The sequence below is a fragment of the Cervus elaphus genome, chromosome 21 (assembly GCF_910594005.1).
Source record: "Cervus elaphus chromosome 21, mCerEla1.1, whole genome shotgun sequence".
Classification (NCBI taxonomy): Eukaryota; Metazoa; Chordata; class Mammalia; order Artiodactyla; family Cervidae; genus Cervus; species Cervus elaphus.
This window is the reverse complement of record NC_057835.1, coordinates 20,652,269-20,784,187: the sequence shown is the minus strand read 5'-3', so window position 1 is coordinate 20,784,187 and position 131,919 is coordinate 20,652,269. Positions and strand designations below refer to the sequence as shown.

The window sequence follows — 131,919 nt, the reverse complement described above, 5'->3', positions numbered from 1 at the left end:
AGCATAATGGACTCAAAAATGTTGTTTTTTTAATATAAGCATTTCCATGAGATATTAGAAAGGTGTGTTCTACAGTTTAGCTTTTTTCTTTTGGCCATGCCTTGTGGATATTTCTTCCCTGACCAGGGATCAACCCCCCATCCCCTGCAGTTGAAGCTTGGAGTCTTAACCACTGGGCCACTAGGGAAGTCCCTACATTTTAGAGTTTTTAGGTCTTAGTGCCAATTTCTTCTGCCTCTAACATTATGTGTAGCCTCAGCAGGGCCCAGACTAAAGCATATATGTGAAAGAAACTAAATCAATTTTACCCTTTCCTCCAGCATTCCATCTTGGTTCATTCACTTACTCTACAAACACATATGTGCTACATTTAAAATAGATAACCAACGAGGACCTACTATATAGCACAAGGAACTCTACTCAATATTCTGTAATAACCTAAATGCGAAAAGAATTGAAAAAGAATAGAGATATGTATCACTGAATCACTTTGCCATACACCTGGAACTAACACAACATTGTTAATCAGCTATACCCTAATATAAAATAAAAAATTTTAAAAATACAACACATACTAAGGGCTGAGCTCTGGAGCCCCCAAACTGAATTCACATCTTCACTAGTGAGGAAGGCAGGAGGCTAGGTGACTAACTTCATCCCAATGCAATGGGCTAATACAGCAGTGAGCAAAGTGGTCCAGGAAAGGGCATGGGAAGAAGGGATGGGAAGATGAATGGGAACCGTGGTGAAGGAAGAATAGGAACCCCCACTCCCAGTCCCTGCCCAGTAGGGATGGGGAAATGGGCCTTGCCCGAGTGTTTGGGATCAGTGAGGAGTCAAAGGGCCTAAAGTTTGTAGGTTATAGTTTTGCCTGGTTGGATGTGGCAAGAGAATAAAACAGATCAAGATTATTTTTTTTATAAAAACTGCATCCCACCATGTGCACACTCTTATAACTCCTTTCCTTTCACAACTTGCTCTGGACATTGTTTCCATGTCAACACATGCAGATCCATTTCAGTGGATTTTCAAATGAGTCATTTTCAGTGTCAGACCATGATTTATTTAACCAGCGTCTTGCTGATGGGCAGACAGGTCGTTTCCAAGTTTTTTACTACTGCAATCTTTGTTCATCCTTGGTCTCCTGTGTCTCTGATTATTTCCTTAGGATAAACTGGGGAGAGGCTTTTGGCTTCCAAGATCAAAGCCAAACCTGAAGGATTCAAGGCCAGAGCCAGAGAGGGTGGCGTTAGACTGCCCACTGTTTTCCTGTCCCTGCTTCATCCCCGCAGCAGGAGAACGCTCCTCCCTAGGATCATGCCCCCTACTTGCCTGGGCTGACTGTGGACGAGCATGAGAGCAGGGTTTCGACTAACAGCTCTCACCAATTATTGCCAACACAGATGGGTTAAGACTCCAGGTGGGCACATTGACATTTTCTAGACGTAAAAGTTAGCCTAGATAGACTAACGTCCTGTCCCAAGATACCAGAAAGGAAAACTATGGTGAATGGAAAGGTGGAGAAGCCTCTCTGCCTGGAAACAGGGGAAGAGATGAGGATAGGCACGACCAGCAGTTGGGACAGGAGGAACACTGATGTTGGAGCCAGGCCATACAAATCCTATCTTTGGAGGCAAGTCACTGAACTTCTCTGAGCCTTGGTTTTCTTGGGTGTAAAATGGGAAGATAATGGCTGCATCGGGGAGGTTTGTGAGGACCGATTAGATAACAAATGTGAAGCCTGGATGCAGTGCTGGAGGGTCAGAAGCCCAAGAGGAAACATTACCCACCACAGGTGGTTCAGTTGAAGACAGCGCGTTGAAGGGACTGTTTAGATGAGTGTGGGCGGGGCTAAAGGAACAAGCAAGGTACCCGGGTCTGGCCAGGCCTGTGGGGCTGAAGGAACCTCGGGGGGAGAGTGTCACCAGAAGCCAGTGATGGTTACTGCCATGTAGGAAGGACCGCTAGCTGGAGTCCTGGTTGTAGCTACTGCTGGTGACACAACGCCAAAGAGAGAGGGAAAGAAAAATGGAAGAATAGATTCCCTCTCCCCCAACCCCCAGCCCTCCAATCTCCTGCCATTGCCTCCCAGGGCCAAGCCCAACCAGAAGCCAGTGACAAGGGGCTCTGGGTGATACAGCCCCGGAGGAGGTCCAGCCTGTGGAAGGCAAACACTCAAATGGACTCCAGGGGATTCTGGCCAAGGAATCCCGGTAAACAAGCCATTGATTCAGAGACACCAAGAGGCAAGGTGGCAGAATTCATTTAACCCAGGCCTCCTTGTTTCAGAGATGGGGAAAACAGTCCAACATGAGTCATCCGCCTAAGGTCATCTTCTAGTTAGTTACACACCCTAGACCAGAACTGAAATACTATACTCCAGAACCAACTTTTTTTTTCAACCCACTCCAGCATTCTTGCCTAGAGAATCCCCATGGAGAGAGGAGCCTGGCAGGCTACAGTCCCTGTGGTCGCAAAGAGTTGAACACAACTGAAATAACTTGGCATGGCAGGCATAAACATCTTATTGCAGCCATGTAGCAAAGTTGTCTTTGGTAGAGCCATCAGTTCACTTACTCCTAAAGCCTCTGAGCCATAAAAGGTCCACTGTCCCTTGCAAAGAATGAGAAAGCAGAGTAACCTCCTCTTTCGTGGGCTCAAGCAAGTAAGAATTACAAACAGTCTTTAGTTCTCAAGTAATTATCAAGGACAAATCTTCCTTCTAATTCAAGTCAGTCCAGATTCAAACCGAAGCTTGGTGGGGGAGAAATGAAGTGAGTGTCCTCTGAGGCTTCTCTGGTGGCTCAGACTACAAAGACTCTGCCTGCGGAGCCTGATGGGGGAGGCACAACGGTCAGCAACAATTACAACTGGACACCAACACAGAGACCTGGAGAAACAGAAGAGAAGCATCAATTCAGAGCAGGAGCATGGTACCCCGATGTCCATCGCAGCACTGTTCATAACAGCCAGGACATGGAAGCAAGCTAAATGTCCATCAACAGATGAATGGATAAAGAAGATGTGGTGTGCATGTGTATATGTGTGTGTGTATATATATGTGTGCTATTATGTATGTATAATGGAATACTACTCAACCATAAAAAAGAATGAAATAATGCCATTTGCAGCAATGTGAATACAACCAGCTAAGTGAAGTAAGTCAGAAAGACAAGTACCATATATCACCTATATGTGGAAACCCAAATATGACACAAATGAACTAATCCATGGAACCGAAACAAAATCAGGGACACAGAGAATAGACTGGTGGTTGTCAAGGGGGAGGGGGGTGGGAGAGGGTAGGAGTTAGAGGTTGGGAGTAGCAGACATAAGCTTTTAGATATAGAATGAATAAACAAAGAGTCCTACTGTATAGCACAGGGAACTATAGTTAATATTCTGTGATAAACCATAATGGAAAGGAATATAAAAAAGAATGTACACATATGTATAACTGAGTCACTGTGCTATACGGTGGTAATTAACACGGGGCTTCCCAAGTGGCACTAGAGGTAAAGAACCCACATTTCAATGCAGGAGACACGAGTTCAGTCCCTGGGTCGGGAAGATCTCCTGAAGGACGGTATGTCAACCCACTCCAGTATTCTTGCCTGGAGGATCCCATGGACAGAGGAGCCTGGCGGGCTACAGTCCATGGGGTCGCAGAGAGTCAGACACGACTAAATCAACTTAGCACAGCACAGTAATTAATACAACCTTGTAAGTCAACTACACTTCAATAAAAAGTAGATTTTAAGAAAGGGGGAGGCATGGTTGGCTTCCTGGAGGAGGTGCCACCCACCCTGAGTTCAGAGACAAAGAAGAAGAAACCATAAGCAGCAGCAGGTGGGAGGAGAGAGGGTGTAACAGAAACACTGGTAACAAGTTTTTTTCTCTTCTCACTTTCTCTCCTACTTAATTTCCATCTGCCTCCCCTTGCACAGCTGAAGGGGTTTTTAACTCTGATGGGAAAACAACCTTGGTTGTTCCATAGAAACAAAGAATCCGCCTGCCAATGGGGTTCAATGTCTGATCTAAGATGATCCCAGACACCGCGGAGCAACTGAGCCTGGGAACCACAACTACTGAAGCCCACGGGCCCTAGAGCCGGAGCTCCGCAATGAGAGAAGCCGCTACAAAGAGAAGCAGCCCACGCCCTGCAACCAGAGAAAAGCCCTTGCAGCCAAAAATAAACAAATAAAATTATTTTTTTAAAAAGAAACACCAGGGTAAGCCCTTCTGGTCTCTGCATGCGAATCACCTGTCTGGAGGGCACGTGGGAAACCACAGTGCTCATTCCTGCCTGACTTGACCAGTGAGGAGAGAGAGAGGACCTCAGATTTTGATAAAGCGCAGGGACAAGAGGTGAATAGAGGGTGGAGCGGGTTCTGGGAGGAACCATTTCCATTCCTGGAACTTTTCTCCTGCCGAGAACCAAGGCCAGAGTCCACGGGGCCCGAGGCAGCTGGGGTTAACACTGGGCAAGGGACAGAGAGCATTCGCCCTGGCCCCTACGTGCCTCGGATTTCAGAACAGGTGACGCGCCCACTCTTGGCACTTGAAGCTGATAAATCAGCCTGGTGCTGCGCCCAGGCCAGTTGGGTCTCTCCTGGAGCAGTAAATACAAACCCCTGACTTAGCAGGCTGTGATTGGCCTCCCTGCTCCAGCCCGTCACCTCCCAGTCCTCACCCTTTGCCTGCACGGGCCTCCCCCTCTCCACAATCCTCCACGTCTCTTGCCTTCAGACCCTAGCAACACTGCCCTGTCTACCTGAGACCTTCTCCCTAGCCCTGCTTCCTTTATCTGGTTAACCCTGCTCGTCTCTCAGGTCTCAGCTGAGCCACCCCTCCTTCCAGAAGTTTCCTGTGATTCCACCCCCAAGTCCAGGGCAGCTGCCTCTGCTTTAAGCTCCCATGTGTCCTCCACTCACTCCTTCAATGCATCTCTCATGGTGACTTGTTATCTCGCCGGATTGCGAGCATCTCCAGTTAGGGCTATTTCAGGGCAGAGACCGAGACTTGTCCACCTTAGCGTCCCCAGCACAGCACCAGGCCTACGCACGTGCCAGGCCACATGGACACGTGAGCATTCACCCTGTCTCCATGAGCCACCGCCTCCCATCAGGAGGATCAGAAAGTCCAGATCACTCCTCGGCTGAAGGGTCCTTCTCCAGGGCCTGAGAGTGCTCCCCCCATATGAAAAGACACTCCCTTCTTTCTATTTGCAAAGGGCTTTACATGCACTTTTCTACCCTGCTTCCCCACGATCCCGAGGGGCAGGTATCTGTCTATTGATTTTACCGATAGTGAGCCTGAGACCCAGAGCAACTAAGGGAGCTGAGAGGCATGTGGGAGACGGCGACGAGAGGACCGGCCCCAGGTCTGTCTGATTCCGGCTCAGCACTGTTCCCCAGCTCCTCTGATTTCCCATCAATGCATCCTGGGTTCTGGCATCACCAGATGGAGCCCACCAGCCTGAGATCCGGGTGAGCAGTCACCATTCAGGCCCCTCTAGTGACATGGTATCCACTCCATGACTCCACAGGGGACCCCTGGGACAGCGGGAAAGCCTTGATTCTCCCCGCAGTTTCATGGCTCTTCAAGTGTCCATGGGTACAGGCCCATGTCCACCAGGAACACAGGGCTGGGGTGACTCCACAGAATCTACAACCAGTGTTGGGAGGGCTGAAGACACTCCCCAAAGAGAGCCGTCTCACCTGCTGCCAGAAGATGAACAGCTTCTACGTGCTGAGTTCACACAGGTGACTTCCATTGCAATAATCAACTGACGCCCAATTGGCAAGGGAGTGAATAACACAGTTCCTCAGCCGTGGTGGTACAGGGAGAAGTATCAAAGGGCATGTATCAAGTTGAATGTGTGTGTGCTCGGTCACTCTGTCGTGTCTGACTCTCTGCAGCCCTATGGGCTATAATAGCCCACCAGGCTCCTCTATCCATGGGATTCTCCAGGCAAGAAGACTACAGGGGGTTGCCATTTCCTTCTCCAGAGAATCTTCTCAACCCAAGGAATGAGCTCAAACCTCCTGCATCTCCTGCATTGCGAGGCAGATTCTTTACCCCTGAGCCATCTGGGAAATCCAGCAAGTTGAACACCAATAGACAAAACCTGTACCTTTCTAGGGTCGTTAGAGAATAAGGTGATGTCCCCAAAAGGCCCTGATTTGGGCCATGAGCACGGTGCATATTTACTTGCCTTGTGGCCATCCTGTGCCTGTCAGCAGTCTTCTTCCATTTGTGGAATTCCTGCTTTCCATCTCAGCAAGAATTTTCAATCACCTTTTGCCAGCCTCTCTCGCTGCTGGGAACAAGCACCCACTCCACAAAGCAAGTAGAGCCAGAGGAGTGATGGGTCACCACCTTCGGACCCTCAGTTTCCTCATCTGTAACAGCATCAACCTCACTGGGCTGTTGTGAGGGTCAAACTGACGACTGATCTGAGGGCTGGGAAATGAATGTTTTCCATGGACAGTGTCTGCACCCAGTGCTCCCCAAACATTCGCTCACCAAGATCTCACACCAGCCTGATGAGGTGGGCCTCATCTTTCAAGGTTCAAGGAGATATATTAACTGGCTTGAGGTTCAAGGGCTGGAAAAGGGCAGTGTCAGCAGTGCCCAGGTTGGCTGGACCCCCTAGTCCATGCTGAATATACAGGAGGCAGGGGGTTTAGGTTCTGCCTCTAACTGAGAAGGGGGTGGATCTTTGGCTTCTTCTGAGCCCCAGCATCCTCATTTGCAGTATGAAGATGGTACTACCCTCAGTTCAGTCGCTCAGTTGTGCCTTACTCTGTGACCCCATGGCCTGCAGCAGGCAAGGCCTCCCAGTCCATCACCAACTCCCAGAGCTTGCTCAAACTCATGTCCATCCAGTCGGTGATGCCATCCAACCATCTCATCCTCTGTTGGCCCCTTTTCCTCCTGCCTTCAATCTTGCCCAGCATCAGGATCTTTTCCAATTAGTCAGTTCTTTGCATCAGGTGGCCAAGGTATTGGAGTTTCAACTTCAGCATCAGTCCTTCCAATGAGTATTCAGGACTGATTTCCTTTAGGATTAACCGGTTTGATCTCCTTGAAGTCCAAGGACTCTCAAGAGTCTTCTCTAAAACCATAGTTCAAAAGCACCAATTCTTTTGCACTCAGTTTTCTTTATAGTCCAACTCTCACATCCATACTACCCTCAGAGTGTAATGATTGTGGGGATGATGTGAGTTCATGGTTGGGAAGGAAAGAAATAACATTTCTGAGCATAGTTAAATTATTTACATATACTATCTGACTTAACAGGGTTTCCCAGGTGGCTCAAGTGGTAAAGAATCTGCTCGCTAATGCAGGAGTCACAGGAGACACAGGTTTGATCCCTGGGTCAGGAAGATCCCCTGCAGGAGGAAACGGCAACCCACTCCAGTATTCTTGCCTGGAAAATTCCATGGACAGAGGAGCCTGGGGGGCCCATGGGGTCGCACAGAGTCAGACACAACTACACACACACACACACACCCCTGACTTAACAGACTTCCGAGGTGGGAGCGGGATTATTTCCTTCTAGTTTGGGCTTCTGGGTGTGTCAGGACCATGTGACTCAGAAGTCCTGAGGGAAACCAGTCCCCAGCTGCCCTCACCACCATTCCTGGAAGCTCCAGCTCTTACCCAGAGAAAGGTACCTCAGAATTGAACCTGCAGGGCGGGCCGTCTTCTCTCCCGCTGCCAAGGCCAGGCCCACAGCTCCTCCGATGGCCTTTGTTCCTCAGTCCCTGAAGCCAGGCCTGCACTCTCGATACACACACACACACACACACACACACATACACACACACTCAGAGCCCTGCACTTGGAACTCCCCTCCGAAACCCCACCGCTATCAAGAAAGCCATTGTCAAATGCACACACTTAAAATGCTTAAAGGCTGCGTTTTTCTTCTTCAAGGGCCCATTCCTAATCACAAGAGGCCACTTAGTCTGAGTGGGGCCCGGTGATGCTGATTAATGATTGCATGTTTCTCTAGAGTGGGGGCCGTTCAGCTGCCTCCCGCCTCAGCGCCTGCCTGACACCTTTCCCAGCCAGGGTCGCTCTTAGGTTCCAGAGGCCTTTGCTCAACACCCGCTTCAGCAGGTCCTACGCCCCCTTGCCCCTTGCCTCACCCTGCCGCCCCCCTTCCCTAATGGGCTGGGGTGGCGGAAGATCTGGGGAGTTCATTTCCTCACTTCAGCCCCCCTCCGTGGCCCTCCCCCCCACCACACCCCATGTGCATGTGAATATTCATACAACCCCACGCTCCTCCAGACAGTTCATCTTAATGATTTTTAAGGGTTTTCTTTCATTCTCTTTCTCTGTGTGACAGATACAAAAATTATTAATGAGTGAGTGTTGCCAGCTCCCCACGCATACCCCCTCCATCTCTAAAGGAAATTTTATCTCTGCATATTCTCCTTCCTCCCCCTCACCACAGCCCATCCCTCCCACCACCTCCTCCACTTCCTTCCAGCCAGGCTTATTCCCACATTTGGGGAACAGAGAATCGGAGAAAGAGCTGGGAGGCACCAAAGAGAAGCAAGAAAGTGAAAACAGGGGTGAGTGGAGAAAAGTTGAGATTCAAGGGTTCTGGTTTGGGAAGCAGTTTTCTTGGAGGTGGGGAGTTAGGGGTACAGCCTCAGGCATGAGGGTCAAAATGGAACAAAAACGGATGAGGATTTCAAGACACTGGGGAAAGAAAGATAACCAAACGCTGGTGCCTTTGTACCCCATTCCCAAGGTGGAGGGGAGAGGGGGTACTATCTCTTTGAGAAACTGTTCGTTTTCTTCTAGAGTGGAACTCGCATCTGCTCTGTGATCCTGGGATTCTCAGTTCTAGGAAGGAGGTACAGGAGGCCCTGCCCAGCAAATAATGTGTCCCTATGTTCACCAAAAGATATGTGCTGAAATGTTCACAGCAGCACGGCTCACTTTATCCTAAAATGACCCACACGCCCATCAACAGTAGCATGAGTAAATAAACCAGGGTGTGTTTACACCGATACAGCAACAAGAAGGAAAGTGGGACAATTATGCACAACAATGTGAATGACTCCCACAGTCATTTAATGGTAAATGAAAGAGGCCAGACACAAAAGAATTCATGATTCCATTTATAGAATATTCAACACCAAGCAAGCCCAAAAAGTTATCTACGTAGTTACAAGTCAGGATAGCGGCTCACTTAGGTGTTGATGACCATTAGGGAGTTCTAGAGGGCTTCTAGAGGGCTGACCTAGTGCTGGTTAGACAGGGGTGTTCAGTTTGTAAAAACTCATCAAGCCCTATACTTAAGATGTGTGAGATTTTCTAAATGGACCCAATTCAATAAAATCTTTTGGAAAAGTGGCAGCCCTGCAGTGGGGCTGTCCTTTGGACTCCTCAAAGATTGGGATCACTGTGAAGCTGCTTTGGTGGCCGGATCGTGTTTCTGTAAATGTGATACTGTGCTGAGGCTTCATGTTCTCTCAATTCCTTTGATGGTCCTTCTACACCACCAAGGAGATTGATCATCCTGACTCCCCCTCGGGATTAGCTGGGATCACGTGACTGAGATGGTTGGATGGCATTACCGGCTCAATGGACATGAGTTTGAGTAAACTCCAGGAGTTGGCAATGGACAGGGAGGCCTGGTGTGCTGCAGTCCATGGGGCCGCAAGGAGTCAGACACGACTGAGCGACTGAACTGAACTGAAATGAACTGCGTACTAGCCAACAGAATGTAGGCAGAAATGACAAATCCTACTTTCAGCCTGGCCGCTGAAATCTCCTGCACATTCCTCCACTTGCTCTGTGCCTCAATCTGCTCACCACTGGCCAAGAATTCAGCGGAGGACTCTGAGGTCCCAGGAGGTCACAGAGCTGCTATTTCCCACCATGGCACACGAGTAAGTTTAAAATCCTTGCACTAGAGAGAAGGAAGCTGAGTCCCTGAATAACTGCATGGAGCAGAGTCCCCTCCTTATTCCCGTCATCCCACCTACCTACCCACAGTGGGCTATGATGTGAATGAGAAATATTCCTCTGTCATGACAGAGATGTGATGGAGACTTGGGGATTGTTTGTTACAGCTATTAGCCTGACCTGACTCTCTAAGACACAATATGTCTTCCCAAAAAATGCCATTTGGGTTCTGAGTTTCCAAATGGAATCGTCTCTTGTCAATGGAACGAAAGTGAACATTCTCAAGGAGAAATACTTATTCCTCCCTCTGGCATTTTCCTAGTGAAAGTCGCTCAGTCATGTCCAACTCTTTGTGACCCCATGGACTGTACAGTACTTGGAATTCTCCAGGCCAGAATACTGGAGTGGGTAGCCTTTCCCTTCTTCAGGGGATCTTCCCAACCCAGGAATCGAACCCAGGTCTCCCACATTGCAGGCCAGATTCTGAACCAGCTGAGCCACCAAGGAAGCCCAAGAATACTGAAGTGGGTAGCCTATCCCTTCTCCATCTTCCTGACCCAGGAACTGAACCAGGGTCTCCTGCATTCCAGGCAGATTTTTTACCAGCTGAGCTACCAGAGGAGAAGGGATGTCCCAGGAAGAAAAAGAAACTGGGACTTCCCTAGTTGTCCAGTGGTTGAGAGTCTGCCTTCCACTGCAGGGGACGTGGGTTCAATCCCTGGTCAGGGAACTAGGATTTCACATGCCATGGAGTAACTAAGAGTGTGAGCCATAACTACGGAGACTGTGTGCCACAATTAGAGAGTCTGTATGCCAAATCAAAAAAGATGCTGCATAATGCAGTGAAGGTCCCGTGTGCTGCAACCAAGTAAATTAACTTTTTTTTTTTTTTAAAGTAAGCAAGAAACTAAATTTTCTCCCCACTGGAAGACCTGTGTGATTGGTGAGCAGATGAAGGAACTGACCTCAGCCCTTGTGAAGCCAGTGAAGCCTCGGAGGGCCATCCTCTCTGCTCTTCCCTGTGATCAGTGGTAGGCTGTCCTGTCCCTGCCTGGCTGTGCCAGGAAGAAGGGACTCCCAAATTCTGGGGATCCGATTTAGGACATCCACTTGATGACGCCGCCACTTCCATATCTGCCAAGCCAGCTTTTCTCAGTAATGAAGCTAACGTTTTTACCTATGTCTGATAACTGTGCTTCTCTCTCTGTGTCATTCCATACTGAGAAGGAAATGGGGAGAGTGATGTACTGGTCCCTAAAAAAACAGCAAAGACTAGGAAAGGAGTTGTTCTCTGTAGCCATGGTCCATAAATGAGACCAACTTAGAAACATCATTTTTAAGAACAGAAGTCAGGGAAATTTCAAGGGATTTATTTTTTTTTTTAATAGGCAAAAAGGGACTGAAATAGGAGGTGGACTTGAGCCAGCACTAGCTGTGACCCTTCTCTTCCTTCCCAATTTAGATTAGCTTTACCTTTGTCTTTTACATATTAAGATTGGGGATTTCATTAAAGCAGAGTTCCATGTTTAAAAATCATTGGAAAAATCTCTGATTTAGATAATCTTTTCAGGACCTCCTAGCCTAAAAGGTCCTTGAGACTATATAAGAAATCCAGGGACTTTCCAGGTAGCCAGTGACTAAGACTCCGAGTTCCCAGTGCAGCGGGCCCACACTCAATCCCTGGCCAGGACACTAGACCTCACGTGCTGCAACTAGGACCCAACACAGTCAAATAAACACATTTTAAAAAAGAAATCCAAATTGCGTTTTTGTTTTGACATGATTTTTGCCTGTGACAAAAGTAGACAGACACTGGGATGCAGGGAAAAACCTCACGGCTGCTTCTACATTAGGTGAAGCTCTCTCAGGAAGCAAAGAGATGCATCCAGGTGACCTTAGCTGGCCGGACATTGGTGGTCAACCTTGTGTCTTGGACAGAGTTTGGTTGGCTTGCCTGAAGGGATGAAACATGATTTCCAATACCCCTTCTTAGGTCAGAGATTCTGACAGTGTTCAGGTGTGAAAGGCAGAAAGAGGCACACTGCATTTAAGGAATTAAGAGAAGGTAGCTGGCAGTTTGGGCTTCCCCGGTGGCTCAGTGGTAAAGAATACACCCGCCAATGCAGAGATATAGGTGACTCAGGTTTGATCGCTGGCTCGGGAAGATCCCCTGGAGAAGGCAATGGCACCCCACTCCAGTACTCTTGCCTGGGAACTCTCAGGGACGGAGGAGCCTGGTAGGCTGCAGTCCATGCGGTCGCCAAGATAGCAGCAATAGTTGACACTTCACTACAGCACTTCATATAGGGAGGTATTCATTTCCTAGGGCTGCTGTGATAAGTCACCATAAACCTGACAGCGTAAAACAATAGAAATTCATTTTCTCACAGTCCAGGAGGCCAGAAGTCCAAAATCAAGGTGTCACACTTACTCCAAAAGCTCTAAAGATTCTGTTCCTCGTCTCTCCCAGCTTCTGAAACCTTGGTTTGTGGCCACATCACTCCCAGCTCTGCCTCCGTCTTCACACCACCTCCTCCTCTGTGTGTCTTGAGTCTTTTCTTCTTGCATCTCTTAAATATCCCCTGTGTGTCTCTTTCAGGACACTTGTCATGGGATTCAGGATTGATCCAGGATGATCATCTCAAGATCCTTAATTACATCTGCAAAGACCCTTTGCCCAAACAAGGTCACATTCCTAGGGTCTGGGAATTAGTCCATGGATGTATCTTTTTCAGGGTCCCCATTCTGTGCACTACCAGGGTGCATATCGGAATTTGAGGAGCTTGTACGTAATGAAATGATGTAAAATTTTTAGCAGCAGAATTCCCCTGCTTCACTGACCAAGAGTCTCACTTTGTGTCTGTTGAATAACTTTGATAAACCTTTCTGAGGCGAGTAGGTCTGATTAACTGTGAGGCTTTTATTTTGCTGAGTCAAGAGTTCCGGAGCCAGAGCTAAACTGACCAAGACTTTAGAGGGGACTGGAAAAGCCTCACGAGAACAGGATGAAGAGAGAGGTGGGGAGCCGACTGATAGCTAAAGAGAACCTAGGCTATCAAATGGATTCCTCGCTTCAACAAATATTTATCTCAAGAAGTCTACGCATGCCAAGCTTGGTACAAGGTACTAGGGAAGCGGTGATGAACAGATACAGTCCCTGCTCTCCAGAATGTGGGGACTCACTTTCCTTTGATGTTCAATACTTCTCTCCTCCAAGTGAAAGCCGCTTAGTCGTGTCCCACTCTTTGCGACCCCATGGACTATATAGTCCATGGAATTCTCCAGGCCAGAATACTGGAGCTTTTCCCTTCTCCAGGGTATCTTCCCAACCCAGGGATCGAACCCAGGTCTCCCGCAATGCAGGCGGATTCTTTACCGGCTGAGCCACAAGGGAAGCCCAAGAATACAGGAGTGGGTAGCCTATCCCTTCTCCAGCAGATCTTCCCGACCCAGGAATCAAACAGGGGTCTTCTGCATTACAGACAGATTCTTTACCAATTGAGCTATCAGGGAAGCCCCTCTCCCCAAAAATCTTCTGCAAAACCTACACTGCTTATGATCTGTAGACGGAGGGAAGAGATGGGAAGAGGTATCGTCTTGTTCCTGGTTGGAATGAGGCAAATCCAGAGGCTCCTCCAGGAGGTCATGCGATTTACATGCATCAGTAGGCCAGCCAGGGCTTTTCAGGCATCCATGTCCCCCTTCTCAGGAAGCAAGAGAACTTTGATTTGCTTTTAGAAAATTACCTCTCCCCTGTTAACAGGGAATGTTTTTGTTTTTGTTTTTGCCATGCCTCCAAGGCATGTGGGATCTTAATTCCCTGACTAGGGATCAAACCCATGCCCCCTGCAGTGAAAGGGCAGTCTTAACCACTGGACTGCCAAGGAAGGCCCTAACAGGGAGTCTTAATTGGATTGTCAATCAAATATCTTTCCCTAATTTCCTAGCAATGGGAGAGGCACAAGGTCCAAGAGAGATCAATAAGACCCAGGAATTCAATCATAAAGGCAGAGATGCAAGTACAGAATAAAAGGTGGAGTTGATTTAGCTCAATAGATGTGCCGAGATCTGTTCCTGTTCCTTGGACCCCTGACACCCTCTCCATGTCATGTTCCTCAGCAGACCCTTAGGATCTCTGAAATAATCTACACCCTTCCAATAAGTTCCCTTTGGCTTGAATTAACCAGTCCTTGGACTTCCCTGGTGATCCAGTGGTTAAGAATCTGCCTGCCAGTGCAGGGGACATGGGTTCGATCCCTGGTCCAGGAAGATTCCACATGCTGCGTAGCAATTAAGCCTATGAGCCACAACTGAGCCTGTGAGCCCTAGAGCCTGTGCTCCACAACAAGAGAAGCCACTAAATGAGAAGTCTGAGCACTGCAAATAGAGACAGAGCCCGCTCGCTGCAACTGGAGAAAGCCCTCACTCAGCAGTGAAGACCAAGCACAGTCAAAATAAATAATTTTTAAAATAAATAAATTAACCAATCCTTTTGGGGTACCTGAAATCAAAGGACTCTGATGAGAAGGATCATGAGAAGCCCCCATCCCTCCTCTCCAGCAAGAGGGTACCCACAGGGAATGAGGGCCTGGCTACGGGGAGATGCATCTTCCATCCTAAGCACCAAGTTCACAACTTCTGTATCAGGACAGTTTCGATCAAAATCCAAAATCTCTCTTAAGCTAACCGTGACTGCCCTTCATTAACAAGGACACTCACCATATCAGTGCCAGCCCTCAGGAAGAGGCCAACACACTGACAGGGGAGAGAGACGGATCAAGTTCTTCTGGGTCAGGCTGAGGCTTCAGATGACACATGGCACTGAGTAAACATTTCCTGAGTGTTCCGGAAGCCTTGCACCTCAATTCAACTCTGCCCTCCCTGGGGGGTCTCTCTGGCCCGGATGCCAGAGCAGGGGTTTCTCCTTCTTATTAAATGCATACACACAGGCCACAGGGGAAGCCCTCAGGGGAGAGAAAGTGAAATTTACACCTTCCATTAATCTTCCCAAATGTTCTTGCCTGCCTTCGGTCTATACTGAGTCTCCTTTTGCCCAAATCAGCCCAAGTATACCCACCCATTAACATAACAGTCAATTACATGACTGAAAACATAAGCTATTAGCTGCCTCTGTAAAAAAGTATCTCAGTTTTGAATCCATTCTTCCCAGTATCTCCAACCTCTTCTAACACCCGCTTTCAGAGGACTAATTCCTCTCTATGAACAATCGCCCCTCCTCAAAAAAAACCATTAAGGCTCTAGGAGATCAAGCCGTTTGCTTTCTCACTATGTAGGCCAAATTCCTGCCCAACCTCTTCCCTGGTTCAAATTTCAGTTCAGGTGGACCAGACACAGAAGCCACTGTGCTATGGATGGGAACACAGCCTTGAATGAGGTGCAGTCAGTATCCCCATGATGCTAAGAGACCACAGGAGAGAGACAGTAAGCCAGTGATTATAAGACGGGTCTGATTAGAGATCAGGTACCGGTGGCCACATGGGGGAACATTCTACCTGACCTACAAGCCTAGAGAGGCCTCTCCTTGATGAAGTAATGTGGAAGCTAGGGGACCTGAAGGCTGGTGCCAGGGTGGGCAGCAGCAGTCAAGAGAACTGCTTCTCCTTCACTGGGACTTTCTGGAAAGCCAGTCCCTGTTCAGAAAGTGTTCTAAAAGTTTGTTTTCAAGTTCATGGGTTCAGAGCTCATTTCTTTTTCTGCAGAAATACACTTACAAATAGTAACTAGGTTTCCAAGCTGGTCCACTATCACCCAATTATCTGCAATGTGCTGCACCATATATAGCATTTTAACCAGGCAACCTGTTTCTATGGAAAACTTACGTTGAATCCCGATGGAAACAGTGCTCACAAGGCCTCCTCTTCCTCGCTGAATTCAAGCAGTTCCCTCAAGGAGGTCTCCCCAGTCCAGCACCTAATCCCATGGCTTTGGTTCAGGCCAGCCCCGTACCTACCCATGAAGACCTTGGATCTGGACCACAGCAACCAACTCAAAACTCAGTCATCTGACCTTCAGTTGCTCCTCTCTCCAGCCCTTTCTCCCACTCCCGGTACTTCAGACAGTTATTTTAAAGGAACAAATGTGAAAATCTTTCAGTGGTTCTCACTGCCCATTTGTTTTTCTCAGCCTGGAATTTTCCATCCACTTTTCAAGACCTAACCCCTCCATCCAATACAATTTCTTTTACTTATTTCTATTCTAGTATCTTGGCAAGTTGTATTATAATTTGTATTCACCTATTCAACAAATACGTAAGTATGTACAACAGGCCAGGCTGTCTGCCTTAGGGCAAAGAAAATGCTATGAAGACAGAGATCAGGTCCTGTTTGCATCTGCCCAATCACTACTCAATAGACACTATTTTTCTTATTCAGCTGCTCAGTTGTGTTCGACTCCATGCGACCCCATGGACTGTAGCACTCCCGGCTTCCCAGTCCTTCACCATCTCCCAGAGTTCGCTCAAACTCATGTCCATTGAGTCGGTGATGCCATCCAACCATCTCATCCTCTGTTGTCCCCTTCTCCTCCTGCCTTCAATCTTTCCCAGCATCAGGGTCTTTTCCAATGAGCCAGTTCTTCACATCAGGTAGTCAAAATACTGGAACTTCAGCATCAGTCGTTCCAATGAATATTCAGGGTTGATTTCCCTTAGGATTGATTGGTATACTTATTACACTATATTAATTTTTTAATATAATTTTTTCTTTCCAGGCTACAAGGCAATTCCCCCCAAGGATGAAAGGATGATAAGAATTTATACCTTCAATTAATATTTCCTACTGTGTTGGCCTGCCTTCAACCTGGCAAGAAAAGAATCTTTTTTTGCCACTTAATACCAGATTCTAGACTTTGGCTTCGCAAAGCAGCCTCTGAGGTCTTAACTCAGAGTTGAGTTCATATCTAATCTTTGGTACCTTCTAGCTGCTTGCTCTTAAATGACTTAATCTCTCTTAAGTGACTTAACCTCTCTTAAGTTTCCTTACTTGGGAAATGGGGATAGTACTACCTACTTCACAAGTGGGTTTAAACATTAATTCCCAAACCCAGCTGAATACCAGAATCACTGGGAAATTTACATAATTTTATTTTTGGCTGTGCAGGTTCTCCATTGCAGTGTGTGGGCTTCTCATTGCAATGGTTTCTCTTGTTGCAGAGCACAGGCTTCGAGGAGCAACGGGCTTCAGCAGCTGCAGCATGGGGACTCAGTAGTTGTCGCTCTCGGTCTCCAGAGCACGGGCTGAACAGCTGTGGAACACGGGCTTAGTTGCTCCATGGCATGTGGGATCTTCCCGGAGCAGGGATCAAACCCATGTCTCCTGCATTAGCAGGTGATTCTTTACCACTGAGCCACCAGGGAGCCCCATTAGGAAATTGAAAAAAGATGCAGAATGAGAATGAAGCAGGAAATCTGGCCTTTTCAAAAGCCCCAAGTGATTTTCACGTATAGCCGGATTCGAAACCAAAGATTGGAGGATGAAATTATTTGTGAAGTACCTGTCACATGAATGGTCAATACCCAGGTGTGCTGCAGAAAATAGGATTCTACCCTAAGGAACTGCTGCTGCTGCTGCTGCTAAGTCACTTCAGTCGTGTCCAACTCTGTACGACACCCCACCAGGCTCCCCCGTCCTTGGGATTCTCCAGGCAAGAACACTGGAGTGGGTTGCCATTTCCTTCTCCAATGCATGAAAGTGAAAAGTGAAAGTGAAGTCGCTCAGTTGTGTCCGACCCTTCATGACCCCATGGACTGCAGCCTACCAGGCTCCTCCGTCCATGGGATTTTCCAGGCAAGAGTACTGGAGTAGGGTGCCATTGCCTTCTCCGACCCTAAGGAACAGAGGTGGGAAAATAAGAGGAATGTATGAAAGTATTCTGGGTGTAAACCATACATGGAAGGAATTATATGATGTGACATTCCCTCCAGTTCCATTTAGAACCACCAGAGCCATTATGGAAAGCAGACAAACGGCCAGGAAGACTATGTTCTCAGCCCAGACTTTCAAGATACTAACAGCACAGAGAGGAGTAAATTTTTCCAAAGGTTAGGCTTTGTTGTGAGGTTAATGTTGAAAATTTCAAAGGGGCCAGGATCTCAGAAACAGCAGACTGCAGGTCCCACTGTTAGCAGCTGCAGCCTCACCTATTACATTGGTGTTACCCCAAAGGTATCAGCGCACCAGGCTCCCCTGGTAGCTCAGACGGTAAAGAATCTGCGTGTAATGTGGGAGATCCAGGTTCGATCCCTGGGTCAGGAAGATCCCCTGGAGAAGGAAATGGCAACCCACTCAAGTCTGGAGAATTCCAAGGACTGATGAGCCTGGTGGGCTACAGTCCATGGGGAAGCAGAAACTTGGGACTTGACTGAGGGACTAACTAGCTTAGCACATGGGGATACTGGCAACGTGCTGTCCTCCAAGACAAGTAGAGCAGTTCCTATTTTTTCAGCCTTTCTCCAGTACCAGAAGACGGGGATGCACAGCCCTGCTCCTTCCCATCACCCAACTTGTTACAGTGGCTTCTCTTATTGTGTACAGGCTCTAGGACACACAGCTTTCCGTAGTTGCAGCAGATGGGTTCAACAGTCGTGGTTCCTGGGCTCTATACAGCACTATGGAGCACAGGCTCAGTAATTGTGGTGGATGGGTTTAGCTGCTCTGTGGCATGTGGGATTGTCCCTGCTCAGGGATTGAACCTGTCTTCTACATTGGCAGACAGACCATGAGCCACCAAGGAAGCCCCATCCTGCTTCATTATAATGAAAACCTATAAACCCTGCTTCCAAGAATGAATTCTACAGGTATTTCCCAGCACGTAAACGAAAGTAGCTAGAAAAATGTTTGCTGTGTCACTATCAGAGCCACACACACTGGACACCACGAGATGACTGGCTACACAAACCTCATCCCATCTAAAGAGGCAGCAGAGCAGCGATACGGAAACTTAAGACAGACGACCATCAAGTTGTACGTTTTAATTTATAGTTTTTATCAATAAAAAGATTAGTTACAAAAAAGGAATCTCTATACAAAATTAGGATTTCTTTTTCCTTTCACAAAGAGAATCCACTGTTATGTCTTGCCTTGCCAAATCAAATCTCAAATAGCTTGTGTAGCAAAAATTATTCCAAGAGAGGTAATCCAGACAAAAATTAATAAGATTATCAGCTTCTTAAATTTGCTTGAAAGGAAGAACGTAATGAACACTTGGCCTTGAAGAATTCTAAACAATACTTGGAACCTTCACAAAGACTCTTGCTCTTGGGCATTTGAGCTGCTGAGAAGGCGTGCAGGAAACTAGCTCACTTACCATGAGATTCTTCTTACATACACACACACACACACTCACACACACTCTGAGTCTCCACTCCTGCTTGGTGGGTGCTAGGGCGACATAATAGGAAGAAGGGCTTTTAAAATTTCACAAGTAAATTTTATTGTGGCCACAGGTCAATAGCAGAACACATAACAGCTGGGGTTCATATTCTCCCCGTCTCCTATTTTATCATATAAATTAAATATGGAGAGGTACACGCAAACAAACCTCATGAAAACCGAGGAGCTGTTTTCAAATCGCCATTTCCTAGAATAACACACATCACTGCTTCAGAGTGGGGCAAAAAGTCATCCTACTAGTGCACAGTGCTTCCTATACAGAACCACTGGGCAAATGTTCAGGGCCTTTTTAATTGACTCGGAGTATGGCAGCCACTCAGCACTGCTCCTAGCAGTTCACTTTCAGAATAAAAATATAAAATGAAAAAAAAAATATAAAACGAGAAAACTGTGCGAAACATCATAGCCTTCAAAAAAAAAACTATTTGGTGACAAGCCTAGCTCTGATGGAAAAAGCCCACCTTGGGGAGGGGGGGTAAAAAAAGACTTGTGGGTATTGAAGTTGGTCTGATGTACCTTCATGACTCAAAACAAAAAAGCCCTTCAAACGCAGATGAGTCTAAAGCCATTACAACCCAGAATTATGTGATTCACTTAGATGTGCTTATAACATCTCCTGAAATAAGATCTACATACAAGGAGCTGCACACTCCTCACAACTAACTGAAGCATATGGCCATGGGGGTGAAAACGGGGGGATGGTTTACCCCCCCAAAAAAAAGACAACTTAAACAGGGTTTAAAGTTCTCCCCTCCACTCTACTCAATAAACATATACCCAGAATGAGAACAAAGTAGAATCAATGACCAGGCGCCTTTCCAAGAGAGCTTCTCCCTGTGGCCAATGTGGGCTAGAATTTTCTAGCACAATGCAAATCCACCACACTGGGTACACACAGCGCCCTACACAAGATGCCTACACCGAGTTAAACCCAGCCCCTGTGAAAGGTGCAACTCCACTAGAGTTTTGATCACTTAACTTAGGATAAAAAAACGCCTAGCAATGACTCTCATGCCTCATTAATACCGATCTGGAGTCCTCACTGACGCCGGGGTTTTTTTTTTTTTTTAAATCAAAATAGCTGATGAGGTGGCAAACGGTGACAACTGACAGCAGGTCACGGCAATTCCAAAGGCCGAGGAAGCTTCATCCACTGCTCTGCCTTCTGCCCGAGGGTTACGGTTCTGCCACTGTGAAACATCATGAACAGGTCTCTGTGGCCAAGCTGTGGCAAAGGTCAATAAATAGAGAGAGCTGGTCAGAGGCAGAACCATTTTACGGGCAGACTCCTCTAGCTGGGAATGTGAGGGAGGGGAAAAGGAGGAAGGAGACGTGTGTGCGAGGAAGAGGTAAGAGCCCCGTGGACAGGTCTGGTGACCCAATGCCAGACACCCAGCTTGTTGTTGGCAGAGCCGGACCTGCCAAAACCCATTACTCAGATGGAAAACGAAGAAAAGACATCAAAAAAAAAATAGTAATAATAATGGTAATATGGCCAGTCCTGAAACTTGCACAGTTGATAATTTGTTCTTCTTAGCAGTAAGGACTTGAATGAGAATCATGAAACTCGAGGAACACTCATTTTTTTTTTCTCCAGGATTTAAAAAACTGTTGTCTTGTTCTGAAAGACTACATTCAGTGTGGGTCAGATCCAACAGCATCAGCTAGAACTCGGTGGTGAAGGTCACCCCGCGCTGGGAGGAAACGTCATCTGAGTAGAGAGGCTGGTGGGCAGGCCGGAGGCCGCTCCTTCACTGGTCCCCGAGCCGAAAGCCCTGGCCCCAGTTGTGCCGACCGCCTCCGCCATTCTGATCGGCTGCTCGCCTCATGCTAGCCGGGGGCACGCCAAACCCTGACACCCCTCCTCTCCTGCTGGGTAGCCAACGGTACCTGGAACAGAGTGGGCGAGACACAAAATGAGAAAACCAGTCATTTCCACGTAGTTGTCCATCCTTATCTCCCTTCCTGGGGTTCCCATGACATCTGTCACATCGAATTACGTTCATCTGTGGCCATGGAGAGGCTGAGGACAGGGCTCAGCAGGCAAAGAATTCACCTGCAACGCAGGAGCCACAGATTCGATCCCTGGGTCGGGAAGATCCCCCGGAGGAGGAAATGGCAACCCCCTCCAGTATTTTTGCCTGGAAAATCCAGTGGACAGAGGAGCCTGGTGGGCTACAGTTCATGGGATCACAAAGAGTCGGATACGACTGGACGAGCACGCATGTGTGGCATCCTTTCAGAACCTAGCTCAATGCCCTGACCACAGAAGGCACTCACTTTTTATGATTTTTTTTTTGAACTAAGATTTCACACTAACTTCACACTCTAAATTTTTTTTTTCCTGATTACAAAAGCAATTTATGTGGGAACAGTAAGTATGGAAACAAAAACATTAACACCCACAATCCTAGGAACCAGAAAAAACCACCTATATAGCATTTTGGTTTATATAAATATGGAGCTAGCTTGCTCAAAGGACCCTAAGTAAATTCAGTTCCAAGGACAAATCCACAACCAGTGTGTGAGCACCTCACAGCACACAGCATCTCCATGATGCAACTGGGTTCTTCATGTCCATCAAGGGACAGGGGAAAAGGTGGCTTTCTGTCTTGGAGTTTGGGCATGTTTTCAAGTTCATTCATTGTGTTTCCTCCAACTGCATTCTTTCCATCTCACTGATGGTGGGAAAGCTGAGGCCCAAAACGGTTAGCTGATTTCCGTTACAAATTAATAACTTTACAAATTAATAAATTTAGAGTCACAGAACAGCTAAGAAAATGTAAACCCGGGACTCTATGTTCTCAGTAGTTTTTCAAACTATTTTCCTTCCTTGATTATTAGTCAACCGAGCATCTATTTTCACCTGTTCCACTTATCAGATCCTGATGGTTTGATTTTTGGCTTGAAGCACAGAGACTGTGATCTGATACCCCGTTTTAAACCCCTCATGGCACCAAGGGCTTCCCTGGTGGCTCAGATGGTAAAGCGTCTGCCTGCAATGAGGGAGACCCAGGTTCAATCCCTGGGTCGGGAAGATCCCCTGGAGAAGGAAATGGCAACCCACTCCAGTACTCCTGCCTGGAAAATTCCATGGATTGAGGAGACTGGTAGGATACAGGCCATGGGGTCACAAACAGTCGGATACAACTGGGCGACTTCACTTTCACTTGGCACCAAGAACAAACCACGAGGGGTGACTTGCCCACAGCAGGAAGCCTGAGGAGCTCAACTTTATCATAAGGCGTTTCCCTCACACTGGGTACTGCTTGTTTAAAAATGCATCTCATCTTCACAACTGCCCTCAACAGATACCATTATTAGCCCATTTTATAGATGGGAAAATTGAGGGAGAACTGAGTCAAGCTCTTCTGAAATGACAGGCAGGATTCAAACCCACGCAGCCTGACTCTGGGGCTCAAACCCCATCCCACAGCCTGCATCTCACACCATCCATAGGACACACAGTGTTTGATTCAGACGACAGCAGTTAGTGACCAAAGTCCTCATGTCTTTATACACCAACCCTGTGAGCTGCACACTCCCTCTCCAAAAAGACAATTAAACTCCTTGTAAAAACAAAAATAACAGACGAGGATCTGTCTACCTTTTTTTTTTTTTTGGCCATACTTCTCAGCATGCAGGATCTTAGTTCCCCAGCCAGGGATTGAAGCCCTGCCGCCTGCAGTGGAAGTGTGTTTTCTTAACCACTGGACTGCTAGGGAAGTCCCTGTCTACTTTTCTAAGCAGAATGCAAAACAGTGATACGTCTTAGAATTCTATAATTCACATCTTCCCTTTTAAACAAATTCAGCTTGATCATTAAATCAACATGTATTTCCAAGCACTGGTTTCCCAACATTCATAACTTTCTGGCACAAATAACATTCCTCCAAAGTATATAATAAATTGGAAGACTTAAAAAAGGCAACGCCAGGGCTGTCTTGCTTTGCTTCTGACTCTGAGACAATATGGAAGCCATCGCCACTGCTTAAACAGATAGTGAAATTAAATGCAAGTAATTAGTATAAAAAGATACCCAATTATACATAATCAACAAAGATTTATGATAATTTCAAAGCAGTTACTGCTTCTGCAAGGAGCTACATTTTGTCATCTGATCTTTATGCAAAATTTCACAGAAGGGCTTCCACCAACAGGGAAAGCTCATGAGGAAGGCAGGCTCCAGTGGGCTGTTGGTTTTGCCACTAGAATCTCATACATGTTGTTGCCCACAACTGAGAAATGTCTCCAAGCTATTAAATCAGAATATGGCGGTTTAAAGTAAAATAACTCTTGGCTGCCCCCCAAAGCAACAAGTTTTTTTTTTTAATGATGCATCTGCCATCAGACTTGATAAACCTAGATTAAAAATCCAAGCCTGCTGTTATTGTGTCCTTTGATAATTAGAAAGCAGATTGGTCATCTGTTTTTTTTTTAGCCTGAAGGCAACTCAAAACTCAGAAGACAAACAAGTTTCTTTTCATGCTCTTAATGAAAGGGGGGGGGGGGAAAGCAAAGAAAAAGACACACATACACAACAACAGTGTACTTCTCTGTATATTTCACAATGAAGGACTTTCAAATACCTTCCTCCAACCTATGAAAGTGACGGGTAGGGGGAGGTACTCAAGTTTTACTGCCCTCATTAACCCCTTAGAAGGGTGGCAAACTGCAAAACATTAAAATGAGCAAGATGTGAAAAGCGGTTTTTTGACTTTTTTTTTTTTTTAAAGCTTCTAAGTGCAAGCTATCACCACATATGCCCAACCAGAGATTAGGAGTGACTGTCAGGCTGGCTGCGACACCAGATGGCGAATTTACTGGTCCCTTCTCCAACAGCCATTTGCTTCCCTGACAGGACAGTCACACTGCTTACACACTTACGTGTGTCAGCATCTCTGAGGGGGTGGGAGGGTGCATCAGAATCCCGCCCCCTCTCCCCGCCCCAACTTCAGGAGCAAGGCTGAGAGCGCTTATATTTACTGAGCACCCACTACTGTGCTGGCGAGGGTGAAGCCCACTTCTGGCCGTCCTGTGAGACGGGGCCACCCCTCAACTCACAGACTCGAAAAGAAAGCTGGGGGGAATTTACTGAGTCACTTTCCCAATATCCGAACTGGGTGATGAGGGGAACGGGACTCTGACCCAAGTCTGCCTCCAAACCAAAGCTGAGCCCTCAGCCTCCTCACTAAGTGCACCCCGCAAACAGAAAGAACGGGCTGCAGGACACAAGCCTCCAGTCTCTCACTTTAACCTCGAAAAGACCTTTAAACGTTCTAGTCTATGATACTAAATATAAAAATGTTTTAAACTGCTAACCGATGAACCTGCTTACCCTCTTACACCTTCCTCAGCTGAAATCTTGAGTAAAACTGGTACCTCCGTCACCCTGGGCCCCTGAGGCTCACCCTGGAAACACACACAAGCGCCCCGCCCGCCACAGAGCCCACGGCTCCCTGTTCTTCTCCTGGAGCCTGGATTCAGGCCTCATAGGGAGCCGTGGGTCACCTCTGTGTCCTTGACTGTAAGACACCATAGAAGTCACTCTGGAAAGCTGACCTTCACCTTGTAATCCTAAAATAAACACAGCCCTTCTTGAGTTTACCCATGGCTGACATACAGGCCACTTCGGGGTTTTACAGGGAGAAGAAGGCTCCAGGAGAAGAGCGGGCCTCAGCTTGGAGTGACCAGGGCAAGTCCCTGGCTGGCTCACTCTTTCTCCATCAGACAAAGAGGGAACTCCTACCCCTCACAGAGTCTTTTATCGGGAGGCAGACGGACATGGAAACTGTCAAACGAGAGGGGGTAGACGCACTTACAAAAACTGAGGCGTGGACAGAAAATTCCTCCCTCCCAAGTCCATCGGGTATCTGAACATGAGGAAGAAATAAAGATGTCCGACAAGATTTCCAATTAGCTCGTTGATGACCCTGCAAACAGAGAGCCAGATGAGTTTGAAGACATTCAAGCAGTAAAGTGAGCCGCAGCAAGTTTTAACTAACAGCAGAGGGAAGCGATCCCTCGTGGCAGCTCATTTCCGGTCCCTGGGAGTCTGACAGCCCAACAGTGAGCCCTCGTGCAGTCTGAGGGGCGCGCACATCCCAAATGAGAAGCGAAATCAGTCCTCCTGAACCAATGGTGTCTGGGCTCTTCAAGGCCAGCTGCCTCTCTGACATCTCTTTCAAGCCCCAGCCCATTCTCAAAACATTGTTTTTGCCACTTTCCTGCCTCAGGAAGGGGTGGGGGGTAGTGGGAAGTTGCAAGCTTCTGAACGCTTTCAGTCATAAACACTGTGTTTGCAAAACGAGGGCATGTTTGAAGGCTGGCGAGAGACAGGCACAGGAGCAAGGAAGGATAAAAAATGTCCGCTCCCCTGTTCCTGCAGCCACGGATCACATCTCCCTCACCTCTTGTATCCTTGACTGTAAGACACCACAGAGATCACTCTGGAAAGCTGACCTTCACCTTGTAATCCTAAAATAAACATGGCCCTTCTTCAGTTTTCCCATGGCTGACATATAGGCCACTTCAAGGTTTTACAGATCCACTCTTACTGTTACATATCCTTCTCTGTCTCCTCCTGCAGTATCATTCCTGTTAGGGCCTGATCAACGTCTACAACTGCTCCCAGACCAACGCCCAGGACTTCCTCTGCTCTAAACTGAGTCTGTTTACCCAATTCATTCCCTTCTGCCTAGGGATACACAGCAGAAGTTAGAACCCCATAGAGCAAAGACACCATCAGGTTAAGAACTAATACTATCAAAATCTGTTTTAAAACATTAAAAATATTTTGAAGAGCAGGAGTTGTTAGAAGAACTGCATCTTGAAATCCTCCTACCAAAATTATGAATGGATCCGTTCAAGGTTTTCCTAAGCCTCAGGTCTAATTCCAGACTAGAAATTTGACCCTGTTTGGCCCAAACTTTCATACTATCAAACCACTAACAAAACTTGCCATCTGAGAATCTGTGGATTCCTGTGACTGGTGAGCAGTTTCCAAGGCATTTTGGAAATGCCTTAAAAATAAAAACATGAATTTTATGCACAGAGGAGTCGGCTTGGATAAAATTAAGTCTATACTTGCTCAATCTGGACAGTGAATCCAGAAATAAATATTTATTCAAAAATGCATATAGGGAAGCTATCCTATGACAACAAACTAATAGCAACAAAAAAACCATTCAGTGCTAAATGTGCTTAAAGCCCTGGGATTTTAATCAATTACATCTAAATGAAATTATTTCAAAAGCATCATCAATGCTGAGAATCTTCAAAGTGTTATAAAGATTAGGGAAGGAAGATAAAGAAGAATGGAAGTCTTCCAAGGGTTAGTTTGAAATTAAATGTACTATCACTTACGAGCCTCCAATGATGTAGTTGAATCCAAGGATAACCCAAGGTAAGTAACAAGCCTAGGAGAGAATATACAGAAACATGAGTAACCACACCTGCAGAGGACACGGTTGCCTGGGGGCTGAACTGGGTAAGGTTGTCCTGACAAGCGTTTTTAAACATCCTTTGGAAAGTCCTGCAAAAATTCCTTAGCTCCGTCTAGCATCACTCCTAGTATACTTGAAACTTCCCATCTAAAATTATTCACATGTTGGCAACTGGAGAGACAGTACTTTGCTCATAGTTTTCAGATGTAATACAGGACCTGCTGAATTATAACAAATAGCTTTAGAAAGCAGATGAATGTCCTGTGGATGCTAATAAAAAATGGTCCAGAATAGAGTCACAGGAAGGCTCCGGCCAGTAAATTGTGACCAATCAACTAAAAAACAGCTCATTGTTTTAGGTTCTCCTTTTACATATTTCACAGTTACTTTGAACCCTTATTGAATTATACATCAGTATCCTGAACTAATACTCTCCCAAATAAGACAGCTCTCGAGATGCATCCAACACTTGAGCCCCTTTATAAACAGAAACCTCAATTAAGTAGGGTTGGAAGACCAGAAGGGGGAGCTCTCAGTCCTGTTTCAACAGCTGAGCCCAACAGGAAGCAGCCACACTTCTTTCCTTATAAGGACTCAGCCAATGAAAAGCTTTGTCTATCACGGCCCGCCTGACTTCCGTTTCCTCTCTCTATAAACGCACTCTCCTACCACAGGCTGCAAGGACTAGGATGTGGCTTGCCACGGCTATAGATCCCGAAATGCAGCTCTAGGGAGCTCCCCAGTAAACTCGCCTTGGCTGGAGATATATCTGGCGGCCTGTTTACTTGAGGTTAACACCCCTTAACAGAGTCAAAGACATTATACTTAAGAGCTAAGGGAGTTACAAAAATATCACAAACTGGGAAAGAAAGGGTTACATATCAATAACTTGAAGGCAGAATGTGGTAAGGACGGTAAGAAGAACACAAAATATTTCAGAAGCCCACAGGCAAGACCAATTCCAGGCAGGAGAGGAAGAAATATGTTCAGTACCAACTCAGATTAAGAATGGGCAGGATTTACAAGAGAAAGAAAATCAAAACAATGTTACAGGTGGAAAATTGTGAGAGGAGACACAAAGGGAAGTGTTGGGGGGCAAAAAAACCAATCTGTTTCAGCTTAAATGTAAAATACCTAATGGAAATGATAAGAAGAGATTTTAAAAGGGAGGGCTCCATCTGAGTATCCTTCCTTCCCTCCCCCGAACACACTCACATCCATGAGCTCACTCAGGACACACGCCTGAGGGGCCTGAGGTCCAGAGCGAGTGAGGTCAGCAAAGGAGGCGGGGCTGACTACAGAAACCCAGGGGAGCTATGGAGGGGAGCAGGGGCCAGCCGCCGGTTCACTGCTCTGCAGTGACCTCTGCTGGGCATGTCAGAAAGTACACCTCTGGCGGAAGAGCAAGATCTCTGCAGAGACGGATGAAAAGGCAGTTTTTCCAACTAGGTTAGAGTACCTTAAATCGTGTTCCAAACCAAAATGACACAATCATGTCTCGATTCAGCTGGGCCCAGACATAAAGTACTGACATGATCAGAGGAATCATCAGCAACTGCAACAAAAGAAGCGAACATGTAAAGATAAGGCTAAAAACAGAGGCTTAGCGTGAATCTATCTTTTTTTGTTTTTAACCTCTCCCCTCCAAATAAATTATCACATGGCTATTCAAAATGCATTGAAAATGCATAAAAGAAATTAAACTCACCACAATTATAAATTGGCCCTTTTACTTAAACATGCAATGCATGCTTTAAAATCCTCTAATAAAATACAATTACATTATTTGGAATAGATTCAGAAATACCAGGGTCAAGTTCTGTTACTTGAAAAAAGTATGCAAAAAGCTTTACTTATGGTGTATTCTCATTTTTTTAAAAATACACATCCATGTACATGCTCAGAAAATACTGGATAACCATCATTCTCAACGTTCACACATAATAAAGAAGCCAGAAATGAGCAAGGAAAGTAATGATTTAGGTAACTCACGTTGGAATCTTCAAAATACCATATAATTAATGCAATTTAATGCAATTTAAACTTCTTTTGAAGTTTAAACTTCTGTTGAAGGCCATTAAAAGTAAATTTGAAACATACGAAAGGGCAAACAGTTTCTTTTTTTTTTGGCAAACAGTTTCAAGGGACACTTACCTGCATATCCATTGCTAAGCCAGTAATCTTGGTTTGTCAAGTTAAAGATCAGACACAAATAGAGCATTCCACACCTAATAAAAGTTCATTTCATTCCAGTTTCCGGAAGGAAAAACACTTCTCTATAGTTCAGGTTGCTTAAAACACCCCAGAACACAAAAGGTATCTAGTCACCGTCACTGAGCACGCTATTAGACTCTCCAATCATGAAGAAATAGTAGAAATTAACTACTTTGGCCCATGACTCAGTTTGGTCACCTGTGTCCTCTGGGCCTTGCCACTGCAGTTAGGAGACAGACTGGCCTGCGCCCCCTGAAATAGCTAATGCTTCTCCTCTCATTCAAGGCTCCCCAGCACAGGTGAAGTCCAAAACAAGTTTTTGATCTTCCCTTAAAGGAGGGGAAAGGGCATGCAAAGTGCCACACTTTTTGGGCTCTTGGCCAGGTTTCAACGGACGTTGAGCCCCAGAGCCACTCTGAGCTCACCAACTCTGCACAGGGCTGGAGCTGACAAGCCCCTTCTGCCGCACTCACCACCTGGCAAGGTCCGCAAGCCGAAAGGCTGCTGACAACCGCAGCTGACACACAGCAAGCAGCGAGGCCCGCCGGGGCCTCTCCCAGAGCCGGGTCCTCACAGAGGGACTGAATTACCGGACGGCACTCAAGTGAGGCAAGGATGCTGGTTGTAAATTAGTTTTCTGATAAGGACCACAGCTTTCAAAAGCTGTCTCATGGCATGGAATCTCTTTGTGCTGCAGTCAACAAGCTGTCACACCCGAGAACACAGAGAACTGGGAACAAGAAGAGGGAACGGTAATAAACATCAACCAAATGTGGAAAAACCCCACAAAGACAACAGCAAGGGAAGGCATCACTCTGGGGCTCAGTGATTTACAACCGCTATTGAGAAGAACTTTAATGATTCTTAATTATTAACTACAGTAAATAAAGATGCAAATAACTACCACTGGAAATGTCCTACAGGTTACTGCCTATTTCCCCAAACCTGAAAAAAAAAAAAACCCAAAACTGGTTATTTCTGGCCCCAAATAACAGACGAAAGGATACCACGATGCAAATCCAGTTGAAGAGGAGCATGAATAAATAGTCTGCTGGCCTCCCATCAAAAGCTCCTGGAAACAAAAATAAGTCAAATGTCATGGTTCGGAATTTCAGAACAAAGAAACTTCAATGTTCAGAAATACTTCAAAAAACTATAGAGGAAGCAAAAACATGAGAATATTTTTAAATCACTCCTCGGAAGCAAAAGAACATTTTTTTACTATCTAAAACCATGTCTGCAGTAAAGCCCTGAAGTAAAGTCACCCAGGTATCAAGGCTAATCTTGCCCTCCTGACTGAATTCCAGTCCGCTACATGCTCTGCTCGGCTAGCAGGAGCCAGGAGAGATCCAGAGGGAGGAGAGTCAGGTCACAGCTACTAAGACCCCACGCCCCGAAGCCCCTCACAGCCTGCTCGCTGGCCTTTCCGTCTCAGCTGTCATCACGAGATGGAGACACATTTGTGATTGCCTGGTTCATCCCTTCTTCACCCATTTGACCGTAAGCTCTGTCGGGAGGAATCACGTCCATACTGCCTACCGTTGTGACTCCTCCCCACAGCGAGGCTGAACTTACTGTTGTTGTTATTACTGAACACACACACACACGCTCTCTCTCGGTCCGGCACTGGGCTTACTGAGACAATTCAGTCTCCATCTTCCAGGAGCTCACACTCTAGCAAAGGACGACGACGGTGGGGAGAGTAGTGGAAAGCCACACCTTTCTGCAGCCTTGATTCTTCCTCCTCCTCCCCCAAGTGAGGGAGAACGAGAAGACCTATACCCCCTTTTTACAGACGAGGAAATAAAGCTACCTGACCAAAGCCACCTGGGTTTTAGAAGCAGAGTAAGTCTAACTACTAGTTACGTGTTCTTTCTGCTACACCACGTACTGGGCTCTGCCTTATTACTGGGCCAAAGGACGGACAGCAGCCCCGCTTTCCCGTCTCAGGACGGTCCTCACACCTCCCACTGGCAGACCAGGAGAGAGGCAGAGAAAAGAATGGAACGAGGGCAGGGTCCCTCTATCTCAGCCACTTCCCCTCCCCTCCACACCCCATCACAATGACATGATACAGAGCCCACTTTTTAAAAATAATCCTAACAAGCTAAAAAAATACAAGAAACTAGTGAATATAACAAAGGAGAAGCAGACTCACCGATGTAGAGGACAAACGTGGTTACTAGTTGTGGGGGGACAATATGGAGTTGAGGAGCAGAAGGCACAAACTACTAGGTGTAAAACAGGCTTGAGGGTGTGTTGTAGAACATGGGAAACGTAGCCAATATTTTGTAATAACTATACATGGAAACCAGCCTTTAAAAACCTAAAATTTGTTAATTAAAAAATAAATTTGGGCTTCCCTGGTGATCCAAGAGGAAGGAATCTGCCTGCCACCGCAGGGGACACTGGTTAGATCCCTGGCTGGGAAGATCCCACGTGCCATGGGCCAACTAAGCCTGTGCCACAGCTACTGAGCCCACATGCCCTAGAGCCTGTGGGCTGCAACAAGAGAAGCCACCGTGATGAGAAGCCCACGCACCACAACAAACTTGCCCCTGCTCGCCGCAACTAGAGAAAGCCCAAGCGCAGCTACGAAGACTCACCGCAGTCAACAGACAAAAATAAAGTAACAGTAACAATCCTAACCAGTATCAGAAAGGCAGAAAGAAAATCGACCTAAAAGAAACTGGATTTCAGGCAAAAGTCTCTTCTCTTTTCCTTATCTGCCCCCACCCCACCTCAAAGGCATACTCTAGCCACAGTTTTAAGGATGCTTAATGGGAGGGAATCAGGATGATGTACCAGAGCTGAAACTCTTCACAAAATCTCTAAATTCTAGTAACAGCTGTGCTTCTCTTGCTGTGGTTTTGGCTTTGTGATTTCTAAGGATTCTTTAGATTGAATATTTAAAATACCGTAATTACACAAACTACAGTACTGTATTATTTGGCAAGCTTGCAACTGGAAATTTACAAATTAACTGGTCCTCAAATTGCAGTCTTCTAGTTTCACCATCAGAATCCTTATAAACCAGCCAACACTGCTAGATACTTAAAATAGCCAAGCAGGGAAAAATGCAGGTGGCAAACATTTTGTCGCAATGTTATCTTAAAACTGTATGGTGGAAGGTAGACGGGGGTCAGTAAACTGGGCTCCAGCCCTAGCTGTGTTTCTCAAACGGCTTTGTGACCTGTGGGGCATATCACCACCTCTCCAGACCACTGTTTTCTTGTCTGTGAATTAAGAGGGTTAACTGAAAGATCTCAAAAGTTCCTTTCTACATGAATGCTTGTATAGCATTATTCATAATAGCAAAGAAGAGAAAACAAGTCAAATGTCCATCAACTGATGAATGCAACAACGAAATGTGGTAAATCCATACAACAGCATCTTAACTTGGCAATAAGAAGAAATGAAGAGGGACTTCCCTCGTGGTCCAGGGAAGACTGGACTCCCAATGCAGGGAGCTCCGGCTCCATCCCTGGTTGGAGAACTAGATCCCACATGGCACAACTAAAGATCCCAAATGCTGCAACTAAGACCCAGTATAGCCAGATAAATTTTTTTTAAATAATTTTTAAAAACTAAAAAAAAAAAATGAAGTGCTAATCATAAATACTACATGGAAGAACCTTGAAAACACCATGTTATGTGACAGAAGCCAGTCATACAAAAAACTGCAGATTATATGATTCCATTTATAAGAAATTCCGTAAGAGGCAAACCTAAAGATGCAGAACATGGGTTAGTGGTTGCCTGAGGGCTGCAGCAGGGTCAGGGGAAATGAGACTGAATAGAAATGAGGAACGGCTACAGTGATGAAATGTTCTAAAATGATTATAGCAATGACTGCACGGCTCTGTGAACATCATTGAGTTATATACCTTAAGTGGATGGAAGTGTATGATATATAAATTATAGATCAATCAAGTCGTTTTTAAGAACCCCTCTCAGGGAACTGCCCTGGTGGTCTAGTGGTTGAGAATCTGCCTTCCAATTCAGGGGACGCGGGTTTGATTCCTGGTCAGGGAACTAAGATCTTACCTACTGTGGGGCAACTAAGCCCACATGCCACAGCTACAGAGCCCACATTCCACAGCTCAGACCCAACACAGCCAAAATACATAAATACGTCTTAAAAAATGCCTCTCAGGACTTCCCAGGCGGTCCAGTGGAAGACTGAACACTTCCAGTGCAGGGGACCCCAGTTCAATCCCTGCTTGGGGGATTAAGATCCCACATGCCACACAGTACGGCAAAAAAATAAATCCTAGCTATATATTTTTTTAAAAAGTTGAGTGTTTCACTTACAAAGACTAGGACTAGGCTTTTACTTGCAATAAAGTAGTCTTTTTCAACACCAATTTAGGAGATGTACACACTTCAGCCCAACTGTGCCTTAAATACAGGGATTGCCGTGTGACACAAATGAGGGAGATGTCGCGACAAGTGACAGGTATCCTGCCCAGCCACACAGGATATGAACAAAATGCGGAAACTTCTGCCCTTGTGTGACACCCCACGGTGCTCCTGTGGGAATTAAAAATCAAACAGTCTAAGTGCCTTGTAGAGTCCTGGCACAGTTACTACTTACTGAACATTTACACTACTGTGCCATTTCCTCTTTTTTTTTTTTTTTGGCCATACTGCATGGCTTGTGGGATCTTAGTTCCCTGACCAGGGATTGAACCTGGGCCCCCGGCAATGAAAGTGCTCACTCCTAACCACTGAACCACCAGGGAAGTCCCTGAGTCATTTTGTTACATATGCTAACTGCCCTCAAAATTCCTCCAGTACGTAAATACATGGCTTAGCAAAATAGACAAAAACAACACTTAGAAAAACCAGGGATGACATACCTGTTTCGAGTCGAGTAGAGTACTGATATAAGAAGTATAAATTGACCAAATAAAGAAATCCAGTGCCTGGACCCACAGGGAAGTAAAAGGTGGCAGTTATTGGCCTCCAAATCTGTCCAGATCAAAACAAAACACAGCTGTTAGTTTCTCTAAGCTGAGATTTGTTTTTTTTTCTTTTAACTAAACAAAATTAACCCTTGCAAAACATTCTCCTCAGTGATAAGAGCTATCACCAATATAATTTAAGAAAACAAGTGAAGAAAAGTTTTATCAGCTACAGTCCCATCAACCTGTAAGTCCATGGAGTTAAGATGGCATCATTTAACAAACAATAAATACTTCTAGACAAGTTGAAAACAACCAATACAACAGAAGTATATGGGCAATACTTATTAGAATCAGGCTTACAGCTATGCCTATCACAAATGAATTACAGGCCACTTCCCTGGTGGTCCAGTGACTAAGAATCTGCGCTTCCACTGAAGGGGATGTGGATCCAATCCCTGGTTGGGGAAACCAAGATCCCAAACGTGCACTGCGTGCTAAGGGCTTCAGTCGTGTCCAACACTTGCAACCCCTGGACTGCAGCCCTCCAGGCTCTTCTGTCCATGGGATTCTCCAGGCAAGAAGACTGGAGTGGGATGCCATGCCGTTCTCCAGGGGATCTTCCCAACCCTGCATCTCTTACATCTCCTGCATTAATTAGCAGGCGGGTTCTTTACCACTAGCGCCACCAGAAGCCCAAGATTCTGAATACTGTGGCCAAAAATAAATAAACAAAAATTTTAAAACTGAATTACAGTATCAGGACTTCCCTGGTGGTCCAGTGGTTAAGACCCTAAGCTCCCAATGCAGTCCAAGTACTCAACTCTGAGTGAAAGTGAAAGTCGCTCAGTCATGTCTGACTCTTTGTGACCCCATGGACTATATAGTCCATGGAATTCTCCAGGCCAGAATACTAGAGCAGATAGTCTTTCCCTTCTCCAGGGGATCTATTCAACCCAGGGACTGAACCCAGTTCTCCTGCACTGCAGGCAGATTCTTTACCAGCTGAGCCACAAGGGAAGCCCAGGAATACTGGAGTGGGTAGCCTATCCCTTCTTTAGCAGATCTTTCTGACCCAGGAATCAAACTGGGGTCTCTTGCATTGCAGGCAGATTCTTTACCAACTGAGCTATCAGGGAAGCCTGTAAATAACATTTTGTATCTTATTCTTGTCTAATTTATTGGCTAACACCTCGAGAACATCAAATAGTAGTGGTTGAAGATGGCAGCCTTCCCAGACTTTTGGAAAAGCCAACATAACGCTGGCTTTTGGCTTGACGGCCGCGTGTCTTACTGCACGAGTGTGAATGATGGGGTCCCTACATCAAGGAGGTCTCAATAGTGGGGAGTCTGTTCGCAGAAGCAAGAGTGGGCGCAACGAAGGGAACTTTGGTCTCAGAAAAGTGAGTATAAACTCTCAAAGAACTGTGAGAGCACAATAAATGAATGGGTGCGGCTAATAACCTGGGTGTGGCTGGAGCAGAGGGCATTCGTTGTGGGGCCTGGCCAGGCATGGCTGGCAGGTCACATGCTCCAAGGACAGACTGTGACCCTCTGAGCTTCACTCCCAGTGGGTGAAAATGCACTTTTCATACCGTGAAAAGTCACTTTCCAGCAACCCCGTGCTTAAACCAGTAAAACAACACAAGTTAAAATTCATTTGGGTTTATTCACAATTTTATCACAGAAACAGAACAGACAGACAGAAAGAGCCCTGGAAATGGTTTGAAAAGACAAGAGATTTCAGCCAGGGCTTACATGTTCTCACTCTTCAGCCACAGTTTCCACTGTAAAAGAGGAATGATATCCTCTTTGGTTTTATCCATTTTAGTCAATGGTTTAAAAAAAAAAAATAATAATGTGCTCTTATGTTCATGTGCATGCCCTAATTCAAGAGGTAGATTTTATAGATGAGGCAACAGGATGAAAAAAGGTTAGGCAATAGCTAATAATTGGTAGAGCTAAGAAAAGTTTGTCCCAGACAGCCAGACTCTGGAGTTTATGACACTAAGCCTCTATTTTAACAACGCCTCTCACAAGTGACATCATTATTATGAGGTATAATTAAAATCAGTAAAAATTCTCAGTACTACTATACTGCTTGTAGAATCCTCAAATGAACTGACAGCAAGCCCACAAATTCACTCTCTGCTTCAGAAAATCACTGGGGGAAAAGACCAGAAGCAAGTGAGCTGTAGCCTTGGCTCTTAGGAACCCGTGGGGCCTTGGAAACATCTAGACCTTTGAGTTTGCATCTTCATCTACCCTGTGACATTTGTCTTTTACTCTCTCCTTCCTTGACTCACAGATTTTTGTCAAAGCTTGCAATTAAGAAAGTAGATGAAAAAGGTGCTTTACCAAAAAAAAAAAAATGTGTGGGGTGTACTATCATTACAATATCTTTTAGAAGACACGTGCTGACCTGGTTTTTACAAACTCCCATTTTAATCTACCCCCACATTCTTCTAAGTTACTCCAGGCCTGATTTTGGAAAAGAAACCTCCAGGTTTTCCTGACTACATTTTTCATTAACACTGACGACACGACACTATTTTTAGCCACTGTGTGCACCTGTGCTTTGGAAATCAGCGACTGTCAAAATACTGCGCTTCTTTTCCCAGTTCATTAGGCTTACCCTTGAGTTATACTTGCTCTCACTGATCTAAGGGACTTGGAATTATCTTTGTATTACTTTAAAATTATAATATGAAAATACCAGGAGATAGTTCATCATTTCAGAAGGACACAATGTAATAATTTCTGAAATCCCCATTGAACAAGGTACCCAACTAAATGCCCTCCTCTCCTCTAATGGGTATGGAGACAGTCAAGAAATGGAAATGGCTTTATTTTCAGGGCTGTGAGTGGTAAAGGTACTTTTTCGACCCTAGAAAGCCTGTACTGATCCCCTGATCCCTAAGAGGCAGCCAGGGGCAGTACAAAGGGCATGGGATTTACAGGCAAGCATCTTATTTTAACTCCACAGAAACCCCAAGGCAGGAAGCATCACCACTCACCTTTTCATGAGGAAAGCTAGGCCCCTCAGTAGAGTTAAGGTATCATGCCCAGAGTTCCTCACCTAACGAGGGCAAGAAGGCCATGTGCTCCCTAGCATAGAGGCCTTCAAAGAAACACCAGACACTGCTCATCAGCGTCAGCTACTGGTCCAACAACTTCTGATGAGTGTTTAGTCCAACCATCCCTGAATGAAAATCTCCCAAACAATGCGACAACGTGCTATTGAAATCATTACAAATGCCATCCAGAGTCTAGGGCAGTTTTGTTTTTTTTTTTTAAACTATCAAAAACAAAAAATTTTCTGAAACAGTAAGGACTGGTTGATTTGGAGTTTAAAAAAAAAAAAAATTCTACATGGGTCATCAAGTAAGTAAGAAAGAAGAGCACCCATGTGCCAAATGCTGGTATTAGCAAACTCCAGCTTTTCACTTTTTTGGGAGGGAGGGGGCAGGGGCAGGGGGAGGGAACACTAGACAGGCAAGAAAAACAAGTGAAAGGCACTCAATTTCCATTGTGAACTTTAAACTAGCTATTAGGAGTCATCAATTCTACTCCTAGGTATATATGTACGCTTATGTTCACCAAGGAGTGTTCACTATTCATCCGAGTCAAAGCCAGAACTCCTCCAAAAAACCTGTTACCAGAAGAAAGGGTAAATAAATGGTGGTGTGTTCAACACAAGGGAACAATGTAAGAATGAGCAATCTATAACCACGCACAACAATGTGGGTGACTCAAACTGCTGAAAAGAGGCTAGACATACAAAAATAAATATTTGTGTAATTGCATTTATGGAAAAGTTAAGAAAATTGGGAAAAGCCATCTACAGTATTAAAAGTCAAGACGGTAGTTACCCCTGGAGATGAGAGTGACCAGAAGGGAACAGTAGGAAGGTTTTGGGGGATGCTGGCAATGTTCTGTGTCTTGATCTGGTTGCTAACTATATGGCAATTATTTTACATATATATATATATATATGAAAGTGAAAGTCACTCAGTTGTGTCTGACTCTTTGCAACCCCATGGACTATAGTCCATGGAATTCTCCAGGCCAGAACACTGGAGTGGGTAGCCTTTCCCTTCTCCAGGAAATCTTCCCAACCCAGGGATCGAACCCAGGTCTTCCTCATTGCAGGCAGATTCTTTACCAGCTGAGTCACCAGGGAAGCCCATATATACATACATCCTGCTTGTATACTATAACTCAACAAAAAGTTTAAAAATGAAGCTATGAGCTAAAGGGTAACCTTAGCTACAGACCACAGCAGAACCGTACAATGTGGACAGCACTGCAAAGGCAAGATTTAAAAACTGTACATGTCAGAACACTTGCCACTAAAGCTCTAAATCCAAACCCTGAAGCTACTTCTATGCTCAGCCCCCAGCCCAAGTTCATGCCCCTTCCAGGTATGTGTCTATATAATTCTTCCCCAACACACTCAGGTGTCAGTCTGCTAGGCTTGCTGTCATCAGGCTAAACACGATAACGTGAGCGAAAGCTTGGCAAATGTGGCACCAGGACCGAACACCGATTTGGCTGGTGTCAGTTCTTATTATTCCTGGAAACAAATTAAGAAAAATTGAGAGTTCGTATCTTCTCATTTCCAGTCAGGAGGCTTTTAACAGGACCAAAAGAACAGGAAAATAATTCAGCAGTTACATAGTTACATTTCAATTACAAATTAAAATTAGAATATTACTGCTCAAGGAGAGAAGGCAACAATGGCAGGAATTGGCTAATAAATAAAACAGATACTATTTTTTTTTAAATAGATACTATTTTTTAATTGATTACCCACGAGACTATTTACTGGGCACTTCACAAACATTTTTCCATGTTTTTATATAAGAGAGGGATGAAGTAGAGAACATTTTTCCTCGATTTGAAGATAATCATTTTTGTTTCCAAAATTAGGATGTGCCTTATAATCAATACATTCACATAGTGTAATTTGTACTTTCCTACTCTTCCAAAAAATATTAAAGGAGCATGTCATAATCAATGGAGTGACAACAGAGGTAACTTATGGCATTAAATTATCCCCACTTTCAGTGAAGAGAGGGCTTCCCTGGTGGCTCAGACAGAAAAGAATCTGCCTGCAATGTGGGAGACCCAGGTTCGATTCCTGGGTCGGGAAGATCCTCTGGAGAAGGACATGGCAATCCACTCCAGTATTCTTGCCTGAGGAATCCTGGCAAGGATATCCTGGCAATTCCCTTGCCAGCAGGATGCCAGGATCCTGGTGGGCTATATAATCCATGGGGGTCACAAAGAGTCAGACATGACTGGGAGACTAACACTTTCAGTGAAGAAACTGATACTCAAGAAGGACGCACAGCTTTCCTGGGGGCATGCCACTAGCAAGGGGGCTGAGGCAGGCCTGGGGACCGTGACTCAACTATTTGAAATCCTCGGTCTTTTCTACTCTCACAGAAAAGGAACAATAACTCGCTGTGCCTGGTTAGAAAGAAAGCACCCTCCAAAATGTTTTGTTAAATACGTCACTGTGTATTTTGCTAGATATTATGCAAAGGAGTTAAGAGAACTATCTGGAACCCACCAAAATAGAAACTGAAATGGCAGCTATCAACTGGGGTAATGCTGACCTCAATGAGCGGGGGCTCAATGAGGTTAACTATGAAGAAGCCAACAAAGAAGTAAGGCGGTGATGTTATTTTGCCCAAAGAAATGAAACATCCCCATGCAGGGAGCCCTGAAAGACATTTCAGAAACCACAAGGGCAGCAGCAAATTGCCATCTCTCTTCCAGTTAATCAGGGAGCAATATGGAGCCATTTCATCCCTGCGGACTAACTGATTGACGGGTGTGAGAGGGGAGGGATGAAGAACTGCGGACAACAGTACAAGGAGCCTTAACACACGCCTATCTATGCCTTTCCATCTACCCAAACGAAGGAACTAACATTACAAACGGGAGGCTTCCAAACCAACAAGCTTCTCACAGGAAACCCACGGATAAGGAGGAAAAGTAACTTTCTCACTTCCAACATGAACTCACAATTTTAAATCGACCATTCCCAAGTTGTTCAAAAATGCAGCTTTTAAAGAAAAAAGGAGCCTCTGGCAGAAAGCACATCACACACTGTTTGCCCCCATCCATCAGTCTCTCAAATGCGGTTTTTCCTTCAACTGCTTCAGCTGAAAAGAGCTCCTCCAGGTGGGTCTGAAAGCTAAACTTGTTCAGAAAGAGCAGGAGTCAGAGCAGCAGAAAGAAAGGACAGATACTGGTCTCTCCACACCTGTGCAGTCAGCGCATGGTCCTGCCTCCTGCCAACAGCTTCCCCCACTTCTCAGGATAATAAGCCTACAAGAAGTAACCCAAAGAAGATGGGAACACTATGCAAAGTGTGACATGAATGATGACCTTTCTGATCAGTTCACCATTTTTAACATTATACACCTGTAATCTATTAGAGGGCTTCCCAGATGGCGCTAGTGGTAAACAGCCCACCTGCCAATGCAGCAGAGGAGCCTGGTGGGCTACAGTCCACGGGGTCACAAAGGGTTGGACACGACTGAAGCGACTTGGCACAGTCTATTAGAAAGACTTGCTTTTACCAAGCTGACTACAGAAGTAACCAAGGTTTTGCAAGGAGAGCCGAAGAGCCAGTTTTGACCAGGCCCTTCTCATTTAGGACCATTTACGATTTGCGATCATTTATGAGCACTGCGCATTACCTAACATGCCACTGGGCAAAAAGTGCACAGCACTCAGCCAGGCAACAAACATTTCAACAAAACAAACAGAAACGAATATGCAATTCTGGCTGCACACTCAGATTGTACTCTAATACCCAACTGCCTTACTCAACTTCACCCGGATGCCTACAGATCTTTAGACTTACTGTGGCCAAAATATAACTCTTTATCATACCCTCCTCCACCCCCAAAACTCGGCCTCCCTAAACATTCCCAATCTCAGAAAAGAGCTCCACCAGCCACTCAGCCGCTCCTGTGAAAACAGTGACCTCTTCGAGACCTGCTTCTTCACCCATTCACCCTTCGCATCCATTGGGCTGCGATCTTGCCCACTCCAACTCCCAAACCTATTCATTTCTCTCTCCCAGACACCCTGATCCAAATCACCATCTTTCTTGCCCTCTAACTTATCTCTCTGGTCCCATTACCTAGCCCTCCCTTGCCCCCATTCACAACACCAAATCCATCCTACAGACTTGTTGTTTAGTCGTTAAGTTGTGTCCAACTCTCTTTGTGACCCCAGGGACTGTAGCCTGCCAGGCTCCTTTGTCCATGGGATTTTTCTTGTAAGAATACTAGAGCGAGATGCCACTTCCTTCTCCAGGCAATCTTCCTGATGCAGGGATCGAACCTGCATCTCCTGCAATGCAGGCAGATTCTTTACTGTTGAGCCACTAGGGCTCCCCTCACCCCCCAAAGAGTAGCCAAGAGAATATTTCAGTCCTTTGCTCAAAAGGCTCTGCCTTTCTAGTGCCTTCAAATTAAAGTTCAACCACAAAGCCGTATGGGATTGAGCCCCAGCCCACTTTTTCATCTTTGCTTTATTGTACTTACTCCTGGCTATCTCTCTGTACTCCCTACTAATCCTCATCCCTCCCACTGACTCTGTACCAACCATTCAGTCTTCTTCCTAATTCTAACTCCTGCCTCTAAGCCTTCCACTTATTATTTCTTCTTCTTGCAAGACTGCCCCCAGAGCCAGACCTTCCCAAAGCTGGCTCATCTTTCAGATTTCAGTTCAAATATACTCTGAGGCCTTTCTAGAATACTCTATCAAAGTCGCATGCCTCTCTCTTATTTTCTTCCTGTTCACTGTTGTAACCCTAGTGCCCAGCACTGGTTCCATGCATTCAACCAACAAGTAAGCACTTGCTATGTGCCAAACATGGATCCAGGTAACAAAGACAGTGGTACACAAGACAAGTGGTGCTCGTGGAGTTTTATTCTCTCAAGAGAAGCAGGCTGATGGACATCATGGGGTGATATGCAGCAATTAAAATTATGGGTGAGGGAGACAAGAGTGAGGAGAGGCACTATTTTAGGCAGGGCAATCATAAATGCCAATAAGGTGGTATTTGGGCAGACTTGAAGGAGGTAAGGAGGTAAACTATGTTTATCATCCTCAAGCAAGAAACATCACGTGCAAAGGTCCTGAGGAAGGATGGAGTTAGGTGCTGAAGAAACAGGAAAGATCCCATTGTAGAGCCTAATATACAAGGTGAAGAGTAGTAGGAGATGAGCTCAGAGAGGCAGCAGGGGGCCTTGCAGGCCAAAGGACTTGAACTTTACTCAGTCAGTTGAGAAGACATTAAAAGGATCTGGGCAGAAGACTGACAGGACATGGATTTATGTTCTAAAAGGATCACTCTTAACTGTCTAGAGTAAAGACTGAAAGGAACAAGGCTGGTATGATAATGGCTTGCAACAGAGAATAAAAAGGGACTGCATTCTGGATGTTTGTCTAAAGTAAACAGAATTTGCTGACAGACTGTGGGATGTGAGAGAAGTCAAAGATGACTCCATGACTATCAGCTTGAGCTCCTATAATAATGGAGTTGCTATTTATTTACAGTGGAAAGGGTATAGTGTCGAACACATTAAGTATGTGATGTTTGTTAGTCATTTAAGTGGTCATTTCAAGTATATGGTTGGACATACAAGTCTGGAAGTGAGACAGATCTGGACTGAAAGTATGTATATTTGTATTTGAGAAACTTCATTTTGTAGAAATGATTTAAAGCCATGAACTAAACAAGATCACCTGCAGCTAGGGAGAATACAGGAAAGAGGGCCAGGAGTACACCACAGTATTTAAAGATCAGGAAGATGAGGAACCAGCAAAGAAAACTAAGAAATAGCCAATGAAGACAGAGAAGACAACAGTGTTACCCACGGTCCAAAGAATGTGTTGAAATTAATGTCAGATCTTAGGCTCCAACCTGCACTGATTAAAGATTTAAATCACAGAATCCGGTGAATAAAGATAAACCTCCATAAAACTAATATTCGCTTACCAGGAATATTACCCTGAACTGTTCCCTTGAGGCTTTAAAAAAAAAAAAAGGATTCCATTTCTGGAGCAATTTATTCTTTACTCGGTCCTTCATAAATTCAACTACGACCTCCCAGATACTAAGGACCTGGGAGACACACAAATAAACAGACTCACTCTTTGCACCTCGGACTTTCAAGTCACTCCTGTTGGAAAGAAACTCCATTAACATAAAAAGAACTCGGCTAGTGGTTGAGCAAGGCGACGTCCACATGCCACCCACGTGAGTGGCAGAGGGAGGTCGGAGGGCAGGTGCTCCAGGTGGCCCCAGCCTGCCACTCACCGGCGTCCCACAGATAGACAACTTATCCGGCTTACCTTCCCACTGCCGCCTTCTCGGAGCACAGAGGGCGGGGAGCACAATCTTAACAGAAGGACGAAATCAGTCCCTTCCCACCGGGCCAAACAGTGGAGCCTCCACGTCTCCAACAATCCAGGCCCACGCTCAGACCCCTGGCCAGCAGTCCACCCGTCCGTCCACCCGACCCCCGGACCAAAGGACCCCGCCCTAAACCGCGGGAGCCTCTGCACTACAAGTCCCACCAGGCACCGCGCGTCCGCAACCGGCCAGTCTACGCTCCGCCGCGGCGGGGCCACCTGGGGTCTGTACGCGCCACTTGCCCCGTCGTCGGTCAGTACCTGGAAGCGATAGAGGAAGGCTTCGGGCCAGAGGAAGAAATAGGCCGGGCTGATGAGACCGAGTTTGCCGACTAAGGGCACCGCGACGGTGGCGGCGAACCAATAGCGCGTGATGGTCGGGATGCTCCTAAACCAGTCCCCGATGTCCGACATCTTCGCCTCTGTGGTGGCCGGGATGCGCACAGCCGCCCGACTCCCCGTCCCGGCCCCCTCGCGACGCGGCCTGCTCTGCGAGTGGAAAATGTCCAGGCGGAAGCCGCCCCAGCCCCCGGTGCAGAAGGCGGGGACCGGCGGACGTGGCGCCACCGAATTCGGACCAGCAAGGGAGAGTTCGGCGGCGAAACTTCCCCTTCCGGCGGCCGCCGACGAATTTGACCAGAAGCCCCGCCGCTTAAAGGGCAAGCGTAGTTTTTCACTACTGGGTAGGTGCTCGGCGTCTCGGAGGCGGGACGGAGAGGGGCGGGGCCGGGCCGGGCCGACAACACGACTGGTGGGGAACAGTGGTTGCCTGCAGCAACGACAAATATTCCAGCCAATGGCGAGGCTGAACGCCCTCTACCTAGTCGTGCGGATTTATAATCCAGGTGGGTCTACTTGGAGGGTATTTAAAGGAGAAGGAGGAAATTAAAGTACCACGTAGCTGCTCATTTGTTCATTGTTTCGGACCAAAGTTTGTTGAGGGCTTGGTAAGTGCCAGATAGGGTTCTAGACCCTGGAGGTGATGCAGTCATCAGAGCTGTTGTACCGTCTCCCCTGGAGCTTACTTACTAACCAAGATAGGGAGGTAATGAGCAAATAATCGAATAAGATAATTACAAACTCGTGATAAGAAAAATAAGGAAGATAAATTAGGATAGTGGGGGTAGAGTGGCAGGGTGGGAGTGCAGAAGTGTGGGAAGAGATGGCCACTTTTAAAATATTTTTTTCAGGTTTTATTTTTAGCCGCACCCTGCAGCATATGGGATCTTAGTTTACCAACCAAGGATTGAACCTGCACCCCCTGCAAGGAAAGACTGAGTCTTTACCACTGGACAGCTGAAGAAGTACCTGAGAGATGGCCACCCTAGATGAAAATGGTCAAAGAGAACTTGCAGGAGGTGACCCTTGAGCTGAGCCCCCCCAAGCAAAACGGTGAGGAGTTTTCCAGGCAGAGAAAATAGCCACTTTGCACGCACACAAAAATATTCCCTGCCATGTCAGTAAACAAAGAATGTTGACTTCCATTCCAGTAAATAGTGACTATGGCCTGCGATCAAGCCACCAGCCACTGCAGCACCCAGATGGTGGGTGCCCAGGAGAAAAACAGGATACTGGCTCTAAATAGTTGAGCCAGATTCTTGCCTCTTCCCGTAAATCGAAAAGCACTAAACCATTAACATGAGATGTCTGTTTTTTGTGATTAGTAGTAATCTTTTTATATTTGACTGTGTGCGTTGTTTCAGCCAAACCTCCTGTACATTCTGACTTCTCCCTTAGCTCTTCAGAGCAGTTCTTCAGAGCTGTGTTGTTGTTTAGTCACTAAGTTGTGTCCAGCTCTTTTGTGACCCCATGGACTGTAGCCCCGCCAGGCTCCTCTGTGCATTGGGTTTCTCAGGCCAGAATACTGGAGTGGGTTGCCATTTCCTTTGGCAGGAGATCTTCTTGATCCAGGGATTGAACCTGTGTCTCTTGTGTCTTCCGCAGTGGCAAGCAGGTTCTTTACCACTCACATTACCTGGGAAGTAAATTCCTCGAATAAAACCTAACTTGTGACTTTTAGGTTATGCAGTTTTTCTTCAGTCAACAGCTCCGACTGGCTTGGATTGTTGAAGGAACTGAAAGCAGAAATGATCAAGACTCAATCTAGTTTGCTGGGTAGGACTTAAATTACAAGTAGATGAAAATCCATCATGCTTTTAAAGGAATATATCAAAGGATGCAGAGTAGATATTTTCTGGTTGTTTTCAGATGTAGGATTGCTGGGCTGCACCCTGCAGACCCTACAAGTCCCTTACATGCCCAGCTTCAAGACCAAAGAAATGATGATCTTTTACTTTTATCAGTTCATTTCACTTTTTCTATTTCATATTTAGTGCTTCCATTTCACTTAGTTTGTTTTCCAATTTTCCATCTCTTTTTGTTGTTACTCTTTCTCAAGACTTTATCAAGCACAGTAGAAAAGCTTTTGTATACATTTATATAAATAGTATGTATAATATATCTTTTAGAAAACTTGTGAATTTTTGTCTAACTAAAAAAAAGTATGATATTTTGATTCCACTTGTTTAACTTAGTATGAATAGAATGCTAGGCTTCTAATTAAAAAAAAAAAGATATGCAACAAGCAACAAAGGTTTACTGTATAGCACAGGGAACTATAGTCAATATCTTGTAATCACCTATAATGGAAAACAATCTGAAAAATAATATATGTCTATATGTATAACTGAATCACCTTGCTGTGCACCTTAAACACTCTAAGTCAACTATTCAATAATATATATATTAAGAAAAAAATTTTTAAAAAAAGACCAAAGGAAGAGCCCAGACTCAATCATGGAGACATCAGTTGTTTAATGGATAGAGGTAGTTTACACATCTGAAGCAAGGTCCTGGAGCAACACCTCACCATATGTGGCAGGCGGTGGTCAAGACATGGTAGCAATTTTCGCTACTTGGGAAAGGGAGAAGTTACCAGTTATGGGGAAATTGGCATCAGGTTGGGTCATCGGTTACCAGGGAAACTAGCGGAGGAGTATGTCCCTCACTGCCCCTTTGAAAAGCTATCCTGGGGAAGATACTCGGATCTAAAGATTAGAAGCTGGGCCAGGGGTAGGACGGCCAGCCATGGGAGTCAGGTGTAGGTGAAGCAGGCACTGTCCATCAGGGGATGTACAGCGAGCAAGAGAACAGCCATGTTGGTTGGCTGGATCATATCAGGACGTGCAGTTTAAGACGGATGCAGTCAGCCAATAGAGAAACCAGTAGGAACACACTTGTAGTCCAGAGGGTTAGATTTCTTCATTTGCTGGTGGGGCAGAATGCACTCCCGAGGAAGCTGGGCATCTTGCCAAACAAAAGAGACTAAGGTCATTATTGGATTCTAAGGAAGGGCAGAGTTCTGGTATAATTTCAATGAAGCAGCGTTTTGATAGAACAGAGAGGGGCTGTGTGTAAAAGTGTTAACATCAGTCGTAAGCCTAAGCTGAGAAGCTGATCCCAGGTCCTCTTTCCTTGGAAATCTCAAAATTAAGATAAACGTAGGATGTTGGGCCTGAAAACTCCTTATCTAAAGCTTTGCACTTGGACTTAACAGCCTGTGTCAGAATGACCCATATTCTTCAGGTCCTTCAGCAAGAATGGGGTGTTCCATCCACCAGGATATAACTTCAGACTGCAAAGTTTTAATCAATCTATTATCTTTGAGAACATTCCTCAGCACCACGTCCTCGATGTTAATTAACAAAAGCAGTTTTTACAGAACAAAAAGGTACAAAATATTCCATAGTCTAAGAAGCATATACAATATTTGGGGGCCTAATGGATATCAAATGCAGTAAATATTGGGTTGGCCAAAAAGTCATTTGGGTCTTTCTAGAACATCTTACAGAAAAACCTGAACGAACTTTTTGACCAACCTAACATGTGACGCACTGCTTACCTGTACAAAGCTGGTGGGAATGTACATAGGTACAAACTTTACAAGATACTTTTGATATAAAATAAAAGTAAGAATGTTGTATACATAACAACATTTGAAAAATTTGCCTGTGGTTCCTTCCCAAATCTCTCCCCGTTTTCTTTTAGCCACTACCCATCATAACCCAGGTGGCGCTAGTGATAAAGAATCTGCCTGCCAATGCAGGAGACATTAGAGACTAGAGTTCAATCCCTGGGTCTGAAAGATCCCTGGAGAAGGGCATGACAATCCACTCCAGTATTCCCGCTTGGAGAATCCCATGGACAAAGGAGCCTGGTGGGCTACAGTCCATATGGTCTCAAAAGAGTTGGACATGGCTGGAGCGACTTAGAACACGTGCACCCATCATATTGAAGGTACAGTAAGAGAAAGTGGGTTATCTAGCTTAAGTGCAGGGCTAAGTAAGGTTTCTCTGATGAAACTGTAAGTGAGGTGCATGAGGGGGAAAATAAAAACAAGAACAAAACAACATACACCCAGTGTTTGTCAGGATTTATTGCTGGGTCATGTTCTAGGATTCAGAGTGTTCAGTCTGAAATTCAACTTCAGACTTTAGAAACACAAATTTATGAAGTTCCCTGGTGGCCTAGTGGTTAGGATAACCGGAACTATGTCTCTCCTGCTATATCCAAAGAAAGAAAAAAAAAACTTTGTTTTTCTTTAAACAAAGAGAAAAGAACTTTAAAAATTGGAGGGAGAGACTTCCCTGGTGGTCCAGTGGCTAAGGCTCTTCACTCCCAATGCAGGGGGCCTGGGTTCGATCCCTGATCAGGAAACTAGATCCCACATGCTGCCACTATGAGTTCTCATGCCGCAGCCGGAAGGTCTCGTGTGCTACCCGGCACTGCCAAACAAATAAGTACTTTTCTTTAATTGGAGGAGGGAGACCAACAATGGAGAACACAACCCTGCCTAGTGCTGAAACTCAGCACTGCGCTGTTGAGTGACGCTGACAGACAGGGAACTGATGACTTAAATACCTTTCTGTCACAACAGTTATATAGGAACACCATCCCAGTGGAACGCCTGCCATATAATTGCCTTCTAGATTCAAGAAATCCAAAGTACACTGCGAAGATGTAATTAATCGTTATGTTAACTAGTAGGAAGGGGGTTTTGTTAGCCCTGTCTTGTAGATGAAGAAGCTATGGCAAGAATAATAATTCACCTCTGATATACCTGGCAGAACTGGTCCTGTATTGGGAAATTTTTTAAAATTTGGCACACTGGACTGGGAGACAAGGGGATTACTAAATAGCGTATAAAGCATGTCCTATTTGTTATTCTGATTTGTGTGTGTGTGTATACTAAATAAACAGCCTTCTACACAGTGTAGAAGAATCAACCTGGATTCCAGTCCTGTCTCTGTCCTCTGCTGATTGTGTGACCACAGGCAAGTCACTAACTTCTTAGCTGACTCTTTCAAATGGGGAAACAGTATTACCTGCCACCTACATCAAGGTTGTTGTTTGTTTGTTGAGAGCCTGCTGTTTACCAAGCTCTGTGGTTGTGTTTTGTGGGCATCGGCTCCATTACTGTTCACACTATTGTTGCCAAAACTCAGGCTCTGTTCACTGGTGCTGAGTAGAAGCTCAGAGACAGAGTTTCGGGTGAAATTTTAAAAAAAATATAGCTTTATTGCTTTGCCAGGCAAAGGGGGCCACAGTGGGCGATTGCCCTCAGAACTGTGTGTCCCACCCCGGAGGGGGTAGTGAGGAGTTTTATAGTGTTCAAGGAGCAGGGCATAGTCAGCTCGTGGACTGGTTGGTGGTGAAGTAATCAGGAGTTACCATCCTCAGGCTTCTGGTTCCAACAGGTCTGGGGTCTATGTGCTTGTGGGCACCGTACACTTAACTTCTTCCATCTGGTGGGGGTTTCAGTGTTTGCAAAACAACTCAAAAGACATGGCTCCAAATATTATAGCACTTCTCTGGTGATACAGTAGTTACGAATCCACCTGCCAATGCAGAGCATGTGGGTTTGATCCTGGTCCAGGAAGATTCCACACACCTCAGGGCACCTAAGCCCATGTGCCACAGCTGCTGAGCGGGAGCCCTAGAGCCCGTCCGTGTTCCAGAACTCAGAGCAGCCCCTCCTGCCTCCGCTGGGGAAAGCCCGGACACAGCAGGGGAACCAAAGCCCGGCGCGGCCAAAGCAAAAGCAGGTAAAGCGGAAAGAAAATAGTTTCAGGGTATACCACAGATAAAAGACTAATTCCCCACAGAAATAAAGAACTTGTAAAACCTGAGGGGAAAAAAGACCAAAAACTCAACAGAAACGTGGACAAAGTACACAGATACTTCACCAAGAATTATATTACCCTAGAATATATTGAAAGATATTCAACTTTTCTCATAATAAGAAAAATGCAACTTAAAGCCATACTCAGATACTATTTCTGACCTATTAGATTGGCAAAAATTAGTACTCCTAGGGAGGGAATTTATTACAATAGAAACAACATATACATTTACTCGTTAATCTAACAATGTCAATTTTGGTAATTCAACCTGAAGATAAACCTGCAACAGTACCAAAAATATATTTTTTTAAAAAGTTACATGCAAGGTTATTTATTGTGTTATTTGTGACTGGAACATATTGGAAAGGACTTAAATTTCTATACATAGAAAACAGATTGAGTGAACTATAGTACATTCACACGTTAGAATAACATGCGGCTGTAAACAAAGAATGAGGAAGATCTCTACAAATACACATGGAGTGACATCCAGGATACTTTGATGAGTGAAAAAGAGAAAGTGCAGAATAGTATATATATGTATACACATATACTAGAGAAGGGAATGGCTACCCACTCCAGTATTCTTGCCTAGAGAATTCCATGGACAGAGGAGCCTGGCCAGCTACAGTCCATGGGGTAGCAAGGAGTCAGACACGACTAAGCAACTAACACACACACACACACACACACACACATACATATATATATATATATAATGCAATTTTTCATGTAATGTAGGAGAGGAAGTAAGAATACACCCACACATACATTAGAAAGAACAAGTATGTACACCTTAAATTTACAATTTTATATGTGAAATATATTTCAATTTAAAAAAAAGGAGAAAGAAATAAGTACAATCTTGCCTGAATGAGAATGGTAGTTGCACTCTAGGAAAACTTAGTATGTAAAATCTCTGTAAATATCCTTTATGTTTATACGTAAAACAGAGTTCAGTTCTAGTTTAACTATCCCAAACCCAGTTTTCATTTATAGGAAGAGCTCGGTAATGTTCCAAAGGGTGTGGGACCAGTTTATACACTGCAGGATGTCAGCCAAGCATCCTTGCCCCCGACCTAAACGCTGGTGGTGCTCCCAGTCATTGTGATAATCTCCAAACAATCATCATATGGGTTGAATTATACTCCCCCAAAAGATATAGTAATGCCCTAACCCCCCAGTACCCTGTGAATGTGACCTTATTTGAAAATAGAGTCTTTGCAGATGTAATCAAGTTAAAATGAAACTAGGCTGGATTAGGGTGAGATAAACCACTGGATTAGCAATGATTTGGTGTCCTTCTAAAAAGAGAAAACAGACACCAACACACACAGGGGAGAAGGTCATGTGACGACAAGGGCAGAGATTCGAGTGATGCATCAGCAAGACAAGGGACATCAGGGCTTGCTGGCCGCCACCTGGAGCTATGAGAGGGGCAGGGAACAGACTCTCCTTAGAGCCTCCGGAAGAACCAACCCTGCCAGTACCTCAATTTTAGACCTCTGCCTCCTGGTGATTTGAGAAGATACATTTTGGGTTGTTTTAAGATGGCTCAGTGGGCAACGAATCCGGAGACACAGGAGACACAGTTTCAATCCCTGGGTCGGGAAGATTCCCCTGGAGAAGGAAATGGCAACCCACTCCAGTATTCGTGCCTGGAAAATTCCATGGACAGAGAAGCCTCGCGGGCTACAGTCCATGGGGTCGCAAAGAGTCAGACACAATTGAGCAACTAAGCATGCAAGCACCCAAAGTCACCGAGTCTGTGATTGTTGGTGACAGCCCTGGAAACCAAATACTCCCACATGGGACTTCCCTGGTGGCACAGTGGATAAGAATCTGCCTTCCAATGCAGGGGACATAGGTTCAATCCCTGGTCCAGGAAGATTCCGCAAACTGCGGAGCAGCAACTCTAAAGCCTGAGCACCTAGGGCCTGTGCTCTGCAACAGTGAAGCCGCCACAAAGAGAAACCCTTGCACCACAACTAGAGAAAGTCCTTGCGCAACAATGAAGGCCCAGCACAGCCATAAATAAATAAGTAAAAGCTCTCACACGGTGCTGAACACGTTACAGGACCCTGACTTTGTGTCTCCCTCCTGCTTAGGGTCCAGTCCCCTGCTCTGACAGCACCCCTCAGGCGGTGTCTTCCCTAAACCCCTTAATCAAAGTATCACCCCACCCCATTGCTTTCACCCCTTTGCCCTGCTTACAATTTTCTTTACTTTTCACTGCCTAACGTGATATCATTTCTTTCTTTAGTTGTCTGTCTCCCCAGCTAGCATGCCAGCGCCATGCAAAGGTGACTGACTTTCTCTTGTTCCCTGTTGCATGCCACCACCCAGGACAGCCCTGGCCAGCAGTAGGCGCTTCATTGACATTTACTGAACCAATGAGTGAGTACCCCTTTGCAGAGAGAGGGTAAATGTAACTTTAACACAGCGAGGAAAAGAACAGACTAGCTTCCCTGGAGAAGAGAGCAAAGAGAGATATCAAGAGGTTCTGAGAGCCGGAAAACCTGGAGGAAAAGTCATGTGAGATATTTTGCTGGGAGTTGGAGGTGTGTCCTCTTTTAGTCATGGAATTTTAGTTGCAGATGTGATGTGCAAAACGTGCATATGCTTGCCTGGCAAGGCACTGGAGCCAGAAAGGCTACATCTGTCACATTCGTTTGAAGCCAATCCAAGCAGGCTAACGTGCATTTGGAGAGCTCTGAGAGAATGTTATATCTTGTACGTGCTGTCAGCAGCAGGAGGGGAAATGTGTTGGGAAGACAGAGCACATACTAAACAAGCCACATTGGTGCTGTGAGATCACACACAGGGGTTCTCAGCCTTGACGCTATTGACGCTCTGGTGCTGTTTACAGTTGTTGGTTGGTGAGAGCCTTCCCTGTGCAAAGGATGACTGGCAGCAAATGACAAGCTCACCAGTTGTGATAACCAAGAATGTCTGTAGACATGGCCAAACATCCTCTGGGGTTCTGGGAGCAAACTCACCCCAGCTGAGAACCATTGAGTTACGTGTGGTGCTGGTCCACTCTCCCTCCTTCATTTGCAACTCGACACACCCTCAGCGCACGCACACACACACACACACACACACACGCACGCACGCACACACATAGTAGGACAACCCCCTCAACACCCCTTAAAGATGATTTATTCCTGTGTGGACTCCCTCCAAATGTGCCCTGATATTTTCTGAGGTCATCTGTGGTCAACCATTTTATTAGTAGCTTCCCACAAAACACATCTCTCTGAATTCCTGCCCGAGCGTAGTTCCCATCTACACTGAGTCCAGACATGACCACGTGGCCTACTTAAGCCAATGGGACATTGGCAGGCATGGTGATCCAAACAGAAGCTTGTTAAACACTGACACGTTTGAGCGTGTCCTATTGGAACATTCCTCTGTTGGGAGCCAGAACAAAGCTCAGGCTAGATTCCTGAAGGACCAGAGGCCACATGGAGAGAAGCACGGATAGAGAAGTCATCCTGGATGTTCCAGGTCAAGATCAACTTCAACTGAATGCAAACGTGAGTGACCTTGGCTACGTCATATGAAGCAGAAGAACTGTTCAGCTGAGCCCAGTCAACTCACAGGATTGTGAAAAACAGGAAATCAGTTTTGTTTTAAGCCAGTAAGTTTTGAGGTAGGGTATTACACAGCAGTAGTCAACTGAAAACGATGCTGGGAAAGATTGAGGGCAAGAGGAAAAGGGGGCGACAGAGGATGAGATGGCTGGATCGTATCACTGACTCAATGGACATGAGTTTGAGCAAACTCAGAGATGGTGAAGGACAGGGAAGCCTGGTGTGCTGCAGTTCATGGAGACTTGGACACGACTTAGCGACTAAACAACAACAACAATAACAAGTTGAAAATAAGAAACACTGCGGGTTGGAGCAGGCTCATGTTAGCTTACAAGAGCAAACTGTGGAATGTTCTGAATCAATTATTAAATGTTAAATTATACTAAAGTTGAAATAGATTACATTTTAAAAAAGATAATACATAATCAAAACATATCATTTCTTTTTTAAAATTAATTTTTATTGTAATATAGTTGATTGACACAGTTGTGTTAGTTACTGTTATCCAGCAATGTGAATCAGTTATACATATATATACATATATCCACTCTTTTAGATTCTTTTCCCATATGGGTCATTACAGAGTATTGATTAAGGTTCCCTGTGCTATACAGTAGGTCCTTATTAGTTATTTATTTTATCATTTCTTAATTATTATACTCCTTTTTACTATTATCTATGGTCTTGAGGTTATTTTTTTAAGATTTTTTTGATGTGGACCATTTTTAAAGTAAGTTATTGAATTTGTTACAAACTTGCTTCTACTTCTTATGTTTTGGTTTTTTGGCCATGAGGCATATGGGATGTTAGCTCCCTGACCAGGGATCAAGTCCATACCCTCTGCATTGGAAGGCGAAGACTTAACCAGTGGACTGCCAGGGAAGTCCTCCTCTTGAGATTATTTGCATCTAAGCCCGTGCAACACAACTACTAAAGCCAGGGGGCTAGAGCTTCTCTTCTGCAACAAGAGAATCACTGCAGTGAGAAACCCACATACAGCAACTAGAGAGTAGCCCCTGCTTGCCGCAACTAGAAAAAACCCAAGTGCAGCAACAAAGACTCACCACAACCAAAACATTAAATAAATAAATCTTAAAAAAAAAAAAAAGGTAGGAAATTTGCAACCACTGCCCATTCTGCCGTGGAAACGAGAGCTTCACCCTCTGGTCCCCTCCTGCCTTTAGTCAAGAGAAGGCCTTTTAGAAACCCTAGTCTATGTGAGTAGTTTCTCACTGGATGTGGGAATGATCTTGCTGCCTGTCAAGATCAACATCACACTTTCTCCTCTGCTTTGATACTGTACCATTTCAGCTGTAGGTGCCAAATCCTTTTGATTCCACATGAAATACTACCCTGGATTGCTTTCATGTATGTTTTATGAGTACCCCAGGCATGAATATTTATTTAAGCAACTCGGAGCATATCCCTTTGAGTTTTTTTTCTGTCCTGACTCATGTTTAAATGGTGGGGGGAGGTGCACAATGTCACAGTTCACCTGTAATGGCTTTGGCCTCCTAACCCCTTTGCTTACAGGGCCAAATAGTCATCTCGGAAATGGAAAACATTGCCTGGCTTTGTGTCAGTGAGCAGCATGACACACATTTCTGTTTCACTGATGAAACAGCTCTTTTCCTGTGCAATGTCAGCTTTCCTACACAATGTGTCAACGCACCGGTGTCATCCCAACTGTTGCCTGTTTGGATCCCTTCCACAGTGACTGACCTGGTCAACCCTTCATCCACATTAATATTTTCTATTCATTCAGAGACACTGTCAAGAGAATGAAAACACAAGACACAGGAGAAAATATTTGCGAAACTTAACTATGATAAAAGGCCTATATCCAGAACATATACAGAATCCTCAAAACTCAAGAAAATAAACAGCCCAATTATAAATCAGGCAAAAGATCTGAGCAGATATATGCAGAAGCAAATAATCACAGGAAGATACTGAACGTCATTTGTCATTCTAGAAACAGAAATTAAAATCACCACGAGGTACCATAATACCCTAAAATGGCTATAATTACACAGACTTCTCATAGATGCAGAGCACCTGAAAATATCCTACACTACTCAGTATCGGTGGGGATGTAAAATGACAGCTACTTTGAAAATGCTTGATGTTGTCCTAAAAAGTTAAACCTACACTTACTATGTGGCCAAGCCACTCCACATCTAGGAATTTACTCGCCAGAGATGGAAACATATTTATACAAAGACTTGCACAAGAATGTTCATAACAGCTTTCTTGGTAACAGCTTTCTTCCTCAATAGGTGAATATACCCACTAATTGTGGTATATAAATACCATCGAATTCTACTCAGTGATAACAAAATATGAACCACTGATATACCCAACAACATAGTTGACTCTCAAAATAATTCTGCTGAATGAAAGAAGCCAGACCACCCCCCTCAAAAAAAAATTACCTAGTTAACACTCCTTTGTGTAAATTTCTAGATTAACTAATCTAAGAGACAGAAAGCAAATCAGTGGTTGTCTGTGGATAGGGTGGGGTAGGAATAAAAAGAGATTGCAAAGAGTCAGGAAGAAGATTTTGGAGGTGATGGATGTATTCATTATCTTGATTATGGTGATGGTTTCACAGGAATATATTTATGTCAAAATTTATAAAATTACACACTTTAAATATGTGCAGTTTATTCAATGTCAATTACACATCAGTAAAGCTGAAAAAATATATATGTATATATGTATAGGATGCATCAGTTATTGACTAAGTAATGATTCAAGATGAAACTAGAAGGACTTCTCTGGTGCTTCAGTGGCTTAGACTGGGGGCTCAGGTCAGGGAACTAGATCCCACATGCCACAATGAAGAACCCCTGTGCTGCAACTAAGACCCAGCGGAGACAAATAAATAAATATTTTTTTAAATAAAAATTTTTAAATATTTATTTTAAAATAAATATTAAAATTTTAGACATTTATTAATAAATATTTTTATTATTTATTTTAATAACCCAAGGGATAGGCTACCCACTCCAGTATTCCTGGGCTTTCCTTGTGGCTCAGCTGGTAAAGAATCTGCCTGCAATGTGGGAGACCTGGGTTTGATCCCTGGATTGGGAAGATCCCCTGGAAAAGTGAATGGCTACCCACTCCAGCACTCTGGCCTGTAGCATCCCATGCACCATATAGTCCATGGGGTTGCAAAGAGTTGGACACACCTGAGCGTCTTTCACTTTCAAGTTGGTCTGCCAACTTGGGTTATTAAAATTGGGAGACTATAATGACTGGAAAGGTGCACATCTCTTCAATTACCAGGCTGACCTTCAGGCCAGGCCCAACTAAATCCAAAGGTGAGTGCAAAGTGGGTGTCCAGAACATCTGTAATATAGAAACCTCTGTATTCGTATCTGAAATTGACTTGAATGGTCACATGGGCCGTGACAACCCATACAAGCTGAGCTGCCGGCAGGTTACAGCAGAGTCATTAGGCAAACTATTCAGCAGATTTGTCTCTGATACTGATGAAATGTATGGTTTGCTGTGTGAGACACATGTAATTTTGAAAAAGTGATTTTTCTCCCTGCAGTGGGTTGAACAGTAGGCTCCCAAAATACATACCCACAGTCTAATCCCCAGAATGTGTGGATGATACCTGATTTGGAAATAAGGTCTTTGCAGGTGTAAGTAAATTAAGGGTCTTGAGATTATCCTGTATTATCCAGTTGGGCCCTAAGTCCAACGACAGGTGTTCTTATAAGAGAAAAGTAAAGGGAGATTTGAGATGGAGAGTAGAGGAAAAGAGAGGGTGTGGTGAAAATGAAGGCAGAGAATGAAAAGATGTGATCTCAAACCAAGGAAGCCAGCAGCCACCAGAAGCTGAAAGAGAAAAAAAGGTGGGGGGGGGGGGGGCGGCGCAGAGTCTTCCCTAGAACCCCTGGAGGGAGCAGCCAGCCAACACTTGATTCAGACTCTGGCTTACAGAATGGTGAGAGAATAAATTTCTATTGTCTTAGCCACAGCCTCAGGAAACCAACACTACCTCACAGAGCACTAAAGATAGGGACAAAGGTACTATCAGTATTGTAGGTTTGCTATGAGGATTAAATGAATTAAATGAGTTAATATTCCTCAAGCACTAGAAGAGTGATACCTGTTGAGCTTAGTTGCCCAGTCAAGTCCGACTCTTTGTGACCCCATGGACAGTAGCCCGCCAGGTTCGTCTGTCCATGAGGATTCTCCAGGCAAGAATACTGGAGTGGGTTGCCATGCCCTCCTCCAGGGGATCTTCCTAAGCCAGGGGCTGAACCCAGGGCTCCCGTCTTGCAGGCCTATTCTTTACCATCTGAGCCACCAGGGAAGCATGTTTGATACCTAGTTCCCAGGTGGCACTAGTGGTAAATAACTCCCCTGCCAATGCAGGAGACACAAGAAACTCTGGTTCAATTCCTGGGTCAGGAAGATCCCCTGGAGAAGGGAATGGCAACCCACTCCAATATTCTTGCCTGCAGAATTCGATGGACAGAGGAGCCTGCCGGGCTACCAGCACATAGGGTCACAAACAGCCTGACACAACTTAGTGACAAAACACCAACAACAAAGCGCTATGAAAGTTCTAAGTAAACAGTCTTCAGAAAGAATTTCTCTGGTGTCAACACAATCTACTGTTGATCACACTGCTTTATTGGTGCATGTCTGGTGAATTGGACCCCATAATAGTGAGCCTCCCTCTGGTCAAGGCTATGGTTTTTCCAGTAGTCACGTATGGATGTGAGAGTTGGGCTAGAAAGAGGGCTGAGTGCCGAAGAATTGATGCTTTTGAACTGTGGTGTTGGAGAAGACTCTTGAGAGTCCCTTGGACTGCAAGGAGATCCAACCAGTCCATCCTAAAGGAGATCAGTCTTGGATGTTTGTTGGAAGGACTGATGCTGAAGCTGAAACTCCAATACTTTGGCCACCTGGTGCAAAGAGCTGACTCATTTGAAAAGACCCTGATGCTGGAGGGATTGGGGGCAAGAGGAGAAGGGGACGACAGAGGATGAGATGGTTGGATGGCATCATCCACTCAATGGAGATGAGTTTGAGAGGCTCCGGGAGTTGGTGATGGACAGGGAGGCTTGGCGTGCTGCAGTCCATGGGGTGGCAAAGAGTCGGACACGACTGAGCCACTGAACTGAACTAGACTATGGAATTGAAACAACACTCATGACGACGGTGGAAAGGTCAACAAGAGCAGACTATCAAGATTCTTTTTGAACCCGAATACTCTATAAAAGGAACCCTTCAACTCTCCATGCATTTGGGCCCTTTCTTCTCTATTAGTTGTCTGTACAACTTCTTAATCCCTAAACGCAATGTGAAACACAATCCGGGGCCACCGGGGAAAATTATTTTCTTTGCTTCCCTTGGGAGTCTAAAACCCACCGAGGAGCCCAGAGATAGGAATTCCCAAGGCGATACCACGCGCCCATGTTACACCTGCAGAAAACTACGACTCCCAGAAGGCTTTGGGAGGCGGACCGCGTAAGGGGGCGGAGCCTAAGGGAGAAGGTCGTTGGCCGATTCCATCGTCCGGAGCGGGAAGGGTCGGCTGGGCGGAGTTTGGGAGGGAAGGCCCGATTAGTTGTAAATAGAAATATCGGCGTCCTGCGCGCGGTTGGTACGATCCACGCGAGGATCCCTGCTGCTTCGGCCGGCGCTTCAAGTTTCCCGGGCCGGGAGCGCGGCGCCTGCTGGGAAGGCGCCGGGACCGTTGTCCGGCCCGGCGGCGGCCGCGCGGGAGCTGCGACATGCAGAGCACAGACCTGGGCAGCAAGGAGAGCGGCAAGATATGGCACCGCAAGCCATCCCCGGCCACTCGGGACGGGTACAGGCCGCGGCGGGAGGAGGCGCGCGCTGGAGGGGGATGGAGGCTGGCGAGGGGCGGGTCCGCGGCTTCGGAGAGGCGTTTGCGGGTCTGTTGGGGAGGGTTTCGGGAGGGGGTGCGGGGAACCGCACGGGGGTTCTGGTTCTTACCCTGCTCGTGATTCCGGGGTTGGATGACCTCTGATAAACGCAGGTAGCTTGAGTTTGATGATCTTCGAGACCTCCTTTCCCAGTCCTGGGGACAGGGGTCTCAATTAGGATCAGCGTGGAGGGCCTGATTTATGCTGGGAAATTTGCGCTTCTAATGGGACCCAGGACTGCCTGCCTTAATTAGCCCAGAATCCCCGTGGTATTCCTGGCACGCGGTAGATGCTCAGTAACTTATTTGTTAATTATAACATCTGGGAAAGAACTCAGGAGGAGGAACGGATGCCGGAGAAGAATGCACTTCCTTTTCCAAATGCCATCCTTGAATCTTTTATCCATCCTTGAATCATTGTTAGAAGTCAGGCATGCAAGCATTCTAATCATCAACTATTTGATGAGCACCTACTCCTTGCCAAACTTCTAAGCTTTAGCTGGGGGACAGTTGTGGAACGGAACAAACTTCTGGTTCTCTCGGAGTTTATGCATTAATGTGTATCCAACATAGGTCAGCCTCTTAGTAAGGTCAGCGTTGCTGCTGCTTTTTTTAAAAATAGACTTTGTTTCTTTAGGACAGGTTTAGGTTCGCAGCAAAACTGAGAGAAAGGTAGAGAGATTTCCCATGCATCTCCTGCCTCTACACACGCCTAGTCACACCTTTATTAACGTCCCCCACCAGAGCAGTACACTTGTTGCAGTTGCTCAGCCTGTGTTGACACATGGTTACCAACCGAATCCCACTGTTTACATTAAGATTCAGTCTTTGTGTTCTACATTCTGTAGGTTTGGACAAATGTATAATGGCCCATCCACCATTATGGTCTCATACAAAATATTTTCACTGCTCTAAGAATCCTCCTTGCTCTGCCCATTCATCCCTTCCTTCCCAGCTCTTCCTTTCTTTCTTTCCCCTGGTCTCTGTCCTGTGTGATGCTCCTGTGTGACTTTGATGGGAGCCTTTGTCCCAAAGTGGTGCCATATTGGTGCCTTGTTAATCTTACTGCTTTTAATCCCTTAGGATGCCATTGACTTTACTGCCTCACTTGTGTTCATATTTCATGTGTTTCACGTTCTAGTAATTTTTCTGTTGATTCTTTGGTTGCTCCTCAAAAAATCAGTAGACTTTAAGTGCCAACTGCAAAAGCTCAGTGCTACACATGATACCATTAGCTTACTTGGTATCTGGTTGTTCTCAGTCCCCCAGCAATGTTGCCATCCCATCATCTCCATTGAATCAACATTTTGTCTGGAACAGGAATTCTTCCATGTAGATTTTCACTCCCAAATTTGGAGTTTATGTAAATACCACCTCTACATCTTTAAAAAAAAATTTTTGTTTGTTTGTTTCGGCTGTGCTGGGTACTAGTTATGGCACGTGGAATCAGTTCACCCTCCAGGGGTTGAACCCACGTCTCCTGCATTAGAAAGTGGATTCTCAGCCACTGGACCGCCAGGGAAGTCCCAACACCGCCTCTGCTTCTGAGATTCTCTAAATGTTCTAAAAATTATGCCTGCCCACAATAATTTTTTTTTTTTACTGTTAATATCTAGAAACACATACAAGATTCAGAAAATGATTCACGTTTGTGTGAAAATGTCCTTATCTGTTCCTTCCACTAAAACATAGTTTCTTTTTGTTCATTAACACCCATTGTTATGATGTTGAGAAGGGCAGGGGGGTGGGGAGCGCTGAATGTGGAGTCACATGGACTGCAGTTGAAGTAAATGTCCACCAACCAGCTCTGTGACCTTGGGCAAGTTAATCTTGGGCAGTAAGTGAAGATAATCGTGCTTAACAGCAAGATTGTCTTAGGGAATTAGTGTCTGATGTATCTTGGTATTCAGTAAATATTTGATGTGTTTGTTATGTTTAAGGACTGAGGAACACCATCAGGCAAATTATGAGTTGTTGAAAAACAGTTCTAAAATAAATACTTGCATGTGTGATTTATATGAAAGGTCAGAAGGACAGAATTTTGCTATTAAATGTGATTATGTCATGATGGTACGGTTATAATAAAATTATTAGTGTCTTTCTGTATTTTCCATATTTTGAACAATGACCATGTAATTTTGTAATCCACACACACATAGTAAACATCATAGAAAAAAGACTGGAAGGAAAAGTCCTTGCTTGGTCTAAGTTTAATTGCCAGGGAACATCTTGATGTTGTTACTTATTGTCTCAATACATTTATCCTCCCAACTCCACTTGGGGAATGTCAGAGAAAAACCAGAGCTGGACAGTAGTTAAAGTGGTGAAAAGAGACTTTATTCAAGACTATTATTGCAAGAGAGGAAGCAAGGTCTCAGTGTAGAACTGGAGTTGATGTGTTCTGGGCTCGGTTCGAAATACAGCCTGGGCAAGAGGGAAGTTATAGACAGAGAGCAAGGTAGGGGTCAGAGGATGGAAAATTACCAAGAGAAAACATCTGGGGTAAATCTACCTCACAGGATTCTTGCTGAAGATGGGCCAGAGTGATCAGACAGCAGTTGGGAGATGATGGAGCATGAGGAACCCCATCAGGTGTCAAGAATGATGGTATTGAAGGTAGGGGGCTCTGATTAAACTGACTGAGCAGACTTGCTAAAATCAGATTTTTCAAGGGAATGCACCGATGGGCCTAGGAGAAGGTTCGGAAGACTGACGAAAGTTTGGTCAAGCCAAGAATCTTTGTTAGGAACTAGATAGAAATAATTTTACTGTTTCATCCAGTGAGTCTCAAAAGCCTTATTTTTAAATAAAGAAAATGTTTGATGTACTTAATTTAGTGGTTTTTAAATGAAGTAATGAGGCAATTGTTTCTAATATTAAAATTCAAATTCATAAAAAGTCAATTAAGAAATTTCATAATTTGAAAATTTGGTGCAGGAGAGAGTGGGCTTCCCAAGTGGTACTACTGGTAAAGAACCTACCTGCCAATGCAGGAAACATAAGAGACACGAGTTCAATCCCTGGGTTGGGAAGATCCCCTGGAGGAGGGCACAGCAGCACACTTCAGTATTCTCGTGTGGAGAACCCCATGGTCAGAGGAGCCTGGCAGGCTATAGTCCATGGGGTCTTGCAAAGTTGGACATGACTGGAGCGACTTAACATGCATGCATGCAGGAGAGAGTGGGGTTACTCTGGTCTTCATGACCCAGATATACACACATGTATTATTTTAAGGAGTTAATTGGTTCTGCAAGTTTTATAAGTTTTCTTTTCAGCAGATATAGGTACTTGATCTTCTCAAAAAATAATACCTTTAGACAGATATAATCATATTTTTAGATTGAAGCTAAAGCTCCAATACTTTGGCCACCTGATGCAAAGAGCCGACTCCTTGGAAAAGACCCTGATACTGGGAAAGATTGAGGGCAGGAGGAGAAGGGGGCGACAGAGAATGAGATGGTTGGATGGCATCACTGACTCAACGGACATGAGTTTGAGCAAATTCCCAGAGGTAATGAAGGACAGGGAAGCCTGGTGTGCTACAGTTCATAGGGTTGCAAAGAGTCGGACATGACTGAGTGACTGAACAACAACAACTACAGATATACTTGAAAATAAAATTCATGTACATTTTGGAACACCCTGAGTCACAAAAACAAAATCTCATCAGGGTATCTTAAAATTAGGATATTGAATTGAAATTTTTCTTACATATGGTAGTTTGTGATTTATATAAAACTACTTTTCGTTAAGTACTTCATTGTTTATGTCTGTTGCTTGATGTAACAATCCAACTACTCGGTCAGAAATACATTTTCTTATCATATCGTGTTGTCTATCACTTAATCACAGCTTATAAATCTGCTCGTGTGTGTTTATTCTTTTAATAATTTCTTAAAAGTAATTTATTGGCTGCGCTGGGTCTTGGTTGCCACACGGGCTTTCCTCTAGTTGTGGCGAGCAGGGGCTGCTCTCCAGATGTGGTGGGCAGGTTTCTGTTGCAGAGCACGGGCTCTAGGACACAGCCTTCAGTGGTTGCAGTGGAAAGACTCAGCAGTTGCAGTTCCTGGGCTCTAGGGCACAGGCTCAATAGCTCTGGTGCACAAGCTTCGTCGTTCTGCAGCATGTTCTGTGGAATCGTTCGGGACCAGGGGTGGAACCAGTGTTCCCTGTATTGGCAGACAGATTCTTTACCACTGAGCCACCAGGGAAACTATTTTTTTAGTGTCTGTCTCTACTCCTATACTGAAAGCTTGATAAGGGCAGGGCCTCTGTCTATCAACTACCCTTATCTCCTGGCTTATGCTGTGTCTGATGCTTTGTGAGTTTTTAGGTGTTTGATGAATAAACCAACAGTAGCAACTCTGATAATAACATCCTGTACGGTTTTCAGAAGTCACTGTATGGTTGCTTCTAGGAAAGGAGGAGGAGCAGTGGAAGAGGGAAGAAGGGGTAGGCAAAAAACTTCAAAATTAGTGAGGTGTACTACACAATGCATAGTCTTCATAATAACAAGTAAAGCTTGACAAAGAGTTTAATGGTTCTTTGTTTTCTTTGTTTTTTGGCAGAATTATAGTAAACATCATTCACAACACTTCGGATTACCTTCCCAAAGTTTTAAGATTTTTGAACGTGGCTTTTGATAGCTCAGGTGATTGTTTAATTGCTGGGGACCATCACGGAAATATCTATGTTTTTGACTTGTGTGGAAACAGGTGAGCAAATACTTTGGATATTTACCAAGTAATTACTTTCTGGACTATTTTAGTACCTACTATTGATTATTCATTTAGAAAGATTTATTAAATATTTACTGCATTTCAGACACTTTGTAAAATTCTGCCATTAGTGCTGGTGCAATAAAGTAAGAAAGAATAGAAAGAAAAAAATGGTTGGTTTTCTTTTTAAGAAAATTAAAGTTCTCGTTTTAACAGTTTCTCTAGTAGCTTGTTTTTCCTTAAATTTCAAGCTTCATTATTGCTAGTTTATCAGTTAATGTCTAGTACCTGTTTAGAAAAAGCACAGTGGCCTTTATATAGTACATTGTTGTCAGAGTGAACTAGATCTTGGAATCTTTACAGACTTGATCATCACTCTTCCTCCTCTTCTTTTCCTTTACCAAACAATTGAGTGAGAATGCAATTAGGTGGGAATTGATCGAGGTAGTCATCGCTGGAGTGGGGGTAGGTGGAAAGGGAAAACTGTGCTGGCCCAGCCAGAGAGTCAGAAAGTGTCTGTGTGGGGTTGGGGGCAGTCATGGGAAAGACGGAGGCTTTGGTCAAGTGAGTGTACCGAGGCTAATGGGGGCCAGGTTCCTGACTATCGGAAAGCGGAGTTATGGATATGGAAAAGGAGAAAACTAGACTAAACCCTGTGGACCTGGATTGGATTTGGTTCTATCTGTATGAATCCTTGGTTTTGAATATATATAGACAGACATAAATATAAATAGAGGTGTGTGTATGAGAAAGTGAATGAATTATATGGACATAAATTTCCTAGCTTTGTTCACTCATAGGGCCTGGAAACAGTAACACCCCAGTAGTAATGAATATACCCAGTGCCCAGTTCTTTTCTAAATATCAGTCTGCTTCAAGGAATTGGGGCTCCTTGGAGAAACAGCCAGTTTTAGGATGGAGGCAGGGGAGGTACAAGATGAGCCTGCAACACTGTAGCCAGAAAGAAGGACTCGGTCAAAGAAGGATGGGGATGTGTCCGAAGTACAGAAATGTCACCTTGAAGGAGCTCTCTCTAGGCAGATTGGAGACCGTGAGTTTCAAAATAAATGATAGTGGTGGCTTGTAACCCACTGGATAGAATGGAAATCCGTGAATTCATGCTGTAGTCAACAATTTAATGAGATGGGATGTTTGCAGTCACAGAGTACCTCCCCGGAAAATACTTATTAAAGAGGAAAAAAAGCAGTAATTTTACAGTGAAGAAGCCTGGCAAATACCACCTTATCACAGGATTAAAGTTAAAATAACCAATAGTGGGGCAAATCAAAGTTTGTGTGCCACCTGATAGGGTGCAGTGGTAAGAACATAATGTCACTTCTGTCATATTCCTGCCAAAGACAGATGACCTGAGTCTAATCAGCAGAACCAGTTGGCAGAGCTAAATTAAGGGCATTGGATAGCAAGACTGGCTTGTGACCTTCACAAGGGTCAAGGACATGAAAGATGCAGAAAGCCTGAAGACTGTTGCAGACAGAGGGAGCCTAGACACATGACAAGTCAAGGCTTGGATCTGGACTGATCCCTTTGCTGTAAAGGACATTTTTAGGACAATGGACAAAACTGAGGTCTGGAGATTGGATAGTAGTAATATATGATGTAATTTTTGGATTTCGATGATTTTATTGTGATTATATAGGAAAATTTCCTTGCTCATAGGAAACGTGATTTTGGTAACCTATTCTCAAATAGTTCAGGGAAAGAAGAGCTCATAAATGATTTACCTGTCTGTGATATTCTGGGTAGCAATGTGTTAATCATTGTTTCCACTCCTTACCTAGTGGTCACAATTCTCCCACCCATTACTCTTGCCTAACTACGCAGCCAGTTCCCAATTTTAAATCAATATACCTGTGTCTTTGCTCCCACTAAACAAAATAAAATAAAAATCCCAAACTAAACAAAATAAAAATAATTGTTGATTGACTCCATTATAGAGCAATGAACTTCAGCATCAATGATGCTAGTACTTCATTTGCTTATACCTGTTGTCATTTAGTCATTCCATTCTTCTCTGAGTTTTCCCAACCTTAACCAATTTCTGTGGTTCCTTTTGTTCAGACTCTACTTTTATTCTGACTGCCTAGTCTCCTGATTCATGGGAAAATAGACACCCTCAAGCTTCCTTTCCTTCTTCCCACAACAACTCAAATATATCTGTAAGTCCAACCATTTGCAAAACTAGTTTGTAAAACTAGATGATCCTTATTTCTAACACTGCTAATCTCTAGCTTCTCTGGCTGCCCATGGGACTTTGCACCCTGAATGTTCCTCTTTTATTCTGTCCACTGTTCCTGTTCTCTCTGTAAATATTCACATCCGAGTATAGGTACATGTGGCATAGCTGTGACATGAGATCAGGCCTGTCTAATCCTAAAGGCCACTACAGTGGGCTCACTCACAGTCTTCCTGATCGCTTAATCCGGTGGTCTCTTTTCAGTTCTCATCTTACTAAATACTCTTGTCTTCCATCCTTTATGAAATTTTTCTTTTGTTTCAAGGTACAACTCTTTCCTGACTTTTCCACCTCTGAGATTGGTTTTCCCCTTGCTTTGCTGACTTTTTCCACTGTCTTTGCCCTTATTGTCCTGCTACTGGGGCATTTGTCCCCAGCATGCTTCTTTCCATATTCTCGATTTTCTTTTTAATCAGCTCTCGTTACCACCAAGCCTCAGGCTTCAGCTGCCATGGAACATTGTTAACTCAGACCTGCTTCTCCCGCCCACGGGGGAGCTTCTAGATAGCACTGTCTAATTTGGTAGCCACTAACCGCCCTCAGCCCTTGAGAGGTGGCTTGGCCAAGTTGAGATGCATTGATGATATAAAATACACTGGGTTTTGAACACTCACTGTGAGAAAAAAGAATGTACAATATCTCTGATAATTTTCTATTAAATGTTGAAATGATAATATTTTAGATACACAGTAAATTAAGTTTAATATGTTAAGATTAATTTTATATATTTTTAACTTTTAATGTGGCTTCTAGAAAGTTTTTAGTAACACACATGGCCTGTATTCCATTTCTTTTGGACAGCACAGCTGTAAATGCTTTTCAAAGGCCTTAATCAGTTCAGTTCAGTCCAGTCGCTCAGTCGTTCCAGCTCTTTGCAACCCGAGGGACTGCAGCATGCTAGGTCTCCCTGTCCTTAATGCTACCTGTTTAAAAACTAGAATTACTATTTCCTACCGCCACACTTCTTCCTCTTATGCCTAAGCCTGAAAACTTCATTTTTTTGGTTAATGAAACTCTAGCTAGGTGCCAAGTACTCTGCTAAGCACTTAAACATACATTATTTCACTTAATCGTCATGTATTCATTTAACCTTCACGACAGCCTTATGAGACATCTTTTTATCTCCACTTTACATGTGAGGGATTCCTGATTCCTCCCTCTTCACCCCGTTTGATGCATCACCGGACCTTTCTCCCCTTGACTTCTGACACCTCTTCTATTCTTCCTTTCCATTTTATACCCAGAATCCTCTTCCTAAAAGTCATGCCTGGCCGTGATTCTGGTCTGCTCAAAAGTTCTCGACGGCTTCCCATCCATTGTAAGTAAGATCCAAACTCCTTTCCGTGGCAGGTAGCACTCTTTGTCATCTGCTTTTCTTCCTCCAAAATGGGAGTTCATTTTCCTGGGTTTCATTTTCTTCTTCTCTAAGGACTCCGCTGATGTGGAGTTTTACGGTTATTGGAAGAAATTCTGATACTAACACAGTAATCTCTTACTAGGTTTAATCTCGTTCAGCGAACAACACAAGCTTGCACAGCTCTGGCCTTTAATCTTCATCGGAAGTCTGAATTCCTTGTGGCGTTAGCTGATTATTCTATTAAATGTTTCGATACAGGTAAGAAGGTCTGTTTATTTTTTGAAGCAGAGTGAATGTAGATGGAAATCCTGCAGGGAGTTGGCCAGTCTGTACAGTCTGAGGGGAGGGAGCAGACCCCACAGGACAGCCCTCACTTCAGACACTGGCCACAAGTTCAGGGGTCCCAGGGCCATCCTCACATCAGATCAATAGGCTGCACATTCAGGGTTCCCCACAGCTACCCCCAGGTTTGAGAATTCAGTAGAATGACTCACAGAATTCACTATGCTTATGATTATAGTTTTTTAGAAATAATGTATAGCAAAAGGATACAAATTAAAACCAGCCAAAGGAAGAGCCGCCTAGGGTGGATCCTGGGAGGCTCCCAAAAGGGATGCTTCCGTCATCCCCAGGGACACGTTACCCGCCCAGCACCCGCATGTGGCCATCTGCGCCGAGCATTGCCGCACCGGGAAATTGACCCAGGCTCTTGAGTTTTTATTGGGGCTCCATTGCATCGGTGCTGGGTTGCCAGCTTGGTTGAACTCCATTTCCAGCCTCCTCCTCTCTGGAGGTTGGGCTGATAGTATGAGACCCAAAGCCTGAGCCTTCTAATCACTCACATGGTTGGCCGTTATGGTGTGGTCAGTCCCCACTCTGAGGTTCTGTCAATAGCACAAACCATCTGTTTTGTCTAGGGACCTACCACAGATAACAGAGACACTCCCACCACTGGGGAAATTCCAAGGGTTTAGAGCTTGCTGGACAAAGGCCATGCATACCTCTCTTTGAAGGCCAAATTCCTTACTGCACATGTACAAGAATAAATATTTTTTAAATTTTACGTGTGTATTGATATTTTTTGCCACATTACACTTTTTAATAGAGAACTAAAGAGTTCTATAAATTGAACTTATTATTAAGAAAAATCTCAACTGCGTTGTTTTTTCTTGTTATTAATGTATCAGATACAACATTTAGAAAGATTGTAAACTATAAGAATAGTAATAATAGTGTTGGCTAACACTTAAATAGTGTTTACTCCTTGCCAGGTACTGTTCTGTGAATATTATTAATTTTAATGATCATAGTAACCCACAGAGATGGTTACTGTTGTTATGCCCAGTTTTCAGATGAGGAAACTGAGGCACAGAAATAAATTAACCAGGTTTCCACAGCTTGGTAAGCAGCGGAGCCAGGATTTCTAATCTGGGAGTCTTGCTGCAGGCCCCTGCTCCCAGTCCCACCACCCTCTCACAGCACCTGCAGGAAGAAAAGGCAGTCATGCCTGGAGACAGTCAGTGCGTTTACATCAGGGCCTTCTCTGCATATGCCTTTTTTATATTTTAACAAATCTATGATCATCCTATCTATATCATTTGGTAGACTCACTTCCTTCCCTTGTGAAAAATTTATGTATTTAAGATCAATACTTAATAATTCTGCTCTAGAAATGTTTGCAATACCACAATTACTATTATTGTGTGGCCTCACCCTGCAGGCTTGTGGGATCTTACTTCCCCAATCAGGAAATTGAACCCTTGCCCCCTGCAGTGGAAGCATGGAGTCTTAACCGCTGGGCCACCAGGAAAGTCCTTATACCATGATTATTCATGTTTAACCTCTTACCTTTTGGTGGATTTGAAACTGTTTTCAGTCTTTGGTATTACAGACACTGCTGACGCAGAAGTTCTGATACACTCAGTCTTCAAACTGATCTGTGACTGCTTTCCTTGGATTCCAGCAGTCTCTTCTCCCCTCATCTTAGTTGTATCTTTTATACCCTCTCCTGTCTTATGGAAACCCCTCTTAACAAAGCCGTTTCCTTAGGTGTTGTCCCCACCTCCCCAACTACCTCCCTTTCTTCACTGCCAAATCCCGCTTCTTCACCGCGTCCGTGCATGGATTCTGACTCCTGCCTCTTCCTTCACAGCCCCCACTCCAGGCTTCTGAGACTTCTATCTCCAAGGTCTTTAGTAACCTCTGATCTTATAAATCCTCTTTATACTTTTCATTTTGTTTCTTCATAGCTTTTAACATTTTAGCTTACTTCAGAAGTCTTAGTTTCCTACTGTTAACCTCTCTTGGGTCTACTTTTCTGACTTCTTTTCTGGGTTCTTTTGTGATTCCTAGACTTTTGGATGGGGCTTCCCTGGTGGCTCAGATGGTAAGAAGTCTGCCTGGAAGGCAGAAGACCCACGTTCAATCCCTGGGTTGAGAAGTTCCCCTGGAGAAGGAAATGGCAACCCACTCCAGTTGGGTATTTCACCCAATTAAAAAGAAAAAGTAGAGGAGCCCACATAGGTTGTCATCTTTTAATTTTGCTCATTGACGTTGGAAAAAACCACATCACTTCATGAAATGGAGTTTTTTAACAGACTTAGAAGGATATAATAAATTTAAAGGTAGTATTTTACATTTAGTTTTGGGGAAAACTCATCTTGTTATCCTTATTTTTCTCTTCTCACTGAAGGCCAATGAAAAATTGCCCATTAAGTGATGCCAGACTTCAGACTGGTGTTTGGAAGCAGATCCTCCCTTCCCAAGAGTTTATCTGTTCCTCTGCCTTCAGTTTGACCTACTTTGTATCTTAATGTTTTCCCAGATTTACATCTGGCTTTCTGGCTCTTCTCCCCAGGTGCATCTTTCTGGAGGGACAAACCAAATCTGACCATAAAACTGTAACATGCCTGTCATAGGAAACTTGGAAACACAGAAAAATGTAAAGAGAAAATAAAAATCACTGCAGTTTTACTACCCACTGATAATTATCATGGGGATTTTTTGATGTTTTCAGACTTTTTTTCTCTGCCTGTGTGTCACACATGCAGACACACACACACACACACAGAATCAGTTTTTAAAAATCAAATCTGTTACCTCTTCTCACACTGCTAAGTCTGATCAACCTCGTGTATTTATGTCACATAGTAGAATCACTGCCTGTTTATGTAACTAAACTGGAGCCACTGAATCACTGAGTCCTTTGATTTTTTCCCTTTGTAGCTCTTCAGTTTGTCCCTTTCCCCACTGCCACGTGCTTAGTAGAGACCCTCCTCATCTGCTGCCTGGATTAGTACAGAACAGCTTAACTAGTCATTTTGTAATCTCTTCCTCCTCTCTAGTATATTCACCATGTCTTCAAAGTGCTCTTTCTGAAACAGCCCAGATACGGTATTCTTACATATAAAACCATTTCAAGAGAAAGCCCAGACTTCTGTCATGTCACGTTCAAGACTGTTCTTAAACCCCTTTCAGCCTCATCTCCTCCTGCCTCCCTGATAATCCACGTAACTACCGTGTCCCCCAGCGCACTTCATCAGCCAGTCACAGGCTTCCATTGTTTTTAGACGTTAATGGAGATGAAGGGACCTCATGTGATCCCCGGCCATCAGTTGGATCTGTTCTTGGATGAAGTGCCGGGTTTGACCTGTATGTCTGTTTGCCTTTTTCCCTCAGTCACCAAGGAGCTGGTTAGCTGGATGAGAGGGCATGAATCATCCGTGTTTTCCATCTCTGTGCACGGATCAGGGAGATACGCCATTACCACCTCCTCTGATACAGCACAGCTCTGGGACTTGGATACCTTCCAGAGAAAAAGAAAGCTGAATATTCTCCAGTCTGTGGGAATACAGAAGGTCAGTGGACGGAGCGCGTCTTGGTCTGTGGTGCTGCTTAGGCTAGTTTCTGGATCAGCAGGGTACAGATGTTATAAGTAATGTTTTACTTTGTCTCGGTTATGTCAGCAACAAGCAAAACTTTTATTATTTATAGTCTGTAACTTCAACTTTAATTACATGATAGTTTTTACTTAGCTGGTTGATTTTATTTCTTAACCCAATTATGAAAAAGTCTAAATGTATAGATTTGTAAGAATTTCACAGTGAACACATGGACATCCACCACCTAGATCCTGCTGTACCATAGGGTACTTTGTTGCTGTTTAGTTGCTAAATTGTGTCCCACTCTTTGTGACTGTATGGATTGTAGCCTGTCAGGCTCCTCTGTCCATGGGATTCTCCTGGCAAGAATACTGGAGTGGGTTGCCATTTCCTTCTTCAGGGGATCTTCCTGTGTCTGGGATCTAACCTGTGTCTCCTGAATTGGAGGGCGAATCTTTACTGCTAAGCCACCTGGGAAGCCTGTACCATCCTTACATATTAGTAAACTATATTATGGGTCTGTCTGTCCCTTAGTTTATTAACTCACTTTTTTTTTTAAAGTAAATTGCAGGCATTAGTATACTTGTCCATCAGTGCTTCAGTCTGCATTTAATTAACTGCATTTAATCGGGTTTAGTATTTGTTGATGTAAACTTTGTTTTTAATGCATGTCTTAAGCATTCATTTGTTAAATTTTGATAAATGCATATACATTTGTAATGTGCAAACCTATAGTTACCACCATCCCAGAAAGTTCCATCATATCCCTTCCCAGATAAGCACTCCCCTGCTGTTTTTCTACTGTTGGTTAGTTTTATCTGTTCTAAAACTTCACAGAAGTAGAGCTTTTCAGTAATGGTGTGTGTAAAGCCTTTTTTCATTCAACATCATGCTTTTGAGACTCATCCTTGCTGTTTGAAGTATCAGTAGTTTGTACCTTTGTATTGCTCATCAGTATTCCGTTGTACACATGTATCACTTTTTAAAAAGCCATTTCTTTTGTTTTTAAGGTTTGTTTTTGTTTGCTATTTGATTAGCTAAATGCTGTTTTCAGGATTGCATCTCCCATTTAATTATTTTGCTTCAGGTTATATTATATATGCAGTATTGCTTTTAATTTCTTGGTTATTAGCGTGAACAACTGGCAGTTCATCTCAACCAAAATCTTATTTTGTAGTCTCCACAAAAATCCCAGGGTTTTTAATCATTTAAAAAAGATGTAAGTTATAGCCAGCTTAGTCATCAGGTATTTAGGCCAAATGCCTTAGTAGGTTTTTTCTTCAATTGCTTTAATACTTAAATTGTTTTAAAGGTTAAGAAAGAGAATGCTAAGAGTTGAACCCACAGTGGAAACAGTCATGAAACAATGACACAAAAACCATCTGTTATTTTTACTATGAAACTAGAATAGTATACACTGAATAGCTGCCGATATTAACCTTGACTTGGTCGTTCAGACATTTTAGTTTAAAAAATACGATTCCAAATCTTAGTGATAAAATAAAATTAAATGTAGTAAATGTAAATACAATATGCAATATATATGTAAGTATGTTGTTCTAAAATAATGGAATATCATAGTCTATAAGTTACCAGCAAGCTTTTCCTCAAAAGACTAGATAGTAAACTTCTTTGACTTTGCTGGCAAAGAGCAAAATTGAGGATATGTGTGTACTTACATAACCACCTGAAATGACATAATTTTAAAACATAAAACTCATTCTCCTGGCCATACAAGAAGTGGAGTTGAGTCAGATGGTTGTCACTCCTGGCTTATTCTGTTGAAAACAGGAAGTAATTGTAAACTAAAAGCAAAACTTTAGTTCTTATCAAGTTTTTGTTAAACTTATATTTTACTGTGGTTTTTTATTTTTAAATTTTTATTGGGGTATATTTGATTTACAATGTTGTGTCACTTTCAGATGTACAGTAGAGCCAATTAGTTACACATACCCACATGTCCACTCTTCAGATTCTTTTTTTTAAAAAACATTTGTTTGTTTGTTTGTCTGCCTCAGGTCTTCGCTGAGGCACACGGGATCCTCGTTGTGGCACATGGACCCGAGCTTGTGGCACGTGGGCTCAGAGGTTGTGCACAGGCTCCGTAATTGTGCGTGGGCTTAGTTTCCCCGAGGCACGTGGGGTTTTAGTTCCTTGACTGGGGATCGAACCTTCGTCCCCTGTGTTGCAAGGCAGATTCTTAACCGCTGGAACACCACAGAAATGCCTTTTCAGATTATTTTCCCATATAAGCCATTACAGAGTATTGAGTAGAGTTCCCTGTGCTATACAGTAGATTCTTTTTAGATATCAGTTTTACCGACAGTAGTGTGTATATGTCAGTCTCTCAGTCTATCCCTCCCCCCTTTTATCCCCTGGTCACCATAACTGTAAAGAAAGCTGAGCACCGGAGAATTGATGCTTTTTGAACTGTGGTGTTGGAGAAGACTCTTGAGAGTCCCTTGGGCTGCAAGGAGATCCAACCAGTCCATCCTAAAGGAGATCAGTCCTGGGTGTTCATTGGAAGGACTGATGCTGAAGCTGAAACTCCAATACTTTGGCCACCTGATGTGAAGAACTGACTCACTGGAAAAGACCCTGATGCTGGGAAAGATTGAAGGCGGGAGGAGAAGGGGACAACAGAGGATGAGATGGTTGGATGGCATCACCGACTCAATGGACATGAGTTTGAGTAAACTCTGGGAGTTGGTGATGGACAGGGAAGCCTGATATTCTGCAGTCCATGGGGTCGCAAAGAGTCAGACACAGCTAAGCGACTGAACCAAACTGAACTGAACCATAGTTTGTTTTCTACATCTGTGACTCTACTTCTGTTTTATAACTAAGTTCATTTGTACCATTTTTTTTTAGATTCCACATTTAAGTGATGATATTTGTCTTTCTGTGTCTGACTTCACTCAGTAAGACAATCTTTAGGTCTGTCCATTTGCTGCAGATGGCATTATTTTGTTCTTTTTTACAGCTGAGTCTGCTTTTATATTTTAAATACAAATTTTGTGATTTTTTTTTCCGTTGATGACACATGGTAACACATGATGATATGGGTTTCATTTATGATGGCTCTTTTAATCTAAAATGGTCTCCCACCTTTTCTCTTTTATTCCCATAACATTAATTTTTTTTTTTTTAAGAAGCCAGGCCAGTTAGTTGTGTTGGAAAATGCCACACATTGTGGATTTGTGTTACTATCTCCTCATTGCATCATTTAACTTGTTTTCTCAGCTGATACCTTGTACGTTCAGTTCAGTCACTCAACTGTGTCCGACCCTTTGCGACCCCATGGACTGCAGGACACCAGGCTTCCCTGTCCATCACCAGCTCCTTCTGGAGCCTGCTCACACTCATGTCCATCAAGTTGGTGATGCCATCCAACCATCTCGTCCTCTGTTGTCCCCTTCTCCTCCCGCCTTCAATCTTTCCCAGCATCAGGATCTTTTCCAGTGAGTCAGTTCTTCACATCAGGTGGCCAAAGTATTGGAGTTTCAGCTTCAGCATCAGTCCTTCCAATGAATATTCAGGACTGATTTCCTTTAGGATGGACTGGTTTGATCTCCTTGCAGTCCAAGGGATTCTTGAGAGTCTTCTCCAACACCGTGATTCAAAAGCATCAATTCTTTGGTGCTTAGATTTCTTAATAGTCCAGCTCTCACATCCATAGATGACTACTGGAAAAACCGTAGCTTTGACTAATGAACCTTTGTTGCAAAGTAGCAGCTGATGCTACTGATCTTGTAAAGTGAATTTAAGTCTAAAGTCTTGAGTAGATTCACATTAAACATTTTTGACAAGCTGTTCACCTTGTGTATAAGATGGAAGTAGTAACAGTGCTTACCTCAGGGTTGGTTTCAGGATTGAATAGAATAATCTGTGCAAAGCGCTTAGCAGGAAGCTTGTGCACAGTAAGTGCTTAGTACAAGTTAGCGCAGCTGCTGCAGTTTCTGTATTGCTGTTGTTTCTGTTATCTATTATCCAGCTTTATAGAATTACCTCAGTGCAACTAGGCATCTTATAAAAAGCTGTAAGATAACTGTATTCTTTTTCTTTTGAACTATATTAAATAGATGCGTAATCCCTTATTAGCAACTCAAAAACCCAGATGTTTTTTAATAACTCATTTGGTGGCAGAATCTGATTGGAATTCATCTGGCAGCAGAATCTGAACTAAGCTGACATGAGGCTGAAATATTAATATATTTGAGTATGGGGTGTCGCTCCAAGTCACTGAGAGTTCCACATAATATTATAGAATATGCATTGTACTGGGCTTCCCTGGTGGCTCAGATGGTAAAGAATCTGCTCGCAATGCGGGAGACCCAGGTTTGATCCCTTTCTCAGATCATAAGTAGTTCTGAATTCTGGAACACTATCTTCCCTAAAGGTTTCAGATTAGAAACTATCAGTGGATAGTTGATTTTGGCTTCAAAATGTTTTTAAAGAATTTACCGCTCCATCCGCTTTCCATTGATTTTTGTACCTAGCAGTAGTGGTAAATGGTAGTAATAGATAGCAATACCACAGGTGGCTCACTGGTGAAGAATCCACCTGCAGTGCCGGAGACGCAAGGAGCCTTGGATTCAGTCCCTGGGTCGGGAAGATCCCCTGGAGGAGGAAATGGCAATCCACTCCAGTATTCTTGCCTGGAGAATCCCTTGGACAGAGGAGCCTGGCAGGCTACGGTCCATAGGGTCGCAAAGAGTCCAACACAACTTAACAACTAAACAGCAGCAGTAATAGATACCAATCGTTGAGTCCTTACTATGTACTTAACACTTGGTTTTCTTATTTTTAAGCTTAAATAATCCTGAAAGGTAGATATAATTATCCACATTTTACAGTTGGGGAAACTGCACTTCAGAAATATTAAGTAACTTGCCCAGTGTCACGTAGCTTGTGAAAGAGGTGCAGTTCTGAGCTGAAGCTTGGTTTACTCTGAAGTGGCTCCATTATGCTCTCGGGTAAACCAATTACATTTCTTCGAATTAGGAAATTTTCATTCTTTTGTTGATGCTAGGAGGTAGGACATTTAGCTCTTTTAGCTAGAGATTTTGGAATAAATCCTGAGATTTCTGATTACTGTGGGTCAGTATGTATCAGACAAGGCTTTCTGATGATGGCATCAGAGAACACTCAATCGTGTGTCACTAAGCTTAGTCTCTGTATGCGAATGGGCACGCACTAAATTTTTGCCGAAGTGTACATTTCACTGTTAACTTTCTCTAACTACTATCTTGAACTCTTTCAACTTTGAAAAGAATTCACTTACCTCTCAAAAGTGAATTGAGAAGCCTAGGATTTTCATATTTTGTAAGGAAAAGGTGCAGCCAACCTTCAAAAAGTATATTTTGTTAGTACTCGTGAAGCTTTTTCTAAGCATTTTGTGTTTGTCGGGAGATGACACTATCTAAATAATGACGTGATTCATTAGGAACAATTTTATAATCATTAAAATCTGGCAATTAAAATTACAAATCTAGTAATGAATAATCATGTAGGCAATAATCTATCACAGCTATTCCTCAAAATAGCAGCTGATGCTCATTAACTTTTAAGCTTTTGCTTCTCCCAGTAGGAATAAACTTTATTACTTTTCTAGAAAAATACTGCTAATTATAATAAAAATTTCAAGACACTTTTTTTGACATCAGATTGGAAACTGTTTTAATGCATTCATTATAGATCGTAATGTATTCACTGAGTTCTTTCTGTAAGACCTTCATATTACAAATCTTCTTAATATAATGGAACTGTTGGCAAAAGGCCTACCAGATTGTCTTTGATAAAGTAAGCCTAGGACAAAAATGAGGAGGAGCTAGATCAGGCAAGGGCCTCGGCATCTGATGTAGTTGAGCTAGCATCTTTTAGAGTCTTATAGCTTTAGTCCTTAGTAGATTGTTCTAATTAACCAGTATGTTCCATAGTACATTTTGTATGCATGCATGTATGTTTTTAGCATTATTATCAAAAAAGAGATAATGTATTATATATAATAATATGTAAATATATATTTTTACAATTCCCTAAAATTTTCATAGTAATGTTTTAATGCATTTAATGCATTAAAACTATATGTATATAATAACTGGATGACAATAATACAAATTAGTCACAAGGCTGCCATATTGCATGTGGATGCTTTATTGACCCATTATTTTTGTAACACTGGGGAAAGCCATGGTAGATGCAGTGTTGATCCTGCTTTTTTTCTGGACATCTCTCTCACTATTGTGATGATGGTTACATCTAGATTCTGAATACTCAGAGACACTCTAGTCCAGTGTTAGAGACACTGAACACTTCATCCCCAAAGAATGTATTAATAGCATTCCCTCTGACACCAGTGAAATTGTGAAGATGTCAGAATAAAAGGTAACAAATCCTTAAAGGTGTTCTGCCTCCTCTGAGTCCCTGCCCCTCTCTGTTTCCAACACAAAAACAGTCATATGTTTTAAAAATAATAAAGCTTGTAAAGACACAGTAGTAGACACAAGAAGATGTGTTCAAATATGAAGTGTTATAGTTAGTTCTGATGCAGTTAAGAAGGCTGATCTGGATAGAACCAAAGAACAGATACCTAGAACTCAACATAAACTGTTAAAGGTGAAAATGCATATACTATACAACTTAGTAAGAAAAAGGTTTATTCATTCATTTATTCAACAAAAAACTGTTGCACACCTTTACCAAGTTCTAGTCATTGTGCTTGCCACTGACCCCACAAGAATAAGCAAGATAGACAAGACTTCTGCCCGCCGTTGTTCAGAACCAGCCAAGTGTCTTCCGCTGGGAAGGATGTTGCGTCTCTTGGGGTTCCATGCATGGGGTCTCAGGGTAGATTTCCTGTGGGCAGGCGAGTATATAAAGAAATCATAATTCTTCTGTGGTTCAGAGGAATAAAATAGAAGACAAAGCTGTATTGAGGGGAAAATAAAGGAAAAAAAGAATAAATAGCTAGAGCTGTAACTAACTATTAGCTGTTTGCAGGAATTTATTTTGAGGGGATAGCTAGGAATGCTTGTCCTTAGGGTACTGAATTTTTTTCATGTCCTTTGCTTCCTTTCTTACCTCCCTCTGTGTGTTTTACACAGACGGCACACAAAGTTATATTTGAAGCCATTGAAACTTATGAGAAAATATTGGTCAATTTTAATAAAAATGTTATATTATCGAAGTAAGCATTGCTTACTGCTTATGTAATAGAGAAATAGAAATTATGTGAATAAAATGACATTTTCAGCTTTTCCACCAATTTCAGTCTCAATTGTACATTAAATAAATTGAATCTCTAATAAAATATGAGAATCCCTGCTAAAATATAAAATCTCTAACATCATGTATTTGTTTTCAAGTTTTTACTTTTGCAATTAATGCTTTGCAAACATTTATACACATTTATCTTAAAGCATTTTGCTGTTTTTTTCCTCAAAGAGTTAACCCTTAGAAGCAGATTGATTATTCAGAAGGAATATAAGACTGTTGAGACATATACAGTATCTTTAGTCAGTTTCTACTACCAGCAGGAGTGTATCACAGTTCCTTTTTCTGTAGTGTCACCAACATGTAATATTTTTAACACTTGGTTGTTAGTATTTAATAGTGTATATTAGTATATAACTTATAAATACACTATGTATATTTTGTGTATATGTTTGGTTTGTGTTTTGTGTAGTTTGTGCATTATTTTAAAGTAAATTTGATACACATAAAATGGTATCTTATTTTCATTTGAATCTTTTATAAGGTTAAATATTTAAGAATTGTTAGTATTTTATGGATAAACTTGTCATTATAGTCACCTATTTTTTGTTTAAAGGAGTTTACCTTTTCTTTTACTTTATAATAGTATATAAAATGTCAGTTTTATCCCCTGGCATGTATTGTAAATGTATTTTCTCCAGTTTAAGAAAAAATAATTTTAAGAAAGAATTAACTACTTGTAAATTTTAAACTTAAAGAGGGTTAAATGATCCTTATATAGAGAATAACTATTTTTCCTTCCTTTTTAGGTTTTCTTTCTACCATTCAGTAATACCATCCTCAGCTGTTTTAAAGATAATTCCATCTTCGCCTGGGAATGTGATACTCTTGTTTGCAAATATCAATTGCCAGCTCCACCTGAAAGCTCTAATATATTATACAAAGTGTTTGCCGTGACCAGGTAATGTTCACTTTGAGACACTGAGGATTTTTATGAAATTTAACTTCCAGTGAAATTTTATAAATTTTCATTCAGTATTTTATTGTCATACGAGCAAAAGTTTCCTTTAGACTAAGATATGATCTCAGATATGGTATTAAGTTTTTTACTTATTGTACACAAAAATATAAAAAGCATATGAAATCCTAAGGCTGGTACACTCATTAGCTATAATAAGCATCAACTAACAGCCACTCCTGTCTTGTCTGTAATTCTGCCTGTGCTCAGTCATGTACAACCCTTTGAGATCCCGTAAACTGCCCGCCAGTCTCCTCTGTCCCTGGGGTTTTCCTGGCAAGAATACTGGAGTGGATTGCCATTTCCCCCTCCAGGGGGTCTTCCCAACCCAGGGATCAAACCTGTGTCTCCTGCCTTAGCAGGCAGACTCTTTACCACCAGCAACCGTCTACTGCTTCTGTACTCTGTCGTCGTAAAACAAAGCCCAAGTGTATCATTTCATGCGTAAATATTTCAGTGTGTATCCCTAAAGGATGGGGCCCTTTTTGAAACACAACTGTGGTACTATCATTACACCTTTAAAAATTCGTAATACTATGTCTAATTATTATTCATAGTTCACGATTGGTCTAATGATCGTTTTTGTGGTTGGTTGTTCAAGTTAGGAACAAAATAAGGTTCACACGTGGCCTTGGTTGATATATTTCTCTTTATATTTTCTTTGCGGTTAATTTGTTAAAGAACTGGTCATTTGTCCTGTAGTTTTCTATATTCTAGATTCTGCTCTTTGCATCCCTGTGATGCTATTTAATGTGATCTTCTCTCATCTATATTTACTATAAACTGGTTATGTCATATTTCCTGTGAGTTGGAGGCTTGATCTGATCTGGTTTGATTTGGGAGCAAGAAGACATTGTAGGTGGTTGGTGTCCTTTCATCTGGAGGAACACAGAACTCTTCCTTGTGATGTTAATGGTCATTGGTGATCATCACCTAGATATCCTGTGTTGCATTGGAGGTTAGCAAAAGGGAACTATCCTGTCTTTCCTTCTCCCTTATTAACCAGAACCTCCTCGAGAAAGAAACTTCCTCTCATCAATTCTTTGGTTACTTTGCTGTACAGTTAGTAAAGGAAAAGCAGGATAAAATGCTTGATTTCTTCCTCTTTAAAAAAGAAAACCTTTTTTCCCAAAATAATGGATTGGTTTATTGGCATATTCAGAGGTGGCCATTGAAGGTCTTTTGTCTTTAATCTTTGTAAACTCATGGATTTAAGCATAGTTGACATGGTTTTACTTATTAAAATTATTATTCTTAGTGATGCTCTGGAATTATTATTCTTAGTGATGCTCTGGTTCTCTCATCTTTGACCAGTGAGATTATCTTCAGGTCGGCTCTGAACCCTCCTGATACAACCCCTTGTCTATGATGTGTGTGTGTTAGTCACTCAGTCATGTCCGACTCTTTGCAACGCCGTGGTCTGGAGCCCACCAGGCTCCTCTATCCATGGAATTCTCCAGGCAAGAATATTGTAGTGGGTTGGCATTCCCTTCTCCAGGGGATCTTCCTGACCCAGGGATCCCATGTCTCCTGTGTCTTTGCAGGCAGATTCTTGATCACTGAATGACCAGGGAAGCCCTTTTCCAGGCTGCTGCATTATAATAGGTTTCTTAGTTGGTCTATTTTTATTTTTTATTTTTTTCCTCTGTATCATTTTATTTTTTTTTCCCATTTATTTTGATTAGTTGGAAGCTGATTACTTTACAATATTGTAGTGGTTTTTGCCATACATTGACATGAATCAGCCATGGATTTACATGTGTTCCCCATCCTGAACCCCCCTCCCACCTCCCTCCCCATCCCATCCCTCTGGGTCATCCCAGTGCACCAGCCCCAAGCACTTGTCTTATGAATCCAGCCTGGGCTGGTGATCTGTTTCACACTTGATAATATACATGTTTCGATGCTGTTCTCTCAGATCATCCCACCCTCACCTTCTCCCATAGAGTCCAAAAGTCTATTCTATACATCTGTGTCTCTTTTTCTGTCTTGCATATAGGGTTATCGTGTCTTGCATATAGGGTTATCGTGGTCTATTTTTAATGTCATTTCCTAAAGTCAGTCTCTGCAAAGCAGCTAGGGTGCTTCTTAAATCATCAAGTCATTTCCCTATTGAACTCCCTTGAAAGGCTTTCCATTGCTCTTAGGAAAATCCAACTCCCCGCCATATCCCCTGAGGTCTTTTGTCCTCTGGTCTTGGCTTCCCTCCCTTTTCTCATCTTATTTCCTTCCCCATCTAATTTAAGTGTTCAGCCACACTCAAATATTGCTTCTCATTCTTCCTTATATACTAACCTTATTCCTATCTCAACATTTTTGTATTAGCCAGTCAGCAGTGCTGACAAGCATTCTTCCTCCAGGTCACCCTGTGACCCATTCACATCATTCTTGCAGTAGATCTTCCTCCTTCCCCAGCTCTGTAACATCACCTGTTTAAATGAATAAACATTAAGAATTAATTTCCTCAGAGGTGCTAGCCACATTTTAGTTCCTTGGTGGCTCAGAGGGTAAAGCGTTTGCCTGCAAGACGAGAGACCTCGGTTCTATCCCTGGGTCGGGAAGATCCCCTGGAGAAGGAAATGGCAACCCACTCCAGTACTCTTGCCTGGAGAATCCCGTGGATGGAGGAGTCTGGTAGGCTACAGCCCACGGGGTCGTAAAGAGTCGGACACGACTGAGTGATTTCACTTTCACTTTGAATCACATGTGGCTAATAGTGACTATTTTGGTTCTTACTGTTTGGGTTTTTGTTTATTTATTTTTGGCCGCACTTGGTCTTTTCTGCTGGGCTCAGGCTTTCCCTCGTTGTGGTGAGTCGGGGCTACTCTTCCTGGCAGTGTGCAAGCTTCTCATTGTGGTGGATTCTCCTGTTGTGACATGTGGGCCCAGCAGTTGTGGCTGTCAGGCTCTAGAGCGAGGGCTCAATAGTTGTAGCACATGGGCTTGGTGGCCCACAGCATGTGGAATCTTCCCCCATCAGGGATGGAACCTGTGGCCTCTGCATCAGATTCTTATCCCCCGTACCACCAGGGACGTCCAGTAGTGACTTTTTTGGACAGCATAGATGAGAACATTTCCATCATGATACTGGAGCAGGTTGGACAGTGCTGCTGTAAATAATTCATCCAGTCTTACAAACCTGTTTGTTCTGCAGGGATGGCCGAATCCTGGCTGCAGGGGGCAAATCAAATCATATTCATTTGTGGTGCTTGGAAGCTAAACAGCTATTTAGAATTATCCAGATGCCCACCAAAGTTCGTGCCATCCGCCATCTGGAATTTCTTCCTGATAGTTTTGATGCTGGTTCTAATCAGGTTAGTAACGTAGTACTTTTTTGGAAAAATCGTATCAATTTCTGCAGTATATTAGTTCTCTTATCTAACTTGTGGCAGCCTGATTGTTTCAAGGATTTAAAATTGCCAAAAACTTGTTAAGAGTGTAAAACTGAAAAAATGGAAACATCTTAGGTTCTATATATTAATGATAATTTACCCTTTTCCCTAAAATCGGTATACTTTATGTCATACTCTGGTTTACAGGGTGATAAAGTGTGCTATTTTTTATTTGATCCTTAAAGAATTCTTTGAGCATAGGCAGGGAATGTTTCACAGACTGTGACATCAAACTAGGTGACTTGTCAACACTGCTGTTAGTTACAAGGATTAAAAGTAGGACCAGAATGGAAATTTTCTTGCTTTTTTGTTGTGCTGTGTTTTATCTACGGTAACAGGTTGCCTCAAGCCTATGAAACGTGTTTTCATTCTATTTAGCCTTAGTTTACAAAGTGCTCCCCTTCCACACACCCTCTTTCTTTTTAATAGTTGGGCAATTGAACCTTAACTTCTTTATTTTAAATTATCTTGGGTCTTGCCATTAACAAATTTTATATGTGTGTGTTTTATGTATATATGTATGATGTATGTGTGTGTATATTTATCATATCTGTTTTAAGTTTTTTGAGTAGATAATGCTTTCACACGGTTGAAAATGTAAGAAAAAAAAAAAAAGGCATAAAGTGAACTCTTACTTTTCTCTCTCATTTGCCCAGTTACTCACTCTCCAAAAACCACTGCTGTTATATAATCTTATGTTTTTCCCATTTTGCATTTTTTTTCTTTACTTAGTTTACCTTGAAGATTATCCTATATCATTACAAAACTTCATTCTTTTGTACAGCTGTATAAATTTTTTTAACCAGTCCTTTATTATTGGGCACTCAACCTGTTTTTAGTTCTTTTCTAGCACAAATAATACTGCACTGCATCACTTTTGCACACGTCACTTCACACATCCTGTCTGAAGGGTAAAATAAAATCCCAGAGTTAAATACTGGTACCAGCATTATGTGCATCTGTAGTTTTGATAGATCTTGCCAAATTGCCTTCCAGAGAAGTTGCATCAACTGAATGACGAGATTCCTACCATCTGATCAACAGAAAGCTTGCTTTTTAGATTGTCACCTTCAAATTGCCTCCAACCACCTTCAAACTGTAGTCTTTCACATAACAAGGGATGTCAGTGTTTCACAAAATCACCTGGTGACACTGCCTACCAGCCCCTGGCCCAGGGAAAGAACCTGCAGACGAAGCAGTGGAGGGGTTTATTGTTTTGTGCGTTTAAGCTTTTTTAGTATGTGTTTTTAATTTTTCAAGTTGTATGGGTTACACCTATTTTTTTCCCCCTTAAGACTAGCTTCCTTCGGACTTCCCCCCGCCCCCAACACAGTCCTTTTTTGCAGCTCACAGACTTTCTCCCTCCACAACCCAAATACTGGTTACAACAGCGAGGTCACAGGTTTGTGTGGGTTCTGACAGGACAGCTGTCAGCTCTGCTCAAGCTGAGGATGGAGAAGGGAAACAAGCCCTCCACCCTCCCCACTCTGCCAGCCAGCGTGGGGTCACAGTGAAGAACTGTAGTCCTCTCTGCTTCCCCTGGAGGGATCGGTAGAGACAGGCCTGCCTGTGGGAAGGGAAGAGTCTCAGTGGACCTTGCTGTAGTCTCCCGGGATAGGCTCCTTACTGGTTCTGGTTAGGGCCAGGCTTATCTGGACCTGAACTGGGCAAATCTGCGTGAGCCATGATTAGGGATTTTAAATAAACATCATGGCTCTCTGCGAGTGTGGTCTCCTCCGATTTTCCTCCAGCCCACCACTGCATGCCCCGCCCCCCAAGAGAGAACATATGTAAATACACACATGTGTATGTGTGTAGTTTGACTTTTTAAAATTGAGGTGTAATTGACATAGAACATGTTAGTTTTGGGGCTTCCCTCATAGCTCAGGAAGACCCTGGTTCAATTCCTGGGTTGGGAAGATCCACTGGAGAAGGGATAGGCTACCCACTCCAATATTCGTGGGCTTCCCTTGTGGCTCAGCTGGTAAAGAATCTGCCTGCAATGTGGGAGACCTGGGTTCCATCCCTGGGTCGGGAAGATTCCCCTGGAGAAGGGAAAGGCTACCCACTCCAGTATTCTGGCCTGGAAAATTCCATGGACTGTATAGTCCATGGGGTCACAAAGAGTCAGACAGGACTGAGCAACTTTCACTTTCATTTTCATGTCAGTTTCAGGTGTATAACATGATGACTTAGTATTTGTATGTTATATTGTAAAATGATCACCATAATAAGTCAAGTTAACATCTGAGACTTTTGAATTTTAAATGTGTTTTAGGAACTCACATGTTTCTCTCTACTCTTAGGTTCTTGGAGTGCTAAGTCAGGATGGTATTATGAGATTTATTAATATACAGACTTGTAAACTTCTCTTTGAAATTGGAAGCCTTGATGACGGAATTAGCTCATCAGTAATTAGCCCACATGGACGGTACATTGCATCTATTATGGAAAATGGCAGTCTGAACATATACTCAGTTCAGACTTTAACGAAAGAAATAAATAAGGTATGTTATCAAGTAAGCTTCCCTTCTTTCTGTTAAGATTTAAAAGTTTTATCATCAAAAATAAAAGCTCTGTTACAATTTTTTAACTTCTTTGCACCATTATCCCTTTTTCTGGATATGTTTTTTTCGCTCTTACTCCCAAAGCCACATCTCCAGACTTTGCAACCGATGCTCCATTCTTAAACTGCTGCCTTTGTCAAAGGCCTCTGTTTTGTTGTCCTCGTCCGATTTGAGGTACCCTTCTGATCTGCTTCCCGAAAAAGGTCTGCAATCCCGGTCTGTTCATTTTTTTCTCTTTCTTCCCATCTTGCAAGCTGGACACCTTGGAGCACCTGTGACTGTGTCTATTCCTGTTTCCCGCATCGAGTCAATACTAAGTCATGTACTCCTTGAATCTGAAATATCTGTACGTGGCCCACCTGTTGGCCATCTCGGCCATCCTTGTATTGGTGCTCACTGACTGCTCTCCAATAATAGTAATCTCAATAAATATACCTAAACTCAGAGCCCTCGGTGCCTGCTCCTCCTCATCAATCATCTTCCACCTGCCATTTTTCTAAAATAAGACTTTCATCATCTAAAACAATGCTGTTCTCGTGGCCTCCTTCCCTTTGCCTGTTGCATTAAGTCCAGACTCTTCTGCCTGCCTCTCAAGGTCTTCTCTATTCTTGTCTCTATCTACTATTTCCCCATGCTTTCAGCTTCTCTTACTGTCCCTTGTAGACACTGTGCACATTTCTGCATCTGTTGTTACACTACACATTTCATCTGAAATGTATTTCCTACTTCTCTTACGGTAATCTAGAATTTCTCCGGCTTGTTGCATCAAATAACAAAGCAAGTTTTACCTTAGATTGTTTCCTTCTCTTTTCTGGAGTGGTTGTTGTGGGGGTCGGGGGTTCTTTTTAAAAAGAAATGATTCATTTTTAATTGGAGGATAATTGCTTTACAATGTTGTTTTGGTTTCTGCCACACATCAACATGAATCAGCCATAGATATGCCTATGTCCCCTCCCTCCCACCTCCCACCCCATCCCACCCATCTAGGATGGCACAGTGCTCTGGGTTGAGCTCCCCGTGTCATATAGTAAATCCCCACTGGCTACTTTACCTATGGTAATGAATATGTTTCAGTGCTATTCTCTCAATTTGTCCCACCCTCTCCTTTCCCCATTGTGTCCACAAGTCCTTCTCTATGTCTGCGTCTCTATTGCTGCCCTACAAATGAATTCATCAGTAAGAAGTTCTTATTACAGAGAAAAGCCAAAAGATACAGATAAGCAAATAATTCAATAAGTCTAACCATTCTCAGATGATTTTGAAATGTATGCCTACCAAGTATTTTTTTTCTATGCATGTAAATGTATACAGTCAACCTGTATATTCACAGATTCCATTTGTGAATGTGTCTGCTGGTGAAATTCAGTATTCACTAACTCAGTGTTGTGGCAACTCTGTAAAACATAACTACTGCGAATAATGAGAATTGTGTGTGTGTGTCGTGTACACATGTGAATACGTTTTCTTTAAACATACGGAATTATACTCTACTGTTCTTGCAGACTTAAAAAATTTTAATAACATTATTTGCACTTAATGAGAGTTATTAGCCTAGCTGAATATATAAGAGCTAGATAAATGTTATTAACAGAAATAGAGGGAGATCCGAGAAAAACCAAGATAAGCATGTTATTGGCTTCCTCTCTGTTATTTGTTAAGCAAATTGAGATCAGATTGATGAAAAGCTAGCTCATAACAGAAGTAGGATAATTTTTTTTGACACATTACCGACACCACCAGTGTCTCTGTGGCTATTCCAGGCTTACAAAATGCCCAGGTTTATACAAAATTTATTAACCATGTCCCATTCCTTCAAGCCCTATTTTCTTGCCATTGAAGAATTTCTGGTAGTCTGCTGATAATAAGTAAGCTAATTCCTATTTCTATGCTGAAGTTTCAACACTCCTGAGGTGTGGCAATTCAGGTCATATCTCAGGCTTCAACTTTTGGGAGATTCTTTTATGCAAGGACTATGAAAAATGTGGCACTAGAATTAGTATTTTGATAATGATTTAGAAGAATGGACTGAGGTTAGAAGATAGTTCAAGGATATTAAAGATGGGTAGTATTCAGAAGTCAGACCACTTATTAATTACATTTCATAGACAAAGAATTGAATCATTGAGTAAGTAGTCACTGTACTTTTTCTTTGGTCAGAGCTATTGCTACTATATTTTGCATTATTCTTATATTCTTTCAAATGTGAATAAATAATAATGCATCCCAGAAAACCACTATTTAAAAAAAAACCCTACTGATACAGTTAAAACTTTAAATACTTCTCCTAATAATTTTAAAATGAAAGTACAATAGCAATGCCATATATATTATTTTCATTACCTACTCTTATACACTTCACATATGTTACATACTGCAGTTGACAATAGGGAATGTTTTCCTGGTCTCCTGTCATAGGTGCAAATTTCAAAAGCAAGGGGCTAAAAAAAAAAAAAAAAAAAAAAAAAAAAAAAAGCAAGGGGCTTCCCAGGTGGCTCAGTGGTAAAGAACCTGCCTCCCAGTGCAGGAGACACGGGTTTGATTCCTGGTTCGGGAAGATCTCCTGGAGAAAGAAATGGCAACCCACTCCAGGATTATTGCCAGGAAAAATCCCATGGACAGAGGCGCCTGGTGGGCTACAGTCCATGGGCTCATAAAAAGAGTCAAACACAACTTAGCAACTAAGTGAGCAACTGCTGCTCCTTCAAAAGCAGAAGTCCTGAACCTTTGAAGGCAACATGGGAAAAAGTTTTGTTTGAAACCTCAAAGTAGTCTTTTTATAGTCTGTTATTTAAAAAGAGTCAGAATGTTTGCCTTGTTCTACTTATTTCTTTTGGGGGTGAGAGAGGAGGAGGTCAAAAAAGTTTGGTTTCTGTGTCAAAGAGCTTTCCCAAAGAGTGATGATTCATTTCCATTGTACATCATCATGGAAGCACACTGTTCTGGCTTTCATGACAGCTTGATTCAAGGTGATGCATATGATTTGTGTTTTTTGGAAATCTAATATGTTCGTTTGGACTTCTGGGATTTTCCTTGTGTCCTCATATAAGAGGCATTGCCACTTTGACTTCAAGAAAAAATTATTTAAAAAACACAATCCATCTGTCATTGCTCTGGGTCTGGGCTAATTACTTAGGAAACACTCAGCCATAATGGTCTCAAAAATTTAAACACCCTGTGAAAGTCATTGTACTTTAATCATGTTTAGAACTGAGAAAACCAGGGGTACTTTACCTGCTTATTTCCTTTGAACAAGGATGATCGTTTTATTTCAAAGTGTTATTCATAAAGGAAATGTCTTAGTCAAGTAAGTTGAAGTTGTTGGAGGCTTATCTTCCTATTTGATAAGCCCCATCACAATGAGGGTTTGGCGTCTGATTTGTGCCGTCTGCACGTCCTCTGAAGCTGTTGATGCACCGAGGGACTGACAGCCATCTCCAAGTAAGTTAGAGAATGGAACCAAGGACAGGGGCAGGGGTGCTGTGCTTGCAGAGGAAAGTCACGTGACAGTTTCCCCGCAAAGAAATTTAACTGGAGCCCAAAGAATACTAGGGTGCTTCTGTCAGCCTTCTAGAGGGCCATGGGCTACAGATTACTACTGTTCTCTGAGCTTTTATTGTGCAGGTATAAAAGATGGATTGATACTGTGTGACTTAAGGCCAGCTTTCAAGCAATCATTCAATTCTATTTATCTTTGTTAACCAAGATCTTTTATTATGTTCCTCAAAGGAATTTGGCAGAAATTTGCTTTGACTCATTAGTCAACAAGGAAACATTCTTGGACACTTTATTTATACTTTTTGTATCAAGGCACAGTATTAAATTGACCAAAATAAAATTTTTAAATACTGTGTTTGCAGGTCTGTTTTCTAAAGATAGCCACTGGATTTCTTTCCCTCCTTTTTAGCCACCTCCTCCTTTAGTGAAAGTGATTGAGGATTTGCCTAAGAAGAAAGGGAATTCTGGTGATCTTAAGGTGACAGTGACATCAGGAAGAGTACAGCGGCCGGCGAAACCAAGGGAAAGCAAAATACAGACCAGAATATTGAAACAAGACCTGACTGGTAGTTTTGAAAAGAAAGAGGTAAGAGTATATTAAACTTTTCATTTGTCATGACTGCTGTAAACAGGTCTCATGATTCCTAGTCCATCATCATTCTTCCTTAAGAATTAAAAGGAAAATTTTAGAAAAGCAGCCAGTTGTAACTGAAATTATAACATGCTTTTTAAAACTTTAATATAAAATTTAAAAGCCTTTTTAATATAAAATTAATGCATACTTTTTTTTTTTAAGTCAAACAGTATAGAATTTCATTGTCCAATATGGTAGCCACTAGTCACAAGTGGCTGGTCTGATTTGAAATGTGTATGTGTGAAGTACACATCAGATACTGAAATTTTATTATGAGCAAAAGAAAGTAAAATATTTTAAAAATTGAAGTATAGCTCATTTACAGTTTTAGTACAAAATAGTGATTCAGTATTTTTATAGATTATACTCCATTTAAAGCTATTGTAAAATATTAGCTATATTCTCTGTGCTGTATATCTTGTTATATATCTATACTATTATATATATAACAAGCTTATTATATATAGTAGTTTGTACTTAATTTCCTACCCCTAAAGAAGGAAAAGCATCATATTAATTAATAATACTATGCTGATTGTGTTTGCAAATGATAACATTTTTATTGCATTGGGTTAAATTATTAAATTTGATTTTTACATTCTGCTTGTGACTGTTTTAACATGGCTCCTAGAAAACTTAAAATCACATTTGCCTCCTGGATTAACAGTTATCTGGCAGAGAAGGCTGTAAAGGGACAAAACCCAAAAGTACACTTCTCTTTCTCTCTGTGCCCTAGCCCACTCTTCATTGCACTCCCCAGAGGTAATCATCATTAATAACTGTTCATCTTTCAGAAGTTTTCTGTGTATAAATATATGCATATATACCTGTATCTGTTACCTTTAAATTTCTTTAAATAAATGGAGTCATACTATATTACTGTCTTATAACTTGCTCTTATCATTTAATAGATTGACTATTTATATTAGTGCAGGTAGTGCTACAGCAGTTAAAAATATTTGCATAGTATTGCATTTATGGATGTACATTAGTTTATCTCACTAGAACTCTGCTCACTGGCATTTAGGTTGTAATATTAGTCTTCTGTTAATACATTCTGTGATGCAGTGGCTATTCTTTGAACATTTGCACAAACATGTCTGTAGAAGAATTTTTAAGTAAGAGCATGAGCATAAAAATTTTCATAGTAGCCCAGTTGTTCTTCAGAATTTGTGTGTGTGTGTGATTTATTCAAGAAAAAATTAGAAGCAACCAAAATGTCCACCATTAGGTAACTAATCAATATAAATTATGGTAGAGCTTTATAATAGAAATCTAGGAATATGTAAGAGGAGAGGGAAATGATTGTAGTATGTTAAATATAAAAAGCAAGCTACAAGAACTATATGTTTGGTTATCTGTGTGCTTAGTCACTCAGTCGTGTCCGACTCTGTGACCCCATGGACTGTGTCCCGCCAGGCTCCTCTGTCCATGGGGATTCTCGAGGCCAGAATACTGGACTGGGTTGCCATGCCCTCCTCCAGGGGATCTTCCCAACACAGAGACTGAACCCAGGTCTCCCACATTGCAGGCCAATTCTTTACCATCTGAGCCACTTTTAAAAAGATAGGGGTACTTATGTATTATTTTAAAAACTCTATAGGAAAGACTGAGTTACTAATAGAATTACCTATTTCAGTCAGTTTTATTATCTTCTTTATAGGTTTTATTTTTGTATTTTCCTTATTCTCTGGAATTGAAGGAAAATATCAACAATAGAGAAACTGCTAGCATTTTCAGGACCTTTTAAAACTTTTTATTGACAGTAAATCAGTCACATACATATAAATGGGGAGCTCAGTACATTTTTACAGACTGAATACACCTGCCCTGTCAGCACCCAGATCAAAAAATGGAGCCTTTCCCAACACCCTCGAAGGCCCTCTGCTGCTCCCTTCCAGGCACTTCGCCCCTTACCCCAAGGATAACTGTCTCCTGTTTTTTAACACCTTAGATTAGTTCTGCCCCTTTTGTGCTTATGTTCATTGGATCATTTAGTTGGTACTCTTTTGTGTCTGGCTTCTTTCATGCGTCATATCTGAGAGATCCATGTGGTCACAATTCTATATCTGTATAGAATTCCCTGGTATGAATAAGCCATGCTTTTATCCATTCTGCTATTGGTTGGCATCTGAGTAGTTTTCTAGTTTTTTTTGCTGTTAGAAACAGTGTTACTGTGAACATTCTAGTGCATCTTTGGTGAACATAAGGATGTGTCTCTTGTTGGGTATAAACCTAGGAATGGAATTACGGGCTTATGGGCTGTGCATATGTTCAGCTTTAGTAAATACTGTCAGAGTTTCCCAGGTGGTTGATCTAAACAATCCATATTCTCACCATGAGGTATTTAAGTGTTCTAGTCACTTCACGTTCTTACCAACTGTTGGTGTTTTTCACATTAATTTTGACAGCTTTTCTTCTATAAGCAGTTTTAAAAAGTGAAGCTTGCATCAAAAGAGGAGTGTGTAAAGTGTTGTCTACCAGGGAAATTCAGTAGAAACTCAGTGCTCAGGGCTTTCACTGGAGGCTGGTTACAGGCATGCCCTGTGTAGTTCATTGCAAAACTCCACACGGAAAGCAGTGGTCGGCTTAAACCATACTGTACGGGTTAGGCACAGTGAGCTGCTCCCACTGGTTCTGAGGAGGGTGGAAACGTCCTGAAAACCCAGGTATATGGACACAGACCAGGGCCAACCTGTAGGCCTTTGTAAGGGTAGCAGTCTCAGACCTGCCACATGAAATCTCTTCTGGACGTACTCATATCCACGTTAGGAAATAGAGTGTTATCAGTAGCTTTGGAGTCCCCTCTGTGCTTCTCCCCAATCATGTTTCTCCCTGTCCCACAGACGTACCCATTGTCCCCACTTCTGCATTAATTACGTCCTTGGTTTTCTTTGTAGTTTTATCACTTCTACACTGTAGCCCTAAACAAAATATTGCCTAGTTTTAAAAAACTTAAGTAGCAGGCACAGAGCTAGCTGTGTAAAGAATGGGGGATATTAACCCTGAGTTGGATGCCCTGGGGAGAAAAGGAGCTGAATGGTATATCTGAGACAAAGTCTGGCTTGAGCTTTCCTGAGAGTTTACAGGAGCCTTTCCTGGGAAAACTAGCGGGCAGGGTCGTGACTGACTTCTGGGAAGTAGAAGTGACACCACAGGGAGGGCATCTGGCCGCACTTGGCCTGGATTACAGGTGGAAGGCCCACAGAAATGTGTCAGAGAGCAGGCGGCTTCTAAAAGCCCGCGTGTGTGTGCTAAGGCACTTCAGTTGTGTGCAACTCTGGACTGTAGCCTGCCAGGCTCCTCTGTCCTCGGGATTCTCCAGACAAGAACACTGGAGTGAGTTGCTATGACCTCCTCCAGGGGATCTTCCTGACCCAGAGACCAAACCCGAGTCTCTTGCGTCTCCTGCATTAGCAGGCAGGCTCTTTACCACTAGCACCACCTTGGAAACCCTTAGCCAGCTCTAAATGGTGGGTCAGAGTAGGTCCCTTCTGTGGGTGAAATGCATGTGCTCAGCTAATCACGGCTTCAGGACACAGAAAGGAATTAGGGACTTCATCAGCTCATGGATGAGACAAGAGTGGATGAAACTCAGGCCAGTTCATCTGGGCGTCTGTCCTTTGTTTAAAGAGGCTTCGATGGCAGCAGGTGTCTTGGCGATGACAGCAGTGAACGTGTCTCTTTCATGGATCGTGTTGCTCCAGTCTGGGCTGCTTGCCCTCGACGTCTGGTCCGTGGCTCCCAAATGGGGAATCTTCATTCACTGTCATCTCAGGCTGTCCCTCACCTCCCTCTTACACTGGATTACCTGTTTCTTATGGTAAAAAGTGCACTGAACTAAGTCAGAAAATCTGGCTTTGAGTCTTGAACTAACACTTAACAGATCTGTGACCTTGAGCAAGTTGGGGAGCTTCTACTGACCTTTCCATTTCCTCAAAGAAAGGAAGCCAGAAGGTTTCTTGTGCTTTGTATAGTTAGGCTTAAACGAGATACTCTATACATATGGGTTTATAATTCTTAAATCTACAAAATATTTTCCCATTAAGATAAAAATTGAATTAAAAATAAAAGTGAAAAGAGAGCAGGAGAAGGAGGAAGATATTAGAATGCACTGTTCTTGCTACAGGGATTAACAAATGGCAGCCCATGGACCCAAGCTTAGCTTGGGTGCTGGGACCCCTGGCTGCTCAAGCTAAGGATGAAGTGGAAGTTGCTCAGTCGTGTCTGACTCTTTGAAACGCTATGGACTACACAGTCCATGAAATTCTCTAGGCTAGAATACTGGAGTGAGTAGCCTTTCCCTTCTCCAGGAGATCTTTCCAACCCAGGGATCGAACCCAGGTCTCCCACATTGCAGGCAGATTCTTTACCAGCTGAGCCACAAGGGAAGCCCAAGAATACTGGAGTGGGTAGCCTATCCCTTCTCCAGTGGATCTTCTCGACCTAGGAATCGAACCAGAGTCTCCTGCATTGCAGGCGGATTCTTTACCAACTGAGCTAACAGGGAAGCGCAGCTAAGAATGATTTTTACATTATTAAATGGTTGCATTTTAAATGATGATATAAGCATCTATATAAGTGTCTATATAATATCCTTGGTTTTGCCTTTTGACCTGAAACCTAAAATATTTACTCTCTGTTGACAGAAAAAGTTGGTCAGACCCTATAATAGGGTAAATAATATGTCATAAACTTTATGTGCTGTGTATATACACACTCAGGAGAGAGAAAGATTTTGTGTGTGTGGAGAGAGTCCCATGATATAAAATATTTTTTACTGTGTATTGTGTTCTAAAGTTAGAAAGCCACAGTGGACTTATTGATACTATTTTTTCTCTCTTTATAGAATGAGTTGTCAGATGGATTAAACAAAAAGCGTTTACAAATCTTATTAAAAGGCTATGGTGAATTTCCAACGAAATACAGGTAAAATTTAAATCCTTACATGTTAAATCAGTCTTATCCCCCCAGTTTTTCTTGGTTAAAACTATGTTTTAATTTCAGAATGTTCATTTGGCGCTCACTGCTACAGCTGCCTGAAAATCATACAGCATTTAGTAACCTTATAGATAAAGGCATTCATGTGGCATTTCTCAACCTTCAGAAGAAATACCCCATCAAAAGCAGGAAGCTACTCAGGGTATTACAGAGGTATGTTCAGTATTTTGCAGCAATGTGTATCTCCCCCAAGGTACTTATTAATTACAAATGGAGAAAATAGTGATTTATAGTAGAGAAACTTAGCAGACACCTTCTTAACCAAGTAATCAAATTTAAAATTACCAGTAATAAAAACCTTACCTATGTATTATTGCACATCACTTTTGTGGTATTCTTGCCAAGAGTTTATATCCTCAGTCTCATTGTGGGAAAACAGGCAAATCCAAGTTTCACCAAATTTACCTTCTGTATTGTCTTTTGTAATCTGAATATATTATTTAGTCAAATTTTAACAAGCTTTTCTGGTCTTTATTTCCTTATTTTATTCACAGAACCCTCTCTGCATTAGCTCACTGGTCCACCATTTTTAGTGACACACCATATCTTCCACTTCTGGCATTTCCATTTGTAAAATTATTCCAGAACAACCAGCTCATCTGTTTTGAAGTTGTTGCTACGCTTATAAGTAAGTAAAAAATGAAACCAAGAGTAGATACTTGTACCATTTCCTGATATCTTTTCATCTTTGCAATGTTTAACAGTTCTAGTATGAGACAGACCTAGAGCATAAAATGGACAGTTTGGACATTAACACATAAATAAACCTTTTTACTTAAATGTAGATGGTTGCATTTTAGATGATACTGTTACAGGCTAGATTTTGTTAGTAAGAAGGAAGCAGGTGCTTCACTAATTGAAAGTCAGTTATTGTTCAGAAGAGTGCAGTAAGTGTGTGAAGCATTCCGCACACGATGCCTGACGTGGCCGGTGTTGACCGTTACCCCATTCTCATCGTCCTTTGGTTATTACCTCTACTGACAACTCTGTGTATCGGGTACCATTCTCAGTGTTTTGCCTTTATTAACTCACTTAACTCTTACAGGACTCCTGTGAGGTAGGTATTACTCATTATTATCTCCTCTTTGGAGATGAAGAGGGCTTGAGCTCCATGATGAGGTTAATGGTAGAATAGGAATTTGAACCCAGGCAGTCAGAACCTATAGCTTGTATTCCCATATGTTTACTGCTTCATCATTATCTAGTAATACACTAAAAAAGTGAGTCATTTTTTTTATATAAGTAAGATCAGGTCAACTAAATGGTTAATAAACTGGATCCAAGTTAAACCAAGTCTGGTTTAACAAAAATAACCAATTTTATATGTATTTTTGTTGTACAAAGGAGATAAGCACTCAGCTATAACAATAAAATTCTGAAAAGTAGAAATTAAAAGTTCCCAGCATACATCTTGTGAGTTTTTAGTATATTTCTCTTGACAGTTTTTCGTTTATTTTATTATGTTGTATTGGCTTTAATAAATTTTTACCCATCATTGGAGAAAATAAAGGAAAATTTACAAAAGAAAAGTTATGAATATTCCTCTTGCTTAGAGAGTCTTGATAATATATTCGTGAATATAAGAGCATTTTCCCCAAATCACTAAATGTCTTCTAAAATATAATTTCTTGCCTATATATAGTATTTCCTCTTATAGGTATACCATAAAGTGTATCCCCCAACTGTTAGACTTTTAGGGGGTTATTTTTATAATTATACTACTTCTATTTAATGCATTATATATATTTCTCTTATTTGTGTAAACTTTCTAGACATTTTATCCTGTATTGTAATATTCCATAATGTACATGTTCTAGTTTAATCTTTTACTGTTGGACATTTAGGTTGTTTCTAATTTTTATGTATTAAAAATAACAATTTTGTGACTAGCTTCAAGCTCATAAATTTATAATAATTTCTTTTGGGTTGAGCCCCAGGATGGTATTATAAAATATGAATATTCTAATTGATTCTGCAAAGAGGTTGTACTAGTTTGCCCTGCCAATAACACTGAGAGTTTTAAAAGGAAAACAAAAGACAGACAATCCAGTTTGAAATTGGACAAGGACCTGAACAGACATTTCTCCATAGAAGATGTACAATGGCTAGTGAGCCCATGAAAAGATGCTCAGGATCATTAGTCATTAGAAATATGCAAATCAAAACCACGCAAGACACCACTTCACACCTACTAGGATGGCTGTAATCTTGAAAAAGAAAATAACGAGTGTTGGCATGGATGTGGAAAAATTGTAACCCTTCATACTTTGCTGATAGAAATGTAAAATGGTGCAGTCACTGGAAAACAGTTTGGTGGTTCCTCAGAAAGTTACATATAGAATTTCTGTATAACCCTGCAATAGTACTCCTAGGGATATCCCCCCAAGAACGGAAAACAGAGACTCAAGTATATGCTTGTGTATGAATGTTTGGCAGCATTAGTCTTAAATAGCCAAAAGATAGGTATAACCCAAGTGTCTATTAATGGATGAACCATATGTGTATATATGCGAGCTTCCCTGGTAACTTAGCTGGTAAAGAATCCACCTGCAATGTAGGAGGCCTGGGTTTGATCCCTGGGTTGGGAAAATTACCCTGGAGAAGGGAAGGGCAACCCACTCCAGTATTCTGGCCAGGAGAATTCAATAGACTGTATAGTCCATGGGGTCGCAAGGACAGCGGGGTATTATTCAAAAACAGTGACATTCTGACACATGCTATACAACATGGATGAAACTTGAAAACATGCTTAGTGAAATAAGCTAGACACAGGATAGATTTATGTGGAATTTCTCTAAAAGGCACAGAAAATAGAAGTTTACCAGGGGCTGGGGGGCGGAGGGGAGTGGAAGTGAGAAGTTAGTACTGAGTAGGTACAGAATTGCTCTTGGGAAAGGATTTTGGAAATAATGATGGTTGTACAACATTGTGAATAAAATTAGCATCACTGAACAGTGCACTTAAAATAGTTAAAACGGCAAATTATATTTTACCATAAGAAAGACAGATTATATCTACTTTAGGTAGGCACGCACAACTATGTATTTTTTTACTTCTGGTAAAATCTTGTTACGTAGCTAACACATGACTATATACTAAGGAAATTGATTTTCCTCTTCTAAACATGAAATCTAAATCTAGGAGATCCATGACAGCATGAGTAGCTAGGGATTTTCATCAAGGGTCTCAAACTAGTTTTATTCAGTAAACTGAGCTTCAACTAAATGTTAGCCTGGTTTGGGGATAAGCCATTGCTTTGGCTTTCAGGTTATGGTCTAGTTGGGGCCAAGAAGAACTTGTGAAGAAATATAGTTACTTCTGTGTATAATTTGCAGTATGTTGATCAAGGTCAGTTTTAATCACTCTTTAGGGTTCCAGGAGGAGATGCTTCAGGTTTAGTGAAGGAGACCTCCATGCAGTGATCATGTCTCCATCCTGCTCTTGGTCATTGCTGTCTCTAGGTCTATTTCTGTGTGGTGGCGCCCAGCAGAATAGAAGAGACAGTTACTATATAAAACAGGAGTGCCCTCTTGCTTAATTGAAGACAGCTATTCTATTGATGAAGATTAGATACAAGAGGCCACTCCAGTGTTCTTGCCTGGAGAATCCCAGGGACGGCAGAGCCTGGTGGGCTGCCGTCTGGGGTCGCACAGAGTCGGACACGACTGAAGCGACTTAGCAGCAGCGGCAGCAGCAGATACAAGAGGGCTTTGGGTATGTGCATGGTGTTTTAAAATTCCCAGAACAAAAAAATATATAATAAAAATTCCCAGAACAAGCAGTGTCTGGGATACTGTAGGTATTTACCTAAGGAGATGTTGCTGAACTGGGTTTTTCTTTTAAAGTTAACTTATAATGAGCAGCAGTTAAAATACAAGAAAAATACCGCCCCCCCCCCCCAAAAAAAGCAGCAGTTAAAGAAGCTGAAATGTTTCTTTAAAAGCTTAGTCTTTGCAAGATTTTATTTATGACTGAATTATTAACTCAAATCTAAGTCCTTAACTAATAAATGAAATAATGTAATTCTAGAATTGGAAGGACCTTATCAACTATTAATCTGGTATTCTGATCAGACCCTTCACTTGCTAATTTGAGAAAGATCTTAGCAAAACATGTAGCCACAGCTCAGTATTTAAAATAGAAAATCAGAATTTAAATACTCACATAGAGCTGAGGTGGTTAGACGTAGGTTCACTGAGCAAAAATGATCATCTTACTGAGGTTCTTTTGGAAAAGACTGTTCTGGGGGTTGTGCTAGTTATTAAGTGAGAGTGAGTTAAAAAGTCAGCCTTGGAAGCCTCTTCAGCAGAATCAATTCTGCTTTCTCTTGGCTGAGTTTCAGAGGATACTGCTACTGCTGTCACTGACGGGTTGGTTTTCAAAGTCAAGTTTACTGAAATGAGTTGTTGATCAATTAGATTTAAAACCAGACCTGGTGGTTACCTGTTACCATGGCTACAGAACAGTCTTCTAGAAATGGGACTCTTAATTTGAGATTGCCATTTAACATTGATCACGTATATCGAAGACTTAAATAGGGACCTCTTTTAGAAGGGTCATTTTGTTAACCAGGAGAAATCTAAATACAGGTCACACGCAAGTCAGCAGGAACCAGAGCGTTGTAGCTACCATCAGGAATATTTCGGGAAGATTTGTTTATTTAATTGACACTTTCTCATTGACTGGCTCTGAAGAAACTGGAAAACTTCTATAAACTTAAAATACCATGTTAACGTGATGTAGGTGTAAAATCTATTGTTCTAGAACTTAAAAAGTCATGTTTTCTTTATTAATGGGCATATTGAGGACATAAAAGTGGATACATTTAAGAACTGCAAAACCCTGTAATGATAAAGAAAGGTAAAGATAAATTTTCAATTTTTTTCTTCATAGTCAATTGGTGTCAACACTGGTTTGAATATTTTCCTAATCCTCCTATCAATATTCTTAGTATGATAGAAAATGTTTTGGCATTTCATGACAAGGAACTCCTGCAACACTTCATAAATCATGATGTAACTTCCCAGGTAAGAAGTGTAAGGTTTTTAGAATAACATAGCTTACTCCGGAAGTTAACATTGGTTCTGGTATAAATAAAACTATTTTCTTGAAAGTCTATAATAAAAAAATACTACTGTTATATTTTTAACAATATTCCATTATTTTTCTTCATTAAACTGCTTTCCTGAACGTCTATAAAGAAGAACCCAAATTAGGGTAGTTCTTCTCATAATTATGTTCTTAATGTACTGATTTTAGTATCTAAACCAAACATGAGCACATTAGCAATGACTGTTATGACTTTTCCCTCAAGAACTATTACATTTTTTTTTCTTATTTATTTTAGCTGTATGCATGGCCTCTTCTTGAAACTGTGTTCTCAGAAGTACTGACAAGAGAGGAATGGCTCAAATTATTTGATAATGTCTTTTCCAACCATCCTTCGTTCCTCCTGATGACTGTTGTGGCCTACAACGTATGTTCTCGAGCACCTTTGCTCAACTGTAAGCGTAAAGATGATTTTGAGGTACATATCCTTGTTAAGTCATAGTTCTCAAATTTCATTTGTTTCAACTAAAAAAACCATTTTATTTATTGAGTGCCTACTGTATGTCAAGTCCTGGTGCCAGATGGTAGGAATATAGCGGAGAACAAGTTACACCATCGCATCCTTGCCTTTTCATAGTTAGAGTCAGTTATAGCTTGGCTGCTTACCTAAAGTCATAGCTTCATGACAATATTGGAGTTGCATGCTTTTTGCCTATTTAGAGGATGTTTAACAATTGAGTAGTCATTCATTCTGTGCATTTGACTGGTCTGCGATAATCTGGTTGCTTACTACATGTGCAGGATGGTAACTATGAGAATTTTGAGGCTTAGCAGGACAATGGTTGACAGAAAGCATTGGAGGAAGTTTTTAAATGGAGAGGTTCTTTAGGTAGACAGGATGAAGTAAGTTGGTTTTGCTTGTTTGTTACTTATTTTGTGGTTTCTATCAAATTTTATTTTCACTTCATAAGCACAGGATGCATACATATATGCATGTATGTGTGTATGTATATTAGAACTTGGATCTGCCAGTGGAATGAGATAATGTGGAAATTGTCAGATTTTTTTGAAAATCAAACTTGTTTTCAAAGGCTAATTTAGGTTTGAATTTCTTTATTTTGGATTTTGAAGATAAATAAATTCTAGTAGAATTTGTTTTGTTGTTGAAACACTCTGTTACTATAAAGGAAGCCTTCATTTTTGAGTTAAAATTTTAAAAGTGTTATTTCACAATTTCATAATATGGTTGTGTAATTTTATTACATTTTTGAGAATATGAAACTGGACCTTCATTTTGAAACTTGGGTTAAGAAAAGCTTCAGTGAATTCGCAAAAAAAAAAAAAACTCTTAAAGCTAAATTCACATTTACATCTTTAAATTTGTTTTATTCAATGAACAAAATTTGTTATATAATTTTTTATATAACGCATGACTATAGTTGCATTACTCTGTAAATCTCAGTTTAATCACAAAGTTTTCTTCCAGTATTTTTTTCACCATCGGAATAACCTGGATATAAGTGCTGTAATTAGAGAGGTGTATCGTCTCCTGGATACCACACCCACTGATATCCATCCAGACAACATGCTTGATGCTTTTGTTGCGCTGACCAAAGGGCAATATCCAGTGTTTAATCAATATCCCAAGTTCATTGTGGACTATCAGACACAAGAACGAGAAAGAATACGGAATGATGAATTGGATTACTTAAGAGAGAGGTAATACTGGTTGTTCTTTGATGAAATCAAAATCTGTTATAAAGGTTTTATGAAAAATACATGTAAATTATTAAGTAGTTGCATAAAATCAGAGTTTGAAGGAAATATCTTTAAAGATATTTTTGCATCTAGAAGCAAAACAATTACGTGTTAATCAGGTGTGCATTTTGTGTTGTGGTTGTTCTTGGACTTAAATTACTGTTTCCTTGTTTGCTTTTTGTTACAATAATAAACATTATCAACTTAGGCAGGCAGTTGAAGACATGCAAGCTGAAGTCGACCAGCAAAGAGTTGAAGATGAAGCTTGGTACCAAAAACAGGAACTGCTTCGTAGAGCTGAGGAAACAAGGAGAGAAATACTCTTACAAGAGGAGGAAAAGATGATACAGCAAAGACAGAGGTGTGTTTAGCACTTTGGAAGAAGCTGGACCTCTGAGTTATTTTAATAATTTGTATTTCTTTCATTTTTCACTATTGTGAAATTATATATAGCTTCACTATATATGTCATTACCCAATTCTGCTATTTCCATTAAGCATATATTTAAGTTAATAAAAAGAAACTGTAATACACTTTTCAAAAAATTGGCCTATAGTAAAATGGAATTCTAAAACTATACTGAGTATGATATAACTTGCTCTGATTATTCAGAAGTAATACATGATCTAACGTACCTTGAAGGATATTGCTATTTAGAAATGTTATTTTACAGTGGACACAAATGCCTTGTACCACAGTGCTGGGTAAGTATGTTTCAAGTTTTAAGTCACACAGATTAAGAGACAATTTTTAAGTCTCACAGGTATGTTTAAAACACAATTTATAAAAATTACGGAAAATTTTAAAATTAGGAGTGTGATTTTTTTCCATAATTTTTAAAAATTGTGTTTTAAACATACCTGTGAGACTTAAAAATTGAAATATAGACTGCTATTCTCATCGTGCATTTCATACTTTGGAGGATGGGGAAAGAAGTACTAAATGCTTATTCAAAAGTATGCTATTCAAAAGTAAGTATTGCCTTAAACATAAGGCAAAATGTTTAAGTTGATTAAGATTATGGGATAAGCATTAACACTAACCCTAATTATTGGGAAAATCACTTTTGTAAGTGTTTATTGATTATTTTTGGATAGGACTTTATGAAACAGATTTATGGTGTGGGTTAAAAAAATTACTGAACTGAGCCATTAGCCTTCTGCAAAATTCTAAAAGAATAATCATACATAATCTTTGGTAACATAGGAGTATTTTTTTTTTTTTGCATTCTTTTCTCAGATAAAATATATCAGTTGTATTGAAGTGATCTGAGTAGTAGACCTATTAAAGAGAACATTTAAGTATGAAGAACTAGCCAGTTTAGCTATAATTTGGCTGTAGTCATGTACACTTGTTATTTTCATGAATGCAGGCTTGTTTTCTAACTGAGCACTTTTCATTGTATTATAAAAATAGTCATGTTACGATGGCACCAGTTAAATTGGGAAAGCAGGCTAAAATAGGTTTCAGGCCTTTCATTGTTGTGGAACATAGTATTTTTCCATTTAAATACACATTCGGAAATTATTTTATTGATTCCTCTTGATGTATTGTGTGTTTAAGACTAGCTGCTGTGAGAAGAGAGTTGAAAGTAAAGGAAATGCACTTACAAGATGTTGCAAGAAGACGTCTCCTGCAGCTTCAACAAGATCAGCGTGAAATGGAGCTAAGAAGACTAGATGATGAAATTGAGAGAAAGGTTTGTTATTCTTAACTCTCATGTATTATCTCTATTTACTCTCATTTAAATGTAACAAACACCTTCAAGTTAAATATGGTTCCTAGAATTCAAAATGTATACCAAACAGCCCCTTTAGTTTTATATAATTTCTTCCATCCCCCAGCCATTCTTACTTTCTTTTGTATTTTATTAATGGTTAAATATTTTAGAAATTTCAAGAAAATGAGTCAAGTTGATAAGGGTCTTTGATGACTGGTTCTCTGAAAATGGAAATATCAATTAACCATGAAGTTAATTGTGAAGTAAGAGAAATATTTTTTTAATATAAAAATTTACACATAGCCAGTCTAAAAAGATTTTGATTATAAAATATATAGAGTTAAAAATGGACCTTCTCCACTCTTCTCTCATTTCATCCCCAGAGACATTATTTTTATGGTTGTATAGTATTCCATTTTATGGCCATGTCATTGGTTATTTAATCCTCTGGTGCTAGATATATAGGTTTGCAGTATTTTGCTGTACACAACAGTGCCAGACTGCATTCTCAGCACAAATCTCTGAGGACTTCCACACATTTTTGTTGAGTAAATTCCAAGGAATGTCAAATCGTCCTCCAAAAATGAAACCACTTAAGCTATTTTAAGAGTATAAGACTACTCATGCCCTAGTCAATTTGGAGTGTATCAGTCTTACTGTCTGCCAATCTGATAGGTGAAAAATGGTTTTTGGTTTTGGGGTTGGTTTTCTTTTTTGCTAGTGATGTTAACTATCTTTTCATTTGCCATTTGTAGATCTATAAATTGCATAACTAAATCATTTGTCCATCTTTCTACCAAGTCACTCCTTTTCCTGTCAGTTTACACAGGCTCTTTTATCATTTGGGGCAGCAGTGTCCAACAGAAATACATGGGCCATGTGGGTAATTTTAAGTTTTCTAATGGCCACATTAAAAAGTAAGAAATAGGTGAAATTAATTTTAATAACATTTAGCTCAATATATTTGAAATTATCATTGCAATATGTAATTGCTATACAGACATCTTTGAGGTATTTTACCTTTTGTTTGTACTAAGTCTTTGCAACATAGTAGTCAGTTCACACTTGCCACACACCTCAGTCAGGACTGGCCACATTTTAAGCGCTCAGCAGCCACCCAGCAGCAGGTCGGGGCACTCACCCTTCCGTCTGTTGTGAATGTTCTCCTTGTGTTTCGTTCTCCTCTGTTGCACGTCTCTAAGGATGTTTACAGTGTCTTGTCTTCATCATGTAAAATATGTTAATTTTTGGATAACCAACTTCATTAGTGTTTTATGATGCCTAGGCTTCGTGTCATGTTTATTAACCTTCCCATTTAAGGTTGTGTTACCACGGCTCTAGTGGTAAAGAGCCTGTCTGACAGTGCAGGAGACATAACAGACGCAGGTTCAATCCCTGGATCAGGAAGATCCCCTGGAGAAGGAAACTGCAACCCACTCCAGTATTTTTGTCTGGGAAGGTCCTTGGACAAAGGAGCCTGGTGGGCTACAATCCATAGTGTTACAAAGAGTTGGGCCCACCTGAAGCGACTTAGCACATTCCTATTACCACCTATGCAGTTTTTTTTCTAGTTCTGTGTTTTTCTGTTGTTTTTTTAAATCTCTGTCTTAAGGATCAGTAGATTATTGTGCACCAGCATATCTGACTCTTACAAGACCACCTGTTTTGTAAGGCTCATAAATTAGAATTGTTTTAACATTTTTTGGTTGTTAAGAAAATCAAAGAATATTTCATGGCATGAAGATCATATTAGATTTTTTAAAACATATGAAATTCAAGTATCAGTGACCATAAACACAGTTTTATTGGACGACAGTCACACTTGTTTACATATTCCTTTAGCTTCTTTTGTGCTACAGTGGCAGAGGTGAACAGCTGAAACAAACTACATCCCACAAAACCTCAAGTATTTAACTCTGTTACCCTTTCCAGAAGAAATTTGCCAGCCCCTTATGTCTGAAAATTATTGATAAATGTAAGAAATGAGTTAGGGACCAAGCTTACTTCTTTCCAAAGGCATGTCAATTTTCCCAACAGCATTTGTTGAATATTAGCAAAAGTCATTTGTCAGCTGATAGTATTAAATGTTCCATTCCCTTATAAATTTGATCTCCTCCTAGGCCAGTACCACACTGTTGGAATAACACCTGGGTAATGTTTTACTAATTAGTGGGCCTCATTACCACAATTAGTCTGCCTTTTCAGTTTTCCTCAGTATTCTCAAATGTTTATCATTTTAAACAGACTGAAAATTTTCTCTCTCCCTCCTTCTCTCTCTGAATCCTCCCATCCTATTGGAATTTTTATTAGGATTGCATTGAATTTATAAACTAACTTAGAGTTTCAAACTTGCTTTTGATCACATATGAAATATTTTTATATTAATAATCTTCTTTCTTTTTATAGCATGAGATAATGCTTTGTTTAAAGCCAACTAATTTTAAATTGTCTTTAAAATCTAATGACTGCTTTTAATTATCTAGTAAATGAGGTTGATAATTCATTATTCTAGAAAAGTCTGTTCTTCCCCAAAAGTAATTTCGGGCTTAGAACTCTGTGATCTCTTTATTCCTTTGAGATGGTGAAGGCAGTTTTTTGATGAGAGCATCCTGTCGAGTCCTTTCAGGGCGTGATCAGCCTCTGCCTCCCCTTCCAGCCTCTCACCCTTCAGCTTCCGGTCCTGACAGTGAGCTCTGAGCCTGCTGGACTACAGGAGCTTCTCCACTCACAATTCAGGGACCAGCAGGAGAGACTTCTTGGGTCCAAAGTGACACATGCAAGTGACACGTCTGTTAGTAACAAGCAAAGCTGATCTGTTCTGCTGTGGTACATAGCTCTTTGTATCTCTGAAAATTGATAAGCTAAAGAGTTTCTGTAATTGAAATTCCTAAAAAGCATTCTTTGCTTTGCCAAACTTCTCCTCTGCCTCTTAGCATTGTAACTACTCTTGCTCCATCAACTCAAGTATCCCTACCTTTGAGCTAGTTGCTATCTCAAGAACCTCTAAGTTGAACTGGTTTTCAGTCTGTGGTTTTTTTTACTCTTTGGATGTGTGTCCTTGCACATCCCACTACATCCTCATTTTTACTGTGTCTCTGATTGTATTTGATAGTGTGCCTACAATATCTAACACTTGCCTTGTGCACAGATATAGTAATGCAGTCATTAACTATTTATTGGTTAGATGATATGTTTAGATTAGATGCTAATGGGTTTTACTTTTTGTTCTGAAACACATATTGTGTTATTCTCACCCCCCCAAAAATGAGGACTTTAGGCAGCCAAGTATTTAAGACACTTCCCAAGATTCTCTATGTAAAGAGTCCTTTATCTAAACCCTCTAGTGTATAGGCGTGAAATGCTTCCAAATAGTCAAATTTTGGAGAAAGGTGAACTTTAAATTGGCTGAATCCAAGCAGGGCACACACAGGTGGAATAGACCACAGTACACTTTGGCTTGGAGTTACTCATTGCCAAACTGAATTTAGAAAAGTACAGAAGTTTAATCAAAAAGAACATTAAATAAATGTTATATCAAATAAGATTAAACATTTTATATTTTCATCCACTGTGAATTTAAATTGCTCAAGTTTTTCTAACTCATAATATGGCTAATGTAATATGGAAAGAACTGCCATCTGTTCTCCCAGCCTGGGCAAATGAGCATATGGTAATTGTGCTTTCTTTTTTAGAAAATTACACTTAACTTTAACTCAAGAGATTATTTCTGGATTCCACAGTGAATGTGAATATATTGTGAATTACTCTGGCTTCAAAAACCCAATATCTATTATTTTAAAATGCTTTTAGTGGTTTGTTCATATTATAAGATTACTAAATTAAACAAAAATTATTTCTGTTATTTATTTTTGATATTCACAGTTTGTGATTTGGCCATAGGTACGCATGAGAGATGGAGAAATTGCTGCCACAGCCAAAGACCTGGAAATGAGGCATCTGGAGCTCGAATCACAAAAAAGACTCTATGAGAAGGTATAAATCAACCACTTCCAGTGTAAGAAGAGCAGAGTTTGTGCATACTCTTTCTAGGCTGCATTTATTCAAGGTTTTTTAATGTTCATTTTGTTTGTGTTTTTTCAAGAAGAGTATAGTGTCATCCAGGATTGTAAGGTAGCCAGAATGCACAGAGTTTGTTGTAATTCTTTAATTCATATTTCTGTTAACAACTTACTCTAGTGTCTGAAGCACCAGATGTAAGCCCCAGATTTTGCCTCAGGATCTTTTACTGACTTGCTATGTTTTCTTGTATCTGTGTGATAGTGACTGCAAAATTAACCCAGTACTTCACACGGATCCCATGGGGGTAAATCAGACAAGAGCTGTAAAGCACACTTTAAATTTGAACCTTCTGGAATCAAACCATCAGGTACCTACCTTAGCACATATAATTCAGTTTCCATGAGACTGGAAAAGGGAACTTTGGTACTGATATAAATATTTATTATTGAGGAAAAGCATTATGTTACTCACTTATTTGATGTTGAAACCATAAGTTTTCACTCCTCTCAACCCTCTTAAAGCCAGACTGAGTTTAAAATCAGCGATAACTACAAATATGTAACAGGTATTTGCATATGATATGCAAACATGCATGTGATTATTTGTTGCTCACATTAAATAAGATTTAAAACATAGCATCCATTCTTAACTAAATCTCTTCTTAAGTTTCTACACTGAACTTTTTCTAAATCTGAGCCCCAGAGACACTGTCACTGAGTTTCTTATGATTTTGAATTAGAATTAATTCACTTGAACTAAGCTTATTTTTTTTAACTATCGTTTGGGAGAGGTGGGGTGCTGGCACCAGAAGCACGATTTCAGAATTAACAGAACATTTGCAAGAAAAATACAAAGAATTTCAAAAATTTTTCTCTTAGATTCTCAGATATTAACATTTTGCTAAATTTGCATTATCCTTCTCTTTCAATCTCCATATACACACATTTTTTTTTCTGAACTGTTTAAAAGTAAGTTGCAGACTTGGTGCTTTTTTGCCCTAAAAAATTCAGTTTATATTTTCTAAAACCAAGGATTGTTACATAATGATAGTACAATGATCAAAATCAGGAAATTAACATTATTTATTGTAAAAACCTTATTCACATTTTATCAGTTGTCCTAAAAATGTCCTTTAGAGCAAAACGAAATCTAAGATAATCTATTTTTGCAGTTGTATGTCTCTTTACTCTAAGTTGGAACTATTCTTGAGTCTTTATATTTTATGACATTTATATTTTTGAAGCGTACAGGCCAGATATATTGTAGGATGTTCCTCAGTTAGATTTGTTGTTTACCGGATGACTAATGATGTCAAGCATCTTCTCATGTGTTAATTGTCCGTTTTTCTGTCTTCCCTGGAGGTCATGTGATTAATGTCTATTCAGGGTATATAGGACCATACCTTCTCAGTTTTTATTATATCATGTAATTTTTTGTTGAAAACAAGATATTTTAAATAATAGGACAAATCTGGAAATCAGATTCTCTTCTTTCCCTGGGGTTTCTTGTTGGTTTTTTTGCTTAGTGACTTTTCTAAATTCTATAAAGTATTTTGTCATGCACAGTCACTGAAATCTCTACCCAGGTAACCTGGTGACTGGACAAAGATTTCCTTAGGTCCCTTGAACCAGTAAGCCTCCAGCCTTTGCCAAGGGGCTGTGTGTGCATCACGTGTGACACACCTTCCACACTCAGCTAGGCAGTTGACAGCTCTTTTCATTTCCTGATTTTACAAAACCTCAATTCACCAGAGTTGAAAGCTTAGGACCTTCTCAGGTCTGAGCATTCACACAGCCCTTGGCATGTGCACATTTTTACACATGCACCTAGCCTTCTAAAGCCCCAGGAATCCACTGGAGCATTTCAGAGCCCCGTGTAGACATCTAATTCCCCAGCTTTTCCTACCAAGCTTTTTGATTAGCCTGTTGTTTGCTCTGTGATCCACTGCCTCAGACAGCCACGATGTTCAACAGTTTCCCCTGTTTGTTTTCAGCAAACATCCCCAGGGAAAGGCTGTACATGAGTTCTGAGTCAGGTCAAATAAAAACAGCTTTGGGAGGAGGGTCTTCCAGGTCAAGTGATGACAGTTGTCTGGGAATGGGAGTTTGAAGGACCTCCATTTTGTCCCCTCCATTGACTGCCAGCCTACAGTTTTCAAGGCCAATGGCAGAACTTAGGTGTGGCATGGAATAGGAATAACACAAGTGTAAAATGCCATAAAGTGCATCTGAGATTCAGCCATTTTCTATGAATAAATGCTCCCAAGATTGCTGCAAGCCTTCAGTTAGTTTCCAGAGTTCTGGAGAAGCTTGTTTTGCCAGTGATCTCAGTGCTTTTAGAAATGAGAGAATTTTCAAGAAGTCTTTATTCTTATTTCCACTGATGTCACTCACCGCTGTTGGCTCTTTACTTTGAAAACTAGATGATTATAGTTTAGGTATTCTAAAAAACAGAAAAATCATTTTTGTGTTCTAGCATTATTACTATATCGATTAGTGATTTTTTTTTTTTTTAACAGAATCTCTCTAGAAATCAAGAAGCTGTTGCAAAAGAAATGAGGGAAAATGCAGATGCCTATAGACAGAAAGCGGATCTTGAAGAACACATGTTTCATAGACTGATAGGAACCGATCAAACTCAGAACCAAAAAATTCATAAGGTAAATATGGTAAATTTAGTGTCTCTATAGAGGGAGAATTTCCATCTACTGTTCTTTTTAAAGAAGGAATTCAATATTGAACCCTATAAATAGTTTCTTTGCTTCAGTCATCACAATTCCTAGAAACTCAACATTATTTTATTTGCAGGTTTCTTTACTGACAGCATACCCATGTGTCTTTTATACTCCTTGAGAATTTCAAGACTTGCAAGAAAATACAAGGGAAATAACTTTGTGAATGATACCGTCCTACATTAAGTCTTAGAAATTATACCTGAGTAGATTAGTTGCAAAACATCAGGTCTCTGCCTGGTATGTAAGCCAGCGTTTTCCAAGTGTATTCCGTAGAATATCAGTAACTTAGTGTTAAATAAAATGGGGATGACAAGTATTGAAAAAGCTGTCTTAAAAGTTAGGCTTTTTCATGCCAGATTTGAAGATACATGGTACATTGTGAATCTTTGAGAAATTTTCCTAAACTTACAGAATTTCTGGACAAGTATCCTTTCAGAAATGCTGACTTAAATGAATTGAAATGGAATTTGAGGCCTTCAGGGAGGAACTTTGTTATCCCTTTAACAAACTGTTAAACGGGTCTATGGCAGGGCTGGGCCTTGTCCCAAAAGCCAGGAATAAGTGTAAGATTTCCCAACCTCTGTTCTGTCCCTTGACTATTTCCCCAATAATAACCCCCCCTACCTTTTTTCCTTACAGGCTTTTGTCCAGTCTGTTAGATAAGTTCTTCTGACTCCTTTTCAAAAGATTAAAACATGGAAATTGTTTAATTCTCCCTGCCCCTTAGCCTAGAAGTTCTCAACCTTGGCTGTATGTTAGAACCCCCTGGAGAATGCTCTGGAAGTACCAGTATCCAACTGCTCCAGAGATCAATTTAGTTGGTTTGTGCTGGAGCTTGGACATTGGTTTGTTTTAAACACTGAGGTGAAAAATAAATAAATAAACAAACACTGAGGTGATGCTAATATGCAGCCAGGATTGTGAACATCTGTACTGGACACTTGGAGACACTGAATGGACGTACCGTATTTTATGTAGTCAAGTCTGATCTTCTTTCTGAAATTTACGAATTCTTAGTTAATTGAAGAAAATTTGGCGAAAGCGGAACAAGCATGTCTAAATACTGACTGGCGAATTCAAGCTTTACATAAACAAAGGTGCAGTGATCTACACCGAAATGAATGTTACCAAGAAATAGCTAAACTCCTTCGGAAAAACAGGAAGAAAGAAATGGAAGTATTAAACGCCATGATGGAAGGGGAAGCTAAAAAGGTAAGAATGATGTTATCAACTTCTTGTTAATTATTTAAATCTTGAGATAGTATGTAATCAAGTGGCAAAAGCATCAAACCAAATAATTTTTGTTTGAAAAGATCTTAAAGATGATCTAATTTTAATAGGTATTGCTCAGAAAAGTCCAATATTGATGCCACCTAAGAATGACTAACCACTCCAGTATTCTTGCTTAGAGAATCCCATGGACAGAGGAGCCTGGCAGGCTGCAGTTCACAGGATTGCAAAGAATCAGACAGGACTGAGCAGCTTGGCGTGCACACATGGAAGAATGACATGACAAGAATGAGTGTCTTTCTAAGTTACATTAGTGTCTCAACTTTCTAGCTTCCTGTATTGGTTCTGGCTCATTGTATATTAGCACTTTAATTCACTGAATTTTTTATACTAATAACATAAAAGACTTTGAAAAGTTAGGAAATACATAGAGAGCTACTAGTAACAAAACCCAAAATAACTGTAACTACAAGCAAGATAGAAATATTTTTCTTTTTCACATGAAGAAGTCTGGAGTAGGCAGTCCAGGGTTCGTATCCTGTCTCCAAGATCATCAGGAAAACTGCGTCCTTCAATTTTTCTGCACAACTTTCTGGAGTATGTCTTTCATTCGCAAGGACACCTTTCCACCCATTAATTTTAAAAACTCAAAAAAACAAAACAAAACCCAAAACACCTCAGTCCCTGAATATCTGGGATCTGAAATGTACTGAAATGAATTACTTCAGTGACAGCTGGGACCACATGTTTACGTGGCACTGAGGCTTTGAGTGGTAGGGACGTCAGAAGTGCCTCTGCTCTCAAGGTTCTTCAACAGCCTTGAGCCAGGATCAGTTCAGTTCAGTTCAGTCGCTCAGTCGTGTCCGACTCTTTGCAACCCCATGAATTGCAGCACGCCAGGCCTCCCTATCCATCACCAGCTCCCGGAGTTTACCCAAACCCATGTCCATCGAGTCAGTGATGCCATCCAGCCATCTCATCCTCTGTCGTCTCCTTCTCCTCCTGTCCCCAATCCATCCCAGCATCAGGGTCTTTTCCAATGAGTCAGGATAGGAACCCAAATTACCTAATACCAAGTAGAGGGAAACAAACAGGCTTATTTCACTGTAGGAACTTGCATTTAGCACAATCTTTATGTCTTTTTTTTTTTTCCCCCATTAATTTGTATCTAGTGGGAGGAAGCTGAAGAAAAAGACTTTCATTTGAAATCAGAAAAGAAAACTGCTGCTCTTTCAGATGCATCTAGAAGATGGTTCCTAGAGAAAGAGATACATGATGCTCAGCATCCGTGTGATAAAGGTGAGCATTCCTTCCCAGTATTATATGTCCGTTCATTTCATATGGTCTTTTATCATGGATAAATCCTTACATGTGTTTTGGCACTTCTAGTCAAACTATTGCTCAGCTGAAAGATAATCACTAGTTACTATTTTTTGGTCAGGAAGACTGGGCTGAGGAGATGAGGCTGTTTAAAAAAAAAGCTCCAAGAAAAATTTCTCAACCATCCTATAGAATTCTGTCTTATTCCATGATTTCATGGTCCTGGGCATCCCCTTAATATACAAGAATATAATTTGTTCCCAAAGTGCTATATCTAGTTAATTTTAGTTTAAAAAAAAGTGTGCTTTGCCAATAACTGGTCCTCAGAACAGCAGTATATGAAAGTAGCACCAGGAAACTCATTATAGGATCTAATCAAATGTTAGGTTTTGGTGCAAGGCTTCCTTTGAGGCTCAGCTGGTCAAGAATCTACCTGCAATGCGGGAGACCTGGATTTGATCCCTGGGTTGGGGGATCCCCTGGAGAAGGGAAAGGCTACCCACTCCAGTATTCTGGCCTGGGGAATTCCATGAACTGTATGGGGCCTATGGGGTTACAAAGAGTCGGACACAACTAAGCGACTTTCACTTTTCAACTAGTGGCATTCAATGAAAAATCAAAATTGTAACTTAAAATTCTAAAACTACAGATACAGGGAACATTTATTTTACTATATCTTATATTGTTTCAGTCTTTTATAAAAAGTATATGTATTACTTTTTAAAAGAACAGCCTTATTGCTATATAATTCACATGCCATACCATTCACCTATACAAAGTATACAATTCAATGGTATTGTATTACCATATATTAAATATATTCAGAGTGGTGCAGCCATCACCACAGTCAACTCTAGAACATTTTCAACACCCCCAATAACCCCATACCCATTTGCAGTCATAACCCATTTCCTGTCACTCCTCCCAGCCCCTGGCAACCACTAATCTACACCTGTCTCTGTAGACTTACCTGTTGAGGAAATTTCATGTAAATAGAATCATATAATATGTGGTCCTTTGTATCTGACTTCTTTCACCTAGATAATGTTTTGAGGTTCAACCATGTTGTAGCAGGTATCAGTAATTTGTTCCTTTTTAATGCTGAGTAATGGTCCACTGTATGGGTATTCCATGTTTTATTTATCCATTCATTAACTGCTGGACATTGGGTTGTGTCCAGTTCAGGGCTCTTATGACTAATGCAACTGTGTATTACCTTAATTACTTTTGTAGTGCACAAATTTGAAAAGTAAAAATAGAGATTAGATGCTATCATGCTCATTTAACTAGGCTGCTTTTGAAACCCCTCATTACCTCTCATGCTTTTGAGTTTAGTCTCAAACAGTACTCAGAGCCCTTAGGCATGCTATGTTTAAAACCTGCTTGTAGAAGATACCAGCCTCTGGGGCTGCCTTACTCCCTAACCCCGTCACACTGACCCCTACGTTAGAAGAAAACAATTGAGCCTTTTCAAGAACCTCTGAATTTAGAGACAGTAAAAGGGAAGAAACTGCGAACTACTGCCTGCATCCATAGTCTCCTACATTTGGCTCTTCCACCTCCATGGTGTCTTCCTGTTCTGTCACCTACATTTTGTCAGCATCCTTAAGTTTCACCAATCAGAGAGAGTTTGGTTGATAATCATCCATCTTCAAAAGGCTTATGTATAAGGATTTGATCATTGCCTTAATCAGGGTGTAGAAATTAAATCCATGTCATTTAATCCTAAAACCAGGGGATAATCGGCTGTAATTAGGAAAATGGCATTTTGATCACAGGTGCTTGCTTTGGTTTGTCACTCAGAGCTAGAAGGGAGGCACGGGAAGTGGAAACAGGCAAGTGTGCCGACAACAGACTGGTTATTTAAATATTGCCTAGTGCCAATCTCTCTTAGCAATGGGGAGGAAATTCTTACTGTTTCTCAGAAAACAGAACCTTCTGGACAATATGAGTGGCCCTCACTGCCCCTAAAATCCCAGGCCCATAAACTTAAATTGAAGCTGAATAGCAATGTCTTATAAAATTATCCAGATTTGTAATGAGCAAAAGATTTGAACAGTTCTCCAAAGAAGATACTCAAATGGCCCACACACATATGAAGAGCTGTTCAGCTTAAATTAGTCATTGTACTTGCATGCTAAGTTGCTTCACTCATATCCAACTCTTTGCAACACCATGGACTGTAGCCCGCCAGGCTCCTCCGTCCACGGGGATTCTCCAGGCAAGAATACTAGAGTGGGTTGCCATGCTCTCTTCCAGGGGATCTTCCTAAATTAGCCATTGTGAGTGAGTGAAGTCGCTCAGTCGTGTCCGACTCTGCGACCCCGTGGACCTACCAGGTTCCTCCGTCCATGGGATTTTTCCAGGCAAGAATACTGGAGTGGGTTGCCATTTCCTTCTCCAGGGGATCCTCCCGACCCAGGGATCAAACCCAGGTCTCCCGCACTGCAGGCAGACGCTTTAACCTCTGAGCCACCAGGGAAGCCCAAGGGAAATACAAATCAAAACTAAATGGGAAAAAAATTAAAAATGAGATGCAGCTTCACGATCAGTTAGCATTGATGTAATCCATTAACATGTGAGAGTTGGACTGTGAAGAAAGCTGAGCACAGAAGAATTGATGCTTTTGAACTGTGGTGTTGGAGAAGACTCTTGAGAGTCCCTTGGACTGCAAGGAGATCCAACCAGTCCATCCTAAAGGAGATCAGTCCTGGGTGTTCATTGGAAGGACTGATGCTGAAGCTGAAACTCCAATACTTTGGCCACGTCATGCGAAGAGTTGACTCATTGGAAAAGACCCTGATGCTGGGAGGGATTGGGGGCAGAAGGTGAAGGGGATGACAGAGGATGAGATGGCTGGATGGCATCACCGACTCGATGGACATGAGTTTGGGTAAACTCCAGGAGTTAGTGATAGACAGGGAGGCCTGGTGTGCTGCGATTCATGGGGTCGCAAAGAGTCGGACATGACTGAGTGACTGAACTGAACTGAACTGAATCCATTAACAGCTGTGGGCAAGGTCCAGCCAAACCAGAGCAGTGCTGGTGGGAATGTGACGTGCACAGCCACTTCGGGAAACAGTCTGGCAGTTCCTCAAAAGGTTAAACACACAGAGACTGTATATGATCCAGCAGTTCTACTCCCAGATACATACCCAGAGAACTAAAAATATATCCCTGCAAAAGCTTGTATACTGAATTGCCCACAGCATCAATATTGATGATAGCCAAAAAAAGGAAAAACAATCCAAATACCCATCAAATGAGGAATGGATAAAATAAATTGGTATGCCCATACAATGGAATTTTATTTTGTGATAAAAAGGAATTAACTGATTCATGCTATAAAATGGACGGACCTTTAGAATCTTATACTAAGTTAAAGAAGCTAGACGAAGGCCACATGTTATATGATTCTCTTCATGAAGTCCAGAATAGGCAAATCTGTAGAGGCAAAAGGGGGTTAGTGGTTTGCAGGTGGGAGGGGTAGGGGAGTGGGCTACCAGTGCATACGGGGTTTATTCTGGGGATGGTGAAAGTGTTCTAGAATTAGTGGTGATGATTACACAACCCTCAGTGTACTAAAAACACTGCATCGTACCCTTTAAAGGGGTGAATTTTGTGGTAAGTGAATTATCTTAACAAAATTTATTGTTTTAATGACATTAGTAAATGCTGGTGGCTAGGCAAAGCCATTGGACCAGGTTTTAAAAATGACTGGGCCTTGGAAAAAGGGAGGAGCCTGGAGCAGTGGGAGGACCTTTCAGGGAGGGAGGATCTCATGGTGAGGTGACATGAACACCTAGTCCCAGCTTCACGGTAAAGGAAGACAAGGCTTAAATAAACTTAGCCAGAGTCACTAAGCTGGGTCCTTCTGGTTAGTTTATTTACTCCTGTTTAATCTATGTTTAGTAGGAAGTGTTTCCTTGTGTTTCCTCATTTGTAAAATGAGAAGATTATAGACTAGGTGATCTGTAATTTTGTTACAGTTCTAACATTGTATTATACCATTTTCTAACTCCTCATGGTTTGTAGGCTTCCCCAAGGATCTCTCTCAGGAACACACACATAGACACACACCATTTTCCCTTACCGTTTTTGTGGATTCACCAATTAAAGCCTCCATGAACTATCCTTGTATAAAAGTTGCTTCAGTCATGTCCGATTCTTTGCGACCCCATGGATGGTAGCCCACCAGGCTCCTTTGTCCGTGGGATTCTCCAGGCAAGAATACTGGAGAGGGTCGCCACGCCCTCCTCCAGGGGATCTTCCCAATCCAGGGATCGAACCCGCATCTCCTGTGTCTCCTACATTGGTAGACAGATTCTTTACCACTAGTACCACCTTGTCTGAGAGAGAACTTGTTAAACGTAATTAATCAGTGGCAGAAACTTGCCTGTCAAGGTGATTCAGGTTCGGCTAACTGGAGCAGAGGGCTTCAGTACAAGGATGGTTCGAGAGAGTGACAGGGACCTTCAATGCCAGGCTGAGCAGTTGGGCTTCATCCTGTTTACCAGCCTGGCAGACAGCAGAGTGACCTGTGGAATACCGAGAACAGGGCTTCCCTCCCAGGCAAGGAATGCAGTTATGGAAAGGAAGGAAATTTAGTTTGTTCCTTTTTGTTCCTTTTGAATTTTGCGTGGTACATGCAGTACCACCTCAGAACAAGATCATTTTAAATAATAAGAATCACCTTTGGGGCTTTAAAATAAATACCTTAAGTGAAGGAAATAAGCAAGCTACAGTACAAGAAGTATAGAAAAAAGAACTTTCACCTTTTACCTTTCTGTTATAATTAGCAAGTGACCAGCAATTTTTTAGGTGCATTACAAATTGTTTTTTTATTTATTTATTTTCAAATTGTTTTTTTAAAAAATACATATTCACAGACTTCCCTGGTGACTCAGTGGTAAAGAATCCCCCTGCCAACACAGGAGATGCAGGTTTGATCCCTGGACCAGAAAGATCCCACGTGCCGTGGAGCAGCTAAGCCCGTGTGCCATTACTACTGAGGCTGCGCTTTAGAGCCCGGGAACCCAGCCCCTGAGCCCACACGCCCTGGAGCCCGCGCTCCGCAACGAGAGGCCGTGCGCCAGGCACCGCAACTAGAGAAGGGCCCACGCAGCAGCTAAAACCCAGCCAGCCAAAACAATTTTTTTTTTAATACATATTCAAAAAAAAATACATGTTCAGGGCCTCACCAATGGTGATTTAATTTCATAGATCTAAGGTAGAAACTGGAAAGCTAGATTTTTGTTTTAAAGTTTTACAGGTGAATCTGCTCAGCATTGTTTGAAATATTGCTATAAGCAAAGGAGGGAACCATTGGCCCCTCCGTGTTTATAACCCAGCCCTTTGGAAGGATGAATTAAGCAGCTGTGGGCAGGATGAGCTGGGGAGGACAGATGAGGGACAAGGAGCTGTGCGAACTCAGACTTGGCAGGATCTGATACGTGAGTCATCTCTGCAGTAGTAGCTGCCCAGCCTCTGCCAGGAGACTAACAGCTGTGAGCTCATTACCCTATTCCATTTTCTACCATTATTTTATTTAAAAGTTGTTCCTTCCTTATATATATAGTTGAATCTGCTCTTCTTTTTGTAAATCTTCTGATTAAAAACTGTTCTCTGGTCATTGAAGTGAAAGTCACTCAGTCGTGTCCGACTCTTTTCGACCCCACAGACTATAGAGTCAGTGGAATTCTCCAGGCCAGAATACTGGAGTGGGTAGCCTTTCCCTTCTCCAGGGGATCTTCGCAACCCAGGGATCAAACCCAGGTCTCCTGCATTGCAGGCGGATTCTTTACCAGCTGAGCCACAAGGGAAGCCCATTCTCTGGTCAGAATGGCCATCAAAAAAAGTCTCTTAAAAAATACTGGAGAGGGTGTGGAGAAAAGGGAACCTTCTTACATAACTGATGGAAAGGTAAATTGGTGCAACCACTATGGAGAACAGTGTGGAGGTACCTTTAAAAAACTGAAAATAGAATTACCATATGGTCTAGCAGTTCCAGTCCTGGGCACATATCCAGAAAAGACAGAAATTCAAATTCAAAGACACATGCACCCCATTGTTCATTGCAGCACTATTCACGATAGCCAAGACACAGAAGCAAACTTAAATGTCCATTGACAGATAATGGGTAAAGAAGATGTGGTACATGTATACAATGGAATACTACTCAGCCTTGAAAAAGGATGACACCATTTGCTGCAATATGGATGGACACAGAGATTATCATGCCATGTGAAATATGCCAGAGAAAGTCAAATATATCAGTCACATGTGGAATCTAAAAAAATGATACAAATGAACTTATTTACAAACAGACTCACAGAAAACAAACTTACAGTTAGCAAAGGGGGAAGCAGGGGGAGAAGGATAAATTAGTGTGGGATTAACAGATACACACAATATTGTACATGAAATAAGGACCTACCATATGACACAGGGGACTGTATTCAGTATCTTGTAATAACCCAGAATATAGACGACTATGAAAAAGAATACACAACTGAATCACTCTGCTGTACACTTGAGACTAATACAGTGTAAATCAACTACAGTTAAACTCTTCTGGAGAATGCACTTACTACTTCTGCTACATGATAGCCCTTCAATTACTTGAAGATAACTCATATTCTATTCCCTGACACCAGTTCAAATTAGTCATTTGGTAATCCATTGTCTTGGGCTTCCACATGTCCCAGGTGGCTCAGTGGTGAAGAATTCGCCTGCAATGCAGAAGACAGGAGTTAGATCCCTGGGTTGGGAAGATCCCCTAGAGAAGGAAATGGCAACCTGCTCCAGTTGGGGTTGCAAAGAGTCGACACGACTTAGCATGCACACACATGATCGTAAAGACTCATTGAGCTAAAACTATGAGTTGAAACCATTAGCTGAAGTTCTTGAGCCCAGGTAAAGGCAGCATCATCTTGCTGAGTCTGTGTGACCCGAGCATTCTGGGTCCGACTTGTGGAGGCTTGGACCCTAGTGACGGGAATAGAAAGGAAGGGGTGTCCTAAGCGACGTTAGGATGAAAAAAATAAAGACCCTGATATCTTATTGGATGTAAAGCTGTAGGAGTTAGGAGACAGCAAAAACAAAACTAAAGGATGAGGATAAAAAAAACAGGAGGCGCTGGTTAGATGTGGGATGCTGCCATGCTTCCCAGTCCTAAGAAGCCCGGGTGAAACTTGCCCGTCGCTGCGTCTGGTCTGCTGTGGCCTGTGATCAGGTCCCCTTGGGTAAAGCCGACAGTGATCAGCTCCCAGTTGTCCTCAAGAAAGGCTTGCTAACCACGTTTCATAGTCTCTCCCAGCAATTGTTTGGGATCTCTGACCTAGCACCTGTATTTTTCAGTTGTCTGTTGGTTTTTTGTTTTCGCTAAAGGTTGCAGGGAGCCGGCCTGACTGCTCAGGCCCCTTCTTGGCCCTGAGAGAGATCAAAAGGTCCCTCTCTGTCCCGCCACCCCTGATTTGTTAAAGTGCAAATTGGCCTTTCTCACCCCCCTCAAGGAAATCGCTGCAGCCACCATTTGCCCATTTTCCTGACTCTGATAAGATTATCGGGCTCCTGTGAATGGCTTATGTCTAGGTAGTCTTTACCTGATTGTAAGACGCTGGTGCCATGCTCTGCTGGAGTTAAGATAAAACTCCTAAAACTAGTATCTGCAGTTCTGCACGTATGCAAGTCTTTGATCTAAAATTTGGTGAATCCTGTTAGTATATATATGTATGTTACCCCTCAATAAAGTCGTCGGAATCAGTCACAAGCTGACTCCGTCCCTCTCAACCCCATCTTTCCTAGTCTTTTATTTCTCAGGTGCTCTGGTGATTGCGTCCTCGACCTGTTCATCTAGCCGGCAGGCCCGGCAAAAGGTGGTTTTTTTTTTTTAAGTACTTTACTTTCAGTTCAGCTTTTAACTCTCAGTAACTGCACTTTGCTTGCCTTTTGAATGGTGACAGCATTCTTCCCAAAGCAGAAAAGTAAGGGACTTTTTATCCTTGGCAATTTTAATTTACTAGGGACCATTTGGAATTAATCAAGGCTTTCTATACACTCCACTCTTTCATTTTTTTCCCACTTTTATAACAGTAGTACCCAAGTGCCGAGATGAACAGGTCGCCTCAGGCTGTCTGCCTAGAACCTCACAATTAAATGACATTTCTGAAATGGAGTCCTTGACACAGAGTAAGTCAATGAACAAGAAAGATGTCTCCTATCATGTTAGATTTAGCAATGTTTAAGCAATAGTGGGGGTTTGGGGGTTCCCAGGTGGCTCAGTGGTAAAGAATCCTGCTGCCAACCCAGGAGACATGGGTTCAATCCCTGGGTCAGGTAGATCCCCTGGAGAAGGAAATAGCAACCCACTCCAGTATTCCTGCCTGGAGAATCCCATGGACAGAGGAGCCTGGCAGGTTACAGTCCATTGGGGTCGCAAAGAGTCAGACACGACTCAGCGACTAAACAATAACAAGGCAAGATTGTGGCTTAGATTATCTTTACAGCACATTGAGACCAGTTTCCCAGGGTACTGACCATGGAAATCCTAAAGTGGAAGCAGCAAGATTCTCAAGTTTCCAGCTGGGGAAAAACTGGGTCAGACCAAACCCCAAGGAAGGAAAGTTTGCCAGATATCATTAATGCAACTCTGTTTCTTCAGCACCAGCACTGCTGCCCAAAACATAGCTGGAGGCGCTGATAGAAGTCTCTCACTGACTAAATTAATGGTATTCATAACTATTTTTTTACATCCTTGTGAAAAGAAAATCTCAGGATTAGTTCTCAAAGCTGTTCCATGTTTGAATTTTCTCGACTCTTCTGGGCGGAGCTGCCTCCAGCAACCATTGGAAACATGAGTCTGCTATGCACTCCGAGATGCACTGCGGGGCCAGCTTGCTCAGAACCGCTCAGGGCAAAGGGCTCTGTGCTGATGAGTTGCCTTTGATCCCTTGACTTGATTCACTGGAGCTTTTTGTTTATTTCTGGAAGGGATGGGATGGAATGGAAACAAACATCTTACAGAAATGCAGTCAAAGCGTTAGCCCATAAAGCAGCTAACAGTTTCCCCAGTAAAGGACTTGATTTGTTTTTAAAAGGAGGGGAGAGGACAGGAAACTCAGACTCTTCAACCAACTTCTTCAGTAAAACTGTCATATAAATGAAGCAGAACTTCACAAGGTCCTTTGAGTTATTTTAGGAGAACAGATTTTTATAGGATGTCCCCAGAAGACCAGCTTTATAAAAAATATACCTAACAACAAGTCATGAGTTCCAGTAGGGTATAAAATACATTCACTAACATACATACTCATGTGCATCTCTAAACACTGTGTCAGGATATGAAATTAACCAAAAGTCATGCATAAGGCAGATGAAAGTATAGAAGATTCTCAACTGTTCTCTACTCCAACACATCAGAATTTTTAACTAGATATTCTAAACTTCAAAATCGAGTTGACATTCGGCAAGTTTCTTACTTGGCAACAAAATGAAAAAGCATAAATGTTTTAGTCCTTGGGGGAAAACAGTTTTCAGAAATTGAAGCTCTTTGGGTATGTAACTAAGTTTCAGAGAAGTATGTTTTTAAGTTGCTTCTTTATTGAATTCCAGGATTTACTACCCCTCTAAATCAACATGAAAGGGCTGTTACACTTAGACACATTGTAATGTTCTAAGCTTGATTCTGGACTTGCCTTGTGTTGGTCATTGTAAAAAGTACTTGATTTATATATTGAATCATTAGAAAGTGGTCATGGTGTATATTTCACTATTAATTTTGGCACCCTGGAATTTTCTCATTACAATAAACACCATGGTGAAGAAACTTACTATTGTAAAAAACTCAGATTCTCTCTTAGACAAGCTTTCCTCCTGATATAAAAGTTAATCTATATTCCCAAATGAAAAAAAAAAAAAAAAAAAAGATAACCAAAAGCAAATAACTTCTCTAATAGCATTCATTCAATCCACCAAATATTTGACTTGTAAATGGAACTTCATAGAACCGGGTAATACCTTAGGCTTTTCCATGTAAGAAATTTGGTTTAGAATATTCATTTCATTATTGGTCTTTGCAACATATTTATCTTTAAACGCTATACCATTGCTCAAACTATTGTTAATTTTAAATTTTGTTTTCAAGTTTCATTAAACCAGAGAAAAATGCATTGGGACGCCATGGAACAGGATCTCATGGAGAGAGTGAGGAACCTCCGCCAGAGACTCGCCACCCAGGCTCAGAACAGGTGTCAAACGCCTCACCTTTTGGCCACATAGGAGGCTGGTCACCTTGAGACAGTCAGAGAGCAAGATACTTATTTTGCAATCAGTGCTGCTGATTTTCAGATTATTTATTTTAAATGCCTATAAAGATCAACCTTTTGTACGAAAAATGTGTGTATAAAAATTATGTGTTCTTAATTCTGGTGCTTTGGGACTTGTAAATGGCTTATTATACTTTTCACAATAAAAAAATATTTGAAGCTTTTAAAGCTTTGTATGAGGCCCTTTCAGGTTGCAGGGACCAGCATGAACCTCAGGGGCTTAAGTTGATGAGGTTTTATTTTAAGGATAAATGGAGAAATAAAGAACAGGACAGCATCTCAACAGCTGTGCACCCAGGACCTGAACTCAGCAGCAGCTCCAGAGCACGAGCAGTGAGGAAGGCCCGCCCCGCCGCCCCTCCGTCCCCAGAAGCTGGGCGCCCCTCACCGGTGACCCCACCGCACTCACCGCCCCCGGCCGCTGTCTCTGCGCTCCGCAGGGCACCGACTCAGCTCCGCAGCACGGCTGCTCCCGGCTTCATCATCTTGGCTGGCAGATTAGTTCCCTGAACCCATTTCTGAAAGGAGCATAGAAATAGCACACGGTCAGGTTCCTGGTATAGTGCTTAACATACAGCGCACCGTACAGAAGAGTTTTTTTTTTTTTTGCACAAAGTATAACCTTATGATAAACCAAATGCTCTCTTTTGTCCAAAGTCCTCAGATAATATCCCATCACTGTGCAAGGCACTGGATTCCCAGGAGCACCTTGTCAGCCTCATTATCTTTCTGTCTGTTTTCAAGTAGGTGCAAACGTGCCCTCATGGTCCAGGCTGGTGTGTGTGACAACAAAATCACAGGACATAAAATATTTTGGGTGTGATGGGAACTTTAGGTGAGGACTCTCTACCTCGCCAACAGCATTCGACTTCTAAATACTGTGATTCTGCCAACTAGAATTAGCTGGTTATTGCGTTTCTGACCTCTACTTCAAGTCCTCTTTTACTAGAATTTACATCCACTCACTGATTTTGCAAACTACACATAGTCCTCTTTTATAATATTTTAAACTTCTTCAAAAAGTTTCTGTTCATCCAGTGAAGGTGAGTTATACATTCAATCACATAAAGTTAATACATTCCTGCTTCCGGTTTTCTCTAAGCCTACGATTCTCCCAATAATAATCTTGATAAAGTCACTGGCTTAGCAGAGTTCAGATACTTGGCTGAGTCTCTTCAGTCGTGTGGGTTTGGTTGTCATTTCAAAGGTTATCACATTTAATGAAGTAAATTTTTGATTATCTCTTCCTGTCTCTTGACAGTCTATCCTCAACCTGACCCTAGTTCCTTCATAATATAAATTCTCTGGGAATTGAATGAAGACTGAGCTTGGCTAAAATTCTTCCACACTGGCTACATTCACAAAGCTTTTCTCCAGTACTCCTCTGAGTTAGCTGGAGAAAAGCAGTTCCTAAAGACCTTTTCATATCACATTCACAGGGTTTCTTTCTGGTTGGAGAAATGCAGGCCTTCAGCTAAATTCCTCTCCATGTCGACTCCACTTAAAGAGTCCAGCATGGGTTCAACGGTGACGAATACGTTATTGACTTGGTTAAATACCTTTTCACATCTATTGCATTCACATGGCTTCTCTCTGGTATGAATTCTCTGATGTTGAGCAAGATTTGAACATTTGCCAAGGCCTTTCCACAGTGACTCCACTTTGACCATTAACAGTAGTAATAACTATGAAGACTGGCAAAGGCTTAACTTAATAATGTGGGTGCGCTTAACATTCTTAATGATTCATCTCAGATCAGCGTTAAGTCCAATCAGGAGATAAACCAGATCATTTGAACAGAAGTCTAAACTGATACTATATAAATGCCAAAGGAAGGACTTCCCTGGTAGTCCAGCAGCTAAGACTCTGAGCATCTAATGCAAGGGGCCCCGGTTTGATTCCTGGTTGGGGAATTAGATTCCATGTGCCACAACTAAGAGTTTGCATGCCCCAACTGAAAGATAGCACACGTGGTAACGAAGATCCTGAGTATGGCAACTATTAATAAGAGCCAGCGCAGCCAAATATATTTTTTTAAATACTCAAGGGTACCTAGGGCTGAGAAAGTGCCCAAAGAAGGGCAAGCTCAGAAAGAGACCCCTCTCTCCCCAAGGCTCAGGTTCAGACACACGACAGCAGAAGGGTTGGTGGGCCGCCCAGCCCAGAGCTGGCCCATGTGCCCACCCAGGCAACAGAGTAAGTCTCTGGGGTGCAGGTGCTCCAAGGCTGCGGAGTGAACGCTCATGGGGAGTCAGGACCCTGAGTGCTGTCAGCGGTGTGTGGCCTGGCCAGCAATGGCCATGTTGGGAAGGGGAGGGTCCAGTAAGACAGGCTGGGACCCAGACCCTGTGCTGCGGTGCTTGCCCCTGGACAAACGTCTCCATCAACAAAATAGAAAGAAGCTGTAAGGGACTCAAAATAACTGTGTGCAAGCACATTTGGGGGCTCCCCAGGTGGCGCTAGTGGTAAAGAACCCACCTGCCAATGTAGGAGACGTAAGAGATGTGGGTTCGATCCCTAAGTTGGGAAGATCCCCTGGAGGAGGGCATGGCAACCCACTCCAGTGTTCTTGCCTGGAGAATCCCATGGACAGAGGAGCCTGGGGGGTGGGAGGGGGCGGTGGCTACAGTCCATAGGGTCGTACAGAGTCAGACAACTGCAGTGACAGCACAACATCCCTTTACGCTTCTGGCAATGTAGGAAATGGTGCACGCTTAAGAGTTTTAATACTGTTGACTCAGTGAATTCTTTTTGACATTTATTCAGGATTTTCAGACTGTATAGGAAGGAAAGCAAAGAGCTGGATATGACTGAAGCGACTTAGCACACATGCACAGCTGGGACAAATTATGGACAAGATACAAAAAGACCAGCAAAACCCAACTGCCCCTTCTGAGAGCTGAGAGCAAAAATTGGGTGTCAGGAGACAAAGCAGGGTACGGCACGTGTCCCCTAAGCACAGCACTGCCAGACGGGCAGGCAAACCACCTCAGCCACCCTTGTGGCCTGACCCCTGGACCCACCCCTACCCTCACCCCGTGAAAGGAATAAGCTCACCACCCATCTCAGGGAGCACGCGAGGGACCCTGTTTTTACCCCCTCCTGCTGCAGCAGGGGTCCCAGTAAAGCCTGGCCGGAAGTTCTTGTCTGTCCTCATCAATTTCTATTGACAAAGGAAGGCCAAGGGCCCCTGCTGGGGACAATGGGGAACCACCCGCTGGGGAACCCACAAACCAAGGCTGGAGACCAGTCGCTAAGGGCAGGCCAGGGTGCTGCTTCTGGCACCAGAACGGAACATGCCAAGGAAGACTACAGCAAAGCAGTCATCAGGCTGGGCTGTGAAGTCCCTAAGAGACTGTGGGCTCCGGGCACACGGCTGGACAAGGCAGCACTGGGTGTCCCCACACACTGCACCTGCGCAGGACCACAAAGCAGAAAACCAGAATAAAGCAAGCAGCACCTCTTGAGCTAGAAAGAGAAGCCCCATTCCTTCCGCAGTGTCCTCCAGCGCCCTCTACTGGCAGCCTACCACCGTGCACACAGGAGACGCGCAGAAAGGGTCCCATCCACGGTTGCAGGGCGCGCACTGAAGAGGGCATTTGGAGCTCACAGACCATGAATGGATCACGGGCACTCTCGTCCAACTGAAAGCATCTCTAACAGCTTACCTGGTTGCTTGACAGAATAATGGCTTCAGTGTTGGCCTCCTTAACCACTCGGAGATGCCAGAATTTCCCTAGTGTGATGTAGATGAAGCTACAGAAAGGCACCAACAGAGGAGTGGATCTATCACACACGAACTTCACTTTCCTCCCAGCTTCCTGCTCAGCCCTAAAGACACTTCCTTCTTAAGACACTGCGTGAAGGGAGTACCTGAAAATTTGGAAAACTCTGTGACAAGAGATGCCTGTTGGACCTTCCTAGTAGTCCCGTGGTTAAGAATCCACCTGCCAATGCATGGGACACAGGTTTGATCCCTGGTCCAGGAAGGCCCCACATGCCTCAGGGCAACTAAGCCCCATACCACAACTACTGAAGCCACCACAATAAGAAGCCAGAGCCCACGGCAATGAAGAGTAGCCCCCACTAGCTGCAACTAGAAAATGCCCATGCACAGCAACGAAGACCCAGTGAGCCAAAAATAACAATAATTTTTTTAAAAAGATGCCTACTAATATGCTTCCTAATTTCACTGGGGATGATGGGATGGATTCATGAAGCAGAGGCCAAGTGATAGCAGCTTAACTGCCAAGTGCTAATCGCTCAATTGTGTCTAACTCTTTGGGACCCCATGGACTATAGCCCACCAGGCTCCTCTGTCTATAGAATTCTCCAGGCCAGAATACTGGAGTGGGTAGCCATTCCCTTTTCCAGGGGATCTTCCCAACCCAGGGATCAAACCGGGGTCTCCCACACTGCAACAGATTCTTTGCTGTCTGAGCCACCAAGATCACCATTTATAGCTGCAGGCAGCAGAGAAGAAGTATTAAGTGATTCTTGGCTATCAGAGATTATGTTTTCCCCAAGAATGAAACAGATAAGAAGCCTACTAAATATTGCTTGATATATCTAACAGGAAATCTTAAGATCTGGTGGCCCCAAACCAGATTTGAGTCATTGTTACTGAACCAAAATCGGGTCCACCACTCACCTGCATGCAGTAAAGTCAATCTATCCACACAAGGTTGTGGTGAAGGAAAGCACAGTGCTTATTGCAAGGCACCAGGCAAGGAGTCTAGGCAGCTAATGTTCTAAAGGCCTGAACTCCCCCCGTAGCTTTCAGGGAACGGTTTTAAATACGGGGTGAGGGAGAGGGTTGTGGGATATATGATCAGCTTACCCCACAACCCTGTTACCAATCAGGACATTCTTCTGATTGGTTGGTGGTGAGGTAATCAGGAGTAACCTCAACCTTCTGGTTCCAACCTACCTGGGTTTTTTGTGCTTGTGGGCAGCATACAGTTAACTCTTCCACCTGCTGGGGCTTTCAGCATCTGCTGAACAGCTCAAAAACTTTGACTCATTGTTATCTATGGCCTCTGATGGGGAGCTAAAGGTCGTTGCATTTGTCTAATGGACCCACGATTTGTCTTGCTTGACTGTTTTCCTTTAATTCTGTGTTTTCTCACTTCTCCAATTAAATTCACTCTTTGAACTGGGGGAGGTAAAGTTTTTCTACAAATAAGAAGAAAGCAGAGAAAATGATTCTTTTATTTATTTATTATTTTTTTTTTTTTACTTGTCTTATAAACACAAGTTTTTTACTTGGTTTTTTTTTTTGGGGGGGTGGGTTTAGTTGGAGGCTAATTACTTCACAACATTTCAGTGGGTTTTGTCATACATTGATATGAATCAGCCATAGATTTACATGTATTCCCCATCCCGATCCCCCCTCCCACCTCCCTCTCCATCTGATTCCTCTGGGTCTTCCCAGTGCACCAGGCCAGAGCACTTGTCTCATGCATCCCACCTGGGCTGGTGATCTGTTTCACCATAGATAATATACATGCTGTTCTTTCGAAACATCCCACCCTCACCTTCTCCCACAGAGTTCAAAAGTCTGTTCTGTACTTCTGTGTCTCTTTTTTGCATATAGGGTTATCATTACCATCTTTCTAAATTCCATATATATGTGTTAGTATGCTGTAATGTTCTTTATCTTTCTGGCTTACTTCACTCTGTATAATGGACTCCAGTTTCATCCATCTCATTAGAACTGATTCAAATGAATTCTTTTTTTAACGGCTGAGTAATATTCCATGGTGTATATGTACCACAGCTTCCTTATCCATTCATCTGCTGATGGGCATCTAGGTTGCTGAAAATGATTCTTTTAAAATGACAAAAAAAAAAAAAAAGGAAGAAGAAGCAAGCAGAGGACATGGAAAGTCCATCTCAGGAAGGCGCCATGGAGTCCTGCTAGATTACATCACCACAATGGAGAGCCTTGCCTGTCCCCCATTTTCCAAACCTGAACTCATCACTGGACTTCCCTAGTGGCTCAGATGATAAAGAATCTGCCTGCAATGCAAGTTCAATACCTAGGTTGGGAAGATCCCCTGGAGAAGGGAATGACAACCCACTCCAGTATTCTTGCCTGGAGAATTCCATAGACAGAGGAGCCTGGTGGGCTACACAGTCCAAGGGGTCACACAAAGTCAAATATGACTGAGTGACTAACACACACAGACTCATCCCCAGATTCAAAATCTCTTGTTTTTCTGTTTTTTAAAGTGAAGAATAGTTGATTTACAATATCATGCTAGTTTCAGGCATACTGTAGTTTCAAGCATAGAGAATCCTCTCTATAAAGAAGGATTGTGATCTTTCCAACTAAACAAATCTGACAAACGCAGCTGGTAAGTCATCTGCATTTAGCTCCCTATGTGAGATAATGGCAATGAAAATTGCCCTGCCCAGGGAACGGCTCTTGGCCCAAATTGGATGCCCTGTTGGGTCTTAGATGATGACACCAAGCCAAGTTCCTGTGCCCCAGACACTAACACAGGCTTTTCTAATTGAGTCCTAGAAGAAGGGGAAGTCCTGAGCCCCAGAGCCCTAGGGTCAGGAATTGAGTCTGGACAGGCATGGAAGGTGATGGAAGGGTTGGATTGCTGTTATTTAGTCATTAAGTCATATCTGACTCTTTGCGATCCCAGGGACTATAGCCCACCAGGCTCCTCTGTCCATGGGATTTTCCAGGCAAGAATACTGGAGTGGGTTGCCATTTCCTTCTCCAGGGGATCTTCCTGACTCAGGGACCGAACCCATGGCTCCTGCATTGTCAGGTGGGTTATTTACCGCTGAGCCACCAGCAGGGGTAGATATATTGGCATAAAGGCCAGAGTGGCTAGGACAGCTAGCTCACCTGGAGGAGTTAAAGTCTGAAGCAATGTATCCTCACTCTCTTTTTCATTCCCTTCCTTTTCTTACTTCCGCTGATGTAATAGCACAAATGCTTGCACCTAAAAGATTTCATCATTCTTCCCTGCTTCTTCACAAAATAGCTATAGAGTCCTTCAAAAGCCACCATAGAACCATAAATAGCAATTGCTTACCTAAGGGATGCCTTTTTGCTTTGGCATCAGTCAAATTACAATGCAATTGAAAAGAAACATGGTTACTGCTGTGACATACAGTATAAGATAATTACTAAAATTATGTCTGATATCATTTACTAGCACACACCAGAACTGTAGGAGTTCCATATAATTTCTAAGATGTGTATGTTATTAAATAATAATTGTTTACCCATACAATACAAAGTAAGAAGTTTTACCACCACTTATCTGACAATGCTTCCCGAGTGATTTAACACACCAAATAAGCCTAATAAGTTTAATAATCCTCTCTCCGAGATGGAGACACATAATTTTAGGAGTTCCAGGGATACTTCGGAAAACCTCAAAGTTAGATAGTGGCTGAATGAACTTCATTTAGATTTTGATCTTTGGAAAGTCTGTCCAAATATCAAAAACATTCCATGCTCCCAATGCATGGGGCCTGGATTCAATCCCTGGTCAGGGAACTAGAGCCCGCTTGTTGCAACTAAGAGTTTGAATGCTACAACTAAGGATCCCACGTGCAGCAAGAAGATCAAAGATCCTGCGTGCTGTAAGACCGGGACCAGCCAAACAAACACATTAAAGAATCCAAGACAGGTACTTCCCCTGGTTATCCAATGGCTAAGACTCTGAGCTCCTAATGCAGAGGGCTGGGGTTCGATCCCTGGTCAGCAACTACAGATCCTGAGTGCCCCAACTGAGACCCCACTTAGCAAAATTAAAAAAAAAAAAAAAAAAAAAAAAGGAATTAAAGACAAGCAAAACACAAACTGCATACATAAAGGCTAGCATCCAAAGAAACAAATGAACTGGTTCACAAATTAGGCAGAAGTCCAATTCTTTCCTCTCTCCAACAGGGTATCCCACTCAAAGACAAGACAAATTGGCTTATTCCAGAGAAAAAGCCCCCAAAGGAGAAGAAATAAAGTTCCCAACTGTACACACCCTCAGAGAGACTTACCTTACTGTTTGGAGCCTGTCTGCTCCCAAATATTGATTCCTTGCTCCAACTACCCAGCGCTGGAACAACCAATGAGGCTTTGGGGAGTTTTGAAGGAAGAGCCTCAGGGCAAGTGGTCTTGCCAGCTGCTAGGGCCTTACCCGCAAAATCCCCAACTGCCAGCTCGCCATGAGTGGCAAGGCAAGGCAGGCCAATAAATGGAGAGAGGAGTTGCTAGGACAAGGAATAGCGGCTTTATTCAGAAAGCCACCAAACCAAGAAGATGGTGGACTCCAAAGATCCACCTTACCTGAGCTAGAATTCAGGCTTCTTTTATACTAAAAGGGGAGGGCGTGAAGCCAAACATTTCCGGTTCAGGTTAGCCTTCAGAAGAGGCTGTGCTCATTTCTTCTGCCTACTCTCCTGCACAGGTGGGCCTGGTCAGGAGACTTCTTGTGAGCTAAACAAAGGTATTTCAGCTTAATGCTCATTACCTTGGAGGCAGGGTTCCCAGAGATGGGCCAGTGTGTATAATTTAAGCTTATAGGCAACATCCTTGAGGTGATTAACTTGCAATAGGGTACACGGGTTCTGCCCTATTACATCAGATCTTAATTTGCTATTTGACCTGTTTAGAATGACTGAATTATCAGAGACTTCATGGATGAACATTAGGACGCAGCAGCAGTTGGAAACGCAGCGTCAGCACAGTCCCTGTCAGGTTATGCCCGGGCTGCTGCCTGAACAACCTCCCTAACACCGCCCTCCCCCAGACCCCATCACAGCCGGCCACTTCCCAGCTCTGCAGCCCGACCTGCTCACATGGTGCTCAGCGCCCGTGCGCGGTCTGGCCTCTCAACACAGTGCACCCACTTCTCCACAGTCGCCTAGACCCACCCTTCCTCGCGGCCAAGTGTCAACAATCAGGACCCTCCCCGGGAAACCTTGCGTTCCAGCTACTCCCCCAGAAGCCTCCATTAGGGGGCTTTGCACCCAGCGGCGTCCGCAGCGCCCTCCGGGACAGCGAGCACCCCAGGGCTCCCTCACCCTGGGCTGTACACATCCCCGCCACCAAGAGGGCTCAGGGGCCAGGGCAGGATCCCTGGTGGAGGGCGGGATGGCGGGGTGAGCGCACCTCCTGGGTACCCGGACCCGAAGCGCTAGAGGTAGAGT

At 42.5% G+C, this 131,919-nt stretch overlaps 2 protein-coding genes and 1 long non-coding RNA gene across 17 annotated transcripts; 1 reads left to right on the top strand and 2 right to left on the bottom strand.

The window, feature by feature from the left end:
* Positions 1–18,907: 18,907 nt before the first annotated feature.
* On the bottom strand, positions 18,908–43,960 carry DERL1 (derlin 1). Of its 3 annotated transcripts, none has more exons than XM_043880452.1 (8): positions 43,618–43,960; positions 33,865–33,976; positions 30,010–30,074; positions 28,943–28,969; positions 28,248–28,343; positions 26,709–26,761; positions 25,166–25,276; positions 18,908–21,233 (listed from the first exon to the last, which is right to left on the bottom strand). In XM_043880452.1, the coding sequence occupies exons 1-8, from the start codon at positions 43,768–43,770 to the stop codon at positions 21,095–21,097; spliced, it is 756 nt and encodes a 251-aa protein (XP_043736387.1). In that variant the 5' UTR covers positions 43,771–43,960; the 3' UTR covers positions 18,908–21,094. The 3 variants fall into 3 exon arrangements, with proteins under 3 accessions (XP_043736387.1, XP_043736389.1, XP_043736388.1); XM_043880454.1 differs by lacking the exon at positions 43,618–43,960 and adding an exon at positions 43,297–43,447; XM_043880453.1 differs by lacking the exon at positions 33,865–33,976 and having other exon boundaries at positions 43,618–43,728.
* On the top strand, positions 43,912–122,910 carry TBC1D31 (TBC1 domain family member 31). Of its 12 annotated transcripts, XM_043880443.1 has the most exons (25): positions 58,529–58,976; positions 61,574–61,670; positions 63,623–63,769; positions 65,852–65,949; positions 67,271–67,344; positions 67,526–67,641; positions 71,062–71,240; positions 79,289–79,440; positions 82,652–82,811; positions 85,196–85,396; positions 89,361–89,537; positions 94,435–94,514; positions 94,593–94,739; positions 95,081–95,214; positions 99,480–99,613; positions 99,934–100,113; positions 101,122–101,354; positions 101,602–101,754; positions 102,957–103,092; positions 107,014–107,106; positions 109,652–109,792; positions 110,885–111,079; positions 112,270–112,396; positions 120,512–120,607; positions 122,562–122,910. In XM_043880443.1, exons 7-25 carry the CDS (start codon positions 71,085–71,087, stop codon positions 122,693–122,695), a joined length of 2,829 nt encoding a protein of 942 aa, XP_043736378.1. In that variant the 5' UTR covers positions 58,529–58,976; positions 61,574–61,670; positions 63,623–63,769; positions 65,852–65,949; positions 67,271–67,344; positions 67,526–67,641; positions 71,062–71,084; the 3' UTR covers positions 122,696–122,910. The 12 variants fall into 12 exon arrangements, with proteins under 12 accessions (XP_043736376.1, XP_043736382.1, XP_043736381.1 ...); XM_043880444.1 differs by lacking the exon at positions 65,852–65,949; XM_043880445.1 differs by lacking the exon at positions 67,271–67,344.
* On the bottom strand, positions 119,016–131,060 carry LOC122679608. Of its 2 annotated transcripts, XR_006336454.1 has the most exons (4): positions 130,768–131,060; positions 127,673–127,917; positions 123,152–123,260; positions 119,016–119,148 (listed from the first exon to the last, which is right to left on the bottom strand). It is a non-coding gene; the product is annotated as an uncharacterized LOC122679608 (long non-coding RNA). The 2 variants fall into 2 exon arrangements; XR_006336455.1 differs by lacking the exon at positions 127,673–127,917.
* Positions 131,061–131,919: the final 859 nt, after the last annotated feature.

What these genes read in the sequence shown, in the direction of transcription:
- DERL1 (XM_043880452.1), bottom strand. Translation starts at nt 43,770, where the DNA reads ATGTCGGACATCGGGGACTGGTTTAGGAGCATCCCGACCATCACGCGC. An exon ending in TCAACTGGATTTGCATCGTG is followed by an intron (nt 28,970 to 30,009) that starts GTATCCTTTCGT and finishes TGACAAACCAAG; the next exon opens with ATTACTGGCTTAGCAATGGA. An exon ending in GGTTTGGAACACGATTTAAG is followed by an intron (nt 26,762 to 28,247) that starts GTACTCTAACCT and finishes ATTCTCTCCTAG; the next exon opens with GCTTGTTACTTACCTTGGGT.
- TBC1D31 (XM_043880436.1), top strand. Translation starts at nt 58,900, where the DNA reads ATGCAGAGCACAGACCTGGGCAGCAAGGAGAGCGGCAAGATATGGCAC. An exon ending in AAAGTGTTTGCCGTGACCAG is followed by an intron (nt 79,441 to 82,651) that starts GTAATGTTCACT and finishes TTTGTTCTGCAG; the next exon opens with GGATGGCCGAATCCTGGCTG. An exon ending in TGGAAGGGGAAGCTAAAAAG is followed by an intron (nt 111,080 to 112,269) that starts GTAAGAATGATG and finishes ATTTGTATCTAG; the next exon opens with TGGGAGGAAGCTGAAGAAAA.